This window comes from Netta rufina (assembly GCF_964035555.1).
Source record: "Netta rufina genome assembly, chromosome: 3".
Lineage (NCBI taxonomy): Eukaryota > Metazoa > Chordata > Aves > Anseriformes > Anatidae > Netta > Netta rufina.
This window is the reverse complement of record NC_140125.1, coordinates 6,819,417-6,963,595: the sequence shown is the minus strand read 5'-3', so window position 1 is coordinate 6,963,595 and position 144,179 is coordinate 6,819,417. Positions and strand designations below refer to the sequence as shown.

General features: G+C 47.0%; 1 protein-coding gene across 1 annotated transcript; it reads right to left on the bottom strand.

The window, feature by feature from the left end:
* Nucleotides 1-41,071: 41,071 nt before the first annotated feature.
* Nucleotides 41,072-44,343, bottom strand: BMP2 (bone morphogenetic protein 2; the record flags this gene model as incomplete). The annotated part of the gene is made up of 2 exons (XM_084283682.1): nt 41,072-41,916; nt 43,992-44,343. The coding sequence occupies 2 exons, from the start codon at nt 44,341-44,343 to the stop codon at nt 41,072-41,074; spliced, it is 1,197 nt and encodes a 398-aa protein (XP_084139808.1).
* Between the last annotated feature and the right edge of the window lie 99,836 nt (nt 44,344-144,179).

Sequence of the window (144,179 nt, the reverse complement as noted above, 5' to 3'; positions counted from 1 at the left end):
ATACAGAATTCATAGCCTGTGTAATGACAGATCTCTGCTCCCAGAGCTTTGATCCTGTCCTGGGTAAGCTGAAGGGAAAGGTTGGTATAAATAGCGTTAGCTAGAAGAGAAGAACTCCAGCGAGGAGGATTTCTGAGCACGCAATGTCAGTTGTGTTACGGGTTTTGGAGAGCAAGGATCCCATCCTCCCCCAGAGCAGGACATGTACCTGGGCAGGGCAGAAACCCAAGGCCACTGATCTCAGTCAAGCAGGGTCCTCGCCTGCACCCCAAACTGGCACTCCTCGGGCATGGCAGACACCAGGCTGTCTGCTCAGCCACAGGCATAGGGGATAAGGCAGCATGCGTGCATCTGCTTGCAGATATCTTTGTCCCTACTCCCTTTCTTCTCCTCCCTCAGTTCTACCTTGGTCCCAAGACTTTGTCCCGCCAACCTGTCAAAAAACAAATTTCAGCTTGAATGATGAAAATGTCAGTATTTGCTAGAGACGTGTGAAAGATGCCTGAAAAGTCTGGAAATAGGCACCCGAAGATCCTTATGTACACAGCAGCAGCAGCTATAGCTCACAAAATTGGATGAGATGTGCAGGCTGGAAAATGCAATGCACTGCAAGGCAAGCAAAGCAAGTCCAGGAGCGGATACAGGGAGACACAGAGTTACAGGCAACATCAGCTGGGCAAGGACCTCTGTCATTCACCTCTGTCAGCCACCTCCAAGCCTGGTTAACGCTCTATGGAAGCAGAAGGTGCCCGTACAGACTGCGCAGTGTGCTCACCTTGCCCCGCCAGCTCAGGGCTGTTGTGGTCATCAGGAAGACCCCGAGCGCGGCTCCACTTCCAGCTGCCCCCCAGCACAAGGAGCCTCCCGGCCCTTTGGCATAGAGGGGCCAGCATCAGCCCCCGTGCTCAGCGTCTCTGCCGCGAGGCCGCCCAGCCCCAGCTCCTCCTGGTAGCTCCATCTGGGTGGGATCTGAACCTGGGGTCCGGGGGGAAACTTGAAGTCTGGCGAATGCCTCATCCTGCTGGATTTCAAAGAGGACAGCTCTGCAGGGCTGGGAGTCGATGCTGAAAACAGGTCGCTGCTAATAAAACACAAATGCTTTGCCCTAAAATAGTGAGCAGTGCTTACAGAACTGGAGTGAACAGAGACAACACTTCTTAATTCAGCTCTCAGTGCTGTTTACCCCTTAGGATGTCCCAACAATGTTTCCTTCCAGGGGTAACTACAAGGAGATATCCACACATCTGCCTGGCTTGTGAGGATGTCAGGAGAAAAGCTCCCAACAAAGAGCCGTACCTCACCTCACACCCTAAATGCAGAAAGCCTTGGGGCATTGGCATACCTTCGTGAGGAGCAAATTCCTAAGTCGAGGGCTCTCTGCACAGGAACACCCTATCCTCCAGCACCGGCACATTTAATCCCCAGCCCCATCAGGCAGCACTTCCCACCACCCACAGGTCCGGGGTGATGGAGCGATCCCGTTAGCTCCTCGTGCCAGCGAAGCTCAGCCCCAGAGCAGCGCAGCGAGACTCAAAGAGCTCCAGGTGGGCCTGTGACACGCGGGCAAATTTTGCAGCCCTGCAGTTCCCCAAATCTGTCTCTCAAAGGCAAAAAAAGGGAAAAAAAAAAAAAAAAAAAAAGTGATTGCGTGGTTAGCACATCCAAGGAGCACTCTGACACCTCTAACTGTAAGCCTGGGACCACTCACTATTTCACTATTTTTCTTTTCTGGACTTAATAAACCAGGATCTGCCGGTATTGTCACAAATCCGAACTCTGATCCTTTAGCTCAGTTTTGCAGTTCTGGTGTCACCTATTCTATGTGTCCTTGTGTGCTTCCTTGACGTGAATTTATTTGAATAGTTCCTTTTCTTGTGCTGGTTATCTTCAAGAGATTTATCAGAACAATCCAGGCTGGTTCTGTAAATGAATATTAGTAAGGCACGATAGCCGTTCTGCTGTATTTGGATGGGGTTGGTATCCATATTCATTTATTTTTTTAGGCTCAATCCAAAATGAAAGGCAACTCCTGCCCTATTTCAGAGGGATAGAGGAGTAAAATAGAAAAATAATTCCAGAAGCTGACGTGGACCCAAACCTGCACTGCAGAACCAGGGCTCATTTTTTTCTGGTGGGGGACTCTGGAGTGTCCGAAAACTATGGAAGGAAAGAAACCCAAACCCACTGAGACCGAAACCAGCTCCTGGGTGGACCCAAGGTGGTGTGGCCGCTGCAGGCATCTCCTCGCCAGCACCACACCTCAGCGTGTTGGAGAGCTCAGCAGCAACCTGCCAGAAGCTGTGATGCGCTACCCAAAAGTCCAAAAGGCAGGAGGAGAACCAGACGTCGGCGGGGAGGAGCGCTCTCCCTTTGGGTTGCCGCAGGCGGACAGGTTCGGTGACTGTTTCATTTGCTTTTCCCTGGCCCCCGCGTGCCAGGTGCTGCCCCTCCTAACCCTCATCTGTCCCCGCGGTGGAGCACCCCATCCTGCCTTCCCGCACAACTGCGCGAGCAGCTTCTGCACTTTCACGCCGATCAAGAGAAGAAAGACGCTCCCATGGCCGCGGGGAAGGATTAGAGGCTGGTATCTGAGTCCTATTTCGGGCTACGCTGTTGGGCAAATCATTTAAACTTTCCATACTTCCTTGTGTAGAAACTTTACATTTGGAGAGGAGGAAATCAGCGCACTTCCTTCCCCTTTGAATTATGTGTCAATTCTTTGTGAGCTGCAAAGGCATCGAAAGCCCACACAAACACGCCTGCAGATGCTTTTCTCGGGATTCTATAGCCAGAGGGTCCCATTGACATGCAAATGCCAGGCCCTCCCCAATTACACACGGTTCTCGTTCCTACACCTCGGATAACCTAAGCTGAAGGAAGCGGAGTCTGTATGGAAATAACCATCCTTTCCCAAACTTCACCTATTACAACTGGTACCTGTGAGTGCACCTGGGGAGGCCTTGCTGACTGCACACCCCCGTGTGACAGGACGCCAGAGGGAAGTGCCTCCTGCCACGGGAGCACTCGGGGACCTCACGGCCGTAACCCGCCCCCGGGCTGGCAGTGGAGGCGCAGGGGCACAGCCTCCGAGCGTGAAGGGAGCCGCCACAGCCTGGTAAAGCTGCTGCCTCCCACCTCCAGCTCTGGCGGTGAGCTTGGACACAGCAGAGGCTGGAGCCTGCCTGCAGGAACCCTGCGGTAGGAAGCTCGTAGCAGGAGAAAATCTGGCTTTCTGTCTCCTGTCATTGAAGCTGGGTCAGAAAACTGGATTTGCGTGCACGCGCATCTAAAACACAAAGCCGGGACGTGGCTGCAGCTCTGCCCATCCCATCTTAACCCTCCTCAAGAATCCAGCTAACGAAATCACTTCTGGTCCAGCCCAGCCCTTCAGGGTGTGGGGGCACTGGCCACAATTTATCAAAGGAAAGCCCCCTCTGTTTTGCAAAACCTAGGCTTATTTCTCCCTACTGGTGTCCCATTTCAGCTACAGAAAATTGCTGTCTAAAGGTGCAAATACCATTTTTTGTCAGTGTATCAACAAACAATGCACACTTGCAGCTCGTTTAATTAAAAGGGCTAATTTCCTTCAATTGTCTGTTCAGGCATCGCACAGGTGTTCTGTTTCGGAGCGTATTAGTACACGGTGCTCTGAGCCTAAAAGCTAATTTTTAACTTAACCTAATAATGTCAGAAATAATGACCCGTGATTACTGCCTTGTGAATCAGACCCTATGATACTTAAAATAATTAGCATCAAAGCCTAACTGGTAGCTTGCTAAATTCATTATCAGCCATAAACCATCAGCACCGAGCCCAACTTTATATTGAATGCTGGCGCGGGCTCCCCCCGCCTCTTGGAGGCAGCTTTTTAACACGTTGGATTTAGAAATGTAGTGAAAGCTTTGGCTACCGATCCTTCTTGAAGGAAGAAACTGTAGTACTAGTACTGAATGCCATCTGATTAAAAACAACCCGCTATTTTATGTGGCTCCTGTTGTGTGTGGAGCAAGGGTTTCTCAAGGCTTCTTCATCCCAAGAAGTTCTCCTCGTGCCTTTTGCACCCCTTCTTGCCAGCCAGCCTTCCCACCAGGGTCAGACACAGACACAGCTGCCTCTGGAAAGCCTGCCCTGGACGAACAGACACGGGCACGCAGCCGGGGCTGGTGGCTGCAGCATCCCTGCCAGCAACCTCAGCTGGGAGCCAAGGAGGCACAGGCTGCCCTGCACGGGCAGGGTTACCAATCCTGCGTGTGTGCCACAGAGCAGAACAAGCAAACGCCGGTCCCTGAGAGCTGAACGCAATTTCCTGTGTCATCTGCTGAGCCCGAGCTGAGATCTGAAGCTCAGTCTATGCTTGAACCTTCTCCAGGTGCTCAGCTTTCCTGATGTAGATCTGCCTGACAAACGACAACAACAACAAAGGCCCCAAAACAAGCTGGTGATCTGGAGAATTTCCTCCTCGCATCCAGGGAAGTTCAGAGAAGAAAATCTCTCGGCTGGGATGTGCACCTGATAATACCTTCTCACAAGCGTTCCCACCCACAAAACAAATAGCAAAACCCGTTGGCTTTGGGGTGTAAACCAAATTAGAAACAGGGCTGGGAAACCTACCAAATACCCACAAGGAGTTTGGCTAAAGGACTCCGATGCTCCTGAATATTTGACTTGTTTTTCTCCCACTAAAATCACGGCGAGTCCAAAGCCTAAGGAGTCACTTGCTTTAAAAATGCTATGTCAGGCCTTCAAGCCTGTTTGGAAGTTTGTGAAAATTTTGTCCTGATGTTATTAAAAAAAAAAGAAAAAATCCTCAATCACAACCACTTTGAATGCCAGAGGTCCCTAATGTCCCAGCTCTCCTATTCATCCCAGCTGCCCCATTACCACAGCCCCATATGAGCGAGTCCCTGTAAAACCAGTCACGGCCAGCAGCTGGGAGAACAATCACTAAGGAAAAAAAAAAAATCCTGGAGCGAAGAGGTTAGAAAATACTTTTGGTGGCTGATCATGATCCTGTAGGTCACTGCTGCTTTGGTTAGGGCCTAGCATTGCCGAGCAGGCTGTGCTGCAGAAGGCTCTTGGAGCTCCCTTGAGTTCATGGAAGATCCCAGAGGAGGTTTTATATGATTATGAGTGTTTCCAATATTCACTCTGGACTATTAGATTTTTATTTCGTTTCTATTGTTAATTACATTTTTGACTACCCTTTAGCTGTACTGGGAGATATTTTTTTTGCAACATCATTAAATAAACCAGTAAAAATGAAGTGCTTTGCTGTTAAGTGAAATGGCTCTGTTAAGCTTTCGTCTCTTTTCTTCTCTCTTAAGACTTTGGGCTTTTTTCAATAATTTACATTCTTTTTTTTCCAGCAAGAAAAGAGAGAAGAATGGAGGGGGAAAGAAGCAGATGAGAGTCAGTGTCTAACCTTTTTTTTTTTTGACAGAAAGCAGGTACCTCTGTACAGATAGGTCATTAGCATCTCAGAAAATTGTCCAGCTGGTTTGTTGTTTGTTGTGAGGAGCTGCGGTCAGTGCTGCTTTACAGGTGGCAGCTGCTGGAAAAGCATCTCTCCCCAGGCCCAGTCGTTCCCTGGTGTCATAGCAGGGATCCTGGAAGCCAGGCTCTGTGCCCACCTCTGGTTTTGTCCCAGGCTGACATGAGGTGAGAGCTTCTGCTAAGGCTAACATGTAATGAATGTGAAAATGACAACTGCTGTATGGTCCCTTCTGGTTTGGTTTTGGTTTTGTCCTTGCTTTTGGTTTTGTTCTCGGTTTTGTATTTTAATCCTGTGGCCATTTAGCCTGATTTGAGTGCTAGAGCACCGATAATTGCAAACAAGCCGACGGCCCCCTGACAGTGTCCAGGGCTCCCGGCCAGCGCCTCCCGCACAGCCCCAGCTGCTCTGAGGCTTCCTTCCCTCCAGACCCATCTTCTGCAACGCCTCTCGGCCAAGCAGCTCCTCCACCTTCCTTGCTATTAGGTGGAGCTTGGAGCACTTCACCTGCCCTTGCAAGTCGGCGAGCAATAAGCCTGCAGCTCCCTGCGGGGCTCCAAAACCTCCCGCGAGGGTGGAGCAGGAAGAGGCTCCTGCCGTCCTCCTGCCAGCTGCCGCGGGAGAGGTGCAGCCAAGGAATGGCAGCCGGGCGTGGGGAGGGAAATGGATGCTCGGGGGAAGGCAGGGGGAAGGAAGGGTGAGAGAGGGGCAACAAGAGACAGCAAGACAATTTTAGGGATTATAATTTGGTATTATCTAACTACTGGGATTGCTTCTGCAGGGTTTTATCAGGGTTGGTATGTGCCGAACAGGAGTAAGTACACTAGCAGAACCTCACCAGAGCACCACTAAAAGGAAAACAAAGCCAGGTCTATGGTTCACCTGGAAGGAGGAGGGCGCATATGCACTTGGATAGCCTATGGAGGAGAAAAAAATGGCTCTGAAGCATTTGACATCAACTCCTCGGTATCCCCACAAATGCATTTCCCGCCTGTCTGCAGGTGTCTTTGCATGTTCCATATACAAAACCGTACACTAAGATACATGCAGGACTCCACAGCAGTCACACAGTGTATAAATCCCACTTCTTTCCCTCCACACAACATGATGTAACCTAAAAGTTACTCACTGCAAGCTGGTAGGACTTTATTCAGTATGAAACGAAAACCATGTGGCAGAAATGTAATCATTTCTGTCGCTAAAATACACTGCCCTTGAAGATCACCTTGCTCAGGGTTTTGTTCTACGGCACCAGGAGAAGTGGGGTGGGGCCTAGGGGAAAGAAATTGTTCTCCACAAGAGCTAGAGTTGCTAATCTTCCTCTTCCAACCAAACTTTGCATAGCAGTCTGTGGGAGAAACTGAAACACGGGGCAAAGGCTTATGTCTAAGAACATCCACCACCAAGGCTTTTACATGAAGTCTGGCACTGGCCAGTGATGAGGGATCTCACTGCAGCCACAAACCTGTTGTTCCTCCCCTTTTCCACACACCGTACGCACAGACACGCAGCCTTAGTGGCTTTAAGCTCAGCTCGTGCTTCCCCCAGTCACCCGTGTCCCATTTTTGAGTCTGTGCCTGACCCCAGAGCACGGCGGCTCTCGGCAGCTGTTTTGGGAAGAGGACCAGGCTGCAGCTCTCTGGGCTACACTTTGCTCCCAAGACCACCTGGAAGCGTTTTGGTGCCCCTCTCCGTTTGGCCACCCCCCACTGGTTGGCCTTCCCGGCGCCCGGTGCCTGGATCCTCAGGGGGTGAGAGCCATTAGAGCCATTGCCACCTTGCTAAGAGCTGTTCTGATGGCTCCGTGCCACAGTGCTGGTGGAAATGATCCTTCGAGAACCCCTTGGGGTGCATTACTAGTTCACAAGGAAAGCTGCTGATAGAGGTTCGTGGTGTCACCAGCCATCCTTAGGACCAGAGATGAGTGGAGGTGTTCGGTCGGAGCTGTCCCCTCCTGTTCCCACGTCAAGGAGCTCAGAAAGATCCACACCTGAACTCGGTGGCTTGGGCCCGTTCTTAGCTCTGATGCTCAGCAAGCTGAAAGGACTTGGGAGCTTCTCCATATTGCTTATAAGCATCCATCAAAACAACTGTAAATGAGTTATGCTTCAAGTATGCAAGAGCTTGGGTCTCTATGCCAAAAAACGATTAGTGTTCTCAGGCTTCCAGCAATGCAAAGCAGAGTCTGAAATGTCCTGATGAGAGATATATGCATTTCCTCTTAGACAATTAATATTAGGGGTGGGTTTTATTGCTATTCTTTTTTATGTTGTTAACATCCTGCCCTCTTTCCTGGTTCCTCCCAAAGAGCTACAATGCAATTTGCAAAACTCCCCTTTGTAAGATGTAAACATTTACTAAACATTGTCTTTCCACTTTGTATTATGACAAAAGAATAGAAGTCAAGATGTTAAATATATTTCTGTATTTGCATCTGAAAGCCCCAGGCCTTCCTGAACATACTTGTAGATAACTTCCATTGTTTTGAGCACATTACCTTTTCTGTTGATCATCATCTCCATGAAAATCCAAAGGCGAGGTCTTTGCTGCAGCACCGCGTCGGTCCCATTTGTTACTCAGTGCCGTACAGATGCGCGAATGCCGTGTGATGATCATCCGTGTTATTCCACCTCGTTATTTAATATTGAGACACACGCAGCCTGGCTCGCAAACTCACTGCTGGGGATTTGCAAATGAGTGGCCAGCAGATCTTGCTTATTCTCCAGCGCAATTACGGCTGAACCCGGGGTTGAAGCTACTTCTGCAGAGGCCATTCCCAGAGCTGTCACACGCTTTGGCAGCAAAGTCTTGGGTGGTAAGACTGATCTGACTGTCTTTGTGGGACAGCCGGGCTGCATCAGCTCTCGGGGGGCTGCAAAACAGACTCACCAGCTGCCTGAGCAGCCCAGGAAGGCAGCAAGTGTGAGCGAACCCTGAACCTAGCGCACAAACCTCCAGCAAGCCAAAAACTCTGCTGAGTTTTCTCTGAAGCCAAAACACCTGGAAGCACATCAGTCGCTTCCTTCTCGTCTCTGCTAGATAGAAGAAATCCAGTGGCTTCATCAGCTCTGCTTGGCCAGAAGCCTTCAAAGTTAAGACAGGACCTTAAGCCTAGTTTTGACGGAGATGAAGCATGGAGCATCTAAAGCCTCCTTCTGCAGCCTTCTTGTGAACACCCCGGGCAGACTTCTGCCACCACAGCATGGTGGCGTGGTGGCAGACCCACCATGATCTCATTTTCTCTTCTTTTGCATTTGCTTCCCTCTCTGCTTGCTGTAAATATGTTCCTATGTTTTGCAGGTGGTACAAAATGGCATTGCTTTGATTCATGTTACAATGTTCTCCAAAGACTTAAAATAAAAGCAATTTTCACAACTGTATTTCATGTCCTTAAGCAAATGCTCTTCCTTACACTTTCTTCCCCATTCTTGTGTGTGTGTGTGTGTGTGTGTGTGCATTTTTTCATGAATAAAGAGCATAGTTTACCTGCACAAATTCTTTAAGCTTAATTATTTGGAAGATTTCCAGTTAAAAGTCCTACTGCATAAGCAAACATCATTTAGAGAAGATCTGCTTAGTGTCACCTGGCATTTTTCTTCAAACAAGGTGAAAATCCAATCCAAGGAGATGTAAGAAGAGATGCGCCGACTGACTCCCCAAAACAGACGGGACTTTGGGATGTGACTTTGCAAAACTGATTGGTACAGGGGGGCATTTTTCTAAAGACAGGTTTTCTAGAGCTACGGCAATGGTTTCAGAGCAGACGTACTTAAATCTCTTTAACATCACACCACATCCACAGAGGCACATCTTTGTGAAATTTCTGGAGGGAGGTGGGGTTGTTTGTTTGTTTCAAGTAGCCTGTTAACCTCGTTTTCTGCTGCAGACAAAGCCTTCAGGCCAATCCTGCAAACACCTCTGGTATTGTTCAGAGCAGTTGCCTTTGCACCTGCCAGGAAATTTGTAAGATCAGAGACTCAGATCCACCTCTTGCAACCTCTTTGCCTTCCTGGAAACTCCCCCAAAATAGCTGACTGGGTAGGATTAGGCTCTTGCTTTGGAAGTTGATTATGTGATCTCTGTTTCTTTCGGTCTTGCCAGCCAGGGCTTACCTCCAGATGAGTATTTCAGCACGTGCTTAACCTTAAGCAACGAGATACTCATGCTTATAGTTAAGTATAGGCTTAAAAATTTTGTTGGAAGCAAATCACAAGCACATTCTTACATACTTCTCTGGGCTGGGCCTAACCAGAGTTCTCCTGTTAAAACGGTCTTTTTTTTCTTTTTTTTTTTCCCCCCAACACTTATCCCATCACTGTAATTTCCCTCTTCAATAACGCTCTCCATCGGCTTCATTCCAGCGCAACCAAAGGGAGATGACATTTTTGTCTACGGCGAGTAAATCATAACAGACAACACACTGGTACATCATGCACGGCTCCGCAGAAACAGGCAACTTCTCCCATTCCAAGCAGCTGGCCCAGACGGGGCTGTCTGAGCCACATCTCTCGCCGAACCATCGCCTCTTGTGCCCCTCGTGTCCTCTGAGTGCTGCACTACCCACACGGGTGCCTTACCCAGGTTTTTGGGGGAAGCTGCCTGCTCCGCTGAGCGGCGAGGAACACGCAGGGGAAGCAGCGTCCTAGCAGAGAGTTAACAGCGTTGCACACGAGCCATTTCACCTACAGCAAGAAGTGAAAGCATGCGACTACACCCAGCAAGTGATCACAGAGCACCCTGCAGGGAATTTGCTTCCATTTCAAAGGGAGAGATCAAAACCCACAAAGAAGGGGGATGGGGGGTGGGGGGGAGAGGGAGAAAGAAAGAAAGATGCTCCCAGCCTGTGCATGAGATCAATGTTGGGCCCGACCTCATAAGTTTTCTGAGAGGAAGGGAGAGATATGGACAGAAGAATCAGAGAGCACCTTCAGTGCCTGATTATTTATGGGCTGGGGTTTGATCCTACACACTGCGATAAATGGGAGGTTTGCCACCGACTTCAATGGAAGCAGAAACAAGTCCTATCACCTTGAGGTTTATTGGCTGTCTGCAGAAAGTCTTCAAATTTATATAGAAATTAAACAGAGGATAATTCGATAGTTTGATGGTGACGTCGTGGTTCTCACATTAAAAGAGACACAAATTTATCCTTTGTTTTTTTTATGGTCTTCTTTTTCCTGGCTTTTTTTTTTTTTTTTTAAGAAAAATGCTCATGTTTCAGGGGAAGACTGATAAAAATGGGATGGTCATGTGCATAAAAAAAAAAGAGGATTTACAGCTCAGTCTTGTCCCCCTTCCTTCACTCAAGGCTCAGTAGTTTAAAGCAGTTGGCATTAGTGGGAGCATCAAACGAGCCATTCTGTAAGAGTTCCCCTCCTGTGCCAAAAGCAAAAAAAAAGGCTGTCCTAGTTTGAACTATGCCAAATAGGGCATTTGGCCTTGAGAAATGACTTTAAAGAGCTGAACAAAAAATTTATCTCTGTGCTCAAAGCCTGTGTTTGGGATATATCGATCAGGTGGAGAAGTCAGCCATAGGTGGCAGAGCCAGGCTCAGGACTCCCTGCAGCTCCTTGGGAGCTACAGACTCAAATGCCTGCCATCTCCTTGGTTGCTTAATTATTAATTATTAATTTTTGCATTCTTCCACTTGCTGCAGCCAGTTAATGCCACTACAATGACCCGTTCCCCTCTGATTGAGTTTGGGCTCAGGAGCTTGGTGGCAAATATGTAAATTAAGGACCTTATTACCATCAACATAATAAAATTACCCGTCTCCAGCTTACTGCTGTTATTTCTTCGGAAACCCAAAGCATGATGCGGTGGCAGCTCCTCGTGTCCAGGCACACCAGGACGGGGCCCATCCCCTGCCCAGCAGCCACAGGGCACGGGGAGGGCGCATGGAGCTGACAAGCAATGGGAGAAACTCAAGACCACCACCAGACTCTGCCAGGTGGCCTTTTCTTTTGGAGACCTTTTGCTCAAGAAGCCTGCACCTGCGGGAGGGGTCCTGGAGGCAGCACTGATGGCCCATCAGCCTGCAGGGTGTGGGGGCAGCCCTGGAGGAAGGGCAGGTAGGGACGGGAGGAAACGCTTGAGGTTGGCACAGGAATGAAACAGCCCCGATCCCTCCTTCTCCCATGAAAACATTACACCACCTAAGGCTGTTAATTCTTAGCAAAACCCAAGAGAAACCTTGGTGTGGGCAACAACAGCAAAAAAAAAAAAAAAAAAATCTTTAAAATGAATCGTGAAAAATACAGCTTGACCAAAACTATTTGAATTCGTGCCATATTCTGTGAGGGTTTCTGTCTTGCTTTGTTTTGTTTTGTTCTGCATTGTTTGATGCCTTCTTGGGGGAGGCAGGACGGGTAAGAAGAGCAAAAACATTTCAAATCCACCTGAAAGGATGTTTTTCTCCCCTCCTGAGATTTTTCCACTTTGGTCGGCGTGCTGGAGAACTTGCTAGCTCCCGCAGCCCCACCGCTTCCAGCCCCCCAGCAGCCAAATTGCCGGGGCCGATGCCAGCCCCGGGGTGGTGGGTCCGGAGCTGCCCTGCACCCAGACCCCGCGCTCGGCCCCCGAATTTCCCCGCCGGAGGCCGTGCTGCGAGCTACGGCCGGTGGCTGCTCCGGTGAGGAGACAAGCCTCTGCTGCGAGATGCATAATCTCCAATTTATACAGAGCTTTGAAAGGCATCCAACGGTCTAATTGGGAGGCCCTTAAATTAAAGTGGGGATGGGATTTGGAATCCACTTTAGAGCTTGCGGTTTGGAGGGAAGCATGGGGATCCATTTCATCTGTGTTGATATCAGGGGAGCCCAATATAAATGTTTTCTGGCGCTTTTATTCCTCCAGCCCTGGGGTTTACATGAGGGTTGGCTTTTTGTTCATTTTTTTTTTCTTCTTCTTCTCCTCTGTTGTTGTTTTTTTTTGCACTCTGAAGCCTCTTCCAAGTGTAATTGCAGACGAGGTGCGCTATCGCAGCGTCTGGGGCAGCACCTCTCGGCTCGCAGCGCTGCTGCCAGACCCAGGCATCCTCACGGCCGTCACCCCATGCCTGTCACCCCACTGCCGGCGGTGGCCCTGCCTGGATCCCGAGGCAGGACAGCGGTGGTACCTATAGGAAGCGACCTCGTGCTCCTGCACTGCCAACGCGGTGCCATCGGCACGGGGACATGCTGCCGGTGGGCGGAGGAGAGCCAAGAGGTGCCCACTGCAGCTCCAGCCCTCTCCCCTCCAGCCTGAGCTGGGTTTTGACAGCTCCGGCGTTAAAAGCACGCCGTGCCCTCTGGCCTCAGGCTTGGGAGACATAGCTCGGGGATGGCTTTATTGGCCCGCCGTCAGCAGGGAAGCTCTGTTGCCCTTAAGCAACAGCTTTGCAGCTGAGGCAACCGCGGGCGGCGGGAGAGAAGGGGGGTTCTCCTTTGCACATCTGCTTTTCATCTGACTCTGCTGGAGAGCTGCAGCCACTCTGCATTGCTCCCCACTTGGCCCGATGACAAGGACCCCATGGCTGAGTGCACCCGAGCGCTGGCTGCAGACCCCGCGCTCCGCCACCCTTTGCTCACAGCACAAACCTGGGCTCTCGTTCGACAGCCACAGAAACGCGTCTGCTTCTACCCACCGGGAACCAGAAGCCAAAAGGGACACATATTTTCCACCTGTCCCACTGTCCCGGGCAGCATACGCCCAAAGGTGAGAGGCTGCAAGGGAAAAGCTCACCACTCCAGGCATGTGCTTGCAGAGCCACCAGGCGAGCAACCTGCCACGAGCAGAGGAGGGCTGTGCATGGTCCCACCAGCCCCCTGCTCAGGTGCCACGGCACGGCCAGGCTGATTTACAGCGTTGGAGAGCTGACCTCTGCGTATCGGGAGTGCTGAAACATGTCAGCAGCTGCTCCATGCGGCCACTTCTCCTTCTGATCTTCTAAGAAGATATTCAGCGAGCGACCAGAAGTAAAATGATTTGAGGGAGTGGGAGTTTCCTTAACTTCGTGTTTTTCCTGCCAGCACTGAGTTATTTCTCCTTGCCACTTGAGGTGGTTTATGTTCACAAAAGCCCTGCAACAACAATGCCGTGCGTGAGCAGGAAATTCCCTTCCCATCACAGCGACACAAGGAGGAGGACGGGGAGCATACAATGCATGTAAAAATATAAACATGAGAAATGACCTCATTTGTGCCAATGCTCAGCCTGATTATATAGGTTCGTGGCCAGAAGTTCTCCCAGGGCCTTATTTTCGCTCTCCCCTCCACTGATGTGCGCTCTGATCAAAAACAGGATAGCATAATGAAATAAGACTTGGCCTCTCCTCTCGTGCTTCCCCTCCGACTCCTGAGCCTCCTCCCTGGGCAAGCACCACAGCAGCTCCCGTTCTGCCGGAGCTGGGAGGGCAGGTTGGCTTTGTCCCCATCCCCACGGGGAGCAACTGTGCAGGCTGAATGCTCTGGCAGGAGCTCCCTGGTGGGAAACACACACGTATGAAAATAAGGGAAGGGCTTGAAGCTAAAGGCCTGGCAGGAGATGCAGAAAAACTCGCCCTCATCTCCCAGCTCTCCCTCGGTGACATCTGGCTAATCCTGGGAGCCTGCAGATTACCTCTGTGCCCCACCACTGGCACAGCAAAATATTCCTGCCACCTCTCCCCCCTCCGCAGAGTGACCCCAGAGCTGTGCATCTTTTGGGATGACACACCGGGGAACACATCTCAGCTCCAGTCGAGCTCTTTCTGGCCAGTAAAAGTCACAAATCCGGTGACATCCTGACCAGAGAGGAGGTTGAACCGCCAGGTTTCTGTTCTGCAAGAGGCTGTGACATTTTGTGAGAGTGCGTGGGGGGAGCCACTTCAGAAAAATAGAGAGGAAAATTTCCCACAGAAAGGAAATTACTAAGGATTTTTTGTTTCATCTTAAGGGGAAAAAATGCGAAATCTTTCCACTGGATTTGTTTCCTTGTGAAATAAATAAATAGCTGGCTCTTTCGACACTTGAGGATTTGCTACTTTACCCTGCCCTGGGGTCACGGCGAGCATCCGGCACCCTGGTAGCAAAGAGAGGCAGGAGGCCCTGGTGGGGTCCCTGGTTCTCCAGCTGAGATGCTTGGGGCCAGAGAGCCCCCACTAACCCCCCACATTGGCCAACAAGCTCCACATTGCCCCAGATCCTCGGCCCAGGACCATTCCTGCCTGCTGTGAAGTGTACAGCGCCCGTGGTCCTCCACCACGTGGCAGAGCAGGATGGCACAGCTGCCCTGTCCCCCCAGGAAGAGGTGTCTGTCATTTGGTTATCTGCCTCCTGCTCCCCTGCCAGTCCCTTCCTTCATTAAATTAACACCTCGTTATAAAATGCAAGCTGCTTTGTTCCTACAAATGGTGCTGGAGGGTGTTTACTTTTCTAATGAATATCCTGTGTAGAATGGAAATCTGTCCCTGGCAGTCCTTAACAAGTGCTTCATTAAGCTGTTTGAAAAATGTTCCTTTCTGTTCTTCTTTGAACAGGTTACACTTTGCTCTTTTAAGCTAGCTTTTGGCTGCCTCCCCATACCTGAGAGGATGGGTGGAGAGGTGGCCATCTGCTCCCAGAGCAAGCAGCCCTTTTAATCCTCAGCAACAGGAAATGTGCTGACAGACAGCGCAGTCTCTACCAGGTAAAAGAGCATCCCTCTGCTGATAGTGGCAGTAGGGACAGCATGGCGTGGCAGTGCCCGGAATGGTGTGAGAAGAGAGAGGCATTCACCTGCACGGGGGGCTACGAGGGCCATGCTCTTGCAGTACCATTACAGTGCCAGGGAGTTCAAAAGCATACCAGAAATAAGAAAAGAGGGGTGGTGGATGAGGAGACCAGACAGTCAAAAGTATGTAAATCCTGCTCAGAGTTAGACATAGACTTCAAAAACTGCTTGTCCGGGAGAGCAGGGTGAAACTCTTACAGGCAAGGGTGCTGCTAAGCGTGATCGAGTCCATCTCCTAGTCCGTGTTAGCAACGACAAGAAATCTGCTCGTATTTCTGCTGAGTAGAGCTCAGTCTGAAAACTGTTTATTAAAAGCTTTGGGATAGCGTTTGGTGAAGCTTCTTCCCAGATCAGCAAAGGGAACTAGGTACCACGTATGGTGCCTTTCACCCAGAACTGAAGGAAAGCTCACAAAAAAGCAGAAAACACAGGGAATGTCCCTTTGGGGCAGGAGACTCAACGCTGTGCCAATGAAACCAGACCACACAGTGTCTCCACAAGAACTGCATGTTCTGGGCTGATACATTGCTCATTTCTCTCTCCAGCCAGTCCCACGTACAAATGAGAAGCCTTTAAAATCCCCCCACGCACCTGAAGGGTTACTTCCATGGGTGTCCGAACTGATGCCTCGTGCTCTGCCAGGCAGATGCCAGTGATCACAGCTGCTGAGATGGTACCAAAAATCTGCGTTTGGGACCTATGGACTGTGGCTAGTATCAAACCTAACAGAGGGTTTTAAAGAAGAGGACCTATATTGCTTTAAGGGTGAGAAAACTGCACTAGTTCAAAGCTAATACGATCTCCTTTGCCCTAGAATTACTTCAGCAGTCTAATTCACCTGGATAAGCAGGTAACACGCTAGAAAATTGTATGCAGCCATGAAGCAAGGCTCACTCACCAACCCCATGAGCCCTTCTTTTGCTCCACTGCCATCTGACATGACTCCTCCCAGGCAAGAAAGTTTGGGGAGGGATACGGGGCTGAAAAAATGATTTCACTTCTGTCAGAGTAAACATGGGTCCCTCTTTTAAAAGACCTAATCATCTTTGGGGAAAGTGATGCCAGCACGATGCAGGTACAATAAAAGCAGAGCAAAAGCAAGTTTTGGTGGAAGCGCTTGTCTCTGTGGGCACCACAGGCACAGGAGAAGGGCAGTGAAGTCAGTGCAGATTTACACCAGGCTCCAAACCTGGACTGAAACATGCAGTCAGTGACATGAAATCGGTAATAACATTTACAGAATGAGGAAACAAACTGACTTCCTAACCAGCCACCCCATTAAGATACGTTCCCTTGTTAAAGCTGCCTTGATAGAGGAGTTGATAATTAACCAGCCAATGTCTGTACTGTACCAGCACACTGTCCGGTGTTATCTGACCGTGGTCTGCAGAGATAACACCGGACAATGGCTGCTTGGAAAGGCGGCAAAATGGAAAGAAGTGCTCGAATGCCTGCGTGAAAAAGTAACGCCACTATTCAGATACTAAGCTACTAAATTCAGCCGTTCCACATAAATACTGGTTAGCTCAGAGAGCTTTCCTAGCAGATGATATGTGACTTTGACTGAAAGACCAGTAGTCCAGCTGTGATCTCACTTTGATTTTGCTCAGTCTATTAGTTCATTCAGCAGAGAGGAAAACGAGTCCATCTGCCACTGGCCAGCGGAAGGAGGAGGCATTTAGAAACCACAGTGCTGAAAGCACAGGAAAAATGGCTGAAATACCCCAGAGGACCAGGGACAAAGCAAGCCAGATATTATCAAGCGTTTCTTCTAGCAAACCCTGAATCCAAATTCTGGCCAATAATCTGGGTGAGGAACTGCTCCAAACAGGGCGAAGAAGACTTCTCACACAACCTAGAGAAAATATTGCCTAGAATAAACACAGGTCCTGCCTAACAGGCTGTAGGCCTGTCCGAAAACAGAGGATTTTGGCTTTTCCTGTGGCCACATGATTCCAGGCGGACCATCCACAGGCTGCCTCAAGCACTCACACCAAATTAGCATTGTCATCATCTATTAATACATATGACCCGCGATTGAATACTTGTAAAACAGGACGGGGCTCATTCTGCCCTAATTGACCAGTATCCATTAGGAATAGCTACACCGAAGCTGGTGGAGTCTCTTGGAGCTGAGATTACAATCTAACTCGATACCTCTGAAGATTTTTTGTTACTTGCCACTTCATATGAGCTAATGAGCAGCTCTGCCTCTCTTGTAAAACTCCAAGAAATGTGTAGCCTAAAGAAATAGGTCTGCTTTTCTGCCTATTCTATGCCTATGGATCAGGTGAGTCTGACTTCACGTCCACACACAATTCAGTTTCCCAGAAAACGCTGGAAGATTATACTGAGACATACTTAAAGACGCTATTTCTAATATTTTGTCCTTTTAATTGCAGTGGCTTTTTATGATACGTGCTCTGGGAACAATGGCAAAAAGTGCCATCTGAAAAGTTGTATTTACACACACTTTACTCTTCTCGGCAGTGGTAGCAAGGTTAAGCAGGGAGGAGGATAGGACAGAGGCGGGCCTGTCTTCCCTACCGCCAGTCCTGCAAACCCATCACATCAAAATATGTGGCTGAGCACTGTTTAATATACATTAAAAAACTAGCTTCAAAGGCAAGCAGGAAAAATAACTAATCAACCTTGTTCCTGAAGAGAAAGGGAAGGCGTTACACTGTAAAGAGCCTCCTGCTCCCTGTTCCTGCACAGCCTTCAAAACAAGATCTTGAATACGCTTTATTGGACCTCTGAACATCTCTTCAGGGCTGGGCTAATGAATCATAGCTAATGCCAGAGGCAGTGGCGGAAAACTTGTCGACCTGCTTCACATTCTGTTCTCTTGCCATAAATTTGGAGAAGAAAAAAAAAAAAAGAAGGAATAGTGCATACAAAGGTCTCTCAAAGGTTTTGGAAATTTGTACACACTCCTTACCCAGCCAGGCCTGCAGGAGCTTCACAGTAATTACATTAAATAAATCCTCAGTGACCCCACCGGCAGCAGAGCCTGCTCAGCCAGGTTCGCCCGCGGGACTGTCACCAGGGCATGTGGAGAACTCCAAGACCAAGGGGATCAGCGCTCCCTGGGCCAGCTCTGCTCCTCGGGCAGTGCCAAGGCCGTGATCTCCAGCAAGTGCACGTCTGCCATCCTCCCCCTCACTGCAAACCCCTCACAGAAAGCGAAGGGACAGCGCAGGCTGGAGGAGAAACATCGAGGCCTAGGAGCAAGGGGCTGAGCTAGGCCTCACCTCCGCTCCTACCTCAGTTGTCATGTCAGCTTTTTGTCCCTTGACATCTCCATCATTTGGCAGCCCTGGGCTTTCCACTAGGGTGCTCCTAGTGCTTCAGAGCTTGCCATACGTTGCTCAGCCACCCTCCTCTGCCCGGCAGTGGCATTTCCTCACACGAACCACGTTTCCCCCTGACCGGAGCAAAGCGATCAAGTCTGGGGCTACCACCTGAAGGGAGCCCCCACGGCATGTGTGGCTCCCCACTCGCCTGCAGCTTTTGTAGCCAGATGTGCCAGTGGAAAAAAAAAAAATCTAATGAAAAAATTCATCAGAAAGGTAGTGGTTTCTCTCCAAACTGTGTCTGATGGGCTCAAAGCAAAGCAGGGGGCACCGTCTCCTTGCCCATGGCAGGGGGCTTGGAATCAGATGATTTTTAGGGTCTCTTCCATCCCAAACCATTTTATGATCCTACTTCAAGAAAAATAGAGATCTCTTCTAAATATAATCCTTTTCCTCTCCACAGCAAGCTAATCAGAGACCAGCTCATTAAGATCATAGAGTTTGCATGTGGAACAAAGCTATGATTAAAAAACATGCAGGGCCTGATCTGTGCAGCTGGAAAACAAACGAACAAAAACCTGAAAAAACACCAAACCAGCCGTCCTGAGAGCCCTAACCGCTACAATATCACTTCAAAAGCCCCCCCACGTGTAGAGGATATGAGAACTAGGGGTCAATAGATGCAGCAGAAACCAGGGCTGGCTCCCTTTGCCCTGAGTTCAGGCCTTCCCGCTCCGTGGTGGCACTGTTGCACACTAATGGAGCACTAGGGCAATAAAAAATGCTGCAGTGGCAATAAAGTCAGTCCCTATAAACTTCTGTTTCATCACAGCAACGGGCTGGATCTTGGGTGTGGTCTGAAATTAGCCCACGTTCACCAGGCGATCAACTGGAGCCAACAGCTCAACTGTGTTGAGCTTTGTAGCTGCGTGATGTTTGGAAATACTCGGGTGCTGTTCCTGGGGAGAGGGACAGAAGAGTTGTTTTAAAGCGGGGTGAGAAAATGTCTGTATAGGAATGGTAAGAAATAATACAGGCAGGCAAGCAGTAAGCTCATCAATAAACAGAATCGATAAGATAAACCCTTCAAAGACTGGCCCAGGGTGTCCTCACTAGTGGCAGAGGAAACCAAGCATCATCTCAGCGTGTATACATGTACATCAGCAGAGGACAAGGACACAGTAATGGCACTTTGAGTCACCTTTCTTAAACTGAATTCCTACCAATTTTCCATATCCATGTGACAAAGGCATATTGAAGAGCACCACTTTTTCAGAGGAGGGAAGACCCAAGCATCTCGTACAAAGATGACAGCAACTTGAGGTGCTCAGGGAACACGAAAAGCAATTACTGTAAGGTGAGGGTGAAAGTGTGAACCTGGAGCGACAGTGGAGCTCTCTCTGGCCCTTCCTACACCATGCCTAGCCCCAATGCCCCAGCACATCATCATCTCATCGAGCCTCTTCTGGCTTCTTAGAAACATTAGTCAGAAAGTCCACCTGTTTCATTCCTAAGGAGAGTCCAGTCTTCTCAATAGTTTTGTAGAAAAAACAAAGAACAAAAACTAGCAGCAAAAAATAGTGATATTGGTTTTCTTACACTACACAACAGCTGCAGAGCAGCTGTGGGAGAGCCCCACTACTGCCAGGCACCTTTCCAAAGGCTTAGAGCACACGATGAGCCTGCACCTTCACTCACTCCACTCCTGCCCCTGCACCTTGCACGAGCCTCCCACGCAGATCCCCGTGCTGAGACTACTGCACCTCCTCAAGGCCGTAGCTGCTTGCAGATTTGCCAGTCCTCAGCTATGCTTCACGCCTGGCCCCATATCCTCCGGAGCTGCCAGCTTCGAGTGTGACCTTCATGGCCTCCCTGAGGGCCGAGAGTTTTACCCCACGGCAGGAGCAGCTCGGGGCTGGGCTGAGGAGCAGCATGTTGCCACCCCAAGGGTGCTGGGACTGCAGGAACACCTGCCCTAGGGGGACTCTTCTCCATCAAACTGCAGCAATGCCACCAAGTCCCAAGACCCAATTCCTTCTTTGAGCTTTTTTTTTTTTTTCCTCCTTTCTTCGCCTCACTGTGGTTCTTTTTTGGTCAAATTATTCCAGGGAACTCTTTATTTTAGTAAGAACTCTGATATCATTCCTATTAGATGATAAACATTTATAAGCCAAAGCATAATTCCAAATACTTAGCCCTTAGGTAAACACTAGAAAGTAAAGGTCAAACTGTAAACATCAGTATTTTTGTAAAGATTGTGCGCATTCATGTTTTGAATTCTTGTTTTCCTTAAGTAAACCCCAGGCAAGAGATAACAGATGCCTAATTTCAAAGATCCTGAAAGTTGTAATTTGGCACGCAATGGCATGCGTTGTAATGAAGTTTACAGAAGCACTCTCTGAAGCGTTCACACATGAAAAATTAAAGTGGAGATAGTTGTTTTATTTAAATTAAACCTATTTTCAGAAACCTTTTATCCAGCCATAAACTGCTGTGGAGTAGAAGATCAACATTTGCGTCTCCAAGTTCTCTTCCTAATAACAAGCCACTAACACGGCGCGCTCTGCCTGAAAGGACCATTAGGAAAACATCTCTTTGCTGGGGGGTTTACAGGGATGTTTGCTGCTCACAAAACAGATAAGAAAAGACTTAATGTTCTTGCAAAGCCGAGCTCTCAAAAGTGACGAAAAGCCAGGGTTATGGTAAATGGAGCAATTTTACCTCCTCTTGCACCTTGTGCCCGAGTAGGGACTCAGCAGTGGGATGACCCCGCTCCTGTTTTCGCTGCAGGGTGTGTCCCAGCCTCGGCCAGGGCCGGGAAGGGGCTGCCCTGACCCTGCGGAGCTGATGGATAATCGATGGGAGCCTCGGCATGCACTGCGTGCTCCCGGGCTGGCCTTGCTGCACGTGACTCAAGCCCAGCTGCAGCAGCAGAACGAGCCACGTCCTCAGCTGCTTTGCCATGGAGCTCTTGACACTATTGCTTAGGCGCGTCACAAAAATGTATCTGCACTGTTTCCCAACGAAGCGCAGGGACGACCTTTCCCCCATTTTGGAGGCTGGAAAGCAAGGAAAGAGAAAGAGGAGCCGAAGGATCCATAGCTCTGGGGATGGTGCAAAGGCTGGGGATTGCCAAAGGCTTTTCATTTCCCAGAGCGCTAAGGCATTTGCTATAAGCCAGCTCTCCTGAGCTTCTATTGCAATTGTGGCTGCTCAGCATTTCAGGTCAGATCCCTGGGTCTCAAGTCAGATACCCAGAATATGAGGAACACTTAATTGGTGACCACCCATGAAGAGTTTGGTTTAAGCGACTTGCCTGGAATCACTCTGGCAGAAGCACTGAGAGCTCCAGCTCCCTAGCGTACATCTGAACAGCCTTAAATATTTTTTCGTCTTTCCACAAACCCCCACCTCATTCACTGTTCATCTTCCCTCTCCTGCCAGAAATGGGGTAGAGATCCTCGGGACAATAGTGTCTTTTACTGCACAACCCTGATTCTTTCCCCAAGCAGGTCTGTAATTGTAGTGGTCTAATTAAAGGCTGTATCGTAACACAGAAGACGGGAGCAGGCCTGGGAAGAGAATTAAAGTTGCAAGATAATTTTGGTACATCCTAAGTGTTTTTAAATACAGTTCACACACAGACACGCACACACACATGCATATGTGATTCCCTTGATTTCAAAAACAAAGAAATCAAAACGAAGCTACAAAAACCCACTGTATCACTGGAAACAAATTCCAGCAGTGCTGGGACTCCTGGAGTTGAAGCTGACGAAGTACCTGTGCGAAGGCGAGCTCCTTGTCCTCTGCAGTGCAGGCAAAAGAGGGCACATGCTTGTCTGGGGGCTTCACAGCTACTTGCTGAGCTGGGTGAATGCAGGAATGACCAGCTCCATTTCAGGTTTCTGCAGGGAAATATGCTGAGCACAAACTTTTCTACTATCTCCCAAAATGCAGAGGCTTCCTGCTCTCTTTTCTACTCTATTGTTCGTGCATCTATGCACCAAGGGGATGTAGGAACTCTCTGCAATCATCTAACCCTCTCCTGGGACTAGAGGGAGGCTCTCAGCTAGAGACACAGGTTTTCCTGAGATTACTCCCATCCTGGAAATACAGCTGTAATTACCGAGCAACTCCCTTCTTGCCCGTGCCCCCTCCATCTCTGCAGAGGACGTGCCCGTCACGGCTGGGGGCTGTGGGGAGCAGCCCGAGCTGGCTCTGCAAGGATGGTATTTTTCTCTCAAACATCAGCGGAGCACGTGCAAGCTGAGAGGTTTGAAATGTTCATTAAGTGTCCGGGTTTGGCAGGAAAATGAAGTGAAAGTCACTCTCCTGCCAAATCTCAACAGCACGGTGGTGCTAGAGCTGCTCAAATTGGAGGATATCTTAATGTTTCAAAGCAAGCTAAACTTCTTTTCCCCTTTTTCCAAAAATAAAAAAATTAAAAAATAAAAAATGGCAGTGCCAGTCCCACATCAACCACATGCTATAGACACATACGTGCAAAAACACACACACACACCGAGCAGCACTGCCACTGACATTTTGACATTGTTAAGTGAAGAGATGGGCTTGCTCTGATTTACTGCAAACTTCTGGGAAGTTTTATATTTCAGATCCACCCTTCATAATTACAGAAAACAGTACAATGGCTGAAACTCCTTCCTGCAATATTTTAAAAATGATTTCCACTATATTTGCCCACGTGCCACCAACAAATAGGGCTTTTGTACCCATCTGGCAAGAGTTGTTTTTTGTTTGCTTTGCTTTTACTACGATTATTCCTTTTGATTAGCTGTCAGGCACAGCTTTTTTCTTACTTTGCCTCACTTGGCTGTGGTTGATCAACTTATCACCTGTCTACCTCAAACACAGAACTTACATTTCAGCCTCACAAAGTTGGATGCATTTTCTTTGCAGACCGACTACATACATCATAGGCAAATAAAAAATGTGCAAACAAACTACAAATGGATTACGTGGGAATAAGAAAAGCACAGTAGACGGGTACAAACCTTTGCATTTAAACTGTTAGGAACAAATAACCATCTTATTAAATACAATATAACTGCTTATATTTGATTCTACAAAAGGAAGGCCTCTTGGAGACAGGGCCTACCAGCAAAATCTGGTTTTACTGGTCTCACATTGGACAGTAAAGTTGGCAGCAGCTGCCAAAGCTGGGACTTCAAAGAACTCAGGATTTGCTGGAGAAGATTCAACCAAGTCCACCCCAGGAGCTCTCCCCTGACCTTACGTAGCACCAGATATGTGAGAAGAGAGGAGAAAAAAAAAAAAATCTTCCTTCCCATTATACTTCTAGGGCTGTGATTCCCACAAAATGCAATTATTTTCCCCAGTAAAATTCAGGACTAATATACATACTTTTGTTATTTCAGACTAATTGCTTTTGTAATTAGGTTTAAGCTCTGAGAGAACACTGTCCACAGCTGTCTATTTTCTCTTTGGGATGTGTGTAACAAACAAAGAAATGGAATCAAATACAATGAAACAATAGCTAAGGAGTACATAGCCTCATCAGATATAAGCACCAGCAAACAATGGCATTTCTCTATTTCCCATCGAGGAATCTGTAGGACGAGACAGACAGCAGCTATTTTTCTGAAGACTTGAAAAACAACAACAACAAAACCACCTTAGGCCGTTTGTACCTAAACTGCCTTTAAGGTACTACAGACATTTTCTGAAAATCACAAAACTTTTCAATTTTGTTGACTGCTTAATCAATTCACCAGGGCGGCAGAAAGCAAAAATGCTTTTGGCTCAAACAGACAAGAAACTGACAAAAAGAAAAGAAAAATAGGGGCTTCTCCATAAAATGCAATTTCAGTTTAAAAACTTTCCAGAGGAAAATTGTCTTTCAGTTCTGCCCTTGGTTCTCCTACCACCTTCCTCCTTTCCCCAAACAAGTATTCCTACTTCAATCAAAGGCAAAAAGGGGAAAAAAAAAAAGAAAAAAAAAAGAGACAACAAAAAGGAGCCTGATTTTCCAGAACACACAAATCCCAGCAATCCAAAGAAATTTCCCTTTGAACCATCTCAATCTAGACACCCAAATATTGAGACACACATAGATATTGTTATTCAGATCCGAAGTGCTGGCCAAGGTTTGTATTTCACCGGATGATTAGTATTCTAAGACGGCAAAATCTGCTTGTACAACCAGCTCGGGAAGCACAGGGATCCCTGCTGGCTGGAGAGTCCCCGGCAGGGAGATGGAAGCGACCAACCTTTGCACTAACCCATTTCTGGGCTTACAGATCTTCCACCAGAACTCTGAGGGGAAACATTTGGCCGTCTGCTCAAGCATACACTACTTCAAGATGGTTTTGTAATAAATGCCATTAACGTTGCACGTTTGAGAGGTCTTGCAGGTTGCAGCATAACCTCCCGAAACTCCGCTCAGTTACACATTGACTAAGTGAACAGTGTGGAGTCGGTTTGGATTTCACCATATTCGGCCTGAATGAACCTAAAGCAGCACAAAACTTGCCTGGTATGAGCCAGCACCAGCTAGATTCTCAACACTTCAGCAGCTAACGTTTCCCTTCAGCGTCACTGAAGTTTGGGAGGTTTGCTTTGGTGACCTGTGGCCTTTCTTTCTTCCCACCCGCCTCATTCTTTCTTTCTTTGCTATGTATGTTAATTTGGGGAAAATCATAGCCTAGGGCAACACACCTGACTGCTTCCCACCCCAAAATCATTTACCATTTAATGCACGGTTACATTCATTCTTCTGCCTTTATAGTTCCCTAATGAGCTTGAACTGCAATTAACAAAATGATTGCGTTCACTCCAGTACAATGCACCTGCAAATACCAGGATGGGAAGTCATATTTAAAACAAAAATACACTCGGTACATATTTCAGCATAAACTTGATATTCTAGCATGGGCTTGAATTTTAACAGGTGTCAGTGGTTGCAGTTTGCTGTCACTTTTTTATTCTCTTCTAATTGGTTGAAGGTGTCCCTATATTGTCAGCTCATCCACGGCTCAATGGTTCTGTGAGCAAAAAATACAAAATACTTCACTTTATTTTTCTACTGAAATAACTTTTCATCCTGTATTTAACACTTTTTCTTGTAAAAATTCTGATTGAATCTAGTATTATAGCTTCTTATCTGCAAGAAAATCATTTTAAACCCATTGTTAGGATTAATTCAAAACTGGTATTTATGAGAAAAAATGCCTGGAATAAAAGTTGTTTCTTACACTATTCCACTGATATTGGTCACAGCACTCTAACAAGTCTGTGACCTCCTAATCTGCATACTGCAACTGAACTCCCACATATACATTTTTAATGATTTTGGTGAAAACATGATATTTTCTTTTTCTCTGCTTGTTAAGTGGAGCACAAACAAAAATATCTCATATATGGAAACAATAACTCATTACATTTGTATTGATCCATCTACTGCTCTTCCTCGTTGCCTTTTCTCTCTGTTGCAGACAGAGGTTGGACAGAAGCTCTGGAGGTCCTCCTGGCCAGCCTCCTGCTCACGCACAGCAGGGCCAGCTTCAGGTCACACCAGGTTGCTCAGGGCCACGTCCAGTCAGTCTCCGAAAGTGGAAAATTCACAGCTCCTCGGGAATAAAGTGCTAAACCACTGGTGCAGTGCTGAACTTTCTCCTTATATTCAGTCAGATTTCCCCTTGCTGTTACCTGTGGCAGCTGCCTCCCGTCCTTCCACTGCACACCTTTGAGGCTGGCTCCATGCCCTCTATACCCTCCTTTTGGGTCATGGAAGACTCTCATAAGATCCCCTTAACTAAATAAGTTAGGATCCTGCAGACCTGTTCCCCAACCTTTCCTCAGCCGTCTCCAACCTTACCTGTGTCACTGTCGAACTTGAGGAGATTCCTGTGGGCCCATTCCTCCAGCTTGTCCCTCCAACAGTCCCTGCGGCCAGCATCCTCACTTGCTAGTGTATCAATTCACTTCCCAGGGGCTGGTGCCAGCTGCAAGCTCACTAAAGCAGCACTCCGCCCTCTTGATCAGGTTGCTGATGAAGATATTAAACACCAGCAGCCCCTCGGCACCTTCAGATGCACCCTGCCCTGTCCCATGGGTTTGTTAGTGCCACGCTACCTTAGTGATCTTTAGTTTTCCTCTAACACAGGTACCACCTCACCTCCAGACTCTGCCACTACGCACAGAGGCCTGCAAGCAGATCTTGCCAGTAAAGGCCCCCAGCAACACACTGAATGCGTCAGCCTTGTCCCATGCCTTTCATCGCTGGCCACAGACAGCAGAAGGCCCTCATCCTCCTTGGCTTCCCCTTTGTCACTGACATACCTGTAGAAATGATCTGCTCACCCTTCACAAGCCTTGTGAGTTCCAACTCCAGCTGAGCTTTGAGTTTCCTAATTCTGTTGCTACACACCTAGGCAACATTTCTGCGCTCCTCTTTGGTAGCTTGTCCCTGCTTCCACCTCCATGCTTTTCCTTTTTGCATTTAAAATCAGTCAGGAGTTCCCCATTCAGCTAAGCTGGCCTCCTGCTTTACCTGCTCAGCTTCCTGAACATCAGGATGGACTGTTCTTGTGCTTTGAGGAGGCTGTCCTTGAAGATCAAGCAACTTTCATGGGTCTCTCTGCCCTCCAGGGCAGACTCCCAGGAGATCCTGCCTACCAGTTCCTTGAACAAGCCGAAGTCCACACTCTTGAAGTCCCAAGCGATTATTGCATTACTCGCTTTTCCCTCTTTCCTCAGGTTCTTAAACCACCATCCTATGATATTGCAGCCAAGTCATCCCCAAACATTTCTTCCTTATTCATGAGCAGCAGGTTGAGCACTGTTCCTCCATCAGTCAGCTCATCCAGCACCAAAAAGTTGTCTCTGATGCCCTCCATGAGTCTCCTGAATTGCTTACACGCCATCAAGCTTCCAGCAGATAGGGGAAGGGTTATGGATCTCCTAAAACGGGTTTGCTTAGTATCAGAAAAGTGAATCCTCTTCTTGGTAACTGGAATTTTGCTTGTGTTAAGAGCAGAATATTCCTATTGTGACCTTGTAAGCCACGGTACTATCATTGTACATGTAAGTACCCTGCAGGATCACAAGTGGAACCTGTATAATATAAATGCAGCGATTACAAGTGACTCTGGAAGGGGTCCGTTCAGACTCGTGGAGGATCTCTGGAGTTCTGTACACAGTGTAGAAGTGAAGGCAACGCAACACAGAATTATTGCCTGAAGTGTTTGCTTATTGCCAACTTGGGCCTGTGGGTGAGCAGCAGTGGCGTGTGCCAGGAGCTGAGGAAGAGGCATAACGTGACCTACCTGAGTGAGGAAAGCTCCCAACCTGCCTACTGCACCAGTCCAGAGGGCAAGGCCAGGAAATGAGCAAAGGAAGAAGCATTTCTGTACCTTGTGGGCCCTGTCCAATCCCCCCAGTCAATGACTGTCAGAGTCTTCATTTCTTATCAGAAAGACAGGATCTGCAAAAGTGCCACAGAGTAGCATCAGGAACCTGACCCTCTCTTTCTGAAGGACTCGGTTACTGGCTGCAGGCAGCACCTTTGCTGGCTTTAAATCAGGCAGTAGGTAGTTTTTTGGACTTCTGGCCAAATTCTCATTCAATCTTTCAACCCCACTGAAACCAGAGTAAGCATAAGGCAAGCTTGGCCTTCAGTTTGAACTGGCTCGCACAGCTTACACAAGCTCAGAAGAAGCCTGGCGATGTAAACGAGTGCCTGATTTGGCTGTGACTCACTCACCCTGTCACACAGCCCCAGTGACTGATCTGTCCTGGCTCTTCAGCAGGTGAGACTTCCGAGGAACTTCTGTCCATACACTGGCTGTTAAGACATTCGTGTCTCCTGGTCATCAAGCTCCCTCCTATGTATCAGACGACCTTAAATCCCCCTGCAACACCCCTACTGCCACCATCCTTATTTGAGCACTTCATAATTTTTACCAAATTTGCCTCCACAACTGCCCTGCAGGATGGATTTCCCCCAGGTAAATGATAAGGCAACAATGGGAAACTAAGGGCCAGATTTTTTAAACAGAATTTAGTTCAAGTTGCTGCGAGTTTCAATAAACCTTTACTTTGCCTCTGAGCTGGGTGAGCTCACAGCCCCTGATTTGCTTAGTGCTCTGGATTTGTAAGGGTTCAGGCGAAGCAAAAGTGCCAAGTTTCACACTGTTTTGCACATGAAACCATAAATCCCTCTCCAGAACCCCAGGGGCATGCGGGGGGCTGTTGTTCAAAAGGTTCATGAACTTGGGCAGATATCAGAGCTTATAACAACGTACTAAATTAAGTTCTGTCCAAAACTTTTTCATGGGCCTAGCCTACAAAATAGCTAATAAGAACATTTAAAGTTTTTTCCAGAATTGGGCCACTGGCAAAAACAAAACAAACAAAAAAGAAATATTGCCATATTTCACTCTTAGCTTTATCTTTTTTGGTTAATTCAGTGCATTACTTTCTCCTGGTAAATGCACGGGCAGTTTTCTTTAGATTTTTTAACTTTTGCTAGGTATCTAGATGTGATTCTTTCCTACTTTGTTTTTAAGGTAGGCATCTACCAAACCAAGACAGAGGACCACATTCCACAAGGTGAGACTACATGAAAATGTTTACTTGGCCTAATCATAAAATAGCTATTCTTCTGAAAAATCTTTAGTACACAACATAAAGTAACCCTTTGCCAGTATTCTTTATCTGCTCACTTCAGTAAAAAGTTAAATCAAAGTAATAGAAAAATCTTAAGTAACAACAGTTACCACCCCAAATCCATTCTATTACTCCGATAACTCTGGCTTTCAGTGAAAACAACAACCAGTTTTCACTATCTTCTTCCAGTGAAGTTTTATAGAGGAAAATTTGCCATTCAAAAATCAGGATGTTCATTATATCGACTTGAGAATAAAACTGAGAAAAATATTTGCTCACCTATTCTGCAGGCAAACACATCAGCACATTAAAAAAGCACTCAGTTGACAGTTGCTTTGAAAAGCAAACTTCAAGAGAAAGGCATATCTTGCCAGCCAGATTTGAGACTTCCTAATGATAAATAACAACTTAGTCCATTATGACCCTAGCATAATGCCACTCATCCTAACAAGGAGAGAGAGAGACAGGTTTTCTTGCCTACAAAGCAGTCATTCTGATAAGTTAATACACAGAGCAGTGGCAAGGACTCTGGTTTGATTAATACTGAAGTCACCACTGCAACGGATCCAGCTGAAGCTGTTCAGAGTAGCACAGCTCTTCCCTCCATATCTGTACAGTGAAACCTCATTTCGATGTATATTTACCGCCGACTTGCCAATAACTAGCATAACAAGCAGGATCAGATATTCTGACAGCTTATAGCACGACACAGCGTTTTGTGAGTAGCTTGCAAAGCACTTTAGTAACAGAAGTGCTGAGGGGTGATGGTCATCTCGAGAGCCAGTGAAGAACCCGGGTTCCAGGACCTTCAAAACATTTTTCCATCCTGACTGACATCCTTCTGGGAACAGCAGCCCTCTGCCTCTTAGAAGAGCTCTCTAAGCCTTCCACTTAGCTCTGGGAGTAGCATCAGTGGTTACTGTAGACAGCTTTTCATTCCCTGCCTGCCCAACACACAAAACTGGCATGGCCAAAGAGAGTAGGGAAGAAAGAGATAGGAGAAAAAAAAAAAAAAAAAAAAAAAAAAGGAGAAAAAGAAAAAAAAAGGAAAAGAAAGGGGGAGAAAAAGGAGAAAAGAGAAAAAAAAAAAAAAAACTGAAGGAACCTTTAATCTCTTAAGGGAAAAAAAATCAGCAACAACAAAAAACTTATTAATGGAATGTTAAGATTGTGTATTAAACCCACAAAAGTCAGAAAATGAAGGATTTAAAGACTCCCGTGGCTCTTTTAACCCTTCCCTCTGCCTGCGTGCATTACAGGCTTTTCATTACACACCCACGTAACACTGGGCAAAGGGACATAACCGTAGGTGATGTTTAAGTGGGAGCATGGCTTGTTATGAAGTAAAGCTACAGAAATGAAAATGTTAATAACTAGTCGCTTTATCTTGTAAAAGTTTAATATTCACTATTAAAGAATGGCAGGACACTAAAGAAATGGCAAGATGTTGTTATGGACCTAAATGAAATATTGAATAAATGAGCTGTTCCCCCCAGTAAATATTTTCATTGGAGTTTATTTGCAGCAGAATTTATCTCCCCGTGAACCCAATATGATGGCAATATATCACGGTAAGTAACTGTCCCCCAGTTTATGCCTGCGTGTAAACAAGTCTCACTGAAATAAGCTGTTTGCCCTGTACCAAACACCCCCAGATTTTTCAGTCCCGTGCCTGCAAAATTCAGCATGCCCCCTCCTGCTAAACCCTCTGCACGCTCTGTATCTGCCACACTTGGAGTAGCTGCACACTTCCCACCCAGTAACACGCACATCCTCTTCGTGAGCGAGGAAATACTATTATCCTGGCTGTACAAATGAGAATTCTGGGCACTGAGAGATTAAAGCTAAGCATTTCAAAGCATCCCAGTTAATTAAAATGACTGGAAAATGGGTGTCCAAATTGTTTAGATACCTTTGAAGTCTCAGAATAATTATATTGCTCAAGGTCACACAGGGAGTTTATGGCTGACCCACAACTTGAACCCAGATTTCCAGCGTCCCACTCCAGCACCTTAATCACAAAGCCATCTTTGCTTTCCAATTTAATACTGGCCAGACCTGGTTCGCATGCAAACCTGTTACCAGCGGACGAAACCTGTTATTATGCCATCTAATGTAGCTATCTATCTCTACCCTACAGGATAAACAGCAGCGCATTTGGGCATCTCTAAATTCTTTCAGGTACGTATCATTAGAAAACACTTAGGAGGCAGGGAGAAACTATTTGAGGATAAGCACAAAAAGACAGCGAGGGGCCCTTCCGATGGTGCACTGCAACCCCGCAGCACAGTGAGGTTTGCAGCCTCTCCACTCCTTAGTCTGGTGGCCCTGCTGCTCAGACTAGCCCTTTTTTCTGATGCAGTATTTGACTAGCAGCATCTCTTTTTAACAGGTTTGGCTGCCAAAGCCAGTCCTGTTGCTACCAGCTTGGCCGTGAATTCTCTGCCTTCTGTGATAAGGCCCGCTTGACGCTACAGCCAACAGTGCTGCCATGCTTCTTGCCACCAGGCGGGCTGGATTAGAGCAGAAAATAAACCTGCAGAGATGTTAGGAGTAGCACCAGGACTTCAGCAGCAGAGCATCTGGTGGAAGAGCCCTCTCCCAAAGAAAAGCTCAGGAAGGCCCTGACAGAGAAGCCTCCACACCATGCAGACCGAGGGGCTTGTGCACGCCGCGCTGCCAGCCGCTAGCGCTCAGTGCCACTCGTCAGCCTCTCCCGCGTCGCTGCAGTCTTTGCACAGAAGAGGGCTGCACTTCACAAGCCAGTTTTGATAGCCACTAACAAACCTGACCTCAGCTTCATTTCTCTCGGGCATACACTCTGGTTATGCACTCCTCTCATTTCCAGCTGTAAGTCAGAAGGCTGCCTTGGCCAAACAGCCTCTGATTGTTGGCACAAAGCATCCGGGCCTTCGAATGAACCAATGCGGTGACATAAAGCAAAGCTCCCCAGATAGGATTCAGTCTCGGGTTCTCCCTAGACACACCAACACCCTCTAGGACGAGGAACGCAATGCAGCACAGAGATCAACACAAGGCACGCACACACTCAACGTGCTGACTCTTTATCACGGAGGTTGCTAATTTCCCATGCTAAGAACAACCTTTGGAACTAAAATGAATTATGAGTCTCATTCTGAGTGCATCAAAGAGCAGACAGCCTTTTTAAAGTAGTCGAGATCACCTCAGCTGTGCTTTTGTTATCTAGCCCAAGGTTAAGGATTTGGCCTTGGGCTAACAATTGGCTCAGAAAACCAGGATCATATAATGAGAGTTCCAGGAAGAGAGAAAAACCAAGGCTTGGTAAAGGCACATTCTTCAAAGTGTCCCAGCATCTGACCCTTTTTTCCCCTCCCCCTCAGATGAATGGGGTAAAAAAAAAGAGAGGACTGGAGCCTGAAACGCTGAAGGATGTATTCACGTACAAGATGAGCTGGAAAGACATTCCAGATCGTTCCCAGACACTCAGGCTTACAGAACAACAAACTTTCCTCACCAGTTAGATGGAAAAGTTGGCAGTAAGCCGCTGCATGGCTAAGGTCTCAAGAGGAGGCAGCTGTTGGAAAGGGCAGCACCTGGTTTATTTTCTTTGATATAACACACAAGTTAGACTACTTCGATTTAAAAACCTGCAAAAACAGGCTAAGACCTTCCAGCAGGTGAGAACTGCAGTAGCTACCTGCCAGCAGAATGGCCTGCTGGGTTACACTGAGCTGATCACAAACTACTGCTCTTTTTTTTTTTTTTTTTTTTTTTTTTTTTTTTTTTTTTTTTTAGGTGTTTTTTTTGTTTGTTTGTTCTTGTTGTTGCTTGGTTGGTTTTGGTAGTGTTTTGTGTTGTGTTTTTTTTTTTTTTCCAGAACCTGCACATGGGAGAGTCACAGACCACTTTCCCAACCTTTGCTGCCGACAAACACCAGAGCTCCACCCACGCTCTCCACTCCAGTTTCCCAGGCGTTGGTCCTTCTCCCCAAGGAACTCTGCAGTGGGCATGAATCAGTCACTTAGCAGGTGTGTAGGATCTCTCTCTAAATGACTCTGCCCTCTAGGGTACATTTGGGTTATATTTTCAAAGATGAAAATCTTTTCATTTGCAAACCTGGGAGAATTCTTTGCCCAACCTGTCAAAAAGTAGTTAACAAGCAGCTATTTCCTTTAAAAAAAAAAAAAAAAAAAGTTAAAAAATAAAAATAAATCACCAGACCAGGAAAAATAAATCACTTAATCTTTGATTCTCCCCTCAGTAACAACATCATCCAGAACATAGGCTATTGCTAAACCTAAGTAACTAAAAGTGTTGATGGACTTTAAAAATACCTGCAATTAAGAAAAGGAGAGCTTCAATTCCATTTCCTTCTGAGTTTTGGGTCTCAAGGTGCCATTCTGAGGCTTTTCCCCAGAGTGTGAGGAAATTTCTTTGTATGGATCTCAGATTTTGTGGTGTATTCACAGCATTCCAGCACTGGATGCTTTAAAGTAAGCCTGCATGATGCCACTGGTCTGTACATTGAAAGCTAAAATAATAGCTACTTTTCTGCCATTCCAGTAACCTAGGCCTTGAACAACAGGAATAAAAGACAATCAATAATGCCAATAGTATTTTGCAGTACAAAGCTGCTCATTTTCCACTTAAAGCTGCTGGGCCTATATTTTTTTTCACAGTTCCTGGGCTGGGAAAACAGCTTCCACACGCATTAGGAGCTGGTCCAACGACAACAGTTTGTGACATCAAAACCGCCTTCGTGTCAATACGACGATGTCAGCTGGAGGATCAGGACCTTTCATGAAAATGCACAAGGATGCTGGACTCTTAAAAGAGCAAGCTTCCTTTTAAGTGCAAGATCTTTTCCTTCAAAGGAAAAGAGAAAATGCAAGCAGAAAAGTTGTGTCAGAACTGTCCTTAAAATAGAATATTTAAAACAATTGTCAGTGAGCAATGTTTATCAGAAATAATACATACCCTGTCTCTCTTCCTAATTCCTAACAAGCCAATAACTCCAATGGTCTATGGAGTCCCATACGAAGTTATTGATAAGTCATGAGAAAAATGCAAAAGTCAAGATTATAATGAAATGAATCATTGTTTCTGGCTGTAAAGCAGAGGCATTCTGCTCAGCCCGCGTGTTTGGTGCAGTGGCAGGTCAGACATCCTCTCCCCTTCCCCCTCCCATCACCATTGGCCTTGCAATTAAGCTTCAATATGCCTGTGTGTATATTATTGATGTGGAAACAGCTATTTCCATCATGCCGCAGACATTCTATACTTTTGAAGTCTGTGGTTACAGAGTCATTATTCCGTACAACACTTTCCCATCACTAGGGTGTGCAGGATGCCATAAAAAAATGTTTTTGTGAAAGTTCCAAGCTACTGGAGTTATGTCAATAGTTACCTTAAATACATTCTTTTTCATATGTGCTCTCCCTGCCTTCTGAGGCTTTGCTTTAATAAAAAGAGCCAGATTGTCTGAGAATGAACTCAGTAGAGCTACGCACACTTGCAGATCTGGTTGGTATTTCCATCTTTTAATCTGCATGTTGTTTCCAGGATGATGATGCTAGTAATAGTAGTAGTAGTAGTAATAATAATAGTAATAATAATAATAATACATTTGCCTCTGTTTGTAGTGAAACTCTGCTGGAGTCGAATGCTTTGTTTTAATGAGACACACTGAATGAAGCAGCATCCTGCAGTGCAAGAAGTACATGTCAGCTCTCCACTGCCTTGGCATTACAACCCAAGCTACAGTACAATATTCATAATTTTCTTGGTGATCTCCCAGAAAAGCCTTCTTAATTTAATCTCTAATGGGATTATCAGCCTCATTAAATCGTAAATCTGCCACAGTCCAGCTGTTGTGGGAACCTGAACTTTTGTTATCAATTCGCTGCTCTCATTTCTCTACCTGAGGTTACTTCAGAAACTTTTAACGCTTTCAGCTTCAAAAGCCTGCAGGCCTTTCCCCACTTCCCTCACCCCTAACTTCTTCCCTGCCTTGTTGCCAGCTAAAAAGCCAGACAGCTGCTTCTTTCCTGGAGCTCAGCCAGTATACCCAACCGCTGCCCTAACCCAGTCCAGTTTCTGCACCAAGAGCCAGCCACGTTCTGCAGAAGCCCCCACGGGAATGAACTGTGGGGAGCAAAACCCATCGCTGCCCTGCCTTACGAGCCGAGAGCCAAGCTGACCCACTGCAAGTTTCATTGCTCTGGAGAAGTCCAACAGCTCTCAGCCGCTGTTTGCCTGTCGAGGGCAATACAAGCCCGGGCAGGCAGCACAGCTGAGCCTTCACAGCACTATGTAAATACAGAAGCAAATGAGCTCTGGCCCTCAGACTGCTGGCAAGTTACAAACATGGTCCCTGGTGCTCCCAGGTGCAAACAACGCGTGCAAAACTTCGCAGCCTTCCCAAACTAAAATTCTTGCTGAAGGCAGGGACAAGTTTCCCTCTGCCAATAAGACAGAAGCAGGAGAAAAGCAGTGTGCCTGCTTCGGTAAGCGCCCACTGCACAAGGCTGGTGGACCAAAAGGGGGCTAGACCCCCGAGAGCCCTGACATGTGCCTGGATTCCAAAGAGAAAAAATTTCCACCCTAGGAAATCACTACCGCCTGTTGCAGACACGGCTATCAGGAGTACAGCTCATGAAGGACTAGCACCAGGCAGAAAGGGAAGAACCAATCTTACAGTCATTTTGGCATCCTGTTTGTGCCCAAGCAAGTCCAATGTAGTGGACACACACAAACTGTTACTTTCTCGTACACCTGCAAAATCTCTTAGGAGAAATAAAAAAAAAATAGAAGTTCAGCAGAGTAAAATATATATTCTAAAGGAGCTGTGATTTTTTTTTTCCCTTGTACACAGTAGCTTAATAAAATAAAAGACCACCACTCTTATCCAACAGCCTCCTTGCAGCAACCACATGTAAACTCTGGCTTGTGAACTTAACTTCTTCTTTTTCCTATGTAACTAAAAAACAAAGTGGTTTGTGCCTGTAACAACCATTTATAACATTTTAAAAATACATTTTAATGCCTTTGGCTTTTCATCCTCATTTTGAGCAGCTTAAGTCAACTGGGAACAAGCCTTGTGGTTCTCATGTTCTCGCATTATAAGAACACAACAAATCAAGTTCTCATAGCAGCAGCGTGCCCTACTGAAAGGGGAAAGGTTGCCTTAATGTAAAGGAGAAGAGAAGCATTCCTTATCCATAATTAGATAAATAATACTTCAGGCAAGATATGGCACCTTTAAAACTGCTTTTTCACTCTTGAATTTTTTCTCTGCTTGTTACTACAGAAACCATCTAGCAACCAGAATCTAAGACAGACTCCACCCAAAACAGAGAAAAACAATATAGACAGAGTAGGCTTTTCCTCCATTTTTCCCCTTCTTTTTTTTTTTCCTCTTTCTTTTCATTCCTTTTCTTTTTTTTTTTTTTCAGGGGTGGGTGAGTGCTAAAGAAATATATCTTACTGTGCAAAGGAGAGGAGCATTTTACATGCGGTTGAAACAGTAAAGCTCTGATTACAGATGGCAGAAATGAAAGCAGGGAATGAGTAATGAGCAATGAGAAATGCGTAATGCGGGATGAGGATATAATTTCCACACATCGGCTAAAGAAAGGTTTACACTCTTAAGCAATAAAAACAAACCATTAAGCCAGACCTGCACTGTCAGGAAGTATAAAACAGTTCTTGAAATTCTGCAGTCACTATACAAAAGCTTTTCATAAACTTTTGTTTCCTGATCTTCATAAAACATTAACATCAAGCTGCCATATGGCAATTAGCTGCCTCCTGAAATCAATAAAAAAAATCAACAATTTAGGAATAGCTATATAATAAAATAGTTCAATAATTATCCTCTTATAATAGCGTAGCAAAGTGTGTCTAATATAAATGCAGTCCAGATGAGCTCCATCTTCAAAGCTGAGAGTACAATAACGTTCCTCTCCAAGCCTCATCAGTACTGACTGCACCACTGCAAGACCTCTACCTGCCTAGCAGGGGAGCAAGCAGGTGATATGACAGTCTGCGGACACCCAAACCCAACTACCACGTGAGCAGGAAAGGTCTCGGTGCCTGATTATGACGAGCCCAGGTTAGCGCAGCAGAACGGATCCTGCTGGGTGAAAATGGCCAGTGCTCTCAGGAGAGCTTACCTCAGCTGAAGATCTTCCCGCGTCATTTTTACATGCTGCTGACCACAGAAGTCCAACTGAATTTTGCGCAAAAATTATCAAGCCACTCGACAAAGCTGTTACTGATTCTCAAAAGGACAAGGAGAGATGCTGATCACATTTGTGTTTAGAGAGATGCTTATCTGAAATGCACAAAGGGTGACATTATCTATCACAATCTCTGCCTATATAGGTTATATTAAGTGCCTAGAAGCAACAAGTTTAGGGGAAACGGGCTATAGAGTAACAAGGGCAGTTTTGCATTCTAGATCTTCTGCTTTTTCTCCTCTTAAGAGGAAAAAAAAAAGCTCACTGCTTCTTGTAGAGCACTGTAACACTAATAAGTACTAACAAACTAAAATAATTTCTAGAGTATTTTGGTAACGGCATACTTTTGGTGTTTAGGATTATTTAGCAGTCATTACCAGACTTAGAAGATACCAGAAAGGCCACATTTCTCAGGAGGGCTGTCTGATCACCAACACTATTTAGCAGAGTCCAGGAACCCAACTGAGGTGTAAGATGATTTTCTACTACCTATGTAGGAAAGCCTCTGTTTTGTTTCCTTTCTTTAAAAATCCTACTCAAACTTCAGTGCAGCACTCTCACATCTCCAATCTAGAGAGTTTAAGGGTTAGGAATTTAAAAAGATATATTTTGACACCAATTCTGCAGAAATTTGTTGACTTGCCGAGCTTGATGCATGCATATTTCCTCCTCAAAATCAGGAACTGCCGATTCTGTGACTAACACTACCCGGGCATAGCAATGCTTAGAGGAGTGGATCTTCCTATGTTTACAATTACCCGTTGGCCTCACGGTGTGTTTTATGAAGGATGCAATTCTCTGTCAAGCAACAGGAAGTTTGCCTTTACCAGGAACGCAGCATCACGTCATGAGCCAGCTCCTGCTCATGCATAGACAAGCGCTGCAGCCAATTTTTTTAAACCAAGATTACCATCAACGTGTTCTCATGCCTCATAGGAGATGTAAAGCAGTCGCCACTCTGGAAAAAGCCTCCCTCAGTCTAGTTGCACTCCCTGGACTAGGAGCTACGAAACTTAAGCCTGGCAAGCTTGGAGCTCAGGATCTGGTTAGACATGCCATGGGGTCCTCACTGATTTCAGCAGGCTTGGGATCGAGCCTTTTCTTCTCATAGAAATGGTGCAATCCCTAATTTTTCAGCACTTTACATCCAGCTTTTGAAAAAAGGGGTTATAGAGTATGATAGCGCCGCTGTGACTTGACTGGCACAACCATGTAAATAACTGGCAAATAACCAATAAATTCTTGCAGCACCTTCGCTTTGGCAAGGTTGCAGGATGTGCCACAGCGACAGCCATCATCTCACCCATCACCACTAACACTGGCGTGCCCTTCCTAACAAGCAAAAGGCAAACCAAAGCTCTGCACCAAGAGACTCCCGCCCTAAAAACAACACAATAACCAACAAAACAGCACCAGTCTCTTAAAAACACAAATGAGAGGAGGCTGACCACCCAGCAAACTTGCAGGCTACTACGTAGTATCAGCGTGACCAATAACACAAGAACAGAGCCAAACTGCCCAGCAGCAGATTGCTCTCTACTAGTTACTAAAAATACTGCTGCTACAAAGAATGCATTAAGTTTTTATCTCACCACAGAAGATTACATCTTGCCCAATATATTTCTGAGCTCACGAGACAAAAATGGAAGCAGCCAACAAGAAGTTAGGGTTAGTTTTTCTGTCCTCTCTGCCTATTGTGCTTTCCGATGATTAGCAGCAGAGGAAGCGAACTTTTCTGTAAGAGCACCTGTAAGACATCACCAAGTTGCCCTTCTCAGCAACAAGCCTGCCTACTAGTGCCTTTTCTGTAACCCAGAGGATTCTGGCAACCAGGAGGAGTTTGGGGAGGGTCATGACAAAGAGGAGGAGGTTTCTGTTAATAGAAGGCTATCCTAGTGGTAAGCCAGAATCAGGTTTCCAGTTGACTTAGAGAGGTCTCTAATGGAACACCCGTACCCGCGGCACCAGAACGTGCTGCCTCGGTTCACCAAATCCAGAAATTGATCCACTCATCAGGACACGAAGCAACACAAGAGGGCTCTGAGGTCTCCAGAGGTGTCAGCACAGAGTCACTCCACGTTCACTACACACGGCAGACAGCTCCCGAGATAGGCAAGGACTTACCACTGGTAGTCTAACACAATTTCATCCTGCTCCTGGCTTTGGTGCACTTTGCAGCGGATCACCAAGAAGCCACTTTAACCTACTTCCCTGCCATACTATTTCAGCGTAACTTTCGTGCAACAAGCAACCCAACCTCTGCACGCTCATCCCATGTTCCTCAACCAGTGAGCTGACTGCCGTACCAGTCCTTTAACATGCAACAGGCACAACGAGTAGTAGCTTCGATGCTGAGCTCACCAACTGCAAATCACGCTTTTGCCCCTTGCACAAAGAATTTAAAATGTAAAAAGATGTAAGCATGAGTTATCCTGGTGACGGCTGGACAAGCGAACCACGTTTTCTTACAGACTGGACTTTTCAAAAAGACATAGCAGAGTTCTGTGATTTATTATCTGAAATAGATTTAAACATTTTTTGGAAAAAAATAAAAAATAAAATAAAAAAAAGCTTTCAAACACAAAACCCTGGAAAGGAAGACAAGCTAATCTGCAAAACAGCAAAACCGTCAGCTGAGGTTAGATAGGAGGCTGCATGACAACAACCTGCTGTATGAAGGGCAAAAATTGAAGATTAATTTCACTATTACACTCCACAGAAGTGAGCTCTCATCTGAGGTGAGGAAGTATGCAACGCTTTTTCAACTGTTAAAGACAAGGGCCAGTACAAATACGATAATCATTCCTCTTTAGCATACATAATCACAGAAAAAAAGATGACATTTTCGTTTTTATTATTTTATATTTGGCCAGGACTTTTGAAGGAAGGACTTTTAAAGGAAACATCAAACATTCACTTTTCTGTAGGTCTAGAAAGGACTCAGTCTTCCCCCACCCCCACCTCCCCTAGGACTTCTATTGGCCCTTCTTATATTCACTCTGCAAATTAGTTGGGAATAGCAGTATTTATACTAGATCAGCAACGTCTGGTTCTTATCCAAATGTTCCACCTAAAGAGGATGCCAGTTCTCATGGATTGGACAGCCCACCCTGCAGCATTCCTGAGAATTGTACTATATAATAATCTTGAAAGTCAGCAGAGTGGATTATCCACTTTTTTCTGGACTTGAACTCGTGACCTTAACAGTAGCACAGCAGAAAGCAAATGTGCTATGCACTTTGCCATAGTAACCTTCCATGTATTCTTTTCAACTTAAATACACACAATTGAAACAGCTACAATTTTGGAAAATTATGTACAAACCCTATATTTTTTTCTTTTTGATTACATATAAATACAAATTAGCTATTCTTCTAAAAAGTGGTTATAATAGTAAATAAATACAAAATAAGAATCTGACCATTATACTTCATGTGCTGGGGTTAAACCCATATAAAATGTACAACTAAAATACATTTAAAATCTTTAAAGGAATATTTCTCTGATTAAAATATTTGTTTTCCCAACTTTTTCGTAGACATAAATATATTTTCAAAATAGTTGTGTTTTTTTTTTTTCTTTCCATTTCATTACATAAATAAAGTCTTCATTGGGAAATATTAAAGTGTCAGCTTTTTTTTTTTTTTTTCTTTTTGTGTTTGTCTAATATATTTGCTGTGTTAGCGGCACCCACAACCCTCCACAACCATATCTTGATAGTTCTTTAATACAACTTTTTCGTTCTCATCAAGGTAGAGCATTGAAATAGCACTCAGTTCTGTCGGCACACAGCAAGCCTTGGGGATTTTGGAATTCACTGAATTGACCAAAGTCTGAACAATGGCATGGTTTGTTGAGTTTAGATGGTCTGCCAGTGGAAAAGGACATTCCCCGTGGCAGTAAAAGGCACTATACCCCGGCGGGGCAACAATCCAGTCATTCCACCCCACATCATTGAAGTCCACATATAACGGATGCCTTTTGCAACTGTATTTGTGGCGTTTACGCTGTTTGTGTTTCACTTGACGCTTTTCTCTTTTATGAAGCGGGTGTCCCTTGCCATCATGCCCAAACGTTACTAATAATGGCCTGAGCTGAGACCAGCTATCTTCATCCTGATGTAAAGACCTGCTAATCCTAACGTGCCTCTTGGAGGCACTGTTCTCTTTGTCCAAGTGAACCACCTCTACCACAAACCCATGATTAGGTTGTCCATGTGCAATCCACCTCAAAACAGCTGGCGTTACATCAAAACTTTCCCATTTACTTGCATTATGATGCACCAACCTGGTGTCCAAAAGTCTTGTGACAGGGTCCTTAGAGGTGGCTGTGGCTGGCTTTATAATTTCATAAATATTAATACGGTGATGGTAGCTGCTGTTGTTCTCAAAGGCTCCGTGCACCTGTTTCCGAAAAATCTGGAGTTCAGCTGAGGTGATAGACTCCTCATTAGGGATGGAAGTTAAATTAAAGAAGAAACGCCGTGCTGTTTTCCCACTCGTTTCTGGCAGTTCTTCCAAAACTTCTAATTTGATTAAACAGGGAGGGGGGGAAAAGAGAGAGAAAAAAAAAATCAGGAACTGAGACAAGCAACCAAACCCCTCAGTTAGTCTGCTGCTGGCAACTTTCAGATGACAGTTCGCACACGTGACATACAAGGTCTGAAAGACTCGCAGGCAGAACATACCCTCTCCCTTGTCTTTCTGTTTATTTATGCAAGCACGTATAGCATGAAGTTAAGAACGCTTCATTCATTGTTATGCGCTTTGATTGAATGCTGGTGCCCTTTGCATTCCAGGTAGTTATAATGAGTGGCAAGGAACATGAAGCATTACGCTGGAATTCAAGGACATCAGTGAGAAAACTCAAGCACTGTAGTTAGCGGAGGCCTGATGAGAATCATTAAAACTGATTGAGGATTTAGGGTAATTATCTCATTTTGGCATTTTTCGAGAATACAGCTCTAACGTCAATCCCTTAAACTCCATTCTCAACACTGGAACTCCCCAATTTAGGTAACTTATTTAATCTTGATGTAGGGATTTGTGTGTCTTAATTAGAGACAGCGAACTCAACATCTGTAAAGGCGCTTCTCGAAGCACACCCTAGTGTTTGCTCGAAAGGACTGTAAAGAATGGCAGGAGGGTTCAACTGCTGAAGGGAATGGACGGTGAAGGGATGAAGAAAAAACAGGTTTTCAAAAACAAAACAAAACCCTAAACCCCATGCCATCCTCCCCTTTCAGCCAACAAACTCTTGAATGGGACTTCAGGGGGAGTACAATGTATCTAGGGCTGCTATGAGCTATGTTGTTGCTAAAGGCACTGAAATGATGGCAAGTGCTTGCCCAGGGATATCCCTCTAAAATCATGACTTTTAATTCTGGTGCTAAGCATCCCAGAGAAAGACTCACTTTCTGGATGGCTGCAGGAACTGGTGCAAGCAGCTCTTAGTCCCATAACCATTCCCTGCTGGTTGCAGCAGGACTTCCAGTACAAGGTAAGGCTCGGCTTTATGGCATTTCAGGACCAGACCAGTATTTATGAATAAGGCAGAAGCTTTGAGTGGTCACAAAACAAACTCCTGCTTTAGTAAGTCATGAACTGCGAGGGAGAACTCAATGAAAAATTGCAGTCACACTGATTTTTTCTACATTTTGTGAAAATTGGAGAATAGCTTTTATGTCAAAAAGAGTCTGTCGCAACACTGCTACTTCAAACGTTTTTGCATCTGCCTCCAAACCGTAAAGGTTGCCCTCGCAGCTCCTCTCTCGCTTAGTGCCATGCCTGCTGTGCTCAGGTTTAAAAGGAACGAGCCACGCGCTGGCTTTTCCCCCTTCACTGCTGAGTGTTTACTTTCCACGTAGGGAAGCAGGCTACAGCGAGAGGTTACGTTTCACCATTCACCTCCTTTCCCACCATGGTGCTTTCCACTAACCACCACCTCCACTTCTCCGAGGCCACCTCCTTTACCCATCGGACCCCTTACATCCTAGCAAACTTCTTTTTTTTTTTTTCGCCCCGGTTTCGCGCTGGGGAGCGTGGGGAAATCACATTTTCATGACTTTTCCAGCGAGCCCGCTGCGTGCCAGCACCGGAGACTAACAGCCAGGAAAGATTACAACCTGGGGAAACGTTTCCCAACGAGCACGCGAGCGACGCGCGCCACCGGCTCCGTGGGCCTGGGCGAGGAGCTGCTCGACGGGAGCTGCTCTGGGGGAAAGGCACCCACCAGGGCTGGGGCAGGGGGCCCCGAGGTGCTGCCAGGGCCGGGTGCCCAGCTCGGGGGGCTGGCCGGGCACCCGCTGCTTTTAGGGCCGAGGGGCCTCCGGCAGCGGGCGGCCGTGGGCTGGGTGGCGTGGGGCCGGGGCTCGACGGCTCCTCGCAGGGATCGGCCGAGGGTTTCGCTCGCCTCCCACGGGGATTAGGCGGGGATTAGCAAACTCGGGCAGGCTTCGTATTGGAAGCGAGAGCTGCGGGAGCCGCCGCGCCGGGGCTGCCGGCACCCGGCCGGGACGCAAAGCGCCGGGACCCCCCCGACGGGGCTCCGCGGGGCCCCCCCGGCCCTCCCCGCCCCCGGACACCCCCCGGCCGCCCCTACCTTCGTGGTGGAAGCTGCGCACGGTGTTGGCGCGGCTGGCGGCCCTCTCCAGCGGGTAGCCCAGCGCCGGCGCTTGCCCCAGCCGCTGGCCAGCGTGCAGGCGGTAGAGGTCCAGCATGTAGGGCGGGATGACGACGTCCTTGCCGGGGCTGGGCCGCCGCTTCAGCCCGAACATGTGGAGCAGGCGCAGCTCGAACTCGCCCAGGAGCTCCTCGGGGCGCTGCGCGGCCGGGGCGGCGCGGCCGGGCTCGCCGAGACGCCGCCGGCCCCCGGGAGGCATGAGGCCGGCCGCGCCGCCCAGCAGCACCCGGCACAGCAGCAGCGCCAGGAGGGAGCGGGTCGCGGCACCCATCGTGGACCTGCGCGGGGGAGGAGGAGGAGGAGGCGATGGGAGGCAGTCAGCGCGGGCAGGGGGGGGAAGGAGGGGTGGGAAAAGGGGGGGGGGGCACGGCCCGCAAGGGGGTCCCACCCCGGCTGGGGGAGCCCCGTCGGGGCGGGAGGGTCCCGGGTCCCCCGCGGCGGGGGCCAGAAGGGGCCAGGAGGGGCCGGGGCGCCCCGCAGCACGCACGGGGGCAGGGGGCCGGGGCCGGGGCGGCCGCTGTCAGCCCGGCCGGGGGCACCGAGGGGCCGGGCCGCTGCCCTCGGGGCGGCACAGGTGGGAGCCCTGCACGGAGCCAGCTCCCCGCCGCGCTGCCGGCTCGGCACGGCTCGGCTCGGCTCCGGGGCCGGCTCCGCACCCCCCCCCGGGCCGGAGAGAAAGGCAGGGTTATTTTTCTCTCGGCGGAGCGCGAGGAGGGGAAGGAGGAGAATACAAATCCTGCTAGGTCCTCAGCCAAAGCCGCAGGACGTCCTTCTCCCCCGTGAGACTCGGCGCCGGGTTACTGCTCCCGGCACGGGGAGCGTTAGCGGCCCGGCCCCCCTCTCTCTTGCAGAGCGCCGGCACCTCCGCCGTGGCCCTCGGAGTCATCCTGCGGGAAGGCTGGCAGCGGCTCGGCGACCGCCAGAGCTATACCTGTGTGCAGCAGCAGGGGTTGTGTCTGCAGGAGGGTTTTCTGCTCTCGGGGTGTTTTTCCCGCATCACTTGGTGTTACTCCGAACTTCGCTGCTGCTCCTCTACAGCTGCCGAGCAGAAACCAGAAGTTCCCTGAAGTGCAGTCCGCCCCAGAAACATACTTTTAGCAGCCGGTTTGGGAGGCAGGAGGCAAGTCCCGGCCAGGGAAGGGCTTCTCCCTTTTAAAAGCAGCGATCGAAAAGTTGGTGCTTCTTCTTCTTCCTCCTCCTCCTCCTCGCGTGTGTGTGCGTGTGCCTGCCCGTGAATGGGTGCCTATGTGTCTACGGAGTTCAAAGGCTCCTTGTGAGAAATGTCCTCTGCATCACCCGCCCCGCACAGATGGACATTTACCGGCACTCCCGCAGCACCATTGAGCCGAAGCTTCACTTTTCTCCGCTCCCTTAAAAAAGAAAGAAGGAGGGGGGGGGGGGGGGGGGGGGTGGAGGGAAGGGGGAGGGAAGATGAGGGAAGGGAAGGAAAAAAAAAAAAAAAAAAAAAAAAAAAAAAAAAGGGTGGGGAGAGCAGCCCGCAGCGGCTGCGCTAGGGGACAGCGGCGGGTGCGCGGCCGCCTCCCGCCCCGCGCCGCACCATGGACGGGGCCGGCCGGGGCCGCGGGGCTTTTTGTGGCGGCGGTGTCACGACCCCGGCGGCTCGGGGCCGGCGCCAATCACAGGCGCCCTGTGGGAGCGGGCTGCGGCCCCGCACGGCTTTTAAGGGAGGCGCCGCCTCCCGGCCTCGCTCCTGCCCTCCCCGCCTCCGCCCGCTTCCCTCCCGAGCCCGCCTGAGCCGTGCCGAGCCCGGCCCGGGTCGCGGGACGGGGACGGGGCTGGGGCTGGGGCAGGTCCCGGTCCCGTTAGGACGCGGCCCGGCCCCGCCGTGCGCCCCCGGCCCCGGGGCGAGCCCGGGCTCCGCCGCCCAGGGGCCGGGTGCGGGGCGCGCAGGGCAGCGGCAGCGCCCCCGGCCCCGGCCCCGTCCCCGCAGCGCCCCTCACAGCCGCATCCCGCGGCAGCCCCGGCCCCGGGGCCGGCTCCCCACTTCGCCGTGCCCGGGGCTGTCCCCGCTCTCCTCCCCCGGAGAGAGGCGTCGAGGCCGGCCGTGGAGCCGGGCTCCGCTCCGCTCCTCTCCTCCCGGCTGCGGGTCCGGCCCCTGGCTGCCCGCGTGTTTTTTGGCTGTGGCTGCCCTCCAGTGGCGGAAAGGAGGCGGCTCCTCCGCCGCTCGCCTCCCCTCCGCCCCGCGGCACCTGCCCCCGAGCCCCCCGGCTGGCAGCCCCCCAAGCCCCGCTGCCTGCTCCCCCTGTGGCTGCCCGCCCGCACCCTTTGCTGTGTGCGGGGCCCGAGGCGATGCCCTGCAATGTGGGTAGGGGAGCGCTCCCGTGGGAGCAGCCTTCTCCCTCCATCTCAGGGCTTCTCCGCCGCTTTGAGGCAGGAGCCTTTGGGCTGGGGCCTCTTGGCCTTCCCCTCACCCTAGGCCGCCCTCATCTCCACCAGCAGAAGCTCGCTGTGGGGACACCGCAGTGCGATGTGACCCCAAGGGCTGCTGAGGCCGTCCCGTGCCCGCTGCTCCCCGGGGACGGCCGCGGCAGGAGCGGTGCCACGGGGAGCTGAAGGCCCTCCGCGCCCCCGCGGCCTGTCCGCTGCGTTCCAGGGCAGATAATGTTTAATTTTATGACTTCCTGCAAGTCTTTAGCATGAACTGAAGGTGCGTGCGGTGTGACTTCAGGGTATGCCAATTATGTAAATCAGCACTAAAATAACAATGGCAACGTAGTTTACACATCACTGACATTAAATGAGCACTTCAACTTCTAATTGCCATTCCAGTTCAATCTGCAGTGGGTCATGCCAGGAAATAGTCATTTCTTGCCTCAACACTTACTGCCTGTGCCTGGAGCACAGGCTGTGCTGTGTGCCCGGCGAGGCTTTATCTCCGGGAGCTTTCTGTGTCAGGACGGTGAGCCCTGGGAGGGAGAAGCGTGCTTGTGGTTGCTCTGAAGGCCTGGACCTGCTATCGAGAGCTTCTTGTAGGTTTGCCCCCCTCTGCTTTTAAATATAAGTTGGCTCTCACTGTCATCTGTTGTCTTGGCCATGAGAGACGTTGCCCCTACTGGTTTTTCATCCCTTGGTCTATTCAGTGAACCAGTTTCCCTGTTTGTCCTGCTTCTCCCCAGAAGACAACAGTGAAGCACTTGTGACGTGCCCCCCGGCCCCTGCACGAGAACCTCCTACATCTCGAGCGCCAACATGGCTGAGGCCACAAGTGAAGGAGGACCTTTGGCAGCCAACATCACACACAGGTGCATTCAGCATCGCTCTGTGCGGTGCAAACACACCGGGACGTGCCCACCCAGCCTTAGCTCCCCAAAGGAGCAGTGCAGCAGATGTAACACCCTTGTCGCCTTCCCACCGCGCGGTTGTGGGGAACCAGAGAGGACAAAACCAAAGCTAACCCGGCCGTAATTCCTGGTGCTGCAATTCTGCACAGGCTCCGCCAAACCGAGGAGGGAAGCGGTGCCTCAGCTCGAGTCAGCCCCAACGCGGCGTCATTTCATCCTGCAGATCGAGCCTGCTGAATTCCTGGTGGAGAAACCCGCGCTCACGCTGAAGAGATCCGGTACAGATGTGGGGTTTTTAGGAAACCTGACCATGCATATTTGTTAATCTCCTTTGTGAAACTTCATTTCCCTGCTCCTGAACTTTGTATAGTTGAGTGGACTGATTAATTTCTTCTTTCTTTCCTGTCTCTGCGCCCTACTTTTCCTTCTTTCTTGGTTTAGTGGTTTTTTGGTTTGGGGTTGGGTTTTTTTTTGAGCCAGTGAGTATTCAATGAGCGACACCTGCTTCTAAGGTTTCAGATCCAGGTGCTCCTTGCAGGCGTCCAAACACAGCTGATAGATCTCGACTTTAAGTATTGTTAGGTTTTCTTAGTGAAATGATGGAAAAGTACCCATACGAGGATAGGTTTTGCAACACCCTGAGTGCCCTTTATCAAGCCCTGAAGGACAAGAAGAAAGTGTTTTTTTCCCACAGCATTTTCTTCTCAAAAATATTATACCAAATGACATCTATATATTGCCACCACGTAGTGTCTCTTTCCTGGCCTGGTTAAACTGTGCCCACCCATGGCACAAGAATTCAGAAATCTTGGGGGCAGGAGACTTCAGCTGGAGGACCTAGGTTAGAAATGCTCACCGGGGTTTCTGGCCGTTACTGACGATCCTTACCAAAAGAACCCCACAATTTCTGGTCTGGTTAGAGTTGTGGGTCTGTAGAAACAAGCACGCTGCTCTACGCCTGTCAATAGCCAACAGTTTTACCGCTGACTTCAGCAGACCAGTTAGACCAATGCTGAGAACTTTTAAAATTCCCTCTTTAGACTACTTTCCCCCAGGTATGATGAACTTTTGACATGATACATTAATAGCAGAGAGCTTTTTAGTATATATTTTGTACGTTTTCGTGACTAAACCTGCCTCTTATGAAAAATCTGTGCTGAAGCATAGAAAATATACGTGATACAGCATCAAATGCACTCCTGAAAATGAGTTAAGATGTGTTAGTGATGTTGAGGTTTTGGCTTCATAAAGGGTGGAGATTATCTGAAAGCTTTTCTGTTTCTGGACTCTGCTTCCTGCTGGCATCTGTGTGAATATGATGTGTGGTCATTCTTTAAAATACTACTTAATGCTGTTTTCTGAAGATGTATTTGACTTTTGGTGGTTTGTCTTTTAACATCCATCAGTTGTCTCTGCTGCGCAGTCTGTCTCCTTTTCCCATTAAGGATGGATTCTCACTCAAAAAGGTTATTTATAAAACAGTCATTTGTTTCTGAAGAGGGGAAAGGCAGTTTATTCAGAAATGTCTATTTCATTCTTATTCACCTTTGCTGAAATCTGGCAGCTCTTCAAAGCTGTTGCTGTGTTTCACAGTGAGTCTCAATTTCATTCATCAAATCTTGGCTCTCCTTCCGTCATAGCAGCAAGAAAATTGGGATTTATCAGGAAATACAACCCAGACCCAGTATTTTCTACACTTCCAGGACGTCTCCCTTGCTAATGAGCGATAACAGTTGTAACGCTGTTACATCCGCAAATGCAGGCTGCAGCAATCAGTTCACATGGCTGCACAACTGTCATATCGTACGACAAATTCCTACCAGTTGTAACTCCTACCATTGCTGGGGAACAAGGAAAAAGGGAGACTAACACGATAACATTTTGATGTGTTTAGCATCAAGAGGTGAAAAAATGCTCAAGCACCTCTGAAAGCCTGGAGAACAACGAAGATGTCACCTGACAGATTTCTAGGCATCACATCATTTATATATTTCTAATTACATGCAGCATGAATAGTCAGAGACTGTCAGACTAGGAAGATGTGGTAGGCAGTGAACCAACTACAATTCGGGAGACCTCAGGTCTCTCCTCGGCACTACGTCTCCTTTTCCTTCCCTCCATGCCTCAGTTTTCCCACCTTGGAAGTGGGGATGGTGATGCTGACCCCCCACTTGCAGGTCGCTGCAAGACCTATTAGGAAAAGTGCTAAGACCTGGGCTTTGCTATTGTTTGGGGCTCAACAGTGGGTTAATGCCAGTAGTAATCTCAAATATCTGGAATCCCAGGGCTCAATCTCACCCTCAAGTCAGTGGCAAAATTCCTGTTGGTTTTGGTGGTACAGGCTCACACGTTTAAGTAGCAAAGCGCCCAGGATGCTGACTATTCCAGTCCGAAGACTCAGAGCAAAGAGAGATTTTTTTAATTATATAAGTCTTGGTAGGAAGAAAACGAGGTGAGGGCGTTCCCCCACATAAAAGAGAAACAGCTGTGTCATAGATGGTCCACTTCAGGAGCTTATAATTTCATCACTGCACAGATATTGACGTCAAGTAAAATGGAGGATAATATAAAGCTACGCATGTCGCCTTAAGAAGTGCATATTTCAGCAGTGAAACTGGATCATGTTTTGCAATTAAAATAAAATAAAGGCAAGCGTGACGTTCTGTTTAAGCAGATTGTCTGTATGAAGGCTTTATTGTAGCTGCAGATTTAGGGCATATGAAAAGGTTTTCTGTGCTCAGTTGCAGGATGAAAAACATTGCATCATCAGGCATTCTTGTTCTCTAACACTTCTTTGCCAGTGTGCCTTTGATAATGAATGGTTGCAATTTTATTTTCTGGTCTAAAGTCATGTTTTCTCAGGTCATTATCATTCCAATTTTTAAATATCCTCTTAGAACTAGACAGGACTACGGAAAGTAATAGTAAAGCTTTGTGCCTGCTCTGCGGCATGTGCTCGGCACAAGTGATCAGCTGCTGCACCTGCTTCACACTGGGAGCAAAGCTATTTGCTTTCAATTATGTCCCTTGTTCCCAGCTCTGCCCAGTTTTCAGAGAAGCTCTGATGGCAACAGGCCTCAGTTCTAGCAGCGCCCTGTGACTCGTGTTTGGTTGGTTTGTGCGTTACAAACCTTACTGAAGGGGTTTCTTGGGAGAACAACATCCTTTCACCCTTCCCAGGCCCTCGTCTGCTCCGGTGCTGCACAGCTCCCTCTGCGGCGGTCCTGCGAGAATGCTCAAAACTGCAGGAACTGATTAGTGGCACATGTTGCATTGTGTCATGTTCATCCCCGGAACATCTGCAGCCTGGACATCACAGTACTTCTCCTCCCCATTCCTCTCCAAGAGGAGGAAGAACTGCTACCCCGTTTTACAGAAGGGGAAAAGCAGCAGAGAGCAGTGAAAGGCTGTTTTTTTAAGAGGTATACAGAAGCCCGAAGACCTATATAGGTCACAACGAGATTTTCAAGGATGCATAATCAGGTTAGAGACACAAATTCCCAAAACTTCAGAAAGACGTCAGTAGCTGGCTCATGTCGACATTTTTGAAAATCCCAATCCCAAATCCATTATCCAATAGTTGCCCGAAAAATTCTTGCCATGCTTTGTCCACAGTTCTTCTGAAACCCGTAAATCCTAGCAGGAACAAAATCGCCTCATTCAGCTACGGAGCAAATCTCTGACGTCGCAGGAGACTATCTGTGCTGGGGAGAGAGGGGCTTTTACAACCTCGGCCAGGACAACAAATGTATTGGTCATCATTTTGACACACAGGTTTGTTCCCAAGCCGGATCAGTCGCTGCAGCAGAGGTGCACGTAGCAGTGAACTCCCTCGCGTGCTGTGCTGTCACCTCCTCCCTTTTGTTTTTCTCACCGCTGAAGGACGGAGCGCTGGGTGGGAGCTGTACAGCCAGTCTGCTTGGCGCTTTGGGGAAGCCCGGACCAACCTTTATGTTCCCTAACACCTTCCACGACCTTCCCTCAGACTCCTGCTCTTCCTGCTGTCTCCTGCGCTTCCATCTTCCCACTGCCACCAGTCCCTCTGCCACAGCTGCCTCCACCTGACACACGGGTCCTGGGAGCACCGACTCTGGCTCCTCTCCTGCTCCCGCGACCCGCAGCGGTGCAGCCCCCCGGTCCCCTCCCTGCCACCTGCTCCGGCGCACCCCAAGGCTGTGCCGTGCTCCCGTCACCCCCTGCTAAGGTGTCCCTCAGCGGGAGCAGCTTCAGACCCCACAGTGCTCTCACTCTGCACAAGATCTGCTTCCCTAGCAGGCTCACACAGCCTTGGCACCGTGTTCCTGTTGGTTTGCCTTCCTTACCTTTTCTGTTTTCTCTGTAGCTTTCACCCGAATGCACTCCATAAACATTCGCATCCACTCACCTGGGTATACTAAACACTGCGTGCGTGCCTTCAGTCAGCCATGGAATAAACTCCTTTCACAGAAATCCAAATACCAAACAAACAAACAAGCCATGGGGAACCATGGAAAAACTTCACTTATTTCGCACCTCTACCCTTCTCACCTGCTCTCTGTGCACACCCCACACCCCTGCGTGCAGCCCTACCAGCCACTGGGTGTGAAAAAGGGAAAGGAACCGTCCCCAAATTTCTCCTGCCCCTCTTTGACCCCACAAAAGGCAGCCAGCACGCAAGTCAGGGAAGAAGCACAATCGCTGTGAGCCCCAAATTGCTACCTCAATCCACTTCAACCAGACTGAATGCATTCAGTAAGCACTGGTTCAGATGCTCACACAGCCTGGGAAGAACCCCGAGGACCTAGAAATGAATGTTATGAATAAATCCTTCAAAACTTAGGGCCACTCTCTCCATACCAATGGAAAGCTGAAATTCCAAGTTGCGCAACTGAATGTGACATTCATTTCTGCAGCTGCTGGGAAAATAGTTTCCTTGCAAGATAAATTTAATAAACAGTAGAGTGTTTTGTATCTATTTTTTCCCTAAGCAACTTCTGAAACGTCGGATGTTAATATTAAGGAACTTTGACAGATTAAAAAAAATGCATCCCTGTAATAATATGTAAATAATATTTTTTCCTTCCCTCCATTCATTTACAGTATTGGACAGGTTCTGACACAGCAAGCTGGATCTACTGAGGCCAACATTGCTAAAAAGCAACTTTCTCAAAACTCTCCAAATGAAAATATACAGAGATTAAATAAAATAGAGGTTTTATATTTAGCCAAAGTGATTTCACAGCTAACCCTGAGTGAATGCCATTTGCAGTACATTGCCATGTGTGTCCAGGCAGCCGGACGCACATTTTATGTTTTCTTTCATTAGAAATAATGAATTCTAATTTCATTAGAAATAAAAATTCCTCTACACTGGGTCACGATCAGGCTTCTACCTGAAATGTGTCTCCTGCATTTAACAAGCCCCACAGGCTACTGCCCAAAGTAGCACACGGGCCCTCTGCTGCTGTGCTCTGCATCGATTTCCCTTGCTGTGCACCTCGGCCACGTTGTGGTTGGCCTCTGGGAAGCTGCAACGATGCAGGTGCAGGAAGGTGTCTGAGTTACGTGTTCTGCAGAGAAGTTCTGCATCCTAAGGACCCCACAGAGGTGCTGCTGCTATATTGGCAGTCCCAAGACGCCAGGTATCAGCTGCTGCAGCAGACAGCTTTAAGGTCTAACTCCATCTCTTTGGCTTTTGCTTTGTTCTGTGGCTTTCTGAAAGCACCATGAGAGGAGATGCCTGAGCTGCCCCAAAGGGATCGTTTATAACCAACGTCTCCAAGCAGAGCAGCAGAGGGAATATGCCCCATGTGTTCAGAGAAGGTTTTCTTCAGCATCCCTCAAGAGTAGTGTAATTGCTGCTGGCAACGCCTACATTTGCCCTGCTACTGACAAAGGCATTTTTAATACTGCTACCTTGATATAAATGATGGAATAAAACCAGGAAAGGCACACTTACCCAGCTAAATGATGGGTTTGCTCTTTTCTGCACAGCTTTTCTCTTGTTGTAACGTTTCACACCCTAGGAGCAGAAAACACCCCAACGTCATATGCCAGGCAGGAAACAAAACCCTAAGCAGACGGTTGGGAATTGACTCTAATCTCACCCGTAATGGGCCAGTGGCAAGGGCATTCGGAAGTCAGCACCTGCAGCACAGAGGGCTTCAGACACCACACTTGGCGTGCAAAGACAATGTGAGACGAGTCTTTTGGGCCAGAAAGGTGGATTTGGGGGTCAGAGCATCTATAGTCTAGCCCCAGGTTAGTGGAGCTGCAGCTCTTCCTTCATTTGTGTGTAAGGCACTGCTCACACCTGCACTGAGGGCATTGAGTAGAAACCCCAGTCTGGCAGCATCCAAGTGGCATCATATCGCTGTCTGCATGACAGCTCAAAGACTTGCCAAAAAAAGTACTGCCTTCGTGTCCCTTCTCCTCCTTCCCTTCCAAGGGGAATCACTCCATGCTCCTCCTGGCCCCGCTGCGCTGCCAGGGAAGGAAAATCCTCTTCTTTCAAAGCCCAGGGCAAGCTTCCACGGGAGCAAGCTAGACCCACAGCCCTGTTTATATCTCTTCCTCTAAGGCTACGTCTCTACTAGTAAATTAAGTGTGCCTGGGAACATTCCTGGGCACGGAGGCCAACTGGCATGGAAAAGCCTGCTTCGCTGCTGGCTGCCTTCAAACTGCTGCGTGGGGATGGGCCCGAGACTGCCAGAACCAACCATGCCTGGAGACCCTTTGGGACAGAGCTTCTTGGCCTGGCTCAAAAGCATACCAGAGCTGTCCTGACAGCACTACCAGGCAATTCCCTGGGCCTAGAAGCATTCTCAGGTGATGCTTTATTTATAAATAAAGCACAGATGTAGCCCAAGGCTGTGCCTCGTTCCCCCTGCTCAGGCATCACCTGGAGGATGCAGAACAGGGATTCACCCTATCAGCCACTGGCCAGCTGGTGGTGGTTTCATACAGCAGGTCCTGAGGATGCCTGCCCCACGTGGCTGTTCCCACAGAGGGGCTGAAGGACATTTCAGATAGCTACAGTGCTGCGAGCTGTGCACGGGCTTGCTGAAACCCATGGAGCTCTGCATGGGCACCCTAACAGCATGTACCCGGTGTAGTTTTGCATTGTATTTGGTCCACAAACCTGATGCCAAGAGCGCAGCCCCAACAATTCAGGTGCCCCAAGCATGGGCTGCCACCATCCCTCCATTGATTGCCCCAGCCCCAGCTCCCCGCTCCATCTCCTCTGCCAGAAGCAGAGCTCCTGCAGCAAACAGCTTGAGGAGCTTGAAGAGCTCTGCCTGAGAAGTCACACACTGTGCTTCGGGTAGCGGAGTCCTGGTTTGGGTGGGAATTTCCACGTTACACATAAGTTCTTTCCATTATATTTAAATTACATGGAAATTCTTCTAATAATCAAACCTCGTTAAATCTCAGTTAAAATCTTTAACTTTTAAACCGGGATTCCAGAATCTGTAGGAGCTGCACTCCCTTCCCTGCCATCGCTGAAGGTACAGTAGCTAACATTTCAGCTAACGTTGTTTTGTTCAAAATCAAATGAGGTTCATATTAAGCCTACAAAAGGAAATCATGATTGATGATCTGGCCTGCCCAACTACAATTCCTTTAGTAACAAAAATATTTTGTAAGTTCATTTATTATTGAGATCAAGCAATGAGTCTGGAGCTACAGAAAATGGTTCCAATTAGATTCAAGTAATTGCCATTTTGAGTGAACACGAGCTTTTTTTGGATAAAAAAAAAAAAGGCAATAAAAGCTCAAGTAAGCTCACATCTGAGATTTAAGCCTTCAAAGCTTTTTTTCCTCCCTCCTTTTTTTTTTTTAAAGTGAGAGAGACATGCCCGGGGAGGATGGGGGGGAGGAGGCGTACGGGTGCATGGAGAAAAGAGGAGTGATTTTTCCCAAGCTGATTTTTCTTACCGAGTGACCCAGGCTCCCTGGGAATGCCACCCATGTGATCTGCACCGACGGGGCAGCGCCAGCACGAGGAGCGTCCGCAGCACCAGGAAAATAAGCAGCCGATGGGGGAAAGCCTGTAAAGCACAGGTTTCCTAATCTCACTGAAATGCTCCTGCAGCCGAGGGAGAAGTGTCTTCTCCTGCAGCAGCCTTCAGAGCCAGCGCTGCAGCACGTGGGGGACGCAAGCAGTTTCGGTGCGGTGCCAGCAGTCACCGCAGAGCACAGGACGTAGGAACCTCACTAGGAGCTGGGTCCCAGGCCCCTGCACACCTTTCCTGTGCTTTTATATTTGTCTAACTTCAGTCGAGAACTGCCTGGGACAAGTCCTGCTGCTGGAGAAGGTCAGCCTGCCAGCAGGGGCTCAGCAGAGGTGGCGTTCTGCTTTCATGGCATGAAGAGCAGTGCCACAGACACATGGGCTCCTCCAAAACAGGTTTCTTACCGGATCTCACATGAATCATAACACCCAGAGCCATCACTACCGCGTCCCTGCACAGTACTGCCTGCTGGCAGGCAATGGTTTCAGAGACCCTATAACCCACCCCCAGAGGAGACCCTAAGCATGGAGATTTGGGTGGTACAGGAACTATATGGAGCTGGATCGCTGCTAGGGATCACGGCAAGGGAAGGTGCAGGGTGCCCTCCTACACTGATCAAAATGTGTAGTTACTAGTAAGAGGAAATACAGGCACGACTAAAAGAAATCCACTCCCATCCCCGTGCCAAAAAGCCCCTTATCCCCGGCAGCCCTCCCAGCAGGATGGCGTGCCCGGTAGATAAGTCACAAATAACACAGTCCTTCCGCACCCTCCCACCCAGAGAAGCACTAATCAGAATTGCTTGAAGCACAGCTTGAAACAATTTTCCAGCCAACGCTGGGGGGGCTGAAGTCACCACCCTCCTTCTGCACGGTGAGGAACCTCTTCCACCCATGGACACGTGGATACAAAAGCAAAGAGGATGGGGTAAGACAACATTTCCATGCTCCACGGGCAGCAGCCACGCACACACAGCTCATGCAGGCGTTTCATTGAGCACGGTGTCAGCGCCCACTATATTACCTGTCTCTCACCACAAACATTTGCCTTCTGCAGGGTACTTCCCATGAAGACCATGAGTGGTCAAGGAGTTATGAGCGAGGGAAGGAAGGTGGATTGTTTCTGATTTCAATACGTTCATTCCTTCCTTTTATTGCCCAGATGTCATCATCAGATGCTCAATTTCCTGTGCCCACCTGAAGGTCTACAAAGGTTCTCCACCGCCTCTATAGATGATTTAATCTCTGGAGTCCAATTTGCTAATAATTACATTCAGATCATAAATACAGATTTAGATTTTTGTACAGCAGCACAGAGCTTCTTTCGTGTCTGACTGCACATCAGTATAACACAGAACACTTTCTGCTTTAGCACAACTTTGGTTCACAGCTTCTTAGTGCTCCTGGTGGAAGTCCTGGAGAGAAATCTGAAGTCAGCCTGGAGACCTACGCGGCTCAGCTCAAGCTGTGTCGACTGACAGAAGCTGAAGACCTAGCTCCTCTGAGAAGTGTTCTTACAACACCTCGGCATTTCTGGGGCCAGTTCCTGATCAAACCTGACCAGAAAACTCGGACTCTTTTCTTTAGAGACAGCCTCCCGTGATTCTCACTTGATACCTTCAGGTTTTGTTCTAAGCTTGTAAATATTTTTCCTTAAAAGTGGTTCAAGAATGGAAGTTTTATTATACGGGACATGTCAATATTTGGTTTCATTAAGAAACTATGGCCTCCTTGTTCTTGGTCTACAAGATTTCCTTCCCCTTAGAGCAGTTACCCCACGAATGCAGAGAAGTTCCCCTCTGCAGTATCAAGGCAGGGAAGCGCAGCCACCCGAAGCACTGCTCTGGATGCTTCCAGGCATGGCCCCATCTCCTTCAGATGCTCCCCGACACCGCGGGGATGCATTCAGGAGCGGCATCACACCAGCTCCTGCCTGCCAGAAACTCGGTGCTGTGTGTGTTTCACTCCAGGCTGGACCACGGCTTGCTCCCCAGAGCCTTCGGGTGGCTGAGCCCCACAGAGGATTTCACCAGGACCAACGCAAGCGAAATCAGTCAGCTGCAAGGTCCCTGCAGGAGCTGACGGTGATGTCTGTCTAACTAAAATGAAGTATCAATATCCTAGCTCACACTTGATGAAAGAGCCATTCTGAATTATTTACTGTATGTCATACTTCAGGTTTTCATTTCAATATATTGTGAGATGTACGATAAATTATTTATAAGCGTGGCAAATTAAAATGCAGTTTCAAATCCACCTGTAGTTTCTCCGCTTGGGTTCACAGTCCAGTTTGCAACAATCGGGTGCTAATCTATTTTTGCTAATGGTTCTTCAGCTAGAGAGACATAGAGGCATACAAATTTTCCATTGAAGTCAATCTTATCCAGCTTGAATCATTTAACAGCCCGTCCTCCTTGAGATATCCTAGTGAAATACAGCTTGGGCAAAAGGGGCAAAGGTACCTGCAGCAGGTGAGCCCGCAGCTGTTCCCCAGCTTTACCCAGGAGCACACAGTGCTGTGGGGGCTCTTCCTCGCTCCTCGAGATGTCTGCGTGTCTCTGTCAAACAGGCACTTCAAGAGCGGTATTTTATTTTCTATTTCTTTCTCTTCCCTTTTTCACAGGTGGTTTTGTAGGAAGATCTTGGAAACATGCTTTGTTTTAACATGTCCAGGCATACGTTTCTTTGTGTAGGGGTGGCAGTGAAGAGTTCTGTCTTCTTCTACTCTGAGACGTCACACGTTCAATAAAGGAGTTGTTGCTTTGTCTTCCAACTCATTTTTAGACCAGCCTTGCAAAGCTCTTCGTATCTACTTGTCAAGATATTTTTCATCCTCTTTATGGCAAATAGAAGAAGGAAACGGATTTTAATATTCCTCCTTTGGACCTCCACAGAGACGTATCTTCAGACAAGAGCCCAGGTGGCAGTGATTTGAGCTCTCTTCATTAGTGGGCAACACCTCTGCAAAATTGCAATCTTCTGAGCAACACAACACACCACACTGAGCCTTGAAGAATGATAAGTTTAAGATCCACTATTTCCTGACTCGCCAGAGCTCACAATGGAAAGCTTTGTACTGGTTGAGGGGAGAAATTCCAAGTTTCTGTCCATGAAAGATCCTAAGTTCTTTAAAAATCATGACATGTTTATGCAGAGTAAAACAATTTTAGGCCCATTTAGGACATTCTGTCCCTCTGAAATCCACACTGCTGAATCTGTCCAGATGATAGGAAAACTTTTGTTGCAATAAGAACATGTAACAATTCCTACTATATTTAAAATCTTCAAAGCATCTGACACATACCTTTACACAATGGTCTTGTTTAGTACCTTGTTAGCAGTTTTGTTTAAAACGGAGCCGTGGTTTATGTTTTCCCAAATCATGGGACTCCCCCAGAGGTATGACGATGAGAACTGCTCCCAGCTGGGAGCCTCGCTATGGAAAGAAAGTGCCATCAGACACGGGGGCTCACAGAGCCTCGAGAAGTTTCCTACACAACATCCTGCCTTTGATTTGCTTTTGCCCTACCAAAGGCAGAGCAAAAATGTAGAAAGAGCCCTCCTGCAGTGCTGGCGTAACTGGGAGCAGCAGCCGATGCGGCCCTGAAGCAGGCATCCCCTGCCTTGTGCCCCAGCGCGGGTAGGGCAGGACAGAGCAGGAGCTCCCTGCAGCCCCACTGTGCTGGGATCCCATCGCCCAGCCCACAGCACGGCCCCAAATACCAGGGCAACACCGGCGGGGGGCCGTTAAGTTGCTGGGCAGGGATAGAGCGAGGAGCCCAAGGGCAGCGGGGGGCCAGGAACAGGTTAATTTTGCCCTTGGAGTCAGAAAGGCATCAAAGCAGAATTGCTACAGAAGGGAAACTGAGCAGCTGCCAGACCCAAGAGCTGCTGCTTTACCTGATGTTAAAAAGGGAAAGAAAATGTCGTTTCCTCTGGTTTCTTGCGAACCTGAAACTGGATTTCTGCCAGCATGAAGAGAGCCCGTTACGTACACCCTTATATATAGACAATGTCTACGGGTACCTTATCTCTGGGAAGTCTCCAGCTGAAAAAGCCTGGCTGAAAGGTGCGGCTCCCCTTTTAATGTCAGCCCCCAGGGTGGCACAAATGGTGACTGTTTGGGTTCGTTTCTCCTGAGCAAAACGTGAGGTTGCAGCAAAGGGGAGTATGAGCTGGCTGGAGGTTTTCTGGTCCAGGGGAACGTCCCATCGGACTGCGATCCCGTTACATACTCAGTCTGCAACAGGTTTCATTTAGGACAAGGGCAAATCATTACTCGCCCTGTGTCTCGGTTTCTGTGCCTAAAATACTGAGTGAAATAGCTACCAGGCATTGGACATCCCAATGTATGGACTCTAGGATGTGCTTACTATCTGCATTGCCCAAGACTTAGTCAGAAAAAATAACAAACTTTTGATATTACAATAATGGCAGCAAACTGTGAAAGTCTGCAATTACATTAAATTAAAACCCGGTGAGGTTCGCCATACTCCGAAGGGGTTGCATGAAACAGGAAGCATATTACCATCAAACTGTGTTGCAGCTGAAGTATTTTAGGTTTGGGACATTTGGATTTTAAAATTAGAAGTTGAAATTTACACAGAGACATACTTCAGTCGAAACCTTACATTTCACCAAAAAACTACCTTTGGCAACAGATTTTCCCATTCAACTCTGTTACACTGCACCATTGTTTGTCGGTCTTCTTTCCCTGCTACTTCTGGTCTTCCTTGTGAGCACAGCTCAGATTTTGCATCTGCTTTTTTTCCTGCCCAACAATCAATCGTTAGAGTACAAATATCTTTAAAAATCAAAGCTAGCATCACACTGTGGACCAATTGGGTTGGCTGAAGCATTTTACACACGAGAAGTAAGGACGGCAGCACACGCCTGAAGTTACAGCTCAGAGCTTAATTAATACCAGGGTTTTTCACCCTGCTATTAATACTTCCCTCTTGAGCTGAATGGGACTTGACCTTGTCACAACAAGATCAGGGCAAGTCTGTGAAAACAATGTTATGACATCAAAGCCAAAACAAAGGAATGTCATCGCATGTGTCGGAGGAGGATGTGAGGGGGTCCTCTGACAGAAGCCAAACAATGTCGGTGTGACACCGAGAAACCTTCTTAGCCACCAAGCCGGTGGAGAGAACCACTGCCATGGGAGAATCTGGAGGACAGCAATTCCTTGAAATTCCAGAAGACGTGGACTTGATCCTCAGCTGGTGTAAACGGACTGCACTTTAATGGAGTTGGACGGATTTGCATCTGTTGGAGATCTTGTCCACTGCAACCAAACTGAGGGAACTTGGATAAATTAAAATACCACCCCGCCGAAGGGCATATAAATTCATGAGCAGCATGCTCGGGCATTGCTCCCCATACCTCATAGTGTAAATAAGGCCACATCATATTTCATTTGTGGGTAAGAGCTCTCAGTTCCTCGTGCCCCTCTCCGGCACGAAAACCCCCACTTAAGGCTGGTTACTTTTCCACCTGATGCTTAGCTGGAAAAGCCTCACTGAGCAATCACTGTTCCCGTCAGCTACCGCCTTGAAGGGGGGGAGTTTCCCCGTGCCCCCTCCCCTTCCCTCGAAGAATTAACAGTACGGCCTTAGAAGGGGATTTTCCAGTATAAACAGACCTAAGCCAAACTCTTCTGCTGGCCTCTCCGTGCCCCAGCCCATATTTGCCCCATGTATAATTACCTGTGGATTTCACCTAGAAGACAGAGGATTTCACTTATAACCCCAAATAGGCAGGCTCTGACGTAATGGCAGTCTGAGGAATATAGGTCAGGGAGGTGGCCTGGCCACTGGAAATGAATTTCTGAAGCAGAATGAGCAACCTTGTTAGAGGGGAAGATAGTAATCAGCAGTGGGCCTTGGATCTAAACATTTCACCTCCAGCACTCTTGCAGCTACAGCCCTCATCTGTTTCACTTTCCTATTTTAAGTTCCTGACTCATATCCTAAATATTGACTTCTATTTTTCTATTAGCACTGGATTTTCAGCCTCCATATTGACTTTGACTGTACCTATGGTTGATATTAAGCCTCTCAGGTCAACAAACTTTTATAGCTGTTAGCTGCTGAAACCACACTGGGCAGGAACTGGCACTATAGAGCAGTAGCTAGAAGCAATATTATTGGGAATTATAAATTATTCCTCTGCCTGAACTTTTCCTCTTATTAACATAGCTACATTCATTTTTAAACATGTGGCAAACGAATCGCACGGGGAGGACAATTGGGACTCTGTGATCTTGGGAGCCCCCGCCACCACCAGTGGGGACGGATTCTCCTCTGGGAACAGCGGAGTAACGCAGGCGAACTGACAGCAGGGGTACGGCAGCGAAATCGCAGCTGGAAATACCTGTGAGGACAGACAACACCCAGCCCGAGGATCAGAAGCCCCAAATCCATCTTAGCTGTACACACAGGCTCTTAATCTTCTCCTTTGGCTACTATTTTAGCAGGACGCGTAACTGAGCTGTTGCAAGCCAACATCAGAGAGCCCTGACCATCCATCATTTGTAAAACACTTAATGTATGGAAGAAACAATAACAGCATTAAAAGAACATTATGGCGGTGACAAAGCCAAGCCAAAAAGTGAGGAAACACAGCAATTAAGATTAACTTATGCCTCGCGGCCGAGTCTTTTTCTGCAGACCACATGCTGGCTTTTTGCACAGGGCCCAAGCTCGGGCGCGGGGCGCACGGGAGGTCCAGCTAGCCACAAGCTGTGCCAGGCATTTTGCTAGCATGGGAGGACTGCAGCGGTGGGACGTGGCAGGAATTGTCTGCTGCTGCATCCCTTGGACATCCTGTCAGGCACCGCCGACCCCAGCACACGTCCCTGCACAAAGAGCTCCCCAAAAGGGCTCGTTTCCAGCCAGCCTCACCACCAGGCAGAACGTGACCCGGATCTATCTCCAATTTTCAGTCCGTGCCACGTTCAGTTTAATACTTTCTCAAAAGCGGTTATCTCCGAGGAAATGATTCCTGGGATGATAAGCCATGAATGACTTATTCAGGCAGTGTTTTCAGCCCTTCATCAGCCTGCTAGATCTCACACTAACGTTCCAGTCCTTCACATACTGATTCATTTTTCATGTGCTACCAGGCCTTTTTCAGGCAAAGACTGCCAAACTAATGCGCTCCGGCCATGTAGTAAGCTATTTCTTTCCCTTTTTGTTTTTCTTACCCCATACCTTGAGTACAAGCCTGAGGAAGGAAGGAAGGGTCTGTCAGAGACGTCGTGTGATACTTGTGATTTATTATGGCTTGCTGGCACACAAGTCCCTGCAGGTCACCGGACCCTCCCCGTGCTAGGCACCGTACTGATGCTGCGCGGGGCGATGTGTCAGCCAGTACGGGGTGTCCTTTTCCCACACTTTTTAACTGGAGAGGGGTGGTTTCCCCCCTCAGTGATGGGAAGGGCAGCAAAGGTACAGGCTGGCTACAGGGGGAAGCCGCAGAAGAAACTGTGCAAGTGCCTGGAGCTGAACCCAGACCCGCAAGGCCCTGCAATGCCTCTGTCTCCCCAGCACGTTCCCAGTCCTTCCAGCTCTCAGGGCAAACCCCAGAAACACGCTTTTCCCTTGCCTAAAGCCTGCAGATTTACGCTTTTCAAGGCTTTACCACTTAATGGCAAAATTCTGGCCCACAGTTACGCTGTGTTCTCTCTGCCAAAGCACATCCACGGGTTGTAATCAGAGAGCGCTTTTTTTCCCATCCTCCCTCCAGTCTTGCCATGAGGTGGAAGAAGCCGTGATGGGTTGCAGTCACCTCCCCTCCCCGTGCCTGGTGCCAGCAAGCTGCAGCCCAAAGCCGGGTGCTGAGCAAGCCCCGTTCTGCCAGCACACAGCACAGCCCCGGCGGGCAGCCCCGGTAAGGAGACGCGCGGGTTGCTCGGAGTGGTGGCAATTAAGGGCAGTGAGGAAGTAGCATTTACCCTGCTCTTAACAGCCCGGTTTCATGTGTAACCCCAAAGGTGATGCCTTGAACATGCGCATCCTGTATTTCATCCCTCGCAGCGGGCGTGAGCTCCTCTCCCAGCAGTCTGGGAGGCCTCTGAGGAGGCCTGCGATGGGTGTTGGGAGGCACTGCGATGTACAGCGGGCGTAATGACAGCCAGATAGCTAAAACCAATCCTTCTGGGAACATCCCTAGCCCTTTAGCTCCTAATTCCAGCTGTACATGACCACAGCAGCAAGATGGAGCGAGATAAGCCTGTTGTCTTAATCAGACCTCCACTATCTGATCAGCGTTTGGACTGCACTAAGCCAGCACACTTGTTTCCGTGCTGCCCCCCTGCTCTGCAAGCAATGCAATTACCGAGCATTTTAAAAGACAAGACAGGGGAAAAAAATAAAAAATTGCTCTGCGAACTCCCTGCTGCCATTACGGTCCCAAGCGAGGCAGCCCTGCTCTGCTGTGCGCTCCCAGGAGCACCACTCGTGCTGTGAACAGCTCCTCCTTACCCCATCACTCCACACATGGGACACTATCCCCTTATTACCCTCACCCAGGGCCCTGACCTCAATTATTAACTGCGTTTAGCAAGGACATTATTAAACCTGACTCTCTGCTCCCAGATGAGCTATCATGTGTCTCTCCTTAACCCAGCAGGAACCTTTTTCTCACCCCGTGCCCTCCTTATTACCCTTTAATGTGCCCCGAAGCCTCTGGAGCAACCCCATCCATCCCAGATAATGTCATTTCTAGAAAGACAGTAAAAAGGGCAGGAGAGCCCATTCCTGCAGATTTTTCCCTAACTGGCTCCAAAGCATCTTCCCATTTCCTTTCCAGTTTCATCACCCATCTTTACTAACAGCTTCTAAAATCCAGCAGGCCTCTCCCCTCACAGAGGAGTACAGAGCTGCGGATTTGGGCACATCAGTTTTTAGCAGGACGCTAATCCCTTACCCCCGTGAAAATGAGCGCAACTGTCCACTACGATTAAAAAGCAACCAGATACTAATAACTAACTACTAATTAGCTTACACTTCGCTGGCAGCTCTCATTGCAAAGAAAAAGAGGAGTGTGCCTGAACCCTAATATAAAATGTCAGCGAATGTCTCCGCTTTTCTGCTTGGCACAGGCCGCTCGCAGCGTGCCGATGGCGTGGGAGCAGCGAGGGCTGGCTCTGGGCAGCGCTCCCCGCTCCTTCGGGCTGCAGCTGGGCCGTGGCCCTCGGTGCAAGCTGCAGCTCTTAGGGCAGCTTTACTTCCTAAGCAGCTGGAAAAGCCCGCTGGAGGCTGTTCCAGCAGCTGAACCAAGGAGACCTCAGCAGCCTCGAAGCCTGTTGTTGCCTTCCTTGCTCCTCTTCTGGGGCTTTTACAACATGATACAGCAGGGCTCATCTCATGTGGCAAGGGGATGCCTCCCTGGGTCACCCTGCAAACCCCCAAGCCCATGGGAGACCCTGGGTTAATGGGTAACCTCCAGTGGCTGGAGATACCTGCAGCGTGTCTGCGCCCCGCAGCAGGGCCACAGCCTTAAAGGAGCCTTTGCAGAGGCCGGCAAGGCAGCTTCCCACCGCCTCCTTTTCCAGCCCCAGATGCCAGCCGTAGCACAGGAATTCCTCGCTGCAGTGCCCCGTGGCTTCACTCGACACCCCCTGTGGTGGCACGCCGCCCTGCTCCGTCCCCCAGCCGGGCAATCCCACGTCCCTCCCTGCACCGCCTCGCGAGAGGAAATCAGCTCGGGGCTGCACTTCTGAAGCCAACCGCCTCCCTTTCCCATTTCCATTCCTGTCCTCCGCTACATCCTCATACAGTGCCCGGCACCGCAAAGTCCCTGTCTCCTTCGGGGCTGCCATACTGCAGACAATCCCTGCTGATAAACAGCTGGAAGGCACGCAAACATCCACCAAACCTACCCTCTGCCTTATGGTGAGCAGCTGACGAGCACGGCAGCCCTCGGATACAACACTATGACTGAATATTGCAAGCACGCCGAACGTTTTGTGGATGAGAATGCTCCCTCCCCTCAAAATATTTGTTTTCGATACCCACAAAGTAGTATAATGTCATCGAGCGAGGAAAGTTCTGGCAGTCGGTGCGCAGCCTGGCAGAGCTACAAGTCCTGTAGGTGTTATGATACACACGCAACATGTTTTACAAATAGAAAGTGGTTTCCAGAGTTCTTTAATATATTCTAATTTCCCCACCTCTGCCCAAAAAAGCTGCAGTTATGAAAATACGGTTGCATACTGAAATATTAAACTAGAAATGTGAAGAGAGTTGTTTTTTAAAAAAGCCTCTCTTTTCAGCTATTTCTTCTTCTTCTTCTTCTCCTTTTTTTTTTTTTTTTTTTTTAAGTCAGGTATGTTTTTAGCAACTTAAACAGGTTGGGTTACCCACAAGAAGTAGTAATTTTTCCACCTAGCAGATTGAGGTATTCATACCTTCTTTAAACAGTTCTAAATTTATTCTTCAGTATTATTCAAATAGAAATATTTGCATGTACACCCTGAATCGGATAAAACCCTTTCAGTGTTAACCCATGGGTAGAAACCACACGAATGAAGCAGATTAACAAAATGCACCTTCTTTGAATCCAAGCAGCCTTTGGAAGAAAGGCTTCCAAAATCCATCCTGCCTCCACCGCTCATTATTCTTTATTCGTTTTACAGGAGAAGCCCGCTCAAGAGCAAGGCCAGTACCGGGACAACGTGCAGTGAGACAGACCCCTCACCTGAAGAACTCGCTGGCCAGCAGCCAGCTGGGTGTAAGAAGCTCTTGGTCTGTTCTACAGGTGGGAGACCAACATAAAAAAGAGCCGGAATGAGAAGTGCTCAGAGCCACGCGAGGCACCTTGGTGAGAAGCAAGCATCGAGCACCTCTGCCTCACCCCAACGCCTCAGCCACAATGCCCAAGTGCACCAGCTGCTTCTTGTGAATTTGCGAGGTGCAGAGAAGCCAAGCTGGCACTTTGCAAGCCCCTGAGGTCTCCAGCTTCTCCTTCAGGTGAAGTGATGGCACCTTCAGCCAGACCCCTCACAAGACCACAGAGCAGAGGCACTAAGGGGTCACACGGAGCGGCTCTTGCTGCCTCTGTCAGCACCAACTTCGCAGCGTCCACTTGCACAGCAAAGGGGTGTCACCGATTTCCTCCGGGAACCTGAATGGCTGGGCCAAAAACCACGTCCTAACAGTTGGGTAGGTATTTCCATCACCTAAATGACGATGTTTTTGGTTTGTCTCGGGTGACTGTCTCCAGGAACTACACTTCTCACTTCACTTTCTTGGGATTAGCAAATAAAAAAAAGTTCCCCGGGGACTCCAAACCTATGAGAGGGGCAAGGCAGAGGAAAACTGCAGTCTGCCACAGGGCCTGGGGACTGTGATACCTCAGGCAGAGGACTTCAGGGAGCAGGAGCTGGAAACTATTGGGGGGCTTTCTCAGGCTTCGCAATTTATTTATTGCCACAGCCTACAAAATGCAATCACCGCATGCAATCCCAATACACCCGTTCACAGTGAAGAGCAGCCTTTCTAATCCCAAAGACCCACGCATGGATGGTCTCCCAGACTTCTTGTATATCTAACACGTGAGGCAACCCCAGAGCTTCACGTAGGTTGTGATGGGGAGACGCTGTCAGGCTGCACTGCTACCAGAGAGGGGGTGAAGCCATGCTGGGAGCGGGGCTGGCAGTGAGGCACCTGTGCAGCAGCTGCAGGTCACGACCACAAGGTCTATCTGTAGCCTGAGGACAGAAACTGAGAGAAGTTGGTGCAAATTATGCGAATTACCCAAATAATGCTTGCTGGAAAATTACATCCCCATTCTGCCATCCGTTAGCCTGCAAGTCGCTCCTCAGACAGCAGAAGAACGAATACCAAAATAAAATATTACTCAGCAGAAGGTGGGGCTGACTGATTGTGCCTTCAGCATTTCTTAACTGCTTGCAAATAAACTCCCATCTTAACAACTCTGTTTTTTAGGCCAGGTCCTCATCTGGCCGGCTTCTTGGAGCTAAACTCAACAATGCTGTTTCAGGCTAGCATGAATCCATGACTTACAAGCAGTTGCTGATGGTTTCTGCAACCCGCTGTCTGTCTCCAGGTTGTTTGCCAGATTCAGTAGGATTTCTCTTGGTACTTCCCACCTCCTGCTGCTGCACAGGGGCCCCAAGCCACTGGGGTCTGTACGGGGAGCCCAGCTTCGCTGCGCCCACCCAGTCATCGGTGGAAGGTTTTACACCTGGCTCTTCCCCTGGAAAATGTGACCCAGGAGATGTAACCCCGACCGTCGGTCCAGTCTCCAGCCCAGTTGAGTCCCAACCCAGCAGACCATGCGGTTAAGTCCCGAGGGACTTAAGCATGTGCTTAAGTGCTGTGCTGGATCAGTGCCTTCACAACCAGTCCGACTGCTTTGTTAGCAGTGCTGAGCACCAGGGCTGAGCTCCAACAGGAAATAGCAGCTTCCCTTTGAAGTCCTGCCACTGATGTTCACGTAGGTGGGACTTCAAAGAGGAGCCACCGCTTCCCCTCCCAGTATCGGAGGCCCCAGTGTTAGAGAAGCAGTAGTGCTGGTTTTAATTGCATTAAGGGATGCTTTAGGGCGGACGATTCAGCCCTTCTCAGTAAAAGGACAACTTTAAAAGGTTCCCACCTGCTGGCAAGAGACCCAAGGAAAGGTTAACTCGCATCCCAGAATGCCCTTTAGAACACAGGTCTGTGGAAAGCAATCTCTTCCCCTCCTGCTAACTGTTTTCCCTGCTGACACTGGAAACTACCTGGTGAGCTTCTCATTTACTCTGGAGCTGCACTGCTGGCCATCATAAGGGTCCCTCGCCAACTGGGACGTGGACAAGGAATGGCCAACCTCAGCTCCCGTAGCAGAGATCACCGAGCCAACGCCAAGAAATACCCCCACAGGCAACCTAGATGGCTGATTCTGCTGCTGACTGACTGACAATCACACATGAGAGCACCTTTAACCTCTCTGTATCTCCTCTCCTTGAGGGAAAACAAACCAGAGAAGTCCACATCCTATATGGTGTAAATAAACTCACGTTACACCAAAACCTGACTCCACTTTTCCTCTTTCCAGTCTTGCAAAGATTGCCAATATCCAGCTGTGCTCTAAATCTCCAACCAGAAGCAAGACTCGGTCAGACAGGAGAGGGATCAGTCCACAAATACAGAAAACCCTGAGAGGCACTGATCACTGAAGGCACTAGAGAAGCAGCTAGCATTCCCAGGAAATAAAAATAACTGTGTGCAGGGCTTGCACTGATTTGCAAAGCTCTTCCATGTTCATTATGCTGTTTTTCTCTTACCTGAATTTCCATTTCATATCCAATATATGCAATCTGTATTCCATATATTTCTATATTCAAAAGCCAGCTATGTAAGTAGGCATGGATTCTGATGGAAGGTGAGTAATTGCATTTTATTTGAGGGCTGAGCACTTTGTGGCCTCATCACATGGAGTTCAGCTGAGCTTTGCTGTTCAGGTCGCCGACTTGCCGTAACCTGGTCATCTCACCTGACCATTTCGTATTTTGTACCTCTGCACACAACCCTTGCATGTTGTTTGTGGAACAAACCTGAGTCAGCAGCAAAGCAGTATGCCAGTGGGGAGTAATAAGAGGAGGATGTTTACCCCAGTAAAACCAGCTAAGCACAGATGCACCCCAAAAGTGCAGAGAGAGCTCGATGCCCCCAGGGGCTGAAAGGAGCAGCAATATCCACACAGTGTGACAAGACTGGGCTTGACCACCCAAATGATCCCAAATCCTGACATCTGTCCCAGTGTGAAGAATCACTGAAAAGCTGAACTGAAATGGTTTCTGGCTCTAGGAGAAAAGATCCATGGGGAAAGACACGGCCACATAGATACGGCTTTGCTTATCCAACTCAACTGCAGAACAGCTCGTATAGAAATGCTTGAAAAATTGCCTCTTTTTATCAATAGAAAAGTGTTTTTTTCAATAGATTTCTCCTAAAGTTTTAAACTTTTACCATAAAAGTGCCACTGTGCATTTTCGGTCAAAATTACGCAATTATACTAATATTCTGCAGTTTCCCATTAAGAATTCCTTGGATTTAGGAGTCTGGGAATTTTCATTGCTATTCTTTCTGAATATTTAATCAACGTTTTCCACTGAGGGTGAAAAAAATAATATTCTGTCCAAGTGTAGGTTTCCTTGCAAGGTTGAGAAGGGCAAGGGGAAGGAGGGGGCGCTGTATTTTTCCTTAAAGACACAAACATTCTCTTATAACTTAAGTCACCGCTGCACTTGTGAGCCTGACAAATTTAGAGGACTTAAAATCAATCAGTAAAAAAAAGAGCTTGACCACAAAGGAAGTTCTGGTCAACCCTTCAGCTTTACATCATAGGCAACATTTATTTTATCGCAGCCTTACAAAAATTAAAATAGAAAAATGCATCTTCTTGGAAAACAGTAGTTATTTTCTTCCCCTGCTCAGATATTTTTATAAGCCCGGTTCCACCAGCCTCACTCATGCTGAGAATCACCTTACCCTGCAGAGCAGACCATTTATTTAGAGGCAAGATATTATGTCCCAAGCAGGACACTAAGATGCCTCCACCCAACAAAAACTCTACTGTGCAGCTGAGCTGGACCAACCTACATCCCAGGTCCAAGTCTGGTTTGAAGCATTACCCATACTGTCTGGATACCGGCCTCTATAAATAAACAGGCAAGAACGTTTGGAGAAGAGGTGAAGCCTTTCTCATTAGTTGTGAGCAAGGAAGGAAGTTGTACCTTACCAGAGACTGCGGGAATTCACAGCTCCCTCCTTCCCTTAATAGCACTGCTGGAGGCAGAGAGGAGCAGGGCAGAGCAGCCTTACAGGGATGGTCCAGCAAAATAGCCAGGACGACCTGGGAAATGAAATACCGCACATGAGTAAGGGTGGCAGAACTTGCCTGACAGATACCTTTCTTGCTGGCTAATCATAACCACGATTTATAGCTGTTTCCATTAAATCTTAATAAAAGGACACAATGGCACAGAGGCTGATCCGAACGGCTGGCAAACACGTCTTAACCCATCTTTGTTCACAGAACTGGTTCCGATGTTTGTTACCTCCCTGCGGCCCCTGCTTGTTTTGGTTGTTTACACGGATTGGCTTCAGTAAAACTGCCACTGGTCTAGGAGGAAACTTCTGGTCAGAAGACACATAAACAGACCTGACCAGGGCTGGTTTCGATGTTCGGCTGGAGCGCAGCAGCCCTACATTTGAAGGCCTGATACAGCTCAGGGAGCTGGACTAGGATCTGCTAAATCCCAGAGGGATATCTCAACTCCCAGGCAAGAGGCCACCCTTGGATGTTGCCTTCCTGTAAGAGTCATTTCAGGCTGGATACAAGTACTGAAAGATTTGCTGCTACCAGTGAGACCAGTCCAGCAGCCCGGAGGCCAGAACCCCGACCCAGAAGGAGCAGGGACTGGCACTGGGTCTCCCACACGCCAAGCGAGTGACTTGGCTAGCTACTGGTTTACTGCGGTAATAAGAAAAACAAAACCTTGATGGATCCCGTGTCTTTCAAGCAGAACGGAAAAAACTTGAAATCTCACAACCTCTTGTGCAACAGGAGAACCATTTCCTACTCGCTGCCACAGGGGGTAAATCTGCAGGGTTTATCACCTCGTGTCGCCAAAGTCAGAATCTGGCCTGCTGCCTTCCACCCTCATTCAGAATGCACTTTCATCTCTAGTATAAACACCGAGACATATCAAAAGCCCTGTTGACAGTACTGCTCTCATTTTCTGCTTTCAGAAGTTGCCAAAATGTACAAAATTAAACTCTCCGAGTCACAGTAGGCTGTTTTGTCAGTTTATCCAATCGGTAACGCAATACTATCGTAACCTCTATCATTCTCACTCTTCTTTTTTTCTTCCCCCACCCCCTTTCTTTCTTTCTTAAGCAAGAATTTCCCCTGGAAGGGAGCAGAGCTCCTCCAAAAATTAAATCATAGCATCAAATTTCAAAACCACAAATATAAATCAAGTACCGTTCCATTGACACGGAGGAATATTGCTTTGCACGACATGCTGCAGGAGCACTGTCCACGCCACAGTAGGTACTCTAACTATTACCACAGCTATAGTCTAAGGAGCTAGAGGAGCTTCTCTGGGAATTTCCTCTGAAATTGCAGGAGCTGGAAAGGAGCACTGACTGCTCCACTGTCTCTTAGCTACTACCTAAAAAGCACATTTGAGAACTAGCTCTGTATTTCTTTGGTGTTTTTCCTTGTTCCTTTCAAAACTAATGAGAAATTCCGGACCTCAAAAAATACAGAATTAGGTCCTTCCTAATTTCAGTAATGAACACACGAGCAAAATAAGCAGCACCATTTAACAAACTGCAATTCTGTGGAAAACTTCTAGGAAAACAGGAGCAATGCCAGACGTTTCTCCAGCACAGGAGCTCCTAAGCGAGGAAATACATCCCCACAGTAAGGCATGCATGACATTTCCAAATGACCTTCACTTGAAATCAAAGTGTAACATACATTACCTCAGTACATAATTCATTCTTAATCTATTAATGATATGACTCATTAACGTATTAGTAGCAGTAGCGGTGTTAATAGTAGTAATACTACTGCTAATGTCATTGCCGTGCTAACAGGTTTCAACATGCTCGTTCTTCTACTCACATACAACAAAAGGCTTTGCGACCCAGTACCACAGAGGTGGTGAGACACGGAATTTGATAGCCCTGCCGGTTACCACATGGGGTGTCTGCTATTATCTCTTCTTATCTCCCTGAGGAGTCTCAGATCTAAATGTGCAATCAAAAGGGTCGGTCAGCGGTAAGATCCCTGACGGTATCTTTGCTGGACACGGGATGAAGCAGTCGAAAATGTCTTTTTCATATTCCTCCGATGTTTCTGTAATTATGCAATCAGGTGTGAAATGCCAATGTAGGACACACAGGGCTGTAGCACAGATTTCTGTTTCTCCCAGTTGCAGGAATACTCTTACCTCAGGGAAAGATTTTATGAAGTCATTTCGCAGAGCTTGTCAAGAGCTACCAGGGAAGGCTAACACACAGCAAAAGAAAAGCTGTTGCATGCCTGGTTTTCTACCCTCTGTTTCCCTGCTTGGATATCTCACCTGAAAAGAGGTCAGAGGAATTGCTCTCGTAGTTTGGGACTTCCAGAAGTGCAGTTCCCCTGACCTTGGGGCGAGGTCTGCGTTCACCCACCGGGCCCTGCCAGCACGGCCACGCAGGCAGCAACGCAATGATTTCTGACCACGCTGGTTGGTACAGAAAGTACTGCTCACGAGAGGTGGGCTGAAATCCAGATTCTGGTTTCAAGCATCTTTAAAAATTTCCTGCTTTACAAACCCAGCCTTAGGGTCAGGCCCTTCCCTGGTTCTAGAAAACTAGGAAAAGAAAACTGGATGGTATCCCTGGCCTCATGCACTGATAAAATCTGCAAGCATAGGTCCACCTGCCCCTCTCTGGTCACAGAGGTGAAAAGGAGCCATCCTGTCATATCTTGCCACATATCCCTGACTCCTGCATGATGGGGAATCCACACCTCAGCAGAGACTCAGCTGGGAGCCACAGCTGGGGTGGAAAATATCCACAGCAGCATTATATGGGAACAATAAAAAGCAAGACTGTAATTACCTTCCTGCTCACCCTCACGGCGCTGCAATGAGGTCTCTGCCACGAATGCCTGATCTCCATACAAGGGCTGTGCATCTCAGTATATCCTAACAGTGACCGCCCTAGAGCTCTCACCACAAAGCCTGTACGGTGTAGGGCACCATACAGGTGTAGTGCCCACCAGCCTTGGGCCTGCCTAGGGCTGCTGGAAACCAAGCAGGGGAGCCAGCTGGGGCTCCAAGCCCCACACGAAGAAGCCAAGCAGCAGACTGCAGCCTGTTCCCCGCTCAGATGGGCGTCTGAAGGACACCCGTGGAGGCGGCCGATCCCGATGCCACTCGGGTGCAGCCCCAAGGCAGCTCTGTGTCCCGGAGAGGGGTCACCAGCCCCGTGCCAAGACTGCATGGGATGGCAAGGGCCATCCAAGCGTCTGTCCATGTTTGCCGTCACCACTGGTTTATCTGGCTCCCACCTGCCAGCTGTTTGGAGCCCCCAAACTGTTATTATCAAGGAGATTGTATTAAGTACTATGTGCACAAGTGAGTAAGTAGACAGGCTCACCCCTCAGGAATGGGAAAACAAAGTCTCACAGGCAGATCTCTCCTCCTCCCTTTCCTCAGGCTTACCTTCATTTTTGGAGACAGACCCAAAACCAGTCCAGTTCCCCCCATGCCAGGCGCAAGGGACAAGGCCCCAGGATCCTCTCTGCCCATTTTTAGCCTTTTTCACAGCTTTGCCCAGGTCACCCACCTAACGGGCTGAAGCCCGCTCGCTGCACGTGCTGGAGTAACTGCAGCCTTGCCGCAGCTGCCTGCCTGCCTCCTCCTGACCCAACAACCCCCGGCAATCTTCCACTGGGAAATACAGCAAGTGGGGGATTTCACACCCCTGAAAACAAGGGAAAAGCCCCCGATGCCTCTGTCCCACTGTGCTGATAATCTGATATCGATAATCTGGAGAGTCTGTCCTGGACACGTACTGTATGGTGGCCCACGTGCTGGTGGGGGAAACACACTGCTTGGTCACCCCGTGCCCCCAGCAACCCTTCTGCTGCGACCTGCAGAGGGGCGAACTTCACCTTTGCAGAGCTTTTGTGAAACCTCCACTGCTGAACCCTGCTCCTCTGTAGAGGGGGGGACAGTCCTCCCAGTGCTCCTGTGCTGTAGGAACATGGGCTTTTACATTCAGGCTGCTTTATAGAGGCTCTTGAGAGGAGAGGAGAGCTCCTAAATTGAAACCACATTGCCCAGCCTGAGCCAGAGCCTGCTGCATGAGCCCTGTCTACTCCCCGAGTCTTTCCAGTGCTGCTTGCTTCGCAGCAAGAACAGGGAACAGTGGGGTTACAGATCCCAGGAATCTGCCAGCATGGAAACAGGAACAGCTAACAGCTTAAAGCCTCCACCAGAGCTCAGGGACGCTCTTCCATCTTTCCAGGTCTTGGTGGGTGCACAGCAGTCTGAACAGCTCTTTGTGTCTGTAGCTGCTACAAGAGGAACACCTCTCCTCTTTTTACTTTTTTCTTTTTTTCTTTTTTCTTTTTCTTTTTTTTTTTTTTTTCCCAAAAGAGAAGCTGCTGGGACGTGCTCACCATCTCACTCTCTTCTGATAACCCTTTCGGCATCCTTCCGTTTTCTGGTGATTCAGTTGTTACCCCCTGAAATCTGATTCCTGATCTCAGCCCTCTCTTATCAGCTCCTTTCGCTGAGGAGTCCCAAAGCAATGGGTTAGTTTTAATCTCTGCGCTCTTTCTCTGTCCCCGAGGCCTCGTTTTGCTGGGGGAGGAGGTGAGTGACAGGGCGGACGTTCGGGGGGGAAGGGGCTGCCATCCATTAACTCGCTCTTATCTATCTATTCATCTGCCCGGCAAGACAAAGCCATGATTGTTGCTCCAGCTGACAGACCTGCGCTGGCTTCACTCCAGCTCCTGTGGGCCAGGGGCGCAGAGGAGATGCGGAGCCACGGCCCAAGCGCAAGAGGCCCCCCCGCACGGGCTCCGTGCTGAGCTTTGCACCCCACATCTTCCCGGCTGCTGGTACCCAAAGCGAGCCCACCCCGGCCACCTGCTCCCTCCGGTCGGTGTCTCAGTTCTGCTGGGTGTATACGTTTGGCCGGGTGCATAAACCTGCCCTGAAAACACGGGATTGACTCTGCGCCACCCCGGCATCCGGCAAACCCGTTTGGGGCTGTGCTCTCATTTAAGCAATTATATGGGATATAGGGTGCTAGAACATGAGTTCCCTTATCTCTGTTTCCCACATCACGCCCTTTCCTAAGGCAAATTGATGCAGCCCCATTGAAGCCGAGGCACTGACTGACACTAGCTGAAGATCTGGCCCCGATTCTGCCATGCTTTGCCTCTGGGTAGTCATTTACACCTGTTCGTCGTGCACAGGGCGACCAGCAGCAACCGCTCGAGCTGCGCGGCACTGCAGCCCCTTCCCATCGCCTTCAGAGCCCGCCGTGCCCCGCACCGATCCGTGGCACGGGGCCCCGCTCCCCCCGCATCTGAGTCGGTTTTGGCGTTGCACATAGGCATCCTCTCTTCGGCGGCTACTAACCCCTGAGACTGCTGCCAAGTCTCGTGAAAGAAAAAGTTGTGACCCGATTGCTGGAGGGTGACTTGGTGTAAATAACTCTCGGTGGCAGGATGACACCCTCCTGAAATCTAGCAGTGCACTTGTCAGCCCGTGAAGCGTGGAGCCAAGAGCCAGTCCCCGCACAGCTTCACACGCCGAATGTCTTTTCCTCCCCTTGCACACGCAAAATCCCTGGCAATTTCCGGAAGAGCTGCGGTTGTGCAAGCCAAACAGGGCTTGGCTTATTTTCTGAATCATCCAAATAGAGCCAGTTTGCATGGACAACATCAGGTTTTGAGCGAGGCTTGCCAGGACTGAAAAAAAAGCTTTATGCCTGAATTAGAGCCCGGTTCCTGCAGCTAGCTGGCTTTCCTGGGTTGCCCCTGCAGCCAGCTTTAACCTTGGGGCTGTAGAGTCTTCCAGGGACTCTGCAGACCAATGCCCGTGCCCTGCTTGTAACACGCCTGCAGGAATGGAGCTGGACTTCCTCTGCCTTTCTACTGGTCTCGGGGACAGCCTGTCGCTGGCGCTATTCGGTAGCCTGAGAAGAGACTGTGCAAACAAAGCTGAAGCTGGGCAGCCACCAACAAACATCTCCATGGGCTCTGCTTTTCTTGGAGGCTTCCAGGTATGACAGTCACTCTGTTTTTTTCCATTGCCATCCAAAATCCAATCTCGATCTCAAACCAAATGGATCTAGCATTTAGATCTAAGGCACCACGGTTAGATCTGTGGCTTGCTTTGGGCTTCTAATTTCCATGGGGATTTGCATAATAAAATACAGTAATAGGCTGGGCATGTACAGCGAGCTGTGGCTGTGAGCCAGGAGCTAATGAGCTCTATTGCAGACTCTTTAGCTCCGGACAAGTCACTTGACCTTCCAAAGTCACATCATCCCCATCTGTGAAATGGGGTAGTAATACTTGCCTCACAGGGGTGTTGTGAGGATTAATTAGTTACTGCTTGTACATCACTTTGATGATCTTAAGAGCTACATGCTTCTTAAGTATTGTTATTATATCATGGCTGGGAAGATATTGCAGCTGGGGCTAAATCCCGCCCTTGGAAAAAGATGCGTCTTCCCCCACGTCTTGTAAAATCAGCTGCTGGGCTTGCGCAAGGAGCATTTATATAACTTTGGTACCAAACAGCAATATGCACCTCGTACCTTTGACGTTGCCAAATCCCCAGAACAATATCCTGCTGGCAGTCATGTGGTGCACCCATCCCGGCGCAAACAGCTTTGGGCAGGAGCCCGATTGCGAGCTCTTTCTCTCTCTTCCCCCATGCCAACCTCTCTTGAAGTTAGTAAATGTTTCCACCAGGCATTTCAGAGTTGACCTCAGGTCCAGAGCTCGGCGCGCCATGCAAAGCCCCCGGGCACGGCAGCCCACGGAGGACACGCTGCGCGCTGCCAAGAGGACGCCCCGCGTGGGACCGCGCGCCCAGGACCGCCGAGCGTGCTCTGCGCAGGGCAAAGCCACGGCAAGTCTGCAGAAAGACACAGATGCGTACATGAACGCAGCCAGGAAAGGTAAGCTCCCCTCACCCGAGCTCTGTCCCTCGGGTTGGCACTTCTCGCTCAGCCTTACACTCCCCCCATACGTTTTCTGGAGGGCAAAGCCCTTTCTCCTCCTCAGCATTTGGGCCTGAATGACAGCAAACAGCGCACAAAGAAAAGGATTTCGCTGACTGCACCGGGCTACGGCTCAGGATCATGAGGCTCAAACCACAGCATCCAGCCAACTCGTGGAACACACAGGAGTTACGCATCCAAATTTCAGTGACATTTAGTGGAAGTCGGCCAAATGGCTCCCTTTGATTCCTTTGAAATCCGAGCCATAACTGTCACTGCATCTTAGACGTGTGAACTGCTCTGAGAAGGCTCCCATATAGATTAGACCGCGATCAAAGAGTTCCTCTAAACTGAATTGCACGAAGACGGGGAGCTGAGGAGAGGCTGATCGGCAACAACAGTGTCTGCAAAAGAAGCCCCCAGACTAGCAGGTTCGCAAGGGTTAAAGAAGAAAGTTGTTTGGGTAGACGGTGTACATTAACTATCATTTTCAGTCAGCATGCAATGACTAGTTAGCGGGGCTTATCATCCTCAGCTATGTGAGGAATTACAATAAATGCCTGAAATGCAAGCAGGTTTCCGGCTTAGGTAGGTAAATAATGGGAGCCACTATTTTTGTCTGAGCTGCAAGAATTCCCTGCGCACACACACTCCCCTCCCCACTGTAACACGTCTAGCCCTACTCCCTGCTGCTTGCCAAAATGAGGTCCTTTCATGCTTCCTCGGGACTTTGCTTTGTCTGCAGAAGTAGCCAACTCAGGACTTCCTCCTTGGTGGAAAGCAGGAGGTTACATTTGCTGCACTCATGCGTTTAAAATACTTCTGGAACGCGGTGACAGAAGGATGAGTGGCAGGAGGTACGAGCAGCTCTGAGACAGGGACTGCACGGTTTGTAGGGACAAGGTAACAAACAAGCGGAGCGGAGCTGTGGCACTGTCAGAGCCTGGTAGCGATCCTCCCGCTGCCTTCGGTGCCATGAGGCTTCACCTCCGCAGCGCATCCCGCACAGAACGTGCTCTATTGGGACAGCCAGTGGAGAAAAACACCGCCTGCCTCTGCAGGATAGGAACAGGGTAAACTTTGGAGAGCACTTAGTAGTAAATAGGGAATAAAGTCATTACAGTCGGGCAGTTTATTCTCATTTAGCCCAAGGCCCTTTTCCCTGCCCTGGCATCCCCTGGCACGTGCCTGACCTGGCCTCTCTCGGAGGCCCCTTTGAGGTTTGCGCGACGCAGCCTTCACGCGCCAGCTCACGAAAACCCCGGGCGCCTGCCCCAGGAGGGGAAGCAGGGTGGGATCCTGCGCCTTGTGCAGTCCCGCGTTGACTTGGCCATGCTCCAGGTAAGAACCTCAGCCCGTGAATGCTCCAACTGATGTGAGCCACCGCTGGGGAAAGCCTGGCAGAGGCACGGAGCTGGCGGTGCCCGGAAGGGTTAACCAGCAGCGGGGCTCACGGCGTGTCCTCCCTCGCTCCTCCACACACGCCGTAGCTCTTCGCAAAGTGAACGTATTAACACTGGCATGCTCCCACACACCGCCTTGGCTCCCCTCCAGGAAATCATAACCCAGCTATTTGGCACACAAGGCCGCAATTTTATTTACACAATCAACTTCTTGATAAACACAAAACTTACAAAATATACCACACCCTTAAAATATATATATATATATAAAAGAAAAAAAAGGAAGGAGTGTGGGGAGAATTGCAGTAACCTGAATGTCTTGGCCAGAAGGCCAACCCACTTGATTTGGTAGCCCTATCCCCAAAGAAGTCACCTGTGGCTACATAAGGGTTTGCCCTGGCTTTGAGGCAGGATCCTGCTCAGGGAGGATGTGGAGGGGCTCCATGGGGCTGGGAAATGCAGGGTGCATTTGTGCTGCCCCAGGCAGGTTTGCTCCTGGGCAGCGGGGAGTGCAGGCACCAGTGGCACCCCCAGCCCTCAGAGCCCTCGCCTGGTGTCACCGCTGCTCCCGGTGAGCATCCCTGTCCCCTGATGAGGGCAAGAGTGCCCCACTTTTCCCATCACCCCAAAGCAAACAGCTCTTGTCCTCTTCTCAGCGTGACACTGCGGGGAGGGTCCCGTCCCTACGAACATTGCAGCCTTCAGCTCCATGCCCCTTAATCAGTCTGACCAACTGCAGGTGGAAGTGTAGCTGTCCTCTGGGGAAGGAAAACATCGCTGCCAGGTTTTCTGGAGACACGCTCCACTTCGCCAGAGCACCTTAGCTGGGAAGCCTCAGCCCTGAGCAGCCCCAAAGCTTTGGTTGACCCCCTCAAAGCTGTCCCCTTGCCTGGCTACTTGGCAAGTGGCTCAGCCTCACTCCATTGACTCTGCAGATATGGGAGAGCAGGGCAGCCCCTGGTGCAAGCTCTCCAAAAGCTGGGGCTGATGCTCGTTCTGCCAAGCTTCAAACTGCACCAAGACATAAGCATTAAGACAAGGAGATGCTTATCCACAGCCCAAACCCCACTCAAGAGAAACTGCATGAGGAAAAATAATGGGCCAAGGGCATTAAACTGATTTATACTGGCTGAGGATCTGGACAAATCTACTTTATTCCTCACAGATAAAAAGATCTGCCCGAGGCTAATAAGCTTTTGATAGTTTCGGAAACAAAGATTGATTTTATTTATACTTTTTTTTTTCACAAATAGGAAGAACCACCTTCAAATACCTGAGACACACTGCAATCATTTAGACAGATAAACATCTTGATTCCTAGAGATAACAGGAGCTGAATGGTTGGCCTCAAAACCAAGCATTCGTGACAATTCTTGAAACAAGAATGTTATTACTCCCCATTTCCACAACAATTTACATGCGACTGCAAAGAAAACCCTTCTCCCTGTGCAGCTGGATCATGTACTCTAAACACGCTGCCCGCAGCCTTGCCACAGTACCTGAACACCCGGAGCTGGGTGCTGCCTGCCAGAGATTTTCCTTCTCTTCACAGCTTGGGAAGGGAGAACACGGGTTCACCTAAACAGACAGCAACTGTGATGGCAATTTCTCCTGCTACACAATACAAAACAACGACCACGTGTTCGCTCCCCTCTCTCCCTCTCCAAAAAACAGCAGTTGAATAAGAACCACCACGATCAGTCAAGAGGGGAGCTTGCCCTTGGGGACTGCCCCTCAGCTCACGAGGCCAAGTCCCAGAGAGACTGCTGCGGGATGCTGATACAGCTGCTCCAGTCCAAGCACCTGTCAGTGCTGTCTTGTTTTTGCAGTACCCATCCCTAAGGGTCTTGCACTCACCTCCACAACTAAATATTTGCAAGGGGTAATGTAGATGTTTCCTATCCATCCAGCTGCCCATCAACAAAAAGCTGTGCTTATATTGTGAAGCATCATCACAAACACCAGGTGTTGCTGGATTTCTCTAGAGGGGTCACCTCCTGCAACTTTACAGCGAGTAGCACCACAGCTACTGGTTTCCACTCCAATAATTTTAATGTACCTAAGGACCTCATCTCTAACTTACAGTCAATTTGTATCCCTTGTGAATGCAGGGACTTGAATGCCTAAGATGCAAAAACCAGAAGGCAACTTTCCTCCAGCTCTAGGCACCAAAACGGCAGGATTTCTAAAGCCGATCTCAAGATCCCACTTTTCTGAATGCTGCCATATAAAAGAGACACAGCTCTCAGTACGCAGGTGGTTAATAAGAAGCGCTATAAACTGGCGAACCAACTGAACTGGTTTGCTGGAAGTACGTTCTGCAAATAGCCTCCTTAGTGCATCTTTTCATCTTACATACATTACATCCAAAAGCCAGGTGCCTTGTCAGAAATGACACTGGGACACCACGTGTTCCCAGCTGCACACACCGCTTGGCACACTGCTGCTGCTCAGTGCGGGCAGGCAGTGGGTGCTCCAGCACGCAGCAGCAGCCCGTGGCCTGTGTGCTGCTGGCTGGGTGCAGGCTCCTGCACGGCCAGAGCAGCAGTGGTGGCTTTTTTGCAGGGCAAAAGTGGGCTGAAGAGAGCCTACAGCTCTCAGGAAAACCACCTCTCCCAATGTGATCCATCCTGGAGGTATCGGACCAGTGGCCGACAGCACCACAGCTCTCGGTGTCGCTGAAAGTGGGGAGACAACACTGGCAGCATCAAAGGCACTGAGTGCTCAGAGCTCCTGGACGCCTCCCATATCCTTGCCAGCATTTGCAAAGCTAAAGGGCTTTGCAAAAGGGCTTTGCTAAAGGGTTTTGCAAAAGCGCGTAGCTTTTGGGAGAGCATAATTTGGACCAGCAACCACTGCCCCTTCAGAGTGACACTGGGGTGAGGATAAAACACGAGTGATCTTCTTCCACCTCACCATAACCCTCACACCATGTTTGCCCCCCTCTTCTCCTGCATCTCTGCAGAGGCTGAGATGCCAAGACCAGGGGGAACCAGGGCCCAAATGAGACCTTCATGGCCCTGCAAGAAAGCTCGGGGACCTTCCAGCTGAGGGACATTTCCAACAGAAGCACCCGTGGTTTGTTGGAAACGGGCTCCAAACTGGCCTCGTCAAGCCTCTGAAATAAGAGCCACAGGAGGGCAAGATGTGGAGGAGGACTTCAAGGGTGCTTTCAAATGAACTGAATCAGAGGTTTACCCAACCCCGCTCTTTCAGAAGTTTCTGAATAACGCACTGGCTTGAACCACTGGAAAGAAACAAATAAATGAGCTGGCAACTTTCACAGGGAGGAGCCTTGAAGCCCAGTTCCCAAGACCACGCCAACCAGCTCGGTGTGACAGCATGCAGGAATGAAAATAGGTAGGTAACATTAACAGAAATACACTGAAACTTAATAACAGCAGCTTGTCAGGACATGCAGCGAGGAGAAATGGCTCATAATAGCTCCAGCTTGTATTATGAATGTTTCAGAGCCACCTGGCTACGCGAGCTGCCTCAGCTCAGCTGGTGTTCTGTGTACGCCGTGGTGAGCCACGCTGCGTGCTCCGCAGGGCGGCCGTCAGGCTGCAGCCCCAACACCCGCAGAGACATCCCAAGAGACACCGCTCCTCTCGGCAGACCCTGCGTGTCTTAGGAGAGCAACGCAGCATCGAACAGAGCCTCTGATGAGCTAAGGCCGCGTCCTCCTTTGGTGTAAATCAGCAAGGCTCACTCGGGGCAAACGGAGTTGCCCTGATTTACACCGCCCCTGCGCTGCAGCCCCATTGTATGAACGCCTCCTCGCCTCGGTCCCAGCTCCCGCGTGTCTGTCAGTAGCTTCCAGCAAAGGCACAGCTCGTAAGGGAAAGCAATCCCCCTGCCTTTCCTCTCGCGATCTGATTCGCATACAAAATGGGCTTCTGAACTCAAAAATTATGGGAGGGATTCAGGGAGGAGGAAAGGGAGACACAAGAGCCCTTTTATTTTGCGTCTTATTCACAATGAAAATTGGCACAGAAGCCGACCACATACATTAACATAGTTTGGGCAAGTTTAACTCTCATGAATACATTTCTGTGGAAAAACTATGTGACTATGGAAAAATCCCCTCTTTTTTGCCACTTGAAAAGATAACAGGCTTCTATGTGGAACATACCCAGAACCTGCCTGATTCAGAGACATGGAAATACAAAGATGAATAAGGCTGAGTTTCCCATGCTAGGGGCCCATGGAAAGTGAGAGGGGAGGAAGCAGTAAGGAGGCCCATTGACTCGCCAGGAGGACTTTCATCCTACAGGTGAAGGAAGTATTTGAAGGCACGAGTAACATTGCAGGCCTGTTCCAGAGCCCATTTAAGTCACTGGCAAACATTTCATTGACTTCACTGGGATGTGGGTCAGGGCTAAACAGTTTTCAAATATAAGCCAAGGCTATTTCTACATCGCTGCGTAATGAGTGGGATTCAAAGCCATTCAAGTGTGCCCAGTGCTGGGACTTACCTGCTGGCTGTCCGCAGCCCTGGCTGCTAGCCTGGCTGCTGCTTGGGCGCAGATCTCCGTAGGAGAATTTTTGAGAGGAACTGCTGAGGAAGAGCTGAGCTGAGAGCCTTTTTGGAGGCTTGTTTGGACTGAAGTGTGCACTAGACTTCAGCCACGTCTAAGTCAGGCGGGCTGGAGGAAGAATAGCTCTGGCCAAATGTGCCGGGGCAGCAACTCCTCTCCTTCTGTCCCGTACCTCACCTCTGCTGCCCCTCGCCAGGCTCAGGCTGAGGAGGGCTCCCCACATGTGCTGCGGGGTTTGCAGTGGGCTCATCTGCTGGCCAGTGGGCCCCTTCCCTTGTGTGGTGGTAGAAGTGCACCTGGATCCCAAATCTGGAATTTAAAGCCAGCCCAGCCCCCGGCTACATCAGCTTATGCTGGGACCTTCTGACCCAGCCCCAGCCCAGATGCAGCCTTCCAAGTGCCGCAGAATTGCCTGAGTTACACAGAAAGTGGCCCTCTTCTTACATCCCTAACTGCAACCTACAAGCTATTGCCATTCCTATATCGGAATATGGGAGGAAACCCCTTCTCCTTTGCTCACTGCCGTCCCACAGCACTAGCCCTGCTTCAGTGCCCTGTTGATGGCTGAGGACGGTAACCTCAGCGTTACTATTTTCTTTTGAGTGAGCGTCTGCTTTATTACTAGCCTATCTGATATGACAGCTTGCATTACACGTCCTTCAACAGACCACTTGAGTAGCACGCCATTGTATTAGGCCTTTAATATCTTTCTAATTAGTTTAATAAATTACTAATTGAACTCTTTAAATGACTCATATTGGTGCAGTGAGTCTCACTGTACAGAAAATTCAGCGATCTCAGAAGAGGATACACCACAGAATCATCCTCTCCTGCTAGGTAACGCAAAGTTAAACTGTGGGGTAGGCACAGGACAGGGCATTTTCCCCCAAGATTAGCAGTTCAGAGCCCGTACCGCTGCGACGTATCTAAGAACCACATCTTTTGCACCTGCCTAAATGTGGAGTTTCCACTGATGTCAGCGTGTGGAACAAGCGAGGCGTGCAGACCCACACATCGGGGGCAATGGATCTGCAGAGCAGATCAAAAGGGAGCGTCCTCCCGCTGGGGCGAGCCCGTCCATAGTGCTAGCTGCTGCCATCGTGACACTCAGCACACATCGCCGCTGATGTCACTGCTAACTGTGGTCCCACTGGGGAGGTGGGGCTTGGCAGCGAGCAGCAAACAGGATTTCTTGTGGACTGTCCAACAGTGACCACTCCAGCAATGCCAAGAGGCTGCCTTTGCCTTTTCCAACTCAACTGTCTTTAAATACAACCCAGGACCAATGTCTGCACTTGGCAATAGCTTGGCAGCTGGCAAAAAGTAACTGAGTCTTTCAGGATCTGTTCTGCACATGCACAATTCCCCGTTACTGCGCTTGCTCAGATGTGTCTGCCTGACCCTTCACTCACTGAGCTGCTGTTTTTTCCCTAGCAGCCAGCCTGCTCGCCACCTCCCTTGGAGCAAAGGATGGGGCTGTTCTCACCTAGCAGTGACCAACAGTGCTGCTATCTGCATCAGCTCAGCCACATTCACCTCCCAGCTGAGTTAACGGAGGGAGATAGGCACTGCTAGGGAGTACAGCGCCCAGCCTGCGGCAGATACCTACCTCGGGAGGAGATTGGTATTGCTCCCCAACAGCTGCGGAGAGCATTTAGCTCTGGATCGGCTGTAGATGTCCACACAGGGCCAGAGGAATCCCATCCCAAGTGAGTGGTCAGATGCTGAGCCGCTGCTGCTGCTGTGATGGGTTAAAAGCAGAGTTGTTTTACTGACCAGCTGGCCCTGTGTGTGTCCCTTGCTCCTCGCCCACCGATTTGGCCTGCTTCTAAACCGTCTTTTATGATTGCCCCTAGCACGGGAACCTGTCCCTGCACCTCCAACAAGCAACAAGAACATGAAGACCGCCACGTGTGCACAGGCAGAGCTGCTCTAACACAAAGGCTGGAAGCAGAACTGGTTAGCCAAGTCCTTACCTGCAGACAAAAAGCCCCAGAAGGGACCTTTGTAGACATCTCAGCTGGTGTCCTGCGTTACCAGTCAGCCTTTCGCCCAGCAGATCTCTGAGCTTAGAAAGCGACGTGGTTCCCTGCTATAATTATGGGTATGTTCCCACTGGATTCGGCACCACTGGTTAACCAAACATCACGCATTAGCTCCTCGGAGAAAGACTATTTATTTTACCCACACAAGGTTTATCTTGTAGGAGCCATCAACTTTCCATGGAAAGATCAGGCTCTACTATACATCAGGCATTAGAGGCAGCTTCTAAACTTTAATATCTCCAAAGGAACAATAACTGTGACCCTTCCAATATTTTATATTTGCAGACAAGCGCTATGAACTCACTGGGATCAGCAGGTGGTGTGTGTTCAGCTGCTCGGAGCAGCATTCGGCCTGCCTATTCCCAGCGAGGGCAGCTGACATCAGAGAGGCAATGCCCCGTGAATGTGCCATTCAGCGGACAGGAGGGCCCACAGTCTGCACGTTAGACATGAAAGTGTTTGTAACATGCAGATGTTTTCCATGCAGAGGCCGAGCAAAGTGATGGACGAGCTCGTGTAAATCTTGTGCTGTTGCGTGTTTGTTGTTTTAGTTGTTGTTGTTTAAATTTCTCCCTCACATGCCCCCATTTCCTTGCCTTGTGTGGAAGAATGATAGCATTAAAAATAATGGGTTATATCCGTAGCTGATATCATTTGGTGTGACTCCAGTGACTTCACAGAGCTATGCCTGTTTACACAAGCTGCAAGTTTCTCCCATCAATTTAAAGCTGTACAGATTTACATCACGGGGAACACGGCTGTTTGTTTTTTCCCTCGCTTGATTAAAGGGTCCTCCCACGGCCACGTGAGCCAGAGCAGAGCTGAGGTGCTGAGCAGGAGAGGCCCACGGCTGCACCCACCGCCGCCTCTCCTTGTTGGCACGTAGCTCCGTGCCCTCCCCACCTCCCTGAGTCCCAACACATCCCAAATGTCCCTGAGCCCTGCGGAGGACGGGGCCCTCTTCACCACCAGGGCTGGGGGTAAAAACTCCTGCTGTGGTTGATAGGGGGCAGTGACCTGGATGCACAGGTCCCTCTGCCCAGGTGATTTCCTTAACCACCAAGCTAATGGCTATTTTTAAAAAGTTCTCCTTCCCTTTCATTTTCATTTCATGAAACATTTCGAGACGCCTTGCTTTCATCTTCCTATGGAGTAAAAACACATTTCGAAACCTGACCATTTTCTATTAAATGAAATTCTTGTGTTCCCACTTGCCCTAACCAGAAGTACCGTACCATCACATCCGCAGAATATGCTGCATTGTGCTACGATCTTGTGCCGTTCTGCAGAGAAACACGACAAGGTTTCACGTGGCATTACAACCCAACCTCACTCAATACTCCCCTCCTGGAAGCAAGCACCCATCCATGCACACAAAGCATGAAGCCAGACACTTCCCTTTCAGAAACAGTTTGCTGAGCAGGCTGGAGAGCTTAAATGCTGCTGAAAACAACAACAACACTGCTGGACAACGAGCTGACCCAGCCTGATTTGGGGATACACTGAATAATCCAAAAGAGCAGGTGACTTAAATACCAAATTCCTTGCCACATTTACTGATTTAATGTGACCACTAAAGTTCTCCAGGCTTTTTGGAAGCCCTAGTTGTGATTGCAGGAACCAGTATGTCCAAGACAATTCCACAGGTTGAACGCTGTCATTAAAAGCGTGACCTGTTCCTGCTTGAGGCAAACGATGGAGTCCCTGCGGGAGTGGGAGTGAATTAACTGCCTGTACCATCCATCCGTCACAGCAGGAGCTCTCCCCTATGAAGCAAGACCACTGGAGGTCTCTGAGGCCATGGTAAAAGTCTCACATATTTTCCAATTAAATCTGAGCTTCATACTGCCTAGTGACCTGCAAGACATGTCTGGAGTACATTTGCTGGATGAATTGAGAGAGCACCCAAGATGACGAGGGAGAATTCCAATATAAGGACAAACCTTTTCACCAGGAAAAGTTGTCAAACACCGAGACAGAGGTCCAGAAAGATTGTCTCCGCCTTGGAGATCTTCTAAACATGATGGGACAAGGCCCTCAGCTACATGCTTTCAGCAGGAAGCCCTGCTGCTAGATGATCTCCAGAGCTGCCTTCCACCCTTAACTATTCCGTGTTTTCATGAACATGATCCCGATGTTTGGGAACCACTGCAAGAGTGTGAGATAACCTCTCAGGGGCAGGATCCATGTCCTGTTTCTCAGCCATAACACTATTTAAATAAGAAGTCATCAAAGAAAAAGCAGGTATTCTTTAATATTGCTCACCTGCAGCCCCAGTCACACCTATTCTCTACAGCCCCACGCTTAACGCGGCGCCTATTTCAGAAGGAGGTGCCGAAGCCTCCCAGTTGAGCCTGCTGCATGCGGGGGCCCTTCCCGCAGGGCTCTCCTCCTGAAGCCCACCTTCCCAGCAGTGTGCCTACGTGCCGCATGTACGCTGCTTTCCACGTGCCCTCCCGCTCTGAGATCGTTTCCAGCCTGTTCCTCCTTCCCCGGGGCTGCTGACTTGCTGGAGGTTAAGCTGCCTCTCAAACAGCCCCCTTCCCACTTAGCCTGTATCCCGGGATTTTCTTCCATGAAAAAGGCACTGTAAAGGCTCTGGGCCCTGTGCTATGATTTACACTTTTTCATCTCCTGTAGAAAGCCTGCCGTGTATGTGATGATACCATTCAGCTCCGTTTACCTGAGAACTTAAAAAAATACCGTCGGAGGTTGTTTTTTCCATATGGGTAAATAGTAGGGGTGGGAGTATTCCTTATGGGAAACCTGGAACAGTCGCACTCTGTCGGCCTGACATTTCCTGCTGTAATTGAAACTTTTGATGTTAAAAATTCCATTTACACAGTGTCTCTCTAAGCCAGGCGGGGAGAAGGGCAGAGGTGGGCGCAGCGTTAGCACACAGTTTCCCCAACTCCCCCACTGCAGCCAGTTAAACTACAGCAGGTGAGATGCGTAGATGTAAGGGCAGGAATATGAGGAAGGAAATACCAGCTGAGTTAGGTAATTTGGGTCAGAGGAAGCCAGGCATAGTTACAGAGGCAGGTAGAGATTAAATCAGCTTGAGGCTCTAGGTCTTCGCTCCTGCCCATGCCCCTGCCCAGGAGGGCTGGGAGAGGAGCACCCGCACGGTGCCGTGCTCGCAGGGATGTGTATCTTGGATGCCTGAGCTCCACCTTGAGAAGAGGGACAGAAAAAAACAGCTCCCTCAGAACTTCTGGGGCCTTCTGATCCAAGCTGCTACGTAACCCCTTAGGTTGGGTTTTCATGACCTGCCTAAGTCTGCCCTGCGGCAAGTTACAGGGCGCTTGGCCAAGTGTCTGCAGAAATCCCACCCGAAGCTGCGTGGCCTGACCCTCAGCCTGACCCTCGGCCAGAGCGGCCAAGCCTTGGGCAGAGACCCAGGCAGAGCAGCCCCCTGCCACCAGGCCTACACTTCCCCCAGCACCAGCTCCAGGGCCCACCACAGCCTGGCCCCTGAAGACCAGCATACAGCTGCTCCCCACCGAAGGCAGCCCAGCAAGCCTGGCCCGTCTCAGCTCGGTTTATCCATGCACGGGGCTGCTCCCAGCTGGGGACGCATCTCGTGGGTCCACAGGGCTTTCAGCCAGCACAGCTCACCCATCAGCTCTCCCTCGGCTCTGCAGCAGCTGCTGGCTCAAGCCCTGCCTCTACCGCTGGCTCTACCCCAGCCCAGGAGCTCCGGTCGTTCCCAGCTCTCCAGCGAGGCAGCCGCCTGCCCTCCTCCTCCACGAAACCTCTGGCAGAGTCTCCAGGGCTGAAGAGCAGCAGCAAGAAACATCTGAGCGCTGGTATCGCCACTGGCCCCAGCTCCCGCTAGCAGCAAATACGTTAATAAGACAAAGTACGGGACAAAGTGGAATCCTTGTGAGTAATGGACATAATTACATTAGCTAGGCAAAGTAACTTTATGTTAAGAAATATTTTTGGCATGCCATGAAAAGTTTAAATCCTGTCACACCCCAACAGTTACAAAAGTCAAAGACAACATAACATGAGCTTTATTTTAACTGTTACATGCATTTGCATAAAAATGCTTTTTCAGAACGATGATACAGCCTTGCTTCCCTGTTTTATTTTTTTGCTGTTTTCCTTTTGATGCAACTTTCTTGTATCCTCAAAGGCATGAAGCAGAACAGGAAACAGTTCCGCCTGCAACTCTTTTCTCAGGCACCTTAAAAAAGGAAAGCTCAATATTGTGTGCTGAGCTTCTTCAAGATATCCACCGACAAGACAGTAAAAAAAAACCAAGAACCTAGCTTCACCAATCATTTCTGAAGATCTGTATCTCCATCGTCAAATATGTATCTGACCCTCCAGCCACAACAGTGACAGCCACGGCAGTGACAGCCACAATAACAAGCCAATGAAATTCACCATTATTCTTTCTAGCAACCTTTACAAGCAATGGGCAGCACGGGGTAAGAAAACCGAAGCTGGTCTACAGAAACAGACATTTTAAAAAGGAAACAAGTGAGTTATTTGAACAGCTGCTCACTTTAATTCTCATTTCCAACCCTGTAACATCCATTATAATTGACTATGAACTCAACCCACGCCTTGGAGTACCACAAAAAGTTTGTTCAAAAACTATTCGAGCCTTAAAAATACTGATCAACTAACACATTTTATAATGCTGGCTTTCTCAAACTCAGTCACCATCACTAATGACGGTTTTTGTTGTTTCAGATTGCACAAAACATTTCCTCTGAGGCCAAATGGATCTTTTTTTTTTTTTCATTTTTGACAGACTGAATACTTCAGGGGTAAAATTCATTTTGAAAGCCCTAATAAACCAGAACTGCAGGTGATCCCAGTGCCCACAAGTTGCTCCTACATCTCCACCAAGGAACCTTTCACAAGAAGATTCACAACGTGTGTTCCAGTCTTCCCAGGCAAAGCTGGGACAATGCCTTGCACAACAACCATTTTTCCTACTACAGCAGCATCGAGAAGCCTCCTACGGCTGTGGCTCGCAGGTGCCCATCATTCAAAAGGCTGCCCCTTACCTGAGGGGCTCAACTGAGAGAGAGAGAAAGATGGGAAAACAAAACCAAAGTAACTTGCCTAGTGCCGTGCAGCAAACTGACAGCAGTCTGGTTCACCTTGACTCTTCCTTCAGTGACCTGTCTGATAGCAGCGTATGGTCAGACTCAGGAGAAAGCCTTTATTTTGGTTTCACCTGACTTATTTCTGCTTTGGGAGCCAGCAGGGGGTTGCCAAACTGCAGCAAGTACAGATGTAAAGGTCTTCAGCAGATACCCAAGGGAAACCAAGAAAAATCTTTATCTTCGTCTTATATCGATCTTGATCTTTGTCCACCTGGCACAGAGGGGAACTCCCAGTGTACCACTAGCAGAAGCCACATACCAGAAATTATCAACTGTGAAGTAAAGAAAAACAAAAAAACCTGAGGAGGTAAAAGAGATACAAGGTAAATAGGAAAAGAGGAGTGCTGTCAGGACCTGATGGCAATACTTAGCATAAGAGTTGTGGGAGTCTCTGGTCTACTGCTATGGGTAAACATTTGTCCAAATGACAGCACATGGTGGAAAATTATGTGAGATGGGCCAGAACTAAGTCGTGATTGATGAGCCTTGGAAGAACAGGACCTGGCTCTCCAATGTTGGTTTTGCAACCTTTGATCTTTATAGCCACGCATTATAAAGCGGTTTCAACTTGTAACTAAATTCCTGACATACTCAGCTGTAAAATCCAGACCTATCCTGAGTAATAAAACAAATACATAAACTGGAACTTAGGTGAGAGAGTCATCTTTTGCCGTCACTTAATGCTGGGAACACCTAGAGCTCCTTATAGTAGATTCAGTAGGAAAGCGTAATTTTAAGAGCGGCACGAAAGGATTTTGGCTAGAAACAAATTCATTGGGCTGTACAGACTACATCATTAATCCTACTTGGCCAACTTACAGTGCCTCTAAAGGGCACTGCAGAACAGGCATCTTGCAAACTGTTACGTGCACTGTAAGTACACCACGTGATGTTCATCAAACAGGACTTCTATCACACTGTGTATCAGAGCCACGGGCCTTCTGCAGAAACGTCATTCTAAGAACTTCTTGCCTACTGTGGGTATAACCAATAAATCAAGGCAGTTGCACAAGCCACAACCTAGGTGGCATTAATTAGATCAGTGGAAGTTATGATCCAACCTAATTATCACTGCTACCCCACCTACGTTTAATTTCAGTGTTTCTTCCTATCTTTCCCCCAGAGGGTCAATAGGAGAGCTAAACTGCATGCTTCAACAGTGTCAATCTCCAGAAGCAGCACGAAAGAGCGATGTTTAGTAATTATGTAAGTGCAAGTAAGGGGAAGGGGACTATCACGAGATGGGATCAGATACCGTACAGCAAGGGGAGAAAGAAAGAAAAAAATTCACCCTTTGCCCCTTACACACCTTGAAGCTTTGCACTGGGACAAGAGGTCTAGGAGTTGTGCTTCCAGACCTGACCCAGCTGTGTATCTACACGTAGAAATCACTGTAAGCATATGGGCTGCCATACTGAAGTAAACCTGATTTCCCAAAATATTTAAAATATATTGAAAATGGCCCAAATGGCACGTCCCAGGGGAGGGAAGGAAAGGTCAATGTACTGAGGTGGGACCTGGGGCACCTCTGATGACATCTATGCATCCGTATCAGCAAGTGCTGCAGCACAGCAGGAACAGACGTGCAGAAACATCTGAAGAAACAACTGGCATCGAAGACTCGACAGCCACACTCTGTGCATTACCATTCTGTGCAGGTTTTACTTCAGACAAGCTGCAGTCTAGCAGCAGCAGAAGCTGGCACAGGTTACCCCATGCCAGTGCAGTCCCAGTGAGCATCCACCGGCTTTGTGCCACACCAGAGGAACCCAGTTCACACCCTCCACGACAGCACTGAAACACAGATGTGCAGGTCAGTTGGGGATCACTAGGAGACCTGCTGCAGAAGCACTCTGTTGAGCTCAAATAACAGGCTAATGCTGATGCTGGGCCCCTTTCCCTGCTGGGCATGGCCAAGTGACCGGGGATATGTGTGCTGCTGACCACCAACAGCTCAGACTCCATAGCAAACATCTGAGATAGCGACAGGGCAAGAGCCACAGCAGTACCAGCAAGTCGGTGCAATGCCAAGCCTGGGCTATTTAACACTGCTGAAATAGTCCAGCGTAACAGCCCTGAGGTGGGTCTGTGCTGGCCCAACACAAGTGTCCCCACACATGGGCAGCCAGCTCCCCGGCACGGGGTGTGTGCTCCTCGTCTCCATCACTCCCTCTGTCAATAGGGACAATTTCCTACGCCGGAGTCTCTGAGGGCTGTGCTTCAGGAAGTAGGAGTCATACAAATATAAATACAAATGGGAAACCAAGTGTTTGCAAGACCAAGCCCTGCATCACAGTCCAGGATACGGTTGTAACGAGAGTACATGGCTGAAGGAGAGTAGTGCCTTTGAAATGGTGGCTGGATGGGCCTCGTACAGAAAGGTGTCAGGCCTTTGGGGCTCAGCAGTTCTCTCTGATTGGAAGTTGCACCATCACAAAGAGGCTTTCTGCTAAAAATTCCCAAAGACACTCTGTTGTAGCAGGTCAATTGGTTCTGTTCTTCTTTGACCCCTCTCCTATGCCTCTGCTCTTCCCTACGCTTACAATAAAACATTTTCCTTTGACACAGTGCAGGGCTCTGCTTGAAGAGAGCTTGGTGTAACCAGGTGTGTTCCTAGCGAGCTGCAGCCTGCAGCACAAAGACACCACTGTTTGTCAGAAGGGCGTTCAGTAATGTTCACTCAACAGTAGAGACCAACAGCAGGGCAATATCCATCAGCCCCCTGCATTCGCTGGTACTTAAGGAGAGGTCAGTAGCTGTATCTTTCTGAGAACCACACTTACCTTTGCACAGCCAAAAAAAACCAAACATATACAAATTTCACAATGGAAACTTTCGGTGATACCCTGCCACGTGAAACCTGAGGCACCAAAAAATATTCAACAGCCAAGCCTGATAATCTAACAACTGATTTGCCCCCCTAGTTGGGTGCAGAACTGTTGAGATAATATTTGGTACCTAGCAGCAAAAGCTGTCATATTCCAGTTTTTTCATGCCTCGCTGCTACAGAAAGGCCCTGATTCACACCACTTCATTATCTGTTCTCATTTTTATAGGCAGCCAGAGGGCATGCTGGATCCTCAGTTTGTTTGTCTGGATCCACTCACTAGTAAATTACGTGTAGTGAGCAATGACGTGCACCTGGACATTTAGTCTGAGCAGCTTCTTTACCATTCAAATAGGTTGTGCTTCTTTAGCAAAGAAAGGCAACAGATCTCTCTGAAATGTTTTTTCTTTATGTTTTTGTACTTCTTGGAGCTGTATCATAAGCAGACCACAAGTGCCAAAAATCAAGGACAAAAGAGAAGAAAGAAAAGCACAAGACTTCCCCATAAAGCACTGTCATAATCAGTGTGCTGCGAACACAAGGATCCTACAGCCAAGCCCACAGCCACACGATGGTGGCAATCGAAGTGGTAGTGCTTAATATTTTGCTGTATAGTTAGACAAGAAACACTACAGAGGAACAGAGATATTTAAAGATCCAACTAAGAAATCTGCAGCAATGTTGTGAGTGCAAGCCTGACATGTTGTCTGGAGATCCAGAAATGGAAACAACCTGGAAATCTTCCTGGGACCAAGCCTTTAGCCCCTCCCTGGTTCTCTTGGAGTAATCAGTACATATAATTTGCTATTGTAATAAAGGGAAGTGGGGCAGAGAGGGACTGATACAGGATACAGACAAGGCCTGGGGTATTCCAGTGAAATCCTCTTGACGTACAACCCTTGGAGACCATGGACAAGCGGTGAGAACCAGAGACACAACCCAACAGATCCTTGCTCGACTTCTCCCATCATTAGCAGGGTACCACAGAGAATGGAGTTTAAAATGTCTTCTAAAATAGCTTTAAGGATTGGAAATCTGATAAGGCAAATACAAGTGGCAAAGCTCCACTGACGTCAGCGAGACTTATATAAGGGAAGATTTTGTAATGGTAAGAGAAACACTGGATCTGAAAAGTCCTACATGCTGAACAAGGCTGTTTTCTGGGTTAACCTCAGCACAAGCCGTGGATTTGTCCTCAAAGCAATTTCCCCCCTGCCAGAAAATAAAATAAAAACTGAACTCAAGTCTGTTTCTGCAAAAATTGTCACTTGCATGTAATTTAATGCAAAACTACTCACGAATAAGGCAATCGAGATATTAACATTGAATGATGCTTTAGAAACTAAAATTTGAATTTATGCATATTACAATTTGCATGAAGAAAGTGTGACTGTAAAAAACCAGTACATTTAGCCAGTCCTGGGACAATATGGCATGGGAGTCATTCTTCCCTCATACAATTCTTCTTTTCAAGACGATCTAGTAAGTTGGTGTGAATTAACACTGGTCATTTGAAATCAGTTGGGAAAAAAAAAAAAGGAACTATGCCAAATTACATCAGTGACGGATCCAGCCTTTTGACTTCAAGTTATCCTCAGTTAACACTGGCGTAATCAGAAAAAGGCGACATTTACTTCTCTGCCCAATCAAAATAGCCTGAATATTGGCTACTTTCAGAGAACTGCCTGAAAACATTCCACAAACCATGAATTATTCACAGTATTAAACAAATAATTGTGACTAGTAAATAAATATTTGAAAGTAATGGCTGGTTCATAGACCATTCAAGCAGAGTGTAAGGGGGAGATATTCATCATATGAATTACCCATTAAGAATTATTGGCTCAGCTCTAGTTATAACTGATAAACAGTCATGTGGATAACAAGGCAAGTGTTTGGCAAGTCTCCTGCTTTCATTCGCAGCAATATGGCTTCCTTTTCAGCAGACACATAAGCTCAACTATTTATCCCACTTCTACCAGAGAAACTAACTGCTTCCAGTGCACCTGAAAGGCGAGGGCTGGCTCGCAGTTTCCCTGAGCCCTACTTGTCTGGTTAAATTCCAGGTCAGGCTGCAGCCCTCTGACAGAACCACATTCCTGCTGTAGTTTCAATTACCTAAATTATTCTTCACCTCCTGTCCTAAGCATGGGCATATTTTTGATGGCCCTGGCTGGGAAATGTGAATGCAAACTGCTACCAGATGTAGAGAGAAAGAATGATTTCAGATCGGACGCACTAACCTCCGAGTCAAAATATCTGAGACTCTGCTGTGCCACAGGCTTTCTGTAAGCCACTTAGGCCCAAATCCCCAAAGGTATTTAGGCTTTTAACTCCTGTTCATTTCAGTGAGAGTTAAAAGCCTAAGTACCTCTATGGCTCTGGGTTTGAGCCTCTGAGGTTGTCTACACAGCGTGAGGGTATCCGTAGGACCGGGCAGGCACAGCAGAGCCAGCTCTGAACAACCTGGCTCCTACAGAAGGGCGAGCTCCTGCTGTTGGTCTCCTCCTCAGCCACACGTGAAATATAATGTGATCGGGGAGAGCTCTCACCACTGGATTCCCGGCCCCAGCACACTCACAGAAGGCCAGGGTATCTTCCCACAGCACGGCGTTGTGCTGGGTAGGTGTAGCCCCCACACCTCAGAACTACACTGTGGGAGGAATTAATACAGCCAGCCACATTCACCCGGTGCCCAGGTGGGCAGCATGCAAAGCACCAGCAGCAAGCAGGCTTGGTGCAGCCAAACAGTCCTGCAAAAGCCATTTTAATGCAGCTTTTCAGAAAGCAGCTCCCACTGGCCACAGAAAGGCAGCAGGGGGCTGTGCAGCATGCTGTCGTTTAAATACCTGGCATCCTGCACTAACAATGCCAGCACAGCATCTGACTGCCTCGCCAGAAAGAATCAGAGCAAATGGTTAACGTGCAGTTATGGTAGTTAAAAAAAGAAATGCTTCGCTGCTGCTCTATTGTCAGTTCTGGCAAGCAGCACTGGGGAAGCCAAACACTGATAACATTGCTTTATTGTTCATGTAGGTCCCAACCTTAACATGCTACATCTGTATCTTCTGTCTCAAGAAGTTGCTTTCTTTTCATCAAACACATTCCAGAAGTCAACAGTAAAAGCACTGACAAGAGACAGCAGATTGATCCATTAACTCTCACTCACTGCTAACAGTTCCTTGGCTGAAATCGGACCCTGCATTCCACTTGGGAAGATTTGGTAAGTTCAAAATGTAAACATGCTTGCAGGATTTGGTTACTGCTCTCATACACTGCAGCTCCTGCCCCAGCTTAACAGGAGGTGCTGGGAATCTCTACAGGTGCTGTGCCTCTTACTTTATACACGTGTAATTAAATAACAAACAGGACAAGCCAAACGAGTCCTATGTGCCATGTGTTAATATTATACTAGATTCTCAGTTAGTGCTAATCAATGTGGTCGCAATGAAGGACATTACAGTACATAGCTCTTTCTAATATGTCTAACAATAATAATAATAATAATAAATAATAATAACGCACTGTTCCTTTGCCAGAAAAGATGTAATTAAGTGAGCACATATTTTCCCTTTGGAGACAGGCCCTTAAGCATCTTCCTTTTAACAGCAGATAAAATGAAAAGTGTTGCTTGCCGTGGCTCTGAATTTGCTTTGCAAAACCAGCTTTTATTTTAAGTTAGATGTATCTAACAATGCTCCTTTGTTGAACTATTATCCTCCATCTGTAAGACCAAAGCATACAGGGGCTCTGCTCACAAACCAACACTCCAGTGCTTCGGTCGCTGTAAAAACACAGAGCAGAATGCAGGCGCTCTGCCAAAGACCCACCGTCACTGCGATTCTCAATTTCTTACCCATCTGCTAACAAAGCTGCGCAGCGCAGCATGGGCTCCTCTCCTACTGTGGCTCTCTGTCCCCCTCTACTGACTACAACAGGCGGTCCCGGGTCCAATTCCTGCATCCAGCGCCTCAGCCTGTGGTGCTGTTACCCTTGGAGAGGTGACAATGCACCTTCTGAGAGGCTGCGAGATGCTGGCTTATCCTGGGAAGAAGCTGATTTTTCCTGTGCAGCAGCTGGACAAACAGGGTTTTGTCCAAACAGGCCTCCGAGGTCGGCTTCTGCACCGCTCACAAAACAGAACAGGGTTTTGTGCTGAAAAACTTGAGGTGGAGGTAAAACATCACTGCAGTATCCCAGCCCGTCCCTTAATATTGTGATTCAAAATGGGGTCTTTGGTGTCCCACGGGAAATGAAGCCATGCTTCTTCTCCACGGGTCAGGTTCTTGAGATAGACCTTTTCCTGAAAGGTCATCTACTTCAGCTGAAGACTTGCTGCTTTTCAGGAGCTTCCCTTTTTGATATGACAATGGCATTTCTCGTAGAAAGCAAGCTTCTTTCAGAAGAAACACACCTTATCAAAGGTGTATCTGACCAAATGCCCCCTTTGTGCACATATGAACCTATTACTAGCCTTTGTTTTTTATGCAGACTGCAGTACCATGTCCAACCCCACGTACAATCTCATGAGAAGAGCCAGTAGAGATTGCTACAGACACTGGGAGCTGCTCCACTGACATCACTGGGAGTTTTGCCACTGATTTCAGTAGAGTCATGATTTCATGCAGGACTCTGCTGCCATTGGACTCATGGCTTAATTACATGACTCTTTACTAACTGGCTCTGGGTTTCTGTGCTGCTGATTTCCCTCCAATCTTGCTCCAGGGGTTAGTTCTGACTTGTTACAGGGGCCTGTTTGAAAGCTTCATGTTTCTTATGCTTCCCTTCTTCCTTTGGTATTGTACAACTAGAGATGCACTTCCCTCTTCCAGGCGTATCTGTGTACAGATCATCCATATGTACATCTCAACACTCGGGTTGTCTCTCCTCTGTTGTCTCAAGTTTCAGATGTTTTTTGCCCTTCCCCTGTTCTTCTCTTTTCCGTGATCAGGTCTTTCCATGTTTAGCACCCTTCTGTAATACAGCTCTATACACAGATGCTAGCTGTCAGAGAGCGATCTAGGAAAAATGATTTGCTTTAAGTTTCCAGATCATTTTGGCCTTCTGGTGTGACCCTTAAGAAGCCATTCCGTTTTCAGACCCATCTCTGCCTGTACAGAGACATCCTGCCCATTCAGCCTGCAAGTCCTTCAGGAACCAGCGCCGGTTTTGCTGCCTGTCTGCACAGCAGCAAGAGCAGTGGGGCCTGGGGTTTGTGCAGAACAGGGAGCACCCCTGTGGTAATTCTGGATGGAGGATTCCTATTGCTCAAGTTAACTTACAACACCTTAATTTGCAACCAGGACTTTGTCCGCCTTGCAGCCAAAGGCGTGAGAGCAACACATTGACCACCTTCACTCTAGCTCGTTTGGATACCTTAAGCAGTGGAGACACAGTGTTCAGGCACCAGCTCTTGCATATGTATGCCACATCCTGGGCAGGCTTGCCCAGCCTGCCCTAAACCCTGTGAAGATTAAAGCTAGATGCTATTTGATTATCTGTGCTGCAATCGTACCTCCCAGTTGCAGCGCAGGGGCACAGCCAGTGACCAGGGGACCGTTCCTCTCTCCGTGCTGCGCTGCCAGGAGCACGCTGAAGCTGTGCAGGAAGGAAAAACCCCTTGTCTGCAGCCTGCTTGTTTTGTTCCAGAGCAGCCTGAGTTTTGTTAGCAGCTCACAAGCACTGTGATGTTCCGATCTCCCCTTTTCTTCCCATCGCCTTGGAAGAGAAGATGGGCTTAAGACTGGAACAGCTTGAATTTGTTTTAGCTGCTTTTCCAGAAAGGATCTGTTAAAGAGAGAGAAATGCACTTTTGCATGAAGTTGTCCATAGCGAACATGGAACGAGGATGAGATGAGCTGCCATGAATATTTCCAGAAATTGAATTACCACTTTTCTCATCCAGTTTAGATTTTACAATTTGCTTTCACTTACAGAAGGGATTTGAACCTCTCTAGAGTGACTTTATGCCTTCTGATGGGTTTGCTTTCCTAAGCTTTACTTTCCTCGGATTCTTTACAAGATGCTCAGGTCCTGGGACTAGATCCTGAAAATGAGTGCACTGCACCACGCTGCTATCTGACGTCAAGAAAAATGCCAGCAGCTGCAGCCACGTTATGTATGAGCATAACTAATGCAAAGTAAGAATAAGGCCCATAAGGGCTTGATTCTGCAACTATGCAGAATCCATGAATACAGCCACGTACCCTACCTGTACACAGAACTGCAATAATAAGTAAGAGAAAGGTAAGAGTAATTCAGACTCAGTTTATAGGGGCTTGCTATGGAAATACACTAACAGAGCCTCTGAAAGCTAGACCCTTTGAAGAAGTCTCAAGTCCCAGACAGGGAACTTCAAATTGCAAACTGCTTCTCATCATCTCTGCCTAAATTTGCAAAAGTCAAGACAGGGCTGTAGCTGGCAGAAAACTAACCTTGCTAAAGCTGTACCTGATTATTCAGACACGTTTTCAAAATGAGAACTATGAAAAAAACTAAATCTAAGCACTTGTGAATTCCTGTTGACCTGCTACATAACTGCTTAGTGTCACACATTCAAGTTCGTCCAACAATGTACGTGTTAGCAGGGCTGCATCAAAAGCTTCAGTGTCTGAGTCTGGCTAAGCAAGCACAAGTTTGGATACTTATTTAAAACTTGTTTGTATCCCTTAGTTCACGAAGCCAGGGTGAAAATGTTGGAATAATCCTTCTCATGAGGTCTCCAGTAATACCTGCATCCAGCTAGGCTAGATAAACACTCAGAACAACCTTTCAGACCCTCCTTGCTCTGCCTCCCAGGTCCAGCTGAGACCCAAAGAGCAAAGTTTTGAAGTAGGACCAGTGTAGGGGGGAAGAAAAGTTTGCTAAGTCTCGGTAAGCATATCCATGAGCCAGGGTTGAGTGCCTGCATCTTCGCATAGTGACGTCCAAAGTCTGGGAGAACCACAAACAGGTGTAACCAGCTATACGAACTGTAGGCTCTCCTGATAGAAAAATACAACTGCATATGTGCTCAAGCCTCTACACTTAAGTAATTGAGGAAAATAAGCCACTTTTAATTTTAAAAAGCTCTCAGCTGTGTCCTTAGTAATTAAGATAGCATGGATGCAATAAATCAGTCCATGTGCCAACCCACAGAGGTCAAATATAACCAGGCAGCAAATTATAGTAAACATTTATGAATCCCTTGTATATGGCACATGACCCCACCCACTCTCTTTGGCACAGCAGTTTGCTGTTGATTGCACTGGTCCTTCTGGCATTTCATGTCCTCATGCGAGTCATACCAAGTAGCCTCCCTGAAATATTGTACCTGAACATGATCAGACTCATTTTAATCATTGTGTGTATTTTAAATGATGACTAACACTCTGAGAGGATGAGAGAAAGCAAAATGGTCAGGGAGCTTTTTTTTAAGAAGAGGAACAAGGAAAATGTAAATCAAGGTTTCTATTTAAGCAAGGAGAAACTCAGTGCACCTTTCTGCAGAGGAAGGATGGTCTTGTGGCTGAAATACAGGAGAACGGCGTAAGAACCAGCAAACCCATGGCGTGCCTCCAGGATAGCACTGAAAAGCCAAGGCAAAGTCCCTGTGTGTCCAGAGTTCCTCAGCTCCCCATCTTTGAAACAGGAATAATTATCCTTTCGTACCATCCTTTATCAGTCTTGCCCATCTACACCAAAAAACACTTCACTGAAAGGGACTGCCTTTAATTAGGTGTCTGTGTGTGCTTAGCACAATAAGGTGCCAATTTTAGCTGAGGTCCCTGAGAGTTCCTACCTTGCAACTGCACCAGGCATTTACTGCAGGGTTAATGACCAGCTGAGATTACTCGATATTATTATTTCATTTGTACTGCTGTCACACCTAAGAGCACCAGCCACAGACCTGAACCTGTTCTGTGTTTGCATTTAATGCATACTGAACATAATGACAGTGCCTCTCCCAAACAGCTTAAAATTAAGTCTTACTCTCCCTTCCCCCACCAGTGACTTGCACGGAGTTTGCTCCACATCTGCCAATGTGACAGCTCCAGTATCTCCCTGTGCCTGCTCAGATTAGATACAGGTAACACCTGAGAAGTGGAGATGAGATTCTGGTCCCAACTAGAAGGAAAGTGAGAAATATATCTTCTACCAAAAGGTTTAAAGAAACAAAAGCATTTCCTTTGTTTTTAAGTTCAGTCATGCCCTACTGATAATTTTGTTTTGACAAAAGGCAAAAGAACCCTCCAATAAGACAGACCTATGAAATAACCTTATGTTTTGTCTTCAGAAAAGCAATGCATTTTGATGGGGTTTGAATTTTCACAGAGGGTTACACTGAGAGAAAGCATTCCTACTTTACCCCCCCATAGAAAACTTTTGACCCCAAATTTCCATCTGCTGCCATTCTCAGCCCTGGTAGCAAAACAGAGGGCTTTACACACAAGTACCAGGGGGCTGGGGTAGGAAATCCACCATCTAACCTTTCTCTTTAGTTCAGTCAAAAGTGCTTGAAGCCCCCCTCACGTTACAGTATCTAGGGAAGCCCAATGCAAGATAGCACATGCTGCATTCAGGAATACTTCAGGCACCGAAGTACAGTAGAGCTTCTGGTAGGGGATGAAAGAGATGGAGATGTGAGATGTCTTGCATTTGTGAGCCATTTCCTTTCCTTGTGGTGGCCTTGATGCTTGAGAGAGACTCTTTCTTTCTTCTAGTAAAAAACCTTTCAAAGGAGCTTCCTTACCAGCTTCAGATGAAAGGACAGAAGCTGGCGTGAATCTCTCTTCAGCATCAGTAGTCACCTGCTTTACACTTTGCACACACCTGGAGAGTCCTGGAACACAAGAGACACCACCTGGATATTTCTGGTTACCAGAAAAGTTCCCAGAGCAAGTCTGGGACTCTTCATAAACTGCCCTTTCACCAGCAAATTCAGAGGAGTGAAGTACTTTCTCCCTTGCCTTCCCCAAATTGGAAAAAGAGCTTGCAATTTCATGTGGTTTATGCAGACTCCTCACCTTGTGCAGAGGTGCACAGCAGGGAGAGCTGGGACTGCAGGGCAGCCTCATCCCCGCACGGCTCAGCCTTTCCTAACTAGCAAGCAATGAAACTTTCCGAAAAGGGAATCCCTTTTGTATAAATGTCAAAGAAAACAAGGAATCCCTTTCAGAAGGGACACTGGAGTGCCTATTATCTCACAGGACATTCTCCTACAGGTGTCCTTCACTTGCTATTTGTCTCCCAGCGCTCACCAAAACCTATATTTGATGAGCTTGGAATATTACACAAGATGAGGCCTACTCAGACATCCTTTTGGAAACAGTCAGCCCCTTGAACTGAACCATGTGTGTGATTCATAACGCATTCACTGCAGGCTGCGCTCACCCACAGATGTGCTCACCCACAGGAAAACCTCCGAGCCCATCAAGGGATCCTTTCCACACTCCTCAGGCAGGCAAAACTTCTGGTGAGTGTGCGCTGGGAAGAGAGAGAAGTTCTATAGAAACGGGCTCTGAGAGAGAATACCATAACATACCCAGTATCTTCTGAGCACGGCTTGCTCAGTTACTCATCTAACATCTATATTTGTAGATATGCAGCAAATTATCTACCAAAGATGTTGGATGCAATTTGTGCCCTTCATTGCCTTTGCTGGGAGTGTGACGTGCTGGTATCTGACACACAATTTAAAAAAGCATGGCAGGCTTTACTGGCACACTTAACATTGCTGATACTTACACTGGACCACATAATCTTCATCAGATTATATAATTTCCTAGATTGTGATCTCTAGCTCATCCCATGTGAACTAATTTAAAACGATAAGAAATTGCCAGCCCCATAACCTGGTAATGTCTAAACCAAGTATCTTCCAAATTACTCCAGATGCTTGTCTTTAAAGCTTCCAGGGCAAGTTATGCTCAAGTTTTGGAATAAAATTTGAGGGGCCAGAAGGCAGAAGTCTCTGTGCCAATGCTATTTACATTATACGGAGAGCCTGTAAGTGCAGACATGGGTGTGACGATCTAGGAGATGCTGCTACTAGAAAAAAAAACAGAACAGTAGGACTCTAATTCCCACAGCTGCAGTAAATGAAATACAGAAACACGAACCTGAATAATCACTAGTCAAATAAAACCCCAGAAGGCATTATTTACAAAATCTCATCATTTTTAACCAGTGGTATGATTTGAGAGGCTTGACTCATGACTTCTTTATGCTTTGGGTTAGCAATGCTAGTTGACATTTCCAGTGGCTGAAGTGAGCTGTCCTCATTATAAAGTCAATCATCTGTCTACCTGGCAATTAGCCAGGAATCCTAAAATTAACAGCTTTTTAGGAACCTGCCCATGACATATTATTCATACAGACAGCCCCTTGTTCTGGAGCGCTCTCTCTTAACCCAGCACAGGGAACAAGGGAGAGGAACAGTACCTGGCACGTGCTTCCACAGCAGGGTCCACTGTTTCCAGCAGGGTGCTGAGTGGCATTTCAGTGGGCACATAAATTAGAAATGTTTCCTACTGGTGCTACAGCTCTCTCTTCCAAAGAAGAACTGGATTCATCATTTCTGAAATGTTTCTCAGTTGTCCTGAGGCATTTTTTTGGAAATCAACCTTATGTCTGCGGAGATTACTGTGACAAACACTGGCTCACCTCCATCAGCGCTATAAAGCACCACCAGCAATTTCAACCCCACATGGAGGGAGGTTTGTTCTCAGTGGGATCATCTGATAGAGCAGCGGCCAGGTTGGCCACAGTTCCATAAACAGGAGCAAGTCCAGAGCTGATTATGTCTTTCCATTGATTGAAGGGGACTTCTGCAAGACCCACTAGTTTTTCCAGCGTTGCTGATTAGAAGTGAGCAAGGTTCATCTGTTGAAGGATGTTGGCTTCTTCTGCTAACTCAATTCAACTGTTGACAAAATTTTGGAGCTTTCACTGAAATCTCAGTTTCACTGAAAATCCTGAACTAAACATGGTGATTGTGGATCAGAGAGTGTCTTTGACTAAAAAACAAAACATTATTTCAGATGTTGAAATTCTCTTTTACACTACTTTTTGCTTTTGTAACTTTTTGAAACCCCCTCCCACAAAAAAAAAAAAAAGAAAAAGAAAAAGAAAAAAAGTTGGATACATCAAAAATATAGGAGGAAGGGATTTTTAAAGTGTACTTTTTTTTTTTTTTTTTCCATATGGAAAAGACATCTCTAAACCAGTCCTGTTGCTAATGCATGCAGACACAAAGCAGTGTCAGTAGCGTTGCTAACATTTAGGAGATGCAGGTATCGCTCATCTTGAGAACATGCTTTTTACAGATAATCAAAGGATTTTAGAAATGGGCCAGCAACATTTGGAATAAATCCATGAAAACTAGATGAAAATTAAAGACGAGAAGTACTGAAAAAGTAATACTACATTAAAATCCATCAGACTTGACTGTAGGGCTCGACCCAGATATTCTTACCCACATGGAATGGCATTTTGATTCCGAGCCACTCCAGTAGTGAACTGTGGGTGCTATTTAGGAAGAGTAAAGGCATTACAGCCTGGCCCACTGTTATTTAGAAATAGAATTGTAATTGTGTATTGAGCTCTTATCTTAGGATGAGGTAATCTCCAGTATGCTGATGAAGGCTTATCAACTGGGCTGGTAAAGCCCCAGGGAATGACAAAGGGGAGAAAGAATGGGAAGGAGACACATTGGCTATGAAACACTCCTTGCTAGAACAAGGAACAATAGTGTGCTGCAACTGGAAGGAGAAAAAAAATACTTCCTGGGACAAGATACCTTGCTCAGGTATGATACTAAGAAGAGATAAGCAAATTTTCAGTGACAGGCTGGAACACTGAAAACACAGTAACTCTTGCAGTGAGACACGAGGCCTCTCGAAGGCTTATGTTTCAAGTTTCTAAGTGATTTTTGCTACAGCTCAGAAAAGTATTTGTTTCTCAGTTAAAATATTTTAAACAACTTATTATAGGAAGTAAATACTCAGAACCCTTTGACAACCAGAGACCTGCAAAATCTCTTAAAATAGACACCCCGAACCACACACCATTTCAGATTTCTCTCAGCTTTTTCCACCTAATTGAATCAGTAATTTTCCAGCCAGAAGCTTATCAAAGCATCACACCTCAACAGTTTAGTTCATATTTTCTGGCTACTCTTACCTGAGTAACAACGATCTCAATAAAAAACTAATTAATTTCAGATCTGCTGCTGGAGTCAAGCTCTCTGTAGGAAAGGAGTCCAAATTCCAAACTCGGAGATGGAGTAAATGCTATTCCCTACTGAGAACGCTCAGAAGGGGCTGGGGATGGAAGAAACTGCAAAGTGATAGGCAGAAAATGCAAGAACTACAAAGAGACGCAAGGCAAGGAGAGCTTCACACCCAAAGATCTCTTTTTTAAAAAGCTTTGACTAACGCTGGTTAGGTTTTTCAGGAGGCAGCATGGAGCAGAACAAGGACTCTGCCAGCACCTGGACAGCACGCCTGCACCACAGCCCGCAGAGAGCCCAGTTCACATCCTCTTTCAGAAGGAATTTTGTGTATGACTCCGACTGCCAAATTCGAAAATGTCTGTTTTGATCTTTAATGCTGTTCTTACAACTTCCGTAGAGCCTTCCTGTTGGGTCTATTAAGCATCAAGGTGCCGATACAATAATCATTTCCAAAGAGGAAAACAGATGTCACAAGAATTAATAAAGCACACAAAATGAAGATGTGGAAGAGAAGGCTTCCTGCACCTGTACCCAGAGCAGCACCATGGCATTGGGCTAAGCCTCTTCACTGAGCACATCACACACGGTGTAAGGCACGCGTGGTCCCGTTACACTCCCCATGATAGGAGCAAATCCCTCAGCCAACCTCCTGCTGCAAACCCTGCCCTTAAGTAGGGGTGAGGCTCGCTGAGAACTCGCTTGCTGAAGCACCGCGGGTTTCAGTTCTTCGCTGCCTGAGACAAGATAGTTTAAAGGGGTCTGAGCTTTTATATTCCAATTACCATGTGCTGGAAAACCAGACCTGAGACCTACTGTCCCATCAGTGATAAATCTTGTTCAGAAATAGGTTCCCTCATTTCCAGCCCTATTTTTTTTGCCTGGAAGCAGGCTACAGAACCAAATTCAGCTTCTGCCATCTGCTTGAGCAACCCCATGGCAATGTGAGCACGAGGTTCTCCCAGATCACATACATGTACATCACAACGGATAATGGTGATCTTTAGGGCTCTTTGTCAACCTGACAGCTCTTTCACATATCTTGCAAGAAAGAAAGTAAGAACAACTCTAACAGACCTTGTACACCTTGTTGATGTAGATCACCCCTGTGGCAGGCATCCAGCCACAAACTCGGGCACGCGCTGCCAGCTCTGCCTAGTGCTGACCTGGACTGCCAGCTAGTGACAAAAGCAGCTATGTTGGCACTCAAAGACCTTGCTGAATACCACCATCTACTGGCATAAAATAACGAGGAAGGAAAGGAAAGGAGTGGGGAGAGGAGAGAAGCAAGGAGGGAAAAGTGGCTGAAGCAAAAATAATAGCACAAAGAAGATAAACCAGAGACACCCATGAGAAAATGAAAGACCGTGAGTATCGAATGAGCAACAGGCAAAAAACGAAGAGCAGAAGAAAGATGGTGGGAGCGATTTTCCTGACAAATTGCAACTTGCAGCTGGCCATGAGTGCTGGGCAGAAGCCTGGGGACACAGCACCAGGGCCCATCTGCTGGGAAGCACCACAGCCCTACCGCAGGAGGTGCTCCTGGAGCTGGCAGGGCTGTGGAGAGCATCTCCTGACACAGCACAGCCCCCGGATGTCCCCGCGCTACAGAGCTTCTCCGCCAGCAATAATGCTCACCCCACTATTGATCTGAGCTAGAAAGGAATTTGTCTCTAAGCCAGTAAAGGCTCCATGTGTCATTACCATACTGCTCGAGTCATCCACCCACTTCGATCTGCAAGGCTGTTATCACGCTGATTGCTCTACGTACACCTTCCAGGAGCGACTTCGCAGTCATCCACTCACCCCGAGTCATAATTAGAGACAGGAATGTACTATTGCAAGAGAGATTTAATATTCATTTGAATTCTTAACATTAGTTTGCTTCAGCTGTGTGCCAGCCCCCTTTCCATATTTGCTTTCAACAAATATTTTAACAAATTAATTTTCTGGCAGGAATAGTTGTGGAAATGGCATGTTTAGAGATGCTTCCCAGAGCCAGTGTGAACATAGGTATGGCTCCCTCGCACGGGGCAAGTCTACAGATACGTGCTTTTAATTGGGGCTGGCCAATTCGGGTTTAACTAACAGTGAGGGCTCTCAGATTGCTTTGGTTTATCTGATTTAATCTGAATTATCTAGCTCAGGTCAGCCAATCCAAATTAAGAACACACCCCTGTTTTGTGCTATGGAAATATCCATCAACCCTAATCTTTCTCATCACATTCAGGTCATAAAGGCTATAGGAAAGACTTTTCCTTTCCTTCTCATCCCTAACTACCCCACAATCTATTCCCTTTCTAGACCACAACAGCCCTGGAATTTGCCTACAAAAAGCCATAAAATACAACTGCCAAATTAAAAAATAGATACATCAAATCCCTTTCTTACAATTCCCTGTGCAAGGAAAGGGCTTGCTCACAAAAATCAGTGATTTCATCAGGTCTCTCTGAAAACGTTCTTTTTTTTTTTTCCATGTAAGAAAGGTTGTAAAATTAAGGAAATAATTTTCCACTTGAACTTGGAAAATGCTGTGACTTTCTCCTCTCTCGCTGCCATTTTACCTTTCCTCATTCACCCTAGCAGCACGTCTCATGTTTCTAGATTGGCTTATTTTTCCTTTCTTTTCCTATGCCTCCTTCACTAATTTATGCCTCCTTCTTTCAGCCTGACCCATGCTGTCCTCGTAGCAATACAAGAAGAGCTTTCAGCACACCGTTCGATTATTTCTTTCCAGTAACATGTCAGACCTCAGCAGCACCTGTGGTCTGCTGCAGTTTGCTCTCCCCTTCTCCTCCACCAAGCCTCAGGGTGGAATAGGACCTTCAGGCTTTGCCATCACACCCTCTGTTCTCACATAGCTGCTGCTCCTCCACCTCCACGGTAGCCAACTTTCTGTCCTTCACCTCTCTGCTCATCTCTCCCTCTGGTTTTCCCACTTCAGACAGACTCTTGCTCTCTCTTTATTTCTCTTTCGTCACCCTGGGCTGTGAGCCAAATGCCTCAGGTCTGATGGTTAAAAAAAAAAAAAAAAAGAAAAGAAAAGAAAAAAAGGAAAGCCCAACTCCAAAGGTCTGCACAGAATTAAACCATGTTTGCCCCAGATGGTTTGGATGGTTTGGAGACAAGAAAAAAAAAAAAAAAAGAGTTCATATACAGTGAGGACTAGATACTCAAACGTTCTGAGTAAGCAATAACCCCAGAAAAGATCCCAGGCTAGTTTCTTCACGTTGCACTAATGAAACTGGATGGTGGTAAGGATCAAGGCTGGGATTTTCTAAGGGACTGAAGGTAATGTTTTTTAAAGTTTTTTACTGACTCAGGAGTCAAAGTCCCATTTTCAAGAAGAAGTTAAGAGCAAAAACCCCCTTCTGAAACCCAAGTTAAGTCTACCAGTCAGACTGGCATTCCCAGATCCTGACTTTGCCACCACCTCATTTCTTTGGAAAGTCCCCGAGCGTGTGCCTACCTAGTGGGAAGGCACGGGCTGTGTCTTGGCAGGAGTGAGCAGCTCAGTTCCAGCCCTGTGCCCAAATCCCAGGCTGACTCAGAAATCCAGTGACTGCCCACTGGGTCTGCGAGGTACACAACAAACACGCACCGACTTCATCTCATCCTGTGGTTGCTGAAGCCCCCATAACCCAGCTTAGCAGCTCCTCCTGCTGAAGTTGCTTTGCTTTGTGCAAGACATTGGGAGATTCACTGGGGCTGAGAAGAAGCCCAGAATGATTCCTTAGCCTAGAGATCAACGTTCCCCCAAAGGTGGGAAGCTGTTTTTCAAAGCCCAGACTTGACACTTGAAGGATGTAATGGGGAGTAAGGCATCAGATCTCTTCAGGTTTTCTTGTCGTTTGTTCTGTTATAAACGAGGAAGCCTTACTTCCAGGAGAAGATTAATGGCACGATGAGAGAGAATTCATTTCCAGAGACAGACCCCTTCCTCACTTCAGCAATACAAGGCAGGATTGGACAGTCCTGTTCTCTTCAGTTGTGTCTGGCTGCGCCAAAGGTAACTGAAGGACTCTGGCAGCCGTGTAAACTTTCCTACAGCTGTCTCCATGTCCTCCACCAGAAGTCCATGGCACTTGCTCTCCCCCAAGACACGTACAGCACAAATTTCAGAGGTACCGTAAGGCCAGATGTTTACGGATATTTACATCTCCAAAGTGCACTTCCTTAAAATATTCCTCAGCGCATTATCACTCTATCAATTTTCAATTAAATTTGAGCTTCTGAGTCCCAGACATGCTTTTTGAAAATCTAGTCTTGCAAATAGATAGCAAAAAGCACCAAAAAGACCAATTTTGAAACAGTTCACCATCCACACTTGAGGACACATTCTCACATGCACCCAGTTTCCTGGCTGAGGTACCAATGAAATGCCCAGATTTACAAAACTGCCAAGTACGCCCACTCATTCTTCACCACCCTGCTCTTTGGGAAGGGCAGAATTCATCACTGCTTTTCTGAAGTGAGCGTGGTGTTGAGCTCTTTTGAAAACCAGGCCCTATAATGTTGTGCTGTTACCTCTTTGAACAGCTCCAATCATTTCCAATTTTGCTGGCAGAAACTGAAGCTGGCTTTCCAAGGCAGCAGCATCTTCCTTCCCACGTATCCCTTCTGAGCTCAGCAGCAGTAAAGGTAGATCATCAACCAATTACTTTGAAATCCCACCCTCTATACCATGTCACAGCAACTCAACACCAATTAAATTTTGGATCTTGAGTCTTTGCAACAAACTGGCAGTTAATGATCTATAGGCAAAGGCTGCTTGACAAGCATGGATGAAATGTAAAGCCGTATGTGAAAATCACCATCCTTTCACATACAACTTGTGAAGAGAAGGAGGAAAATATGAATCAAATTAGCTATCATTACAAACAGTGGTCTGAAAATGAATCACAGATGTTCTGATGAAGAATGGCTTTTTTTTTTGTAACACAATTCTTCTGAAAAGTGCCCATTCTGCATGAAAAAGATCCTTTTCCCCCTGAAGAAACTGATTGTTCAAAATATTGAAGTATTCCAACCATGCACAAAGACATTTCTGCATGCCTTTGCAATATGCTATGGGAGCTGGACTTTATTCTTTGGTGTTCATCTAAGCCAAACTCCTTAAGTGAATTACTTTTCAAATGTCATATATCTATCATCTTTAAGGGAGGAGACCACAGAGGATCAGTCCAAATAGAAGCCAGGTTTAAAGTTTAAAGCCAGGTACTATGGCAACTTTTCCAAACAGAAATATTCTGGTCTTTCACCTTATATTTTCTTGTTATTCTTTTTGTTTGTTTGTTTATCACTATAGCTGCAGTTCTTTTCCTTACTTGGTGTTTATGCTACGCATGAATCAGTAACAGCCATGTGACGAGCAGCCAAGTGATTTGATAAAGGCACCCTTCAACATGTACATCTGGCCAGCAGCACACAGACCCATGTCCAGCTCTGTGGACACAATCCTTTTACCACTGCAAGGGCTAAGAGTAGGTAAGATTTTCAACATGTGTCCATAAGCCTACAAATACAAAACTCCAGCCAGACAAGTGCTTTCTTCCTTCTCCTATGTGTTTTCCTTCTCATAATGTGTTTTGTTGTTTTTTTTTTTTACTTTTGTGCCTCGTTCTTCCCTATGCCATGTTCACGTAGCCTACCATCAAAGAAAAATCACAGCAAAATGAGATTCAGGACCGACACATAACCACTAAGTGTACTACCTCATCCCTCATCCATGAGGTTTGTAGGTGGAACGAATTTCCTTCATTAGACTAACTAGCATCATTTGAAAAAGCAAACAAGCTTTCAGAAGAGCTCACAGGCTTTTCCTCCAGATCTAGAACAGAAGAAGCAGAATTCAAAACTATATGCAACTTAAAAAAAATAAAAAATCTAGAGTTCAACTTAATTTGTACTAGTAGGACCACCTTTGACAGAAAAAGCAACTGCTATATGTGGAGGATCTTTGCAGCATAAAGCTAAGCGTGACAACATGATAATCTCTGTAGGATCAGGGAGAAGAAATAATTTATGGCTAGTGGAATACGAAGGTGCTGTAAGTGGGGTAGGAAATCCAAGTATACCCTAAAACCTTTGACTCGGAGCATTTATGAATTTCAGTTCCCAGGAATGGCATTGGAAAGAGGGTTTCTCTTTTTAAGTACAAAAAGCACTTTGATGATTGAGATGAGAAAAGCCCCGTGAGATAAATTATCAGACTGAACGTAAATTACTGAAACTTGCACGTCTTGTTTTGGGGGGACACCCCAAAACTCTTGTTTTTGAGGCAACCTGAATTTCAGGCTCTAAAAACATCAATAACAAAGCACAGGCCAGCCCAGTTTCCCTTGCTGACCTCTGGCAGAAGATGCCTGCTCTCCTCTGACACGCCATGTGGCTACAGCACGGAAAATCCTGATTCTTCTCCAATGAAGAACACTTTCTGTACAGCCACTCCAAGCAGAGAACCAGAAAACACTGCATAATGTGGCATGATTCCTTCTGAAGGTCATCTAAATCGAGTAAAATGGAAAAGTGGTCAAGTTGGGAATAAAGCTAGGCTTAATATGTTTTAATAAGAAACAAAGAAGCCACTGTTTTGCACTGTATTGTTCAGGCTTGCCTTTAGGCACATGTGGAAAAATGTTTACTAAATAACTGAAATACTTAGCAGTGAGATACATTTTATTTCAAACTGAATTTCTTACAAGTGCATACATGCCAAAAGGGAAGCAAAAGGTCACCAGCTTTTTCTGGGCACAAAGCTGTCAGCATTGTTCTGCAGATACAATCCCTCCCATTTCACCACTAATGAGCCATGTAAAATATCCAAACCCAACCGATTCCTCTGTCCAACAAAAAAGCAAAGTGGACCATCCCACACCATGAACAGGAATGGCATGGAGGGGGCTCGGGGCTTCAGTCGGGTGTGCTGGAACCATGCAGCAGTGATGAGACTGGGGCTCACAAGGCAACTTCAATCCTCATTCTGCCACGTGAGCAAAGATGCTTGGGCAGTGCCTGGCCAGAAGAACTAGGTTAAGAATACTTCCCTCTGTCCTGCATTAATTTGCTTGATCCACTTTAAGCAAGATGCTCCAGCCACACTCAAACTTTAAACCAGTCCTAAAAACAAATGAAAATGGAGGCACAAGTGCCATCCCATCCCTTTCCCAGTCCTTGCCAAGTTAATTGTTGTATGTATAGCTAATTTAACTCAGTTTTATTTTTTTGACAAAAAAAATACATAAAATGATACATCAAAGCTCACTCAGTATTGCAAAAGCTTTTCATTTCAAGTAAACATCTCATTCTTTTGGAAAAAACACCTCTCAAAAAATGCCTGCTCTGCTTTGCATAGGACTCTACATCTTGCCAATCAGGCTGAAATACCTACATCTCTAAGTCACTTCAGAAAACAGAAGCAGTGCTTTTTTAAACATTGTTCATGCAGATCAGATCCCCCACCACAATGACACTGTTGGAGTTTGAAGCTAATGCCAGGGAAACATCAGGCAGGGCTGAAACCATCTGTAAGGTACAACACGTACCTGCCAACGGCACTGCTTCCAACCCAAGTCCCTGCCATTGGAAGTTACCTCCTGCCTTAGTTAACTACTACCTGTACTTTTCTGTTTTTCTGTCAGCTGCAGCTAACTCTCAGACTATGACAAAACACAGCACTCAGCGCACTCAGCCTTTACAGCACCTCTTGCTGAAGAACCTGCTGCCATTCCAAGTAGAGCAGTCAAACACACCAGTTCCCAAGCTCTTGGCATTTAAACACCAGAGTGCTGAGGTGACATATTTCAAAATCTTCTGTCCCGTGGAAGAATCACCTTCTGAGAAGAAAGCAGTGATCCAAACCCTGCAAGCTATCACCAGGAATGCTGCCCGAGTATTATCAGAGATCCTGATAACAGGCACCATCCTAAAACGGCTATAATTAGCTAACACCACCAGCACCACCACTCACCTACTCACAGAATATTCCCAATGACTGCAAGTTTGTTTCAGGCTTCAAGATCCCTTTTAGACTGAAAAGAAACTACCGCAGCCTTTTAGCCAAAAAGTGTGCTGCCTGCAGTTACCAACATCTCTCCAAGCTCCTGCACTCTCAGTGGCTTAATTTCTCCTGCTGTTGGTACTGGTGAACACACACCTATGTGAAGAAGCCACCTGGAGCCTTCTGCTTGTTTGTGCACCCTCACTGAAAATCATTCCCATCTGTTACACCTAATGTGATCCCTACTGTGGTAGGCCCTACAGGTACCAGGCAAGAGCAGAGCACTGCAGAAGCACGCAGCAAAAGACAGTCCCTGCCCTGAAGAGCTTACAGGCACAGCGAGTGGCTGCTGCAGCAAGACACTGTGCCTGCTGGAACATCTGCCAGTACTATGTGGAGAACGGAGGTGTTCTCGTGGTGGAGTTCTGTAGCTTACTCAGCTTGAAATCCTTCTCTGGGACCCATGGGTGGCAGGCTGAAAGGCATGGTTCTAGCCCCCAGGATTTCTCCTGTCATGGAAATTGTCGCAAACTATGACACTTGGGGAATATCGCAGGAGAAAACCCAAAATAAGGTGAGTTGCCACTGGCAGAGCAAGGACATCCATCTAACAGCTCCTGCAAGACTCCCCTTTCGAGCTGGGACTAGACAACCTGATGTTTCAGCTCTCTAGAAGATGCAATGCAAAAGGATTGCTTTTGCATATTTGATTTGCAAAGCCAGGACACTCGGACACGATCAGGCAATCCTCACTCATGCAAAGAAAAATGTCAGTGAGAGCCATTCCTTCAGTAGATTCGAATCACAAAAAGTAGCAGATTTTAATTAGAGAAATAATTTAGAAAGAGAATTTGTTCTTCTCCAGTCACAAGACTACTTCTTTTGATGCTACTTCCCTTAATTCTTAAAGGCTGCTACCTTTTCTGACTAAACAGGAGCTGTGTATTTAGCTGCTCCCTGTACATGAAACTCACCCTAAATCAAATGGCAAAACATTTGCGTATGAGCTCCTGTGAGGCAGTGTTTGCCATTCTCATTCTGTCTCTTCACAGGAAGAAAAATGGATTTGCCTGCAAACAGGAGAAAGCAGCTCTTTGCAGGTTTTTGTACTGAACAGTTCAGATACTGAGGAAAATGGGAGGTGTGTTTTCATGGTCTAGGGGCAGAACAAACATCCTTTGGATACAATGCCATCCGTGGGACACTGTCAGCTGCTCAGCATTTAATACAGGGCTATATTTAATATAGGGCTATATAGCAGTTAATGTTTAATATAGGGCTGTGCCTGGTAGCCATTTATGGCTTTTAATGCTTGGGCATGCAACCAGAGGTACCACCTACCCACCAATCTTGAAAAGTAAAAATTCTCCTATTTTTCAAATATTTTTAAATACCTCCAGAAGATTTTTCCCAACCGTTGACTTGCTGAAGTGAGAAGGATTTATTCCTCAAACATGAGAGAGAGAGAGCTTGGTATTTCCAGGAATGCACACCTAAGCTTCTGGTGAAGATGGGAGCTTAGGATATTGTCTGCTGGTGAGCAGGACCTGAGTTAGGCAAGCCTATGTGAGCCACTCTACAAAGCAAGGGTATCCTAATGATCCTACATCCCCCAGCACCTGCTGAGTCTTCAGGGAACGCACCCCACGGCTCCCTGTGCTCCCACAGCTCTCACCCAGGGAATCACAGGGGAATTTGCCTCCCCTTTTAGACACAAGTTGGGAGCTGTAAAAAGGCACTGAAGGACAAGCCAGGCTGGAATGACTTAACCTTCCACCCTAAGTGCAACAAAATCAAAGCCCATGCTCTCAGCTCTCGCTCCCAGTAAGATCTGTTCCTGTTGAGAGAAGCGCTAACCTCACTGCACGACTTTGCATGGGACAGAGAAAGGATAAAATACAACAGCCTACTAAAAGCCCAACCTGACTGTGCAGTGAAGCCACAGGCTGTAGATCAAAGGTGCCACGATAAAAGCGAATTTGAGCATTTCAGAGCTTGCAAAGTGACACTTGATTTTTTTAGAAAGTTAAATCTGACAACAGCGTATCAGCTTTCCTACAGCAACTTCACTGATAACGCAGCTGCAAATGGATGTCCTACAAGCAAACAATCAACGGTGGATCTCTGCAAAAAGGAAGCTCCAACGAGCTTCTCAGATCTCTCTTCAACTTCTAATCAACTATAAAGAACAACAAAATTACAGAAGCAGGAAATAATGCTTCCTACCCTTTCATGAAAATCCTTTGAAACTCCTCCACTAAAGCAGAGCTTTAAATAATTTCCTAGTTATAAAACGATCTCTGCTTGTTTTCATCAGCATGCCAGTTTCAGCGTCTTGGAGAACTCTTCTCTCACCTCAAGCAAATGCATACCCACGTACAGTTCCTAAGACTCATTAGCCGGCTACTGAGATTCATTAGCTTTTGTTTGCTACAGGAAGCCCTTCTAGTGCTGTCTGAATCGGTAGAAGAAGAAGAGCGTCTCAGGAGATCTGAGTCAATGAGTGAAACAGGACTCAGGAGATGCAAATGTGTGTTTTGGTTCTGTCTCAGGGAACCTGTGTAATCCTGATGAGGTCATGGACAACCTTACTCTGTCTCAGCACTCCAGCTACAAAACAGAGTGGTAATTCTCTGTCCCAAAGCAATCTTATGGTGCCGAAATCATAAAGGCTCGGCTATTGTAGGGCTGCAGCACTCATAAATATTTCAGGAGAAAGAAATCAGAAGGGAGGAAAAGACAGGGGGTTTAAGTCCCTTTTTTTCACTCTGAGAACAAGCATGGAATTGGTAAAACCAAGTAACGTGATCTCACTGCAATGATGCCGTCACAGGCAATGCTCATCATAACTTAAAGGCAGCTGCGTGGAGAAATGTGTTTCTTTTTGGCACTGTCTGTTCTGCGGGTTGTCACACAGCCCCAGGAGCTGAATGAGTCAAGACATGGGAAAAAGAAAACCATCAACACGACAACACTCAGTTTGCCTGCTACTTTCACGAACTCTTCAGCTAAGCCCAAGGTTTTCTAACTCTTCAAGGTGTGGACGTAACATGTTTGCAGATACTTCCTCTCTGTTCACACTAGTGTTGGAACTTGACACCTGGTGGCATAAGTAATAGGAGGTTGAAAATAACAGTAATGAAGCCTGATACTCATATGTGTCAGGAGGGACTGCATGAAACACCCCATCCTGTAATGGATCCTGAAAACGGTCACACCTTCCGTTTCTAGCATCCAGAGAAATTAGTGGGAAAGCCTGCCTGTAAAACGATACAGATGTTTTGGGAGGCCAGCTGCAGGTGTGGACAGTTACCTTATGGCACAGCTTCAGCTGATGTGAACTAGTGCTGAACTTCACAGAGGCTCCGGCCCTTTCTGTGGAGTACCCAGGAGCTAACCAGGTGGGAAGGGTTGGAAGAGGGGGAAACCAGTTGTCACAGACAGTTTAAACCAAGTTATCTTACTGACCAGGTGTTATTCCCAGCTGCCTTGTGGCAGTGGATTTCACTTTGGTGATGGCAACATGATGAAGGATAATAAAACAGCAAAGACGATTCATTTCTCTCGCAAATAAAGAACAAAAAATAATGCATATGAGTATACAGAGGCTAACAGTGAAGACTAGCATGCAGTTTGGCCCAAAATTCAAGTGACCACTGATAAAGACAACAGCAGGAAAGACTGAGACTGACTTACTAGGTTTAAGACTCTAAGGAGAAGAGCCTTGGAAGATGGCTCTAGCCAGAGCAAATTTATTAACCTGACCCACAGCCATATAAAGTACCTGGCTGTGCACAGGAACACAGCCCTTGTGCCAGTTCAGCGTGGCACAATCCATGCCACCTCAGCGGCAGGCACTCAAGGCTGAACACTCATTTAAGTCTGCTTAATAGTCACTAAGTACATTTTGCCTTGCAGAAAGCAGAAAGCCAGCAAACATACCGGATATTTTGGGGACAGATGTGCCATGGCTATTTTTTCACCCACCGCCACATGTGCAGAGCTTTTCTTTTTGGCAGCACAATGCCCAGCATTTCAAGCCCACGGAATCACAACGTTTACTGTCTGCCAGATGGGCTGTGAGGTGTATACTGCTCATAATAGGATTATGCACGTTGTTTATTGTTTGAAAAATAATCCAAGCATTATCCTCTGTACTCTTTTAACAGGTTTCCCTTTTATACAAATTAGGAAGCCCAATTTTTCATTTGTAATACCTGTTGTAGGTATCTGCTTTCAGCTTTACAAATGACATTGCATTCAGGCACATATTACAACTGTATTAAGGGTAAACCAAGTTTTTTTGCATGAGTGGAAGCACAAAGAGTGTATTATTATATGGAACTATACATACTAACTCTGATCACGTACCTGTATTTATCTGCGTCCCAGAAATAACGAACAAGGTATGACAAGGGAGTTACAATATGCTGCTGTTAAGCTACAGCTGTTAGCACCAGTGCAAGAAACTACTGGTCTCCTGGAAAACACAACTTCGGGTATATGCTTGCTGTTACTGAAGCCAATAACATTTAAACTTTTCAGCCTAGCTCTGTGCACATGCCTAAGTGATTATCTGAATTGCAAACTGCAGCTCACCTAGTCTTCACGTTGTGACTTTTTTTTTTTTTGTAGTTATTGATACTTTCAAGGATTAATGGGTTTTAAATACTGACAGCCTTCCAAATTAGGTAACTTCTCATCACTTGATCAGCAATGCTGTATTAGATTTTCATGTTCCTCTAACTTCCAACTGTGACTGCAGGAATAGAACTACTTGCCTTAAAAAGCAATATTCAACGTGATTACTGCTGTTCCTCGAGTCATATCTGCAGATGTTGCCCATCTATCAAAGGTCTTTCCATTTCACATTCATCCCTTGCTCACCTCTTTGTTGAATCCTGATAGTCAGAGCCTTTGAAGTCCACCCACACTTCATCCAGCAGCCAACCCAGACCGTTCACCAGGCTGTGTGTTCACTGCCAAGAGTGCTGAGAGGGCAGCTGTGCAGGCTGGCCGGGAGGTAAGGGCCAAGAAGCCCTGCGATGCAATTCACACCTGGCTGTGCGAGAATGCTGCTAGTAACTTCATAGGTGTGATATTGTATAGAAGGGGCCAAGTACATCCTATTCTCAGGCTTGTGGGAGGACCCTGATCAAATGACTTCACCTTTCTGTGCTTCTGCTTCTTCATCTGCAACACAAGGATCCCAGTATAACCCTTTTTCCCTGCACTATGAAGTGCTCTGTTTCCTAGGCTGCACTCCCAGATTCCTTGTGCAACCAAATGGCTCGTGTGATCAAGCTCTAGGGCTGGCTTAACTGGGTTGGTTGGAAATCAGTGCTTTGGAGACTGCCAAAGCTCACTGAGGAAAAAAGTCCTGTTGATTCTCACTGGGTTTGGATCAAATCTTCGGGTACCATTTATCTTCCTACATTGCCACAGTTGCAGAAATTAGCTAGTGCTCCTGCAAGACACTGCTGGGAACACCTCTAATGTACCTCTTTGATACGAAAAGGCCCTAAAGCTCTGACCTTCAAGGGATGCCAGACGTCAAGGACATTGATTGTAACATTCACTTGTCAAGTTTGCTGTATTATTTTTCTATCTATAGCTTGAACTAAGCTTACTAACACTACTACAGCATCAACCCCAAGGTCAAAGTGTTGGAATGCCACTGTCACACATATAACTGATGTGACATTCCTAAATAAGCACGGATAAGCTTCAAAACAGCGAAAATCAGACATATATATTACTGAATTGGAATCAAACCAGCAGTATAAATCTTCCATTTCCCCTTACCCTGCCACAAAGAATCGCGACTCAGAGTCACCCACAGGTGGCAGTACTTCAGTCGCTGACACAGCTGCGCAATACCCACGCTGGGATCCTGCAGAACAAAATGAGCTGCAAAAGAACATTGGGATTTATGCTGGTGTTAATATGATTCCTTAGTCAAAGCAGCTGTAAAATGAATGAAAAATTTGAGTGAGTTTCCTTCAGCTACAGATACTACAAAGGAGAGAAAGAATGAATAGTGGGCCTGTAGCCACATTTAGCAAGGCAAAATGTGGAATATTACCTGATTTTAGAACATGAAATTGAAGAGAATTAACTGATAGATATTTCTCAGTTCCTCTCCAACTAAGAGGAACGAAAGGATTTGATAAGCTATGGAAACTCAATTACGAAAACCACAGCATTAATTCTTGTGATAAGCAAGCAGTTACTTTTCTTGAAAGAGTTCATTGTTCATGAGCAATTTAAGGCAAATTCCAATTCAGAAAAACACATTTCATATCAAAACCTAATACAACATCCACCAGTGACATGAAACTCAGGGCAGCAGAATTTCTTTTTTTTTTTTTTCAAGGCCTATTTCTTCAGGTCTATTTTGAATGTCGATTCATAAAAATATTACTGTAGTCAAATATTTTTGAAGCTGTGATTTGCTAGTGGTTTGGCTCTTTTGGGGATGGGGAGAAGTTGAAAATATTTTTGGCTTAGCTACAGGGTATGAGCTTATTCTTGCATTTGACCTTCTCTGTACAGCATGGACTCAAACCTTGATGCAGCAAAAGTTCCCTGAAAACATACTTGACCGAGGATCTGTTGTGTCAGATGTTGCATAACAGTGGTGAGTACTTTATGTTGGCAATAATCTACATATCTCCATCTTCTTTCCTCTCCCACGTTCCCCAAGTACTGCTCAGGACTTTTTAAGATGTTGATTTTGTATCTTTTTATTTCCTTCTGAGTGAACTTCAAAAAGTCTTGCGTTTTCCAGGTTTCCTCTACAGCCACTTAAAATTGGATGGTGAAATTCTCCAGTAACTCCTGTAGTTCATGTACTGAGAAGGACCATGAGAACTGATAAAACATGAAAAAGCAGACAGCTGCATTCCTGTTGTATTCCATCTCCCTGCTGAAGAATTGCTCGTGTCCAAGTCAGTGGAGCCAGCTGACCAGCAGGGAACCTGCAACATCCCAGAATCACAGTTCCTGGTCACAGAGCAAGACTCGGACAGCTGGGAGAAGAAAATGCACGATGCTCAGTGCAGCACAGAAAGCACCACCCTTACACAGGATGTCAACACCCTGAGGAACAACTGCCACCAGCTCAGGTTCTTCCCGTTGCACTGCAGTTTGGCTGGGCCCTCCTGGAGCTACACAATCAAGCCCTTATTATCCTGCTAGTTTTACGATGACTGTTCCTCCCAGAGCACTCCTTTACTTTCTCATTTTGCTTCTCCATTTTCTACCATTCCTTTAGCAAAGGTTAAGCCAACTTAGAGCTTACAACAGGCACCTCTGAGTCATCCAGGAGCCTGAGCATCTCTGCTTGCCTTCAGAAGGATGACAGAAAAGGCGACAGCAATGAAAGCTTTTCCATGCAGTGTCCCACGCAGGATGCCCACCACCTTGACCTGCAGACCTTCTCCCATAAGGACACAAAGACACTTCATTCTCTCGTAGCATCGTTAGGTGGCTCGGTGAGAGCTACAGTGTCAAACAAGGGTGTATCTGTCAAACACTGCCAGTTGGGATGAGGTCATCTGGCCAATGAGACAGCCCAGAGACCATTTGCTTTCACCTAGACTTCAAAGGCTGCATATGCTCACAGCCAGTAACAGCGTGCTCAATTGCCACAAACAACCCACAGATGAGGTACTTCACATCTCCTTACTGAACCTCTGACCCACCCATTGTCCTGTCCCTATTTTCCCCTCAGCTGTCCAACTGGATACCCCAAATAAGTTAAAGCTCAGTGCTTGAGAGTCACAGAGTGCTGGCTTTCCACTGCTCTAAAAGGCAAATCCTGCACTCTTATAAATATTTCTAAGCCCCAACTCAATAAACAGCCCCTTCATAAGAGTGTAAAAATAACCAAGCCGTGCTCCAAGACCTCTCACAGTGCTGGAGAGGTGCAAAGGGTGTGCAGTGTAAATAAGAATCAGGTTCACAACTTCTAAGCACGTTCTTGTTTTCAATTACACTTAGATTTGTTTCAGCTTTAATATGAAGCTGGAACTGATGCCAGACTATTTTTAAATCCCAACACATTCCTGATTAGTTGTGAACATCAGCTACTCTTTTCCATGCTCAGCTCACTACTTTTAAAAGGATGCAGAAAAGGAGCTCGGGTTTAGGATCTGGTCTAACAGAGAGGACCTGATCTCTTGCAAAGAGCACAGGTGCTTCTGTGTTGAAGTATTAATCAACCCAAGTCCCATGTGACTGCTTTATTATGTTGGTACGGCAAGCAGTCAGTGTGGGGTTTCTTCAGAAGCTCATGAAGTCACTCCATCTCTTTAAAGCAAAAATAATGACTCTCCAGCAAACAGTAAGAGTTGGCAGCCGTGATGTTGAGATGATGTAATTGTACACAGTGGTGATGTGAGATTTTTCTTGGTTCCTAGAAGCCAATCCTGCAGAGGTAATCATAACAACAGTATTTGCTTAAAACTTTTGGACAAGAAAGGAGACCAAGGTTCTTGCACAAACAAGGAGTGAACACAGAGAATGAAAGGTCAGAAATTGGCTGTCAGAAAGGCAAGCAGCTAAGGCCAAGCTCTGGCGCTGAAAACGCAAGGTAGCAAGCAATGCAAACAGCACATATTTCCCCTGCACTAACACGTACGTCTTTATACTCTGAGCACACCAGGACACTTCCCTCTCCACACCTCCTCTGCTAACAGCTGATTATCTTCTTAGTTTTGCCATAGGAAAAATGATGGTATGGAATTATTTATTATTAGTAGGCTTCCCTAGAGTAAATATATGGCACTGTATACATTGGCAAAAGGAGATGAACACCTAACACTGCATCAGTGACTCAGAGAACCAGCTGCCGTGGTTTTACCAATAGTGGTAGATTGACTGAAAAACAACGATTAAAAAAAGAGCCATATTTCTTTTTCCTGCAGCTGAAAAGAATAGTCTGGAAGGACTAGGCAGGTAGGACAACAGGATAAGAAAACTACCTGGTCACCTTAGTTCCCCCATTCTAGTTTGTTTCTTAGGTTTGAAACATATGAGGCATGATTGGCTGTGTTCCCCCTGACAGGTAAGGTACTTCAACTTGCCATTTCACTGAAACAGGTGATGCCTCTAAGAAAGTGCTGGGCCACACTAGCCTGGCCAAACTCCTTCTGCAACGTGGCCCATTCCGTTACAGCTTGTAATTACTGCTGCACAGATGCAGCTATTTATAAGTGGGAGCAGCAGGCGCTCTGCAGTGGCACTGTAGGTTTCCCAGTCTGCTCCGCTGCTGGAGCCTGATTTTGGAATAGCTAGAGATGGACTCAACAACCTGACAAACTGAAAAAAAAGAAAAAAAAAAGTAAACAGAGGTTACCTTCCTAGCCCTTAATAAAGTCACCAGGTAATTAGTGTATTTTCTGCAGTGATCACCACTCTGAATGGCAAATAAGCCTTCATACACTGCGTTACTGTCTCTCGCTGGCTTTTCTCCTTTAATGGTTTGCGGGGGCAAAACGTCATGTAGGTATATATAATTTCGGTCACTTCAAACTCCTCCTAGATTCACAGACACTGAAAGTTGTGCCTTATGTCATCCAAGAGGTAAAAACCCTCAATTTGCAACAAGGCTGGGTGTGAACTACCAGTGAGATTCAGCATCACAGGGAACAAACGATCACTGTAGAAGGAAAAAAAAACTAGGAGAACTTATTTGCTGCAGATTAAGAAGAACTGGATTCATTAGAAGGCTTTTATTTTGTTGAAAATCTAAGAGATTATCTGCAAATAATAGCAAGAATGCTCTTACTTGTTTCATATTTGCTTCACGTTCTTTTAAAATTGTGTACTATTTTTTTCCCAACATTAAAGTTAGGGTGTTCTAGACCAAGAGACTAATGACTGTAGGAGTGCTGAAATGCAGATAATGTAACCATTAAGAGGAAAAGGAAGTTTAAAGTCTTTTGGATTTGCTTTATCTTTATTGACACGGACAGACAGTATTTCTGATAAAGGGAATCTGTTAAGGATTCATGTTATTTTTCCCTTCAGTGACTTTATCAAGAGCTCTTTACGTAAGTGTGTAAATATACATGTATATTTATAAACAAATGTATATAAACATATATAGAGTATATTTCCTGCCTGTGTTTCAAAGTTGGAGAATACAAGGGCTAAATATCTGAAATGTAACAAAAAAAAAAAAAAAAAAAAAACTTGAAAGTAATCTTTCCAGCTATCTTGAACATCCCTCAGAAGCAAAGATGACACAACTCATTTTTTTTTCACTGTTCTGGCCAAAACTACAGCTTTTTCTGTTTGAAAACATTGGCTGAAGAGTTCTGCTTTAGTTGTCTCATGACCCCAATCTCTCCTCCAGGCCTGGCTCTGCCATGTGTCCCAGAAGGTGGGACCCGGGTGCCCACAGTTGTCCCCACTTGCCCCTAGGCTGCCAGGCAGCAACGGTGCACCTTACAGCAGGAGGGGCTGGTCTGCAGAGCAGAAGCCATCCAAACTGTTCAGGGGGCAAAGCAGAACCTTTGCATTATCCTACTTATTTCGGCCTAGTGATGCTAACCAATTTTACCAATGACACAAATACTTATCCTGAAAATGAATCAAAGCCAATGGATGTGACAGGTGAGTTGGCTACTAAAATGCAACAAAATGCAAAAGAACCCCATTTCTGGGTTGCGAACCTCCACTCGACTCCAGCAATTGCCATTCCTACTGCTGACTGTCGTGTGGATGGGTACTGTGGCACCTCTCCCATCTGGGAAGGAAAACCCAGAGCTCACAGCTGCTGCACGCTCAGATTACTGAACAAAGAGCACTGGGCAAACCCAATACACACAGACCTACCGTATTACAGCTCCGGCCACTGACACTTCATTGCTGCTCCACATAAATAGACGTCGGAGTTCTGTGGGTTATTGACCGCTGTATATTTTCCCACTGAATCATAATTACAGATTCTCTTTTACCAGCTCTGCTAAGTAACCCTCTGATGAATCTGATTCACGTTGCAGACGCAGCATCCACCAGGCCTCAAAGTGCCCCACTCTTCACAGGGCCAGCCCAGGCGTGTGCGAGCCTACAGTGAGCAGGGGCATGGGTCTGGGGCTCGTGGATGGCCCTGCCGGGTCCAGCCCCATCAGATGGCCTCCCCCACAGGTGGACCTGGAGGTGGCTGCCGAGCTCTCCCACACGCTGATTCCTGGAGGGGTTGTGGGCACAGGAGGATACTGCCCCGATACCCTGGTGCTGGTCAAGACAGTGAGCACCAGTCCCTGGAGTGCTGGCTGAAAGGCAGCCCCATTTCACATCCCTTCCTTTCAGCAGAAGGCCACTGAAGCACCTACTTCCAGAAGCAGGTTCCTGCCTCCCAAGGCCCACGGGGAGGTATTTGAGGAAGGCCAGGCTCAGCACCAAGAGCTCTGGACGTGGGGGCACGGCGGGGGGAGCCCAACTCCTAGCCTGAGGCTGCGGATGCTCGAGCCCTTTTCCGGACCAAGCGCTAAGGAAAGTTTCCCATTACTTCACGGGCTAAATCAAGTGAATGAATACTCCTCACAGTTGCTTTTCTTCAGTTTTCCTCCCCACCACGGAGACTCCTGAGCTGGCAAAGGCCAGTGTCATTCCACTGAGGTCGATGGAACGATGCCCATTTGTATCAGCTGATGATTTAAACCTCTAGACATGCTCTCTGGCACATGTTTCTTTTCCACCAAGCCTGGATATAAAGCAGAATCTAGAACATATGGAGGTGAAGACACGTGCAGCTGGTTTAAACTCACACTTCCACCCTTGCAGCTGTGCCAACACTACAGCAGCAGCAGGGGTTTTGCAGAAACCGCTTCAATGCAGACATGTCCCCAAAGGGAAGGAAAAAACACCAGCACGTACGTCAGTGGGAAACAGACAGCAGCAAGCAGCAACAGCACAACTGGCACCGGGGTGAGGTTCTGCCTGCCCCCCGCCCCAACTCTGCCCACCTTACTTTTTTGGACAAGTAAGCACTGGAACAGCTACAAGGAAGATCCAACAGGCAGCAGTGGGGAAGAGATTGTCTGAGGGGACCTTCCTTGTAAAGAGAAGCTACACGATGGAAAACTCATGAGAACTGCTGGCTGAGGCAATCGCGCAATGCTGGAGCATGTTTGGGGAGGAATTCCAGCTTGACTTCTGCAATGATTGTCTTATGCCCTCAGGCATGAGATTTTATTACCCTTATCTTGGCAAGCATGACATTTACTTATTGGCCACAGCCTTCATGCAGGGAGGGAGGACTGGCTTGCTACCACTCCTGACTGGGTGGCTGCTAAGCCCAGTTTCCACCTCAGTATTTAACCAGCTGTCCCAAAAGTTGGAGGGCAAAGAGAAAAAGTAGATGAGGTCATGCCTCAGCCCGTCTACTTTCAGCTGAAGTCACGGAGGAGCACAACCTGAAAGGAAATAACTCCCCGGGGAGCCCGAGTGCCCAGGTATGTGGAAACCAGTCATCTGGATGCAGCATGGCCGAGGGGGACATCCCCACTGAAATGAGCCAACCGAGGCCAACCCTGAGAGCCCGACCCTGCAAGGGTGGATTTCTGAAGTACCGAAGAAACTGGAAAGTGCATCCTGCTCTGCTGCTCACTGAATGCTGCTCCAGCCACATTTGAACGTGGAGCAATAGTGACATAAAGTGGCCTGCTGGGTTAATCACAGGTAGAAGGTGGAAGCAGCTCCCAGGAGCCCGGTGCCTTATGATGCTATTCTGGCCTGGCATGCTGTAAGAAAACCAAGCCCCACGTACTACCTTGTTCTTTGCACAAGGGCCACCAGAGCCCTCCACGTGTCATAAATAGCACTGCATTGCCTAGGAGGAGCTACCTGAAACACTGCCTGCTCCGTTTCATGGGCAAAGCTTGCAAAACAAGAGAGGCAAGTAGAAAAGAATAGGTACAACATGCAATAAGGTTGTGGCAATATTTCATCCCATCCAGATGTCCGGTTCCCTGAAAATAAACAATAGGAGCAATAACAACAAAACCTCACTATCGCTTCTGTACATATGCCGTGCAGTCTTTGCCACAACCTGGCAGCCAACTGAAACCTTAGAGATCAGCACACGGGAAGTGTTGCCAGCGCAATGAGACCACAAGGAAAGGAAATATTAAAGATGGTTTCATTGTCTGACTTGCCTGTCAGGACCATCACATCAGTTTAAGTTGTCTGCAAATATTGATCAATATCTCAGTATTAGATAACGCTGTTACATGTCAGCACATACATGACAACTTTCCACCAGAGTCCTTTTCTATTTTATCCCCACATGCTTATTATTTGTGTAGTTTTATTCTAATTCTTCCAGGAGTATATTTGTCCCCAGACGCCATGCAGTGCACCAGACAGAATGATCCCCGTGTCAGTTAGGGTTTCCACACGGTAATTCGACACGCATTTCCCTTGTTAACAAGATCATAAGTATTAGCTATAATTACAGGCAAAGGCATGTACATTATAAAATGTAACTTAAGGTTGGTTTGATAAATTAAATCAGTATTTAGCAAAAAAAAAATCTCAAAAGTATTTTCTGTAATTGCAGCATGACACTGATCAGCAGCTCGGGCTGGAATTCAGGCCTTGGATTTATCATCCAGTCAACTGACAGGGAAATGCCTACCCTGGTCGGACACAGTTCTCTGGGTGCTTCCTCTCTGGCTGTGAGAGCTCGCAGCAGGGCTCGCTGTGGTTCAGGCCAGCACGGTGCAAGCAGCATCACTTCTGTGCTAACAGAACCTTGAGAGTTAACCAACAATGCTGTCACAATTGGAACTATCTAAGAGCTGGCAGTTTTAAGGATCTGAATAAGACAATATGCCTCATCTGTTTTATTTTAGAAAAAAAAATAATAAAGTATTTTGCTTGTAAAAGCTTAAACTTTACAAATTTGAACTGTATTATATATTGCTTGGGTAGCACGGAGTCCAGCTGTAAGCATAAATACTGGGAAGCATAAATTATTTTTAGCTAATGACAAGTACACATGTATCAGAGCCACACATTGAAGTCCTTATTGTTTGCCTCTGGGTATCTCTAGAGTCAGAAAAAAAAATGTTGAAAATAGAAATCAACAATCAATATCAGTGACTTGTAATTAAAAAGCAAAATTATAATTGCAGCCAGAAGTGGGATGTAAAGAAACACTTGCTGAGAGAAGCTGTTTCACAAAGAGTTTCTTTCTTTTTTTTTTTTTTCTGAAATTTCAAAATGTGTAGGGGTTAGAACAGAACACAGAAAATAAACCACATTTTTTAGAAGTTTCCTTTTTTCTTTTTTCCTTTTTTTTTTTTTTTTTTTCTGGAGAATGATTCTGTCTCTTTGCTACACAAAGACTCTTTAGTTTACTTGGAACCTGAAGTGTTAGGCCAGTTACCCTGCTGTCCTATCTATTCACACAGCCAAGAGGTCCCTAAAAGAAATCCAGTGTAAAGAAGGTCCATAGGTCCTTATGTTTGGAACTGGGACATGTGCATGAAAGTGACATGAGCGAATCACAGCTTTGAGGTGGATCTGCCTCACTCTCCTGTTCTAATAAGCTCTCCAAATAAGACGCAAAAATTCAAGCTGGACTTATACAGCAACCTATTTAATTATTTTTTGCCTAGCAAAAACTCGAGGCAAATATAAGATGATAGGAAGGGGACATAGCCTGTGATGTAAGGATTGTAACTGGAACTCTCCCTGTCTCTTCTTCCTTGGCCCAAACAGCTCCGAGCTGCAGCACGAACATGCCCAGTGCATGCAGGGACACACTGCTGTCCCCTGTGTCCCCACAGGCTGGCAGCTCCCTGCTCCCCAGCACATCCCCTCCTTCTCCCACCTTGTCCTCTGCTGATGTTTCTCTCTCTGAGCAAGCACCATGAGGCAGTGTAACATGTACCTCATGTCCCGGCACGCAAACAGCTTTGGGCTATGAGTGCCCCAAGTGGACTTCCTGGAGCTATTCAAAAATAAAATAAAAATAATGAGAAGGTGCAGGCCGTAGGATCCTTGTGGTGTAAAAGCACCAAGGCCACGAATAATGTCCCTGACAGCTGCTGTTCCACAGCTACAGACATGGACATCGAGGCCTGAGCAGTGGAAAGGTGCCGCACACAGCCCAGTCCCTCACAGGTCTCTGCCTGCTCCCCGCCCGCTCCATCAGAAAAGGATTTAATTTCAGGGTCTGTTATGTTGCAAAAGCAAGCTGATCCTTCAGTATTAATATGCAGGGAAGTTATCAAGCAAGACCGTATAACAACACAGATCACCACCACGACACAGCTTGAAAGGTACAAACCGGCTGCAATTTCGAGGCTTGATGCAGGTTTGAGTGGAGAAATGACTACGTCATGGCAAAGGGGGAAAAATCCACAAGGCACAACATCCTGCTAACCAAAACCCCATCCATTTTTCCTGTTTCCTCAGCAGAACACCCCAAATACCTTGTTCTACGCTGCAGCAAGCCTAACTCCAAAGAGTTTGGACAGCAGAAATAATGACACAGGTTTAAGGAGGTAAAAAATCCTTCCTGCTCTTTGATTAACTGGGCTTCTTGATGGAGTTAAGTGCAAACAGCTGCCTGGACTTCAACTGAAAAGCCTAAATCTAAACACGCAGTGTTTACATAACCCAAACTTCTAATCAGGCAGCTGGATAATCCACCCATTTAAAGTATCCCTAAGAGTTTCAGGGAAATGTGATTTTCTTACAGCTAAGCCAATCAACAACCACTTTAAAAAACTCCAGCTACCGAGTTACTACTTTCGAACAGCGGTCTCAGCGGGATGGGGTCATGACCCCATAGTGAATCACAAAGCAATTTTGGTGGGATCCTTCCCCCTTTCTTTTTCTTTTTTTTTTTTTCCTTTTTTCTTTTTTTTGGGGGAGAAGGTACAAATCTGAATCTCTAATTTCCTCTGCATTCAGTCGCTGTAAGGTAATAAATTAGAGGAGAGAGGCACACAGCAGTGTTTACACACATGCTGGCATTTGCTTGTGGGACCTTAATCCAAAGTCCTGTGAAACCTTGTCCACATCCAGCGGGAACCAAGGACCTTGGGAAAGGTACCACAACCATCACTGACAGAGTCCCGAATTTTTTATGGAGAAAAGGGAAGAGAAACAGCACTGAGAAACTAGAAGATTTAGAGGAAGACCACAGCACAGATATTTACAGGACTCACTATTCTTTACATTGACAGACACATTCACAGCACTGTTAGCTGGCCATAGCTCGCAGTGCTTAGGGCCCCATCCCATCTCCACCACTACAGACCAAACACTGAATTGTTTTACCACCGTAACTCATTGTAAGGTCAGGCTTTCAGTTCCGTTTATCTGTTTGGCTGAAATATTTGCACCTTACTGCAGTTCAAGATTACTTGTCGGATATCCTGATGTAGGCCTGCCTTTTCCTAATCTCATGGAGTCCCTCTGCTAAATCACATACAGTCACACCTGATAGTTAATTAGCATCTCAACACAACTATTTTCCCTGGCCAGTACCACAGTTACTAAAAACCTGTTCATCCACAAACCCATCCGCAGTATATCTTATAATTCAACTCAATTTTATGTGACCCCAAAGAAAGCGACACTGCTTGGACTAAGCAGAGAAACATGGGGTTTACTCCTGAGTCTACTGCTGAGCTATGGGGTGATCCTGGGCAACTTACTCTACTTCTGGGCCTCTGCATCCCCACCTGTAAAAGGAGCCTGGTGATGTTAAGCTTTCATTTGAGACATGGGAAAGCAAAATTACTTAGCTTCAAAAATAAACCATGATGCTCAAGCTGTATTTTATAACTGATGAAATTAACTGAAAATAAGGAAAAGATTTCCTTTTTCCTTTTTCCAAGCAAGAAGGAATCCTTGTACAACACGTGGCAATGCAATAACAAAAGCGGAAGGATGCGCTTTTAGACAGCCCTGATAAAATTAGGCCATAGGGGAAGTAAACTTCACTCAGTTTTTCGTCATTTTGCCAAGACCCAGGCAGAGCACTAGAGGTACAGCACTGGTGAAACAGCGCTACATAATCCCTTTCAGATTCTATGCCACATATTTTAATTCCTAGCCAAAGAGGTTGAAAAGTTTGGGGCCAAAGCTGAGGAAGAACTTTTTATTTTTTTTAGAATTATTTCTAAATATCGCAATGTGGGAAGTAATGTGGCAAATTTTAATACCGAATACATGGCCAAAAATTTCTTGTGCTTTCCAGTGATAGCAAAGATGCCTTTCAAGAAACTTGAATATACTAGTAGAAAAATGAAGAGAGGTAAAAGCTTGGCTCAAATTTATTATTCAATTATTATTCAAGTTTTCCAATCATTTCTCCTTTTTATGGATAGGTGTCCTTTCCGCAAAGCAGCCCAGGAGAGAGCTGCTGCATTAATATCCACTAACTCGTGCTGAACTGGGTGGTCACAGTAACAGGCACACACTGCTCCTCACCTCCTCACCCAGTCTCTATTATCTTTACCAAATGATTTAATGGCTAACTGTGGGTGGATGGCGGTGAGAACAAAAATGTTCAATTTGATGGGAGAAAACCATGTCTTTCACTCTTCAGAGTGCCCAATGTCGTATCTCCAGAGTGCCAGCTGTCATACCTGCTCTGTTCTTAACTCTAGCTGGTTCCTACTGGGTACCTACAGGGTAAATTAGCTGTCCCCAACTGAATTGTGTAGCCTACTCCTACCCGCAACCCTGAAATTCAGCACAGTTCGGGTTTTTCTCCTCGTCCTGCCATTTATTAGTTGTGTTAGCCTTAGGCACCACGCTATGCTTTTCTCCAGTCCGGTCAGTGGTAACTTGTTACAAATAAAAGAGCTACCTTGCTTACACTTCTGTGCGACGTCTCACCCACAACAGCTCCAGCCAATACTGCAAATTTAGATGCTGATGTTTAGCAGCAATAGCTCTGCCTGCAGAAAGCGAGGTGCAGAATAGCTGGGTGTTCCAAGGCAGCAGCATTCCAGCTGTCAAACCGGCAGGCTCAGCCCTTCGAGCGAGCACAGAGCCCTGCTGTGTGCTTCCAGCTGCTCCGGCCCCAGCTAAATCACAGCGCTCGGACGCAGCCCCAAGCCCTGCTTAACCTCACTGTGCAGCTCTGTGTCCACACCAGCATGTGAAGCGCCCCCGGCCAGGGGCAGGGTGCAGAACCAGACCCTGGCTGCTTGCTGACTCGACGTGGCACCGTCCGCAGCTGCAGTGCGTATACTGCTTTCATTCTGTAGGGGTTTCCAATAAACCCTATTTTGAGTCTGAGGGCGATAAAGGGTAGCTATTCTGTACAGAAAACATTTCTTATAGTGAACAGTTGTATATATTCACAATCTGCTTATCTGGTTCAAAATAGTGCGTGTTTTTTTTTAATAAAAGCCTAGTAAGTACAATATCCAAAGACATGAAATTCAGATTTTTTAAACAAAGTCTTCTTATAGAAACTGGATGACCAATTTTTTCTCAAAGCAGAGTATCATATTATAGAACTGCGAGCATCTCAACTCCATACTTGCCTGTGTTTCTGTGCAACTGGAGGGAAAAAAAAAAAAAGTTACAAAGGAAGACCCTCTCAACTGCAGAATCATGCGGCCAGAACTAGGTACAGTCTGCTCCTAATTTCAGTGGCTGCTCCACCAGCTGGGCCAGAAAACATGCCCAGTTAATGTGCATAAAATGGGTTTTCGCAGAAGAGGGAAAACCAGGTTTCTCGCAGGAATTCAAAGCCAAGCTATCTTCTCCCCAAAGGAGGACTAGCTACCGTCTGTCATCGGTGTGCTACTAACAGGTTATTAGTCTGCTGACATCTCCATCTAGACAAAACTAGTAAGTTGTCTCAGGATGAGAGGCAACAGTGAGTGAAAAGGACTTGCTGTGATGTGGTGGTGGCAAGCAGGATTTTTTAGACATCTCCACTTACTTTGTGATAAAATGCTTCTAAGATGGTGTCACTTCCCTCCCAGACAGCCCAGCTTTTCTTAGCGCCTGATACCGAATCAGTGACCTTCTGTGAATCGGAGCTAATCTCAGGATATGCCACATCTGCAGCAGGAGGAACAGCTGAGCAACACTTGTCCAGGCGTAATTGAGCCTCAAGATTGCAGAGCAGTGCGTGATTAATTGGCTGAAGGATTCCTGATAAAGAGGAAGAGGATAATGACCCGCCTGGGTCAATGGGTGGTGCTCGGCTTATCTGGAAGCATAACAGGCAGTAAAAGAAATGCTCCTGATCAAGGTCACAGGGAACGGTGACAGATTCTGTGTGTGAATTTGAGGCATTTCAAAATCACATTCCATAGCTGTGCACGGGGTAAGTGTACTTAGGAAGAGTATCTTAATGCCTTTTATGGGCCTGGCTCCATGGTCATTATTCACAAGAGTACTACCAGGAGCCTAATCCTGAGAAGCTCTACCCATCAGCTTTGCAAGCACTTTCATACAGACTTGATTGACTCGCAAAAGTTAGATTTAATCCAAGGCAATTCTCACTTGATTTTCATTTGGGTATTCCAGCTTGTTCCAAGGTCCACTTAGAAGCAAACAGGCAATGCCCCCTCACTGGAAAATGGGAAAGAGCCAGCTGGAACCACTTCTGTGGTCAGCAGCTGTGGTGACACACACATGTGACTCCTGGCTTAGGAACTACTCTGGCTCTCTAGGACCACTCAGCTACACTGAAAAGAGCAGGTATTGTTTCTACTCCACACATCCTGCTTCTCAGCAACCACAACGACCTCTGTGGTGTACCCTCAGGGGAGAGAAGCCTTCGACATTTGTAAGGATGGACTCGAGAGCAAGTGCTGATTGTAGGTCCATTGCAGCCTTGTGCTTCAGGCCACCAGGGTGCCTTGAGCGGAGCAGCGACACGCTGTGCAATCAGCTTGCAGCAGCCACGTTGCCGGAAATAGCAGTTGGGTGAGTTCAGGTACATTTAACAGAAAGACATTAAAGATTCATTTAAATAATAAAGAAAGTAAGACACAAAAGATACCTTCGACAACATAGCAGCAGTCTGCTCTGCCACACGGAGGACTCACTGTGTCTTATACACAGCGCATCTTCTCATGCCTCTCCCTCTAAAGCCCCAACAACTTTGACTCCCTGACAGCAACACCCCAGGGGGTTCACAGCTGCCTACCTAGCCTGACCTCTGCCCCAGGACAGGTAACTCTGCTCTTCCATACTCTTCAGAAGAAAAACAATTTGTTTCATCAAACAGTCCACACTCCCTCTTTCCTGCTGCAATAAGAATTTTACCTCCATCAAACAGCTGAAGAGATTTCCTTTTAAATTCTCAATATGCATGAGGGAGCTGAGCCCCATGTGCTTCATGACTGCACTCCAGCTGCCTCGAGCCTCATGATATTTTTTTCATCTGCCACACAGATTTTCATACGCTGAGGTTACCGCTCAATTACACTAGTGCTTGTGGAAAATCGAGAGGATGGCAGTTTATTGGAAATAAGTGTGAGGTAGAGTCCTACGGGGAGGAAAGGCACTCTTTGAAGCTCCAGTCCGCATCGGTTTATGCAGGCCACACAAGAGAAGGTGTGGTGGGTCACCAGCTGACACATGCTCAGAAGAAATCAGAAGTCACACTGTTTCTGGCGCACAGCCAGATGGGCAAAGCATCAACTAGAACGGGATTTTTAGTCCTTAATGTGAAGTTTTCCACTTCAAACAACCACAACAAGCAGGCCAAATGAGCTTAAAAGTCATTCAGGACTGACACGGAGCAAGAAAAGCAACAACAAAGAGCTTGCAACCTACTGCACTTTCACGCTTTTTCTGTTCACTCCGCAGGCAAATAGACACATTCCTAGAAGGGAACCTAATTTACAGGCCAGGCAAACAGGAGTTCATGCTCTCACCCAGTGCTCCCTTACCAGGCCCATCGGGCAGCACGTGCCCTCTGAGCAAATGGGAAATGGCCAAGTTGCTGTGAGCAATCGGTAGCCTCACCCTGTGAAATAAAGCAGAATTCAAACTGGGCTCCCCTTGAACAATGGCACAAATACGTCCCGTCTCCAGAGAGAAGGGATTTGACTACTTCCTATTTCGCTCAGAGAAGATTTATAGCCGATCATCACACAATAAGTGCTGGGTAAGGCTTATTAATCCTTCCAAACCCACTTCACATCAGTGACGAATTCAAACTTATTTGGTGCATAAATCACAGGGTACGAACGTGTTACGTTTCCCCTCCTCTTTGGCTGCAATTCTGAATCCTTGAGGGTTTTCTTTTGCAACCCCCTAATCTATTTATGTGGCCCCAAACACACCGAATTGAATTCTAGTTTATAATCTCACTTCTTGCTCATGCAGCACTTTCCCTCTCCCCAGCTCGTAGCTTTCAAGTGTCCCACTTTGTAGCACGCTGCCCTGCGATGAGTTCTCAGTAACAGAGCTCAAATCCAGCTCTACAAGCAGCTGAAACTCACCTCGTGCTACAGAGCCCTCTGGCACTACTGAAGCGCAGAAGTTACAAGATTAACCAAGGGCATTTGCAAGGTGGGATACATAAAGAAAAGCTCAGCGACCTGAGCTTCATTCTCCTACAAATAGTCTGGATGTATTAAAAATACAAAACAGGTTATGGAGGGTATTTTTCTTCATGAGGATGACAGCATTCTCTAAAACAGAACGAGAAGAAATGCACAGAAATGGTCTCCTTCCAACACACCTCTCTTCCCTTTCACACTGTAACAACTTACGTGGCCAGAGCCATCCATGAGCAAAACGCTGTTCCCTCGGTGTTTAAGTGTTGGCACAGCAGGATGCCTGCTACTGCTCAGCAGTAGGGACAGCAGGCCCTGATTTTACCTGGTGAATCTAGGTGCTGCTTTCTCATACATCTTTTAAAACCCTGTTCTTACGTCTTTTCTTACACTTTCTGTGTTTTTGCTGCAAAGCCTAGCCTGGGCAAAACAACGTGTGGAAAACAGGAGTTTCATGTTCTCAGAGATAAGGAAGCCTCTACACAAGGATGCGCAGGTCTCCAATATTCTGATGCTGCTATTTCCATTCACGTCTACCTGCACAAGCTGTGCTGCCATGAGTGAGGCTGTTCTTCCTGCAGCAGCTAGCTGCAGCTCTCTCAAACTCATAAAACCATTTGATTTGGCCCCCAGATTGAGATTGGCATTCATCATAAATACACCGTGTTGTAACAACAACTGGCTCTTCAGTTTCCTCTACAGCTCTGCTTCGTTCTTCACCTCTGAGAGTACCATCACCGTTCACCAATCTGATCTGTTCATAGAATACAGTCAACAATTAATGCAGCCTACAGGTATGATTCAAGGATTTTGCACCACAGTGAATTATTCCAGAGCTTCTCTCTTCTGTTTAAAATTGGTACACCTTATTTCCTTAGTTGGTCTCTATTTGTCTTGCCTTTGCTTTTATATGAGCTTCTCCAATAGAGCAACCAGGGTGCTGATATCAACATTTTCTACCTTACTCTTTTTTCTGTTTTCCTTAGACAGCTCAAACTGAGTTAAAGTGTATCTGCAAAAGCAACTCCCGGTTGCTTCACAAGGTAACACAGCTGGAGATACCAGAACTGTAGATATTTCCAGCAGTTGCCACTGAACCATCATATCTACCATCATTTGTTTATTAAAAAAAAAAAAAAAAAAGAAAGAGAGAGACACAGTCTATACCGGGTTTGAAACTGGGAAGCCACTGGTTCTCCTAATACTGGGAAGTATCCAGGAAAAGCCTGGCTTTAGATTTACACCTTTCTCTCCTCTGGCATTTTTCATCTGTGTATCTCAAAGCATCTCAGAAAGCAGATCAATGTCATTATTCCTGATTTATTTATCCAAGGTCACCCAGCACAGACACAAGCTGAACTGCAGTACTCTGAAATGCTGCTCAGAACCACACAGGCCACGCACTCTTCCCTAAACAAGCATTAGCTATAAGTAAGGAAATTTAGGAGTCACTAGAAGTTTCTAAGATAAACGAAAACAAAATAAGACCAATTATAAATGTAAATGAAATAAGAAGCAGTGTGTCTGGACTGCTTTTTTTAGGTATCTGTCTTGAGATTTGCAGCACAGAAATAACATCTCGCTGACATCACAAGTATGTAGTTCTGTGCATTGAGAAAAACCTGCTGTTTATTTGGATCTTTTGAAGTCTAGTATCAATATAGCTTCTTAGTCCCCAGAGTGTCCTCAAGGTTTGAGATGTGTATTTTTAACTTCTGTGCTTACTGACATTCCATTCACACTATTTAGCTGTTCTCCCCATCAGGGCTTCATCAGCTATCGCTCTGATTTTGGCACCACTGGGCTTTATTTGCTTTACCATTTCCTAAATGTCTGTGCAAGCAGGCATGGGCTGCTATGCCAATTAGCTCACCCCCACGCAAACTGTGTGAACTTCAGAGCTAAGGCTCTTTGAGCGCATTTTTGTATGAAGGCAATCAGCATAAACCAAGGAAATCAAGTCCTTTATGTTTCACACCTCGAAGATGCATTGACAAGAAGATTACAACCACGTGAAATTGCAACTTGGTCTTGTTGTCAATGGTCTTGATGACAAATAATTGTTTTCCCAGCAAAATTCTTCACTCTGTGTGACTTCAGATAGTCACAATATACCCATTTGGACACTGGATGATACAACACCAGAGAAAAGCAGAGCCTGGACTTGCTGTGGGTAACTAACTGCTCACAATGTGGTACAAAGATTAAATAGTTTGGAATTCAGCGCTGTCCAAGTTGTTGTATGTTGTCCTGATAGCAAAACACAAAGAAACCCAACTTAGATGCACCAACCAAGTTGGCAGGAACACAGAAAAAAAATTTTAGCTTCCATAAAGACCTACTGAAACAAGAGCTTCCCAAATCTCTGCAGGTATGTCTGTGACTTTTCCATCATCAGCAGCCTGCTGCTTAGGGAAGCAGAGCATTAGGCTTTCTTTAAAGGAGGTTTAAAAGCCCCTCTGTTCACTTTCAACTATTCATCACAGTCATTTGAAGTTCTCTTTTGCACCCCTCCTTCTTCTTACTCACATCTGGCACTGCATGTTACTACACTGCGACCATAAATAACAAAGAAATGATATGGAGATACTGGATGTTCCAGTGTCCTCATAGCCAAGCATTCAATAAATTCCCTAGGTTACACTACAATAAATATACAGGAGAAGGCGGTGGTGGTACACAGTTCCCTGTTCCAGAACACAGCTTCTAAATAGCACGTTGTTATCAGGGCAGCAAGCATGTAGGCTAAAAATGGTGCTGAACAGCACCTTTAAAAGGTTTTCTCCTTCAGTGAGTATATTTGCATTTAGAACTACAGAGCAGATGAGATTTAGCAATATCATTTTAGTTAGGGATGATCTCTGTCAATGTTTGTCTCCTGGTAAAATAATATGGCATTTGCATCTCCTACATACAAGAGGATGAAGTGGGAGAAGGCTGTTTTTAATTGCCTTTGTTCCCTATACACCATACAAGGACTGTACGTTGTCCCAACATATGAACTAGTTACAAGGTTACACGAATTATACCCTGTAACGCTCTGCATGAGCACTTCTGAGCATTTCTGCATGAGCGTGTGACGCTCCACCATTCTTAACGTCTGCTGTACATACATACCCTATTCCACGATAGATTTGTCTGATTATGGAAACAGAAGGGAAACTGTAATCAGTTCTGCAATTTTTCCATATGACAATTGAAGTTACACTGACAGCGTGAGCCCTGTTACCTTCCATCTTCACCATCTTCCATCTTCACCAGAAGCACATTTCTGCTGGCATACAGATTTCTCTGAAAATCAAGCCCCCTTAATTTAAGGGTAGAATAAAGAGACTTTAAGAAAATGGGTTTTGGCCACTGTGGTTATTAAATGGTTCTTTGAATGCACAATTACAGAATATGGCGTTTTGTGTTTCTGTAGGTAAAGTATGAGCACTTTATAGTCCAGAACAGACCTCTCAAAATTCTCACTTCCATACATTTGAGAGGAAGTAATTCTCTTGAGAATAATTATGCCTGTTTTCTCCACAAAAGCTATTTACGGTTAATCACTAAGGACAGGTTTGTTCCAGATATTTTCTGAAAATGTTTTTGAGTTCCAGTGTCCTAAGGACAAGTACCACTGTAGTGGTATGCTAATGAGAACTGACCACAGTAAAAAACCATTCCAGTTCTTCAGTTCACAAACCCATACAAGCCAGGTCTCACACACAGATTAAAAGGAGTGAATCTCAAAAGTTTGTCTTCACCCCCACGGTTCCCAGTGAGCTCATGAGAAATCTTTTCAGTGGTCTCACCAGACATTCGGCTCAAACCTTTCTTGGCTCATTACCTCATTTTAATGAATACTGATTTTTAAAAGTGATTTGTATTTGCAGGTAGAAAGTTGCCTGTGTATTCCAACAGCAAACCGTGTAAGTGAAACTCAGGAAAGATGCAAAAGGAGTAGCAATATAAGACAGTAAAACATTTGCCTCCATCCTAGCAGGGAGGCACTCAGGGGTTAAACTGGACTACAGTGAAAGAAATCACTGGTGAAGGGTTCATTTATTTACATTCCCTTTAGAGGAGCCTACAAAGACATATATCAACAGAAACAAACCATTTTAGTGCATTCATTGACTGAACATCCATCAGTGAACGTGATCTATGCCAGCATGTCTTAGGAGTGACAAGATATTATTATAGTAGTGCCAAAGGAGGAGGGGGGCAGGGGAACGAACAAAAGGGAGTGCTGATCCCTGCCTTAACAATGAGCCCCTATTCTCTTTCACTGCACCTGAGCTCTGAGGCTTCAAAACCAATGAACTTTTTCCATTGCCCACTAACAGATAGGCTGTGGTTTGCCTCACCGTTGGTGGTGTACCAGCTCTCAGTGGTATACTGCGCTATTTCCTTCAAAGGAACCCTTCCTCTTACAGCATCTCCTGACTACTGTATCTCTTCTGCTAAATAAATGACATCATCTCACTCAATCAGCCACATGCGGCTTCACTCCTTCCCCCCTCCTTCCCACTGTTTGCACTCGCTGTTTATTTTTTTTAAGCACCTCACCCCCTATTAATCCACCAGACAGTACAAAAGATCCAGTTGGGAGAGAGAGATTAGAGCTGTAAGCACTCAGGCTCTCTGTGAAACACCTGTTTCATTCAACTAAGAGTAAAAAAAGCAGAGAGCAGGACAAACTGCTGGTGGAAATGGAGCTGAGAGAAAACTTGCAGTATGATGAGAGCTGCCAAACTCTGGATAGCGATCTTCTGGCTTTCTTCAGTCAGTAGCGCCAAAAACAAACCCTTCTCCAATGCTAAATTCATGCGCCTGTAACAATGGTAGGCTCCTCACTGACTGTGTCCCTGCTCTTCAACTCTACCTGAAATCTAAATTAAAAGGACTGACACTGTCTTAGAGTTGGAACTATTTCAATCAGCTCCATTTCTGAAGCATCCTCAGCACCAAGACAGGATCTTTCCATCAAGACTTACAGCATATTTTTGAGGCACAGCCAAAGGTTTTGTGTTTTTTCTTTCAACAGTAACAAGCATCTATCCCAATTTTGAAAAATGAGTACTTAAAGAGAACATGAACATGGCTTTGAACTTCTGTAATCATTTTGGTTAATCATATAAACGTAACACCAGTGTTCAGAAACATCAACACTTACAGAAAGGGTGAGTAGCTAGATGGCTGCTGGATTTATCTTCGCTGAATAGAGGTAAGTGGCAATACACAAACAAAAACACCAAGTGGCATAGCATGCTTCTGAGTCATTCTCTTTCTTTTATGAAATGTGAGAAAATTATATACCAAACAGATTGCATAAGCACCACAGGCAATAACTAAAGCTGGAAGAAGGCCAGGCTACATTAATAGCTGCTATTTGATCTAGTTCAAGATCCCTAACTACCCAATACCTGATGAACTCAGCGGAAAGGTTCCTATCAATTTCAAGAGGTGCTGTACAGGGCCCAACATGACTGTTAAACAGTGCACGGAACAAGGAGCAGAGCTGATGCTACACCAGTTAAGTTCATCACCACGCTGCAAAGCAGGCCATGGTAATATTCATGTTTCAGGACTGATCAGCTGTTTCTCTTTCCAGAGGAATCTGGCCTCAAGTCCTGAAATCAATGGAATTACTCAAGGAATAATGCACCACAGAACCTGAATATTTATGGTAAAATCTACCGCAGCAATTTCTAACGTAGTGTGATCCAAGAATTCTGAATAAAAGACAAATAATGCACAGACAGACCTTCAACTGATATAAATTGGCTGTTTCACTTCTAAAGCAAGGGGGCTGCAATTTGTAACAAAACTACAGCCTACCCTTTTCAAAATTAAAATATTTTTTTCAGTATTTAAAGCTAAGAGAACAGCCTTGCTTTTACATTCTTACAGTATAATAATAGCTCATTTCTGTTGCCTTAACGTGCAATTTTTTTGCTTGTTATAAAATTGTAGAAATTACAAGAAACTATTCAGGTTCCAGTTGGTTTCTTTTAAGTTTCTCCGCTTATATATTAGTAACTTCTTCAAGAAGTCCCCAGAAGAAATGAAGCATGTATTACATAAGGAATTTTGTACACGTGTAATATGAAACTTACCTTTTCTTCTCCTTTCTAATATTTTTAATTGATTCTGTGAACAACACACGGAAACAAAGATGTTTATCTGTGTGTAATGACTGTATGTGTATGTAGGTATATGCCTGTATCCATCTACATATGTTGTTGGAGCAATAGTCATCGTTTCATGGCTCATCAATAGCAGGTTTTACTCACCTGACGGGCAATTTGCCATCGGGGCCATGCGCTCTGTCAACACCCCTTATCTGCCCTCATGCCTTTCTTCAGATCCGTAGTTAGGGGTAAGAAAAGGCTGGATATCTGTCTCCTCCTAAACACAATAAAATTAAAGCTGTGATTAGCAGTCAGCCCTGGACAACCAGGTTACATTCCACTCCGCATCCAGAGCCAGTGCAGAAGTGAGAGGCCACTGGCACAATACGCGACCCACAGAAAGAAAGTTAGCCCCAAGGCATTTCGAGCCGTGAGCACAACTCAAAATAAACAAGAATTAAGCTCATCCTTCCTTCAGGAGGCAGAATTACAGAAAGGAGTTCATGGGCGCACAGCACCAGGGCTCCCGCAAAGTGTCTGGCAGCTGCACCTTGCACCACCCTGCCACTGCCGTGTGGCAATTTTTCTTCATTTGGAGCTTTTCAGGGACGTGGTGGAAACACAGACGCCCTGACACGCACACAAACCGCTGCCATTCAAGCCTGGTCTTTTTGCTAGCACTTACTGTGCTCATTTTCCACTGAGGACAAACACTGCCCACACATGCGTGAGGCAGCACAGCCCGCTGCGGCTGCCAGAGCAGGCCAGAGCTGGCTGGAACTGGCTGGAACCGGCTGGAACCAGACAGAACCTTCTAGAACCTGCCGGAACTGACTGGAACTGCCTGGAGCCAGCCACACCTGGCATGGGGTAGCCCCGGCCTCTCCTCACAGTGGCCCCTGTGGCTGACGCCTGGGCACCAGCAGCCGGCACAGGGAGCAGCTGTGTCTTCAGACAAAAATGGGAGGAATTTATCACACATTCTGAAGATCCTGGAGAAATTAACCACAAATTCTGGGTTCTGAAGATTTTCAAATAAACTGCGTTCCCAGGCATGGGCTCTGACTTTGCAAATCGCCCCATTTTGCATTATTGCCAACTCTGTTACATGCCGCTGACCCTTTCAATACAGACCCTCGGTTTAATGCTCAGGATTTCCCCTGGTATCTGGTAGTCCAGACAATGCTACAATTCTAAATTTTTAGCAGGAATTTCATTTCAATGAAGCCAATAGAGATCATCTGTCTTAATTACCAAACTCAAGTAAGCAGCTATGTCAAATGAATTAGCGGCGTGCACATAATCCCATTACACACATTCTCACTAGAGTACCTGCACCTCAGCTGACGGATCTGTCATTAACACAAGCACATTTTAGCTTTACTTCTAATTGAAACCTTACTTCTGGCCGGCCATTTGGCTCAGAGAGCCACGAGAACTACCTTTTCCATGTTCATAAACATCTCTGCTAGTCCCTGGTGTCACCACCTGATTAGATCTCTGGCACCGCTGGCTCCTCCTTGGCAACGAGGACACCATCGTTTCACCAAGTCTGCGAGCCTGTGTTAAAACTTAGATTTGAGGTTTAAGGCAGAACAGAAGGAATGGCAGATGTCCCACATAGCAAAGTTGCTTTGCTACAGGCCAGCTGAATTTTCATTAGCACAAAGGACTGATTAACTAATGAGAACAGTCAAGAACGCAGGGTACCTGCATCTAAACTTTGCCTACGTATTTAACAGTAAAAATGATTAAAAAATAACACAATAGATGGGCCAATGATGTATATGAGAGGAGAGAGAGGTGATGGTTCACATTGAATTTAACAAAATAGTGATGTTTATGAAAAGCAACAGCTTTTCCCCAAACACGCACTGGGGCTTTCCTGCCTCTGTCAGAGTTCTGGTATTTGGATGCTGTCTGTCAGCAGCTTCTCATCCTCTCCTCCCAGTGCTCTGAGGCAGAACAGGGACTAAAGGAGAAAACAATTGTGTCTGCCGTTCCCGAGGTGGACACACAGCCTTTCAAGTGATGCTTTTCTCTCCCTTTGCTGATGGCACTGCAGAAGGCTTCCAGCAAACTGAGCAGTTCGGGTGCTATCTATCGCCTGCCTGCCCCAGAACTGGTTCTTGAGATGTGGCACTCGCAGGGGCTCCAGCCAGCTCTTCCTCCCCAAGGAAGGCACTGGCAGATCCAAGTCCCTGCTTCCACCAGGCCCTCCTTGAGCCGACAGGGTTTAGCTGCTGAGCTGTAACCCAGAGAGCATGTCGCCTGAGCCACTCCGCAGGCTGGCACCTTGGCCAAACCAGGGCAGATGCTCAGAAGGGAGGCCAAAAAGACCATCCCAGCATCACCCCGATTTCAAGTCTTTTTTAAAAAAAAATAATAAAGATTCTACTCTGAAACAGATGTAACATATTTTATGCAAGTCAAATAATGTATTCCGCCTTGTGTTCAGTCTCAAAAATTGCTGAACCATTTCTGCTGATCATTTCCAAAAAAATTCAGCCTGAAGCAGACCTCAGGACATATGATTTCAGCATGCATGGTAAAAGTTTAACAACATTAGAGGCTACTACAATGGAAATTGTTGGGCATCACTGGTTTCACTTATAATAATGAAACTCGGTTGAAAGCTAGAAGCAGCTTTATGCAGTAGTTTTACATAATAAACACCCTTTTTTCGATACCAAATTGTTTTACAAAAACTGACTTCAGCTAAATGTTTTGCCTTTCTGAGTTAATCTTGACTCATATATTTTATTCTCACCGCATCACTGTATTTCATTGTTTCAACTTATACATATATTACATGAAAAAAATGTTAATAAGTACCATGTGTGTATACTGTTATACCTTTCTCAGTATTACTATTATACTATACTGTACTATACCATACTATAAAATCAGTACTACCAAATGGAATATTTTCAAGTTTCAGAATCAAAATGCTTTGATGCTTCCAAAGTAAAACTTCTCGGAATATCTACTGCACAGTGAGTGCCAAACTGCCACCTGACATGCCGATGGGGTACGCAAGCTGGTTTTGAAACTTCAAATGTTACTTCACCAAAGTTCAACCAATACTACCAACAGCATGTAACACCTAAATGCCCACCGTGGGACTCTAAAGTGCTCGAGTAAGTAGCTCTCAGCATCTGTGAAAATGAGCCAGTGAGAAAAACCAGGAGTTACTTCCTCCAACATGTTACCATCAGGCAGTTTGTACCTGTGTTCCTGTCATTCATCTGGACATTTT